The sequence below is a fragment of the Odontesthes bonariensis genome, chromosome 17, assembly GCF_027942865.1.
Source record: "Odontesthes bonariensis isolate fOdoBon6 chromosome 17, fOdoBon6.hap1, whole genome shotgun sequence".
NCBI classification, from domain to species: Eukaryota; Metazoa; Chordata; class Actinopteri; order Atheriniformes; family Atherinopsidae; genus Odontesthes; species Odontesthes bonariensis.
This window is the reverse complement of record NC_134522.1, coordinates 12254398-12398576: the sequence shown is the minus strand read 5'-3', so window position 1 is coordinate 12398576 and position 144179 is coordinate 12254398. Positions and strand designations below refer to the sequence as shown.

At 38.7% G+C, this 144179-nt stretch overlaps 2 protein-coding genes, 1 long non-coding RNA gene and 1 other non-coding gene across 6 annotated transcripts; all 4 read left to right on the top strand.

The window, feature by feature from the left end:
* Positions 1-5697: 5697 nt before the first annotated feature.
* Positions 5698-5770, top strand: trnaf-gaa (transfer RNA phenylalanine (anticodon GAA)). Its single transcript has one exon. It is a non-coding gene; the product is annotated as a tRNA-Phe (tRNA).
* A 51223-nt stretch (positions 5771-56993) lies between these two features.
* On the top strand, positions 56994-97079 carry htr1d (5-hydroxytryptamine (serotonin) receptor 1D, G protein-coupled). Its single transcript, XM_075447625.1, has 2 exons — positions 56994-57382; positions 93759-97079. Exon 2 carries the CDS (start codon positions 94584-94586, stop codon positions 95721-95723), a length of 1140 nt encoding a protein of 379 aa, XP_075303740.1. The 5' UTR covers positions 56994-57382; positions 93759-94583; the 3' UTR covers positions 95724-97079.
* An 18050-nt stretch (positions 97080-115129) lies between these two features.
* Positions 115130-116752, top strand: LOC142366900 (uncharacterized). The gene is made up of 3 exons (XR_012766903.1): positions 115130-115203; positions 115321-115386; positions 116628-116752. It is a non-coding gene; the product is annotated as an uncharacterized LOC142366900 (long non-coding RNA).
* Positions 116753-121953: 5201 nt separating this feature from the next.
* Positions 121954-135473, top strand: ppp2r5ca (protein phosphatase 2, regulatory subunit B', gamma a). 3 transcript variants are annotated; one of them, XM_075448911.1, is made up of 14 exons: positions 121954-122155; positions 126874-127073; positions 128217-128327; positions 128490-128582; positions 128715-128845; positions 128968-129027; positions 129169-129277; positions 129601-129654; positions 129906-130076; positions 130515-130642; positions 131114-131215; positions 131385-131457; positions 132324-132440; positions 133024-135473. In XM_075448911.1, the coding sequence occupies exons 1-14, from the start codon at positions 122062-122064 to the stop codon at positions 133156-133158; spliced, it is 1578 nt and encodes a 525-aa protein (XP_075305026.1). In that variant the 5' UTR covers positions 121954-122061; the 3' UTR covers positions 133159-135473. The 3 variants fall into 3 exon arrangements, with proteins under 3 accessions (XP_075305026.1, XP_075305028.1, XP_075305027.1); XM_075448913.1 differs by having other exon boundaries at positions 132359-132440; positions 133024-133111; XM_075448912.1 differs by lacking the exon at positions 132324-132440 and having other exon boundaries at positions 121956-122155.
* The last annotated feature ends 8706 nt before the right edge of the window (positions 135474-144179 follow it).

Below are 144179 nucleotides of genomic sequence, written 5' to 3'. Positions count from 1 at the left end.
TTCTGCATCCATTCTTTTTCATTATTTGTGAGACAATGGTTTGTTCCTGACAATGTTTGTCTCTCTCCCCTCTTTTCTCTGAACTAGCGTGTGATACTGTCAATAAGAGCAGCACTGTTTTTCACCCAGCACACCTGCCACAAGAACCATGTTCTGTTTTATCTGCAAGTCATGGCGGCACACAGCCTCCCCTTCTACTACCTTTGCTGCTTCATCTCCATCTCCCCGCTGTTATGTGCAGGTGTGTTTTATGAGGGTCGACATGAAGGATTCAGATTCAGAGCAAAAGCAGGCTCCCAGTGCTGTCCTAGAAGTGGAGCTCTGTTAGTGATACACAGGGCCGGGGTGGGCCATTTTCTCAGTCCGGGAATTTAATTCAAATTCAGGCCACTCTGATATGGAGGAGGAATTCGAGTCCATGAAAAAAGATAAAACAAACAAAAAACATTCGTGTTCAGTCCGAAATGGATAGAAATCAACAAGAAAACAGATTCTTCCTTTCACATCAAAGCGTCGGGCCCGCGCGGTGTCCGGATAAGTGCTCATTGCAACTTGAAAATAGAACAGTCTATTCCCTGCAAGGGCGTGAGCGGGCTCAGCTCACATTATAATAAATGGGAGGGGAAGGCTTGAACATGAAACATGATGCTGATTCCTGCGGATAGAACGCGCGTGCAGACTCTCCAGTAATTAAAAAAGGCAACTAAACACCCCAACGTGCTCGCGCTGCCCCTGCCCTGCCATACTGCCCCTGTCCCTGCGCACGCGAACCATGTACAATATTTGCATACAGCCCTTCTAAATAATTATATTTATTTTAATTGCATGTTTGAGATGCATTTAATAACAAATATCAAACAACAAATGTGATCGCCCCTATTTAATATTGCGTTAGTAACCACATGTGCGCGCCTGTGGGAATGCAGGCTACAGTTGATGAGGAGATAAAGCGTGACAAAGCGTTAAGCAATTGTTCATCAGAACTGGAATGTAAATAAAGTGTTCGGTTCTTCTTTGAATATAGGAATACACTTCTAAATCATATAAATTGTGAGATTTTACATATTTAACAACAAAAGCTGTCAGATGACAGTTGAGTTGACATTGCAAACGTTCGCCACGTTATAGCCTATTTGATCAAATTCACAACCAGGCCTATTATCCATATCGCTCAGTAACCTACCAGCTTGTCTTGAGAAGATATCTGTCAATTTGGCACATTTGGCTGCCACCTGTCTTTTTTTTAGCTTAGCCCTCTCTGTTCCACCTGGCCTCTTTGCTCTGTTTCGCGCCATTGTTATTTAAAAGACGAGCCACATGGGCCAAACCATCTGAAACAAAATTGGGAGGAGAGAATTCCCTTACATGGTAGAACCTATTTAATCTGCTGTGATGCAGCAGGCGGCTGCGCTGCAATGGTGAATTTATGCAGACTACAGTTGAATTGATATTAATGCAAGAATAAGATAAGTGACAAAAATTAGTTACAACTATTTTCCCCATGGGCCAAGCGGCCTAGGTCGATGGTTTGGGCCGGGATAGGTCCCGGATAATACCATTGCCAAACTGGCATTGGTGATACAAGCCCAGCGGCCAACAGGGTGTCAGTCGTGCAAGGCTATTAAAATTCCTACTCTGTAAATGTTAGGTTTGCTGAAAGCATTATGGAATATAGAAATCAAGACAATTAAGTGGAAACACCCTCAAGATGCACTCGTCAAAGCTATTTGGGTGGAAAATTGCTATATAAAATCAATGACAGTGTTTCCCACAGATGTGAAGGCAATGTGTGGTAGTGGTGGGGGGGGGTGTAAAAAATTTAAATTCTTCAAAATAATTCCTTCGTTAATAATTGGTCACACAAAACTTTATTGTATTAACCCTTAAGAACCCAGACCCATTTCTACTTAAATGAAAATTAAAGGGGTTATAACACAGACTAAATAGACCACATAGAACCCATTTCAGAATTTTTTTCCAGAATACCACCCACCACTGTCGGAGATCTGTAATGTGACATATATGTCACATTGGGAGTTAAGAACCTGGATCATTTCTCCATCAAGGAAAATTATGGGGGACGTAAGGATGTGTGACATCGGCTTATCTGCAGATATTCACATCTTCATTGTAAACAAATTAATAACATAGCTAATTACACCGGTCGGACTGTTCAGAGCTCTGTTTCAGACTGATACCTCCGGTTCAGGCTGGTCCTCGATCATCATCAACACGCACTTCTCTTTACTTAGGTGAAGTTAGTTTTAAGTTGGATATTCGACAGACATTCGCAAGCAAGCCACTCCAACATTTCAAGTGCACCCGTATTGCAGACTTTACAGTAAACACACGGAGAGGACGACTGCAGCGTGTTCCAACTTCCTGTTTTCAAAATAAAATAAAAAGGAAAAAAAAAATTATATTTAAAGCAGAGATGAGCGACTGTGTATAAAGTTATTGAAAATTATGGACAGAACTGAATTGTAAAAATAAAAAGTGTATCTCATGTAGCAAGTGTAGTTACATGACCCCACACTGATTTGGAGTCAATTGATCACATGACCTGGAAGCTATTGAGCAAAAATGCTAATATTTACATATAAAAATTAATAAAAAATATATACAGATATAAAATGTAAAAATAAAAGGCGTATCTCATGCAGCCAGTGTAGTTACATGATCCCAAGCTGATTTGGAGTCAATTGATCACATTACCTGGAAGCTATTGAGCAAAAATGCTAATATTTACATATAAAAATTCATTAAAAATATGAACAGATCTAAAATGTAAAAATAAAAGGTGTATCTCATGCAGCAAGTGTAGTTACATGACCCCACACTGATTTGGAGTCAATTGATCACATGACCTGGAAGCTATTGAGCAAAAAGACTAATATTTTCATATAAACATTCATTAAAAATATGAACAGATATAAAATGTAAAAATAAAAGGCGTATCTCATGCAGCCAGTGTAGTTACACAATCCCAAGCTGATTTGGAGTAAATTGATGACATGACCTGGAAGCTATTGAGCAAAAATGCTAATATTTACATATAAAAATTAATAAAAAAATATGAACAGATCTAAATTGTAAAAATAAAAAGGTGTATCTCATGCAGCCAGTGTAGTTACATGATCCCAAGCTGATTTGGAGTAAATTGATGACATGACCTGGAAGCTATTGAGCAAAAATGCTAATATTTACATATAAAAATTAATAAAAAAATATGAACAGATCTAAAATGTAAAAATAAAAAGTGTATCTCATGCAGCAAGTGTAGTTACATGACCTCACACTGATTTGGAGTCAATTGATGACATGACCTGGAAGCTATTGAGCAAAAATGCTAATATTTACATATAAAAATTCATTAAAAATATGAACAGATCTAAAATGTAAAAATAAAAGGTGTATCTCATGCAGCAAGTGTAGTTACATGACCCCACACTGATTTGGAGTCAATTGATCACATGACCTGGAAGCTATTGAGCAAAAATGCTAATATTTACATATAAAAATTAATAAAAAATATGAACAGATCTAAAATGTAAAAATAAAAGGTGTATCTCATGCAGCAAGTGTAGTTACATGACCCCACACTGATTTGGAGTCAATTGATGACATGACCTGGAAGCTATTGAGCAAAAAGACTAATATTTTCATATAAACATTCATTAAAAATATGAACAGATATAAAATGTAAAAATAAAAGGCGTATCTCATGCAGCCAGTGTAGTTACACAATCCCAAGCTGATTTGGAGTAAATTGATGACATGACCTGGAAGCTATTGAGCAAAAATGCTAATATTTACATATAAAAATTAATAAAAAAATATGAACAGATCTAAATTGTAAAAATAAAAAGGTGTATCTCATGCAGCCAGTGTAGTTACATGATCCCAAGCTGATTTGGAGTAAATTGATGACATGACCTGGAAGCTATTGAGCAAAAATGCTAATATTTACATATAAAAATTAATAAAAAAATATGAACAGATCTAAAATGTAAAAATAAAAAGTGTATCTCATGCAGCAAGTGTAGTTACATGATCCCACACTGATTTGGAGTCAATTGATGACATGACCTGGAAGCTATTGAGCAAAAATGCTAATATTTACATATAAAAATTAATAAAAATATATGAACAGATCTAAAATGTAAAAATAAAAGGCGTATCTCATGCAGCCAGTGTAGTTACATGATCCCAAGCTGATTTGGAGTCAATTGATCACATTACCTGGAAGCTATTGAGCAAAAAGACTAATATTTTCATATAAACATTCATTAACAATATGAACAGATCTAAAATGTAAAAATAAAAGGTGTATCTCATGCAGCAAGTGTAGTTACATGACCCCACACTGATTTGGAGTCAATTGATCACATGACCTGGAAGCTATTGAGCAAAAATGCTAATATTTACATATAAAAATTAATAAAAAATATGAACAGATCTAAAATGTAAAAATAAAAGGTGTATCTCATGTAGCCAGTGTAGTTACATGATCCCAAGCTGATTTGAAGTCAATTGATCACATGACCTGGAAGCTATTGAGCAAAAATGCTAATATTTACATATAAAAATTAATAAAAAATATGAACAGATATAAAATGTAAAAATAAAAGGCGTATCTCATGCAGCCAGTGTAGTTACATGATCCCAAGCTGATTTGGAGTCAATTGATCACATTACCTGGAAGCTATTGAGCAAAAATGCTAATATTTACATATAAAAATTCATTAAAAATATGAACAGATCTAAAATGTAAAAATAAAAGGTGTATCTCATGCAGCCAGTGTAGTTACATGATCCCAAGCTGATTTGGAGTCAATTGATCACATTACCTGGAAGCTATTGAGCAAAAATGCTAATATTTACATATAAAAATTAATAAAAAATATGAACAGATTTAAAATGTAAAAATAAAAGGCGTATCTCATGCAGCCAGTGTAGTTACATGATCCCAAGATGATTTGGAGTAAATTGATCACATTACCTGGAAGCTATTGAGCAAAAATGGCCGTTTTCATTTGGAAACTAAAACCGGGAGCTCCGTCGACAAAGCTGTGGAGCCAGATAAAGGCCACAAAAATGCAATAATTGACGGTTGTAGATGAGGAAGAAGACTTGTGTGTTTTCATTAATGCAGGTTTTTTGTGATAATTCCTTTTTACCAGTGCACTTTCCTAACATGGGCTGTGTTTCCCTCTTGACAAAGATCCACAATTCATAGTAGTCTTTGCCGAAACCCTGGATTGAACGAGTGACCTTCAGATCTTCAGTGTGACGCTCTCCCAACTGAGCTATTTCGGCTACACAGGGCCAAAATGGCCGTTTTCATTTGGAAACTAAAACCGGGAGCTCGCTCCGTGGAGCTTAGGCGACAAATCTATGGAGCCAGATAAAGGCCATAAAAATGCAATAATTGACTGTTGTAGATGAGGAAGAAGCCTCGTGTGTTTTCATTAATGGAGCTTTTTTGAGGTAATTCCTTTTTACCAGTTCACTTTCCCAACATTGGCTATTGTTCCCTCTTGACAAGCATCCACAATTCATAGTACTCTTTGCCGAAACCCGGGATTGAACCAGGGACCTTCAGATCTTCAGTCTGACGCTCTCCCAACTGAGCTATTTCGGTTACACAGGGCTACCTAAGCTCCAAGGAGCGAGCTCGGAAATGGGCCCTGTGTAGCCGAAATAGCTCAGTTGGGAGAGCGTCAGACTGAAGATCTGAAGGTCCCTGGTTCAATCCCGGGTTTCGGCAAAGAGTACTATGAATTGTGGATGCTTGTCAAGAGGGAACAATAGCCAATGTTGGGAAAGTGAACTGGTAAAAAGGAATTATCTCAAAAAAGCTTCATTAATGAAAACACACAAGGCTTCTTCCTCATCTACAACAGTCAATTATTGAATTTTTGTGGCCTCTATCTGGCTCCACAGCTCTGTTGCCTAAGCTCCAATGAGCGAGCTCCCGGTTTTAGTTTCCAAATGAAAACTGCCAGTATAGCCCTGTGTAGCCGAAATAGCTCAGTTGGGAGAGCGTCAGACTGAAGATCTGAAGGTCCCCCGTTCAATCCCGGGTTTCGGCAAAGGGTATTGTGAATTGTGGATGTTTGTCAAGAGGAAAACAAAGCCCATGTTAGGAAAGTGAACTGGTAAAAAGGAATTATCTCAAAAAACCTTGATCAATGAAAACACACAAGGCAGGTAGGAAAATGAACTGGTAAAAAGGAATTATCTCAAAAAAGCTGCATTAATGAAAACACACGAGGCTTCTTCCTCATCTACAACAGTCAATTATGTTGTTTTTGTGGCCTTTATCTGGCTCCCCAGCTTTGTCGCCTAAGCTCCAAGGAGCGAGCTCCGAAACAGGCCCTGTGTAGCTGAAATAGCTCAGTTGGGAGAGCATCAGACTGAAGATCTTAAGGTCCCTGGTTCAATCCCGGGTTTCGGCAAAGACTACTATGAATTGTGGATGTTTGTCAAGAGGGAAAAACAGCCCATGTTTGGAAAGTGAACTGGTGAAAAAGAATTATCTCATAAAACCTAGATCAATGAAAACATACAAGGCTGGTAGGAAAGTGAACTGGTGAAAAGGAATTATCTCAATGAAAACACACGAGGCTGGTAGAAAAGTGAACTGGTAAAAAGGAATTATCTCAATGAAAACACACGAGGCTTGTAGGAAAGTGAACTGGTAAAAAGGAATTATCTCAAAAAAGCTGCATTAATGAACACACGAGGCTTCTTCCTCATCTACAATAGTCAATTATTGAATTTTTGTGGCCTTTATCTGGCTCCACAGCTTTGTCGACGGAGTTCCCGGTTTTAGTTTCCAAATGAAAACGGCCATTTTTGCTCAATAGCTTCCAGGTCATGTGATCAATTGACTCCAAATCAGTGTGGGATCATGTAACTACACTGGCTGCATGAGATACGCCTTTTATTTTTACATTTTAGATCTGTTCATATTTTTAATGAATTTTTATATGAAAATATTAGTCTTTTTGCTCAATAGCTTCCAGGTAATGTGATCAATTGACTCCAAATCAGTTTGGGAACATGTAACTACACTGGCTGCATGAGATACACCTTTTATTTTTACATTTTATATCTCTTCATATTTTTTATTAATTTTTATATGTAAATATTAGCATTTTTGCTCAATAGCTTCCAGATAATGTGATCAATTGACTCCAAATCAGCTTGGGATCATGTAACTACACTGGCTGCATGAGATACACCTTTTATTTTTACATTTTAGATCTGTTCATATTTTTAATGAATTTTTACATGTAAATATTAGCATTTTTGCTCAATAGCTTCCAGGTCATGTGATCAATTGACTCCAAATCAGTGTGGGGTCATGTAACTACACTTGCTACATGAGATACACCTTTTATTTTTACAATTCAGTTCTGTCCATAATTTTCAATAACTTTATACACAGTCGCTCATCTCTGCTTTAAATATAATTTTTTTTCCTTTTTATTTTATTTTGAAAACAGGAAGTTGGAACACGCTGCAGTCGTCCTCTCCGTGTGTTTACTGTAAAGTCTGCAATACGGGTGCACTTGAAATGTTGGAGTGGCTTGCTTGCGAATGTCTGTCGAATATCCAACTTAAAACTAACTTCACCTAAATCTTCTTTTTTTCAATCGCGGAAAATATTTTTCAATACTCATCTGGATTGAAGCACTAAACATTCAGTGTAAGAGTTAAAAAAAACTACTTTATTTGATTCACAGCTGCTAGTGTTTAGACCTCGACAACCCAACTACATTTTTTTTTTTACGGCAAACTTGCAACTAGTTAACTTTATAAAGAAGGCGTAATCGCTTGCTATGGGTCGGGACGGGACGGGACAACATTGTATTCAAAATATAAAATATTTTTATAGGACTTTTTAATGTGTGATTTTATAAAGGTGCACGTGATACCAACCTTTCGTGAATTCTTTCGGTTGAGCTAATCTACGCGACGCTGAGACTAGCAAGCTTCCACGCTTCCAGGGAAGCACGGAGGGGAGGGGCTGTGTGTGTGAGTAGGCTATGCGAGAGAGACGCGAGGGAGAGAGAGACGGGAAATGCAGCTGAACGAATACGAGTATTTTTTTAAATAGCGTTAAAAAAAATAATAATAATAACGAAACGCAATATGTGGCGGCCGGTGTTTAATCTGTGGCGCACCGCCATGAATTAGTCTATGTGTGGGAAACACTTAGCCTGGAAAACCAGCGCCAACTGCTGGACGGCAAAATGTTTTGCCTGCGGTTGGGTCTGGCTTCGAACCACTTTTCATTTTGAAAATACTGCCCTGAATCTGGCAGATGGCAACTAAACCAATCACAACGCAGAGATGTGTTTTGAATCAACGCGGGCGGGGCAGAGGGTTCTGGGGCGGGGTTTTGAGGGAGTGACGACAGAGCAGTGCGACGTTGGGCAGTGGAAGCGAAAGCACAACAAGAAAGATGGCGGCGGCAATGGAACAGCGCTCGTTTGATTCAGCCTTGCTGAAGTTGCTTCACTTGTTTACATACAGTCCCCTCCCACCAAAGCTTTCTGTCGCGCTTACTACGTACGTCACAGTCAGTTGCGCTGATTGGTCAGAGCGTTGGCCTATAGGCACAGACACGGTTTGAAAGACAACGGGTTGTGCTCATCAACAATGTTCCGTTGTATCCATTCATCGGAGCCAGACTAAATTAGACATCCAATCCATTTAGGCTGCGGCTACACGAAAACGTTTTTCACTGTAAACGATACTTTTTCTTATCGTTTCGCTGTCGCGGCCACACGGAGCCGGCGTTCCCACTACCCCAAAACGATACTTTTTGAGAACGGGTTCCAGAGTGGGAAAGTTTGAAAACGGCCTCGTTTCGTTTCCATTGTTACAGCTAAAACGTTTTTGCGTCAGTCAAACGTTGACGCTGTGAGCCAATTTTAACACTTCTCTATTGTCTCACAGCGTGGCGTGACACAGTGGCGTGTGTACTGCATCGTTTCATCGTTTTCATCCGTTTTCGTCTGGACCTGAGTCTTTACAGCAGCGCGTTGCCGTGTGGTCGCAAGAATTTTCGTACCCGTTTTCAAAAAAAACCTCGTTTCGTTTTCGTGTAGCCGTAGCCTTAGGCTGGTTTATCAGGCTAGGAAACACTGAATGAGATAAGCAAACTGAGAAATTATTTTGCAGTTACGGTTGTTTCCGAAGATATTGCATCTACTCGAACCCACTGAGGCACTTTTCTTTCTTCAAGCATTCTTGAATCTGTGTAGCAATTTTCAACAAAAGACAAATGCTGATGAATTATTCTTTGTCCCAATCGTTTTTCAACTTTTCAGAACGATTCCTTGTCTCTTTTACAATATGTTCACGGCATAAAAAAGCATGTATTTTTCGCTGATTAGAAATTAACAGCATTCTCTTTTGCCAACAGTTGGGCTTGAGAAATGACACTGATGTTTATATTTTTTTAGACTTCTCTGTTATTTTCTGAAGATATCTTAATTGTTAATTTTGTGGGGATAAAACGTAAAGACAAAACTTGAATGAACCTTTCTTACACCTTAGTTTTAAAGGACAACCAAAGGTTAGGTTAGGTTAGTTTAACTTTATTCATACCCGAAGGTAGATTTGGTTGCAGTTAAAAGAGTTGGCTGCTTAAACACACACTGACAACATTTAGGACAATGACAGAGACAGTGAACATAACAGTGACAACAGTGGTCCAGACATGGAAACATGGATAAAAAGTATACAAAAGGGTATTAGTATCAAAAGACAGAAGATACAATACAGAATAAAAGCCATCATCGCAGATACAAAAACAGATCAGAATAGATAAATAAATAGATTAGATTAAGGAGGCCGTAGTCTTATTAGTCTTAAGTGACTGGATAATTTTGTACTGTTTCTGTTAGCTTGGGTAAGAATCATATTAGATCACATAACTTTACAGAGAAAATGTTGTGAGGACACAGAGATTTTATGCATATTTTTAGAGGCACAATGTAATCTGATATTTTTTGAAAGTGACCACAGCTGCTGTTACCTAAGAAGGAGGAATCCTCCAACTATTAATCTTTAATCACTCTGCTGAGAGGAGTTGATACCGTCAGAAACTGTTGAATTAACTACTATGAAAATAAATCTTTCCGGGTAAAAATCATTCTCTCTTGATTATTCTGTCAGACTGACTTTTTTTCATTTAAACCAGCCTGGTCTCACAAAATAAGTTCAATAAGTAAGTTTGTCCACACATCCAAAATGTAATAACATCACAATTCAGGGTAAAAACATGGGAAAGCATGGGTTGGCTGTTGTTTTGTGTGGGGGAGCGTCCACATGACACTTAATCCCATGATAAAATGATCACATCAGTTGCGCCACATGTGCATGTTGCCATGGATCAAGATGTCATGGGTTGAAAGGTTGATTTTAAAAGGTTACGTGTTCCTCTGAAGGGTTGAAGAGAAACAGTTGAAGCTTTTGACTGAACTAACAAAAGCTCCCGTGTTACAAAAATTACACTCCATGTTAGACAGATGAAATCCTGACAGTTGAAAATAGAATCACATGGTTATCATATTTTAATAGGAAAAGCAATATTTCAAAATGATAACATTAAACAGCATTTCACATAAAGTCTTCTTTTATTTAATTTCGTTTTGTTTACCTGCTGACTTCCTAAACAGCTTACTTACTGCTTTGTACTGTGCTGGCATCCTGCCCAAAATAACATGCACACATTATCATATATTGGCTTTGATCTTGTAAACAGGATGACACAGACTGTCTGCACTTCTTTTGAGTGCTGTGGCAACATTCTATATTGCTATAAAGGCACAGAGATTGCACACTGCATCACAAATAGGTGACCATGCAGCGACACAAGCTAGATGAACATCAACATGTAAGAAGAGCGTGGGTGGTCGTTGAACATATTCGTTATCACATAAGCTGTGTCTCCAGGCAGTAAAAGGGAAATGAGTATGGAAAACAGTCATGGTATAATTTTTGAGCCTCTGTCATGAAACATTTTTTGTGGTTGTTGTCAATTCTTTTGAAGGACTAATAGGAGTCAGGTTTCTATTGCTCTTTGGTGCATTTTTAGAATCCATGAATAAGAAAGGCTGCATTGAAAAGGAAAAACTTCCTCTAATACACGCACACACACAAATTATTATATTCTCCCTTGAGGCGGTTTTTGCCTGTTTTGAAGACGATTTGAAATTCATTAAAGGAAGAGAAACCACTATGAATCACATGAGAACTGGTCAAGTTAAAATCATGGGACTGATCGTGGTCTCCCCAGATACAACATAATATTGCTGATATTCCCAGAAATTATATCAATTCCTAAAAAAGAGCGTTCCATTTTTCTCTTGTGGATGTTGACCACAGTTATTGTTACTGGTTAGAACAACTATTTCTTCTACTGAGTCACCATTACTAACAATATATTTATTATGCAGCCCAGTTTTTTGCTTCAAACCAGGCAATTTGCTTTGCTAGTAAATGGAAACTCGGCTAACGTAGCTCATGACATAGTGTGTCCTCTGCTGAAGTCAAAGCTGCCACTTCCTTCACTGCCATTGCTGTGTTGTTTCTGCAGCTTGACATCTGTGGTTCCTGGTCAGAAAGTTCTCTGGAGTTACTCACTCCAGACTAACCTCACTATTTCAAAAACAGATATGCAAATGCTTGTGGCATTCGTTGCTGCAGCTTATACATAGAGGGACAACTCTTTCTTCAATCAAATACAATTTTTTCAAATTAATTTATCATAAATGTTCTTTTATTGGAAAAAAATGTGTCTTATGACATTTATTGAAAAAAAACAACTGAGGTATCAAATGAGCAATGACTGCCATAAAACACTTGTATTTTCAGAAATGTTTTGTGTATATGAAATGAAAAAAAAAAGCTTGCTCGAGGTGGCTTTTTGCGAAAAAAAAGAAAGAAAAAAGAATGAACTTGGTACCAGATGGAACACATTTTCTAAATAAGTAGTGATGTACTTAACAAACCTTAAATCACATGATTCATTGAAGTTTGAAAACATGGGAAAAGGTTTAAAACATGCTATATTTAAAAAATAGGTCAATTCCAGAAGATATTTTCTCATATTTTTTACTGTATACAGTTGTAAAAAAGTGTCTTCACACAGCTTACTTCATTCATTCCAAGCCAATTCATAGAAATATCCATCCATCCATTTTCTATACCCGCTTAATCCAACTCTTGGGTCACGGGGGGACTAGAGCCTATCCCAGCCATCATTAGGCGAGAGGCAGGGTACATCCTAGACAGGTCACCAGTCCATCACAGGGCCACACAGAGACAAACGCGACAAACGACCACACACACGCTCACACTCACACTCACTCCTAGGGACAATTCAGAGACACCAATCAACCTAACATGCTTGCTTTTGGATGGTGGGAGGAAGCTGGAGTACCCGGACAGAACCCACGCATAAACGAGGAGAACCCCAGACTCAACACAGAAAGACCCCAGCTGGGAATTGAACCTGGAAGCCTCTTGCTGTGAGGTGACGGTGCTAACCACCACACAAAACCACCGTGCAGCCCCTCATAGAAATATATTTATGTTTATATGTTTATTTTATGTCAAATTTAAAAGGTTCCTTTAATATCATTGACAATTATGTGAAAACGTGTATTAAAGCCATAATGTGTAATATTTCACGTCGTCTATTAACAAATTTGAGTCTTATCATTCACAAGTATTACCTCAATCGTTATTAATTACCTCCATCACAAAAGTGCAGTGTTCTTATATTCTTTATATTCAGCATTCGAATGTACATAAGAGTGTTACACTCCAATGAATGTCTCCATGTTGCTCCGCCATTTTAAAACTACGGGATTTGTAGAAGGACATGTCATCAGCTTCGCATTTTCCGTTTACACATTGGAAACGGAAAATGCGAAGCTGATGACATGTCCTTCTACAAATCCCGTAGTTTTAAAATGGCGGAGCGACATGGAGACATTCATTGTCCGTGAAATATTACACATTATAGCTTTAAGTACAACTACTATTACTACTACTTACTGTCCAATGCGCAATGATGTCATATATATGAGTCCCTGGACCTTACTGAAAACTGATACAATCTTTTGGCATGCTCATTTATAGCACTTGTTGTGTTTCACAAGAAAAATACTGTAAAATAAACTTTTCTGAAATTTGTCAGTCATGTGTGATTGACATTTATTTTCTGTTGGCATTTTGTAACTACAGTAGAGGTCAGAAATTGCTTTTGTGAAACAGGCCCTTGGTGGGTCCACAAAGCACAGGTGTTTGAACCAAGCTAAGATGGTTGTTGTTTGCTTTTTTAGATAAAATATGCTTAAGTGGTCAAAAATGGCAAAGACAATGTCAACGCAACCAGAATAGCAAAAGAAGCTCATTACCTGTAAAGCAGCCTCTGTGCTTCTTCTTCTACACAGGATGCACTCAGTGTCAGTACTGGCCACAGGTTACTGTGTTCTTGCATCACTTATAGACTAACACAAAATCAATTTAAAGTATGTACAAAATGGACTCTAAGCATAATAATATACAATGATATAACCAACATGAGGATCACTGAGTAAATTCAAATAAAGAATTAAGAATTCAAAACTCTATTTGGAAATGCAGGTTGCTTGTTTGGATATTGCTGAAGAAACTGTTATGGTGTCGAGCTGAATCTTGAAGTTCGACCATTTGACAATTTTTCATCACTGCTCAGGAACTTTTTAGCAGGTAAGAACAACAATCACAACAATCTTTAAGACTAGCCCACAGCCCATCTCTGTAATGTTAGGCACGTCGTAATTTGCTTCAAACTAGCTGTCTATCCCCTCTAGCCATGTATGATATCAAATGAACAACTTGAGCTTTTTACTTAACTTGATGAAGAATAATAAAGTGAAGGTGGATTAATTTAGTGAAAAGTATAGTTGAAAGACTGCACAGAAAATATTAGAGGGTGTTAGAGATTGGAGTATGTGCTCAGAGAGATTCTTGTTGGACTAAGTTTAGCTGGTTTGTTTAGAGGACTGCATGTGCACGGGAACACAGCCTACTGTGGACTGATTTAGTGCAGAGAGCAAATAAAATGCTGCACTGCAGATGTTAGAGGGCAATTTGGATGCTCTGGCAACTGCAGACTTGACAGGACAACTGGCAACTTTTCCTCCCCACTCATCCTCCTGTTGCACTGGCATTACTTTTGCTGAATCGTTGCCTTGTTTGGTCCACAATTGACTGCAGGTTCAGTTTGTTTGATTAGTTGATGACTGCCAGCTCTCATGGGTGTAATATGTGCAAAAGTCAAACTTTTTTCTCTCTTTCTTGCCTTGCATCCATTTTCTCGAGCTGTGAAAATCCAATGATGTTGGAAAAATAGGGAACTGACGGCAAATGTGCAGACAAGACAGAAGAGAGGACAGGACAGGTAGGGACAAATCAAAGTCTCATTTGCCATGTTTAGCTGCATTAAATATATTGCAGGTAATTTAGTATAATACGTTCAAGTATGATGTTACGATATATGAACACTAAATATGTATATTTACTATGATTACTATGTTATAACATTTAGTTGTGTGTCAGTCAACTAGGCAGTGTTCAGTATGAAAGTGGTCAAGTCTGGGAGGCTTTTGCTGAGTCTGCATTTTGCATCCTTGGCAACCAGGGCACACATATACTTATACATATATATATAAATAAATGTTACATGTGATTATCCATATGCTGCATGAAACTTTAAGGATATAACATATGGCAGTGTGTGTGTGTTACTAAGATAATGCTGTGCCGTGTCTCCATACCTCTGAAACTTTCTCACGTTGACAATCAGAACTCTGTTTTAATACTGAATACAGATTTTTAAACAGAATTATCCAAGTAATATCTAAGAATTAAAACCCATGCTGGAAAGACTTGCTTTCAGTTTCCATTTAATGATGTCAACCCTTCCAGCTGCTCAGCGTCCTCCTTTCCTCTCTGACTGTAGTCACCAGATTTTCAACCCGTGGCATTTCTCAGTATCAGGATGTCTAGGGAGTTGAATGAGGTTTCCCACCGGTATGGTGACTGCTGGCCAGCTTCTCCATATATTACGTCATGCTTCAGGCAGCAGATTGTCACACCCCTGGCTCATGCCTATCTTTAGACCATATGTTATCTGAACTCAAAACTACCAGTGCATTGTGTCCATATGAGCGGTGATCTCTGCCTCCTCCCATTAAAGCGGTGTAACCTCTCTGTGTTCAAACGAGCTTTATGTTATCATTTGAACTGTAATCTAGCTATGGCTTATGTTTGTCCCATTAGGCCCTTTTCACTTTACCTCGGCACACATGAGACAGAATTATTAGCTCTGTGTTATAAATATAATTTTTTGCTATAAAAGTGTAACCAGTAAGTGAACTACGTGTCCAACAGCCTCACAGTAACAAAAGGAACACAGCTGAAATATTACATATGCTTGTGACTGAAGGTCAGGATCATTGTGGAAGCAATAAAACTATGCAATTTAAGATATAAATCGCACTTTTTAGTTATCACCACCTTATCTGTTAATTTCTTTGACAAACGAGAAGGAATTTAAGCTGACTAACAGGTCCATATTTACAACCTCAATTTCATAGTGGGGGCTGCGCGGTGTTGTAGTGGTTAGCGCCACTACACCAAGCAAGAAGGTTCCAGGTTCAACTCCCAGCTGGGGCCTTTCTGTGTGGAGTTAGCATGTTGTATGCGTGGGTTCTCTCCGGGTACTCCAGCTTCCTCCCACTGTCCAAAAAACATGCATGTTAGGTTCATTGGTGACTCTAAATTGTCCTTAGGAGTGAGTGTGAGCGTGCATGGTTGTTTGTCTCTATGTGGCCCTGCGATGGACTGGCGGCCTGTCCAGGGTGTACCCCGCCTCTCGCCTATTGACTGCTGGGATAGGCTCCAGCCCCCCCGCAACCCGACCGACGGATTCAGCGTTATAGATAATGGATGGATGGATGGAATTTCATAGTGCATTAAAACGTAATGAGCATTGTGCATTAGTGTGGCCTCTGCAGAATGTCAGCTGTGGAACGATCTGCAGATGAATAGGCTCATTCAACCACTGGAACATCAGAAATTTACCTCACTGTTTAGCTGCAGATGTTGGTCACCAATACAAAATAATTGGGCAGGGAAATATCTATTATAACACTCTTTTGACACACAGGCCTTAGTTGCACTTCCATTAAATTTTGACATAATGAATTAAAATCCCAAGAGGATGAGGAAAATGATTACAAATTTGATCCAGGAAATCAGCATCTGAAGTGATGAAATGGATGTATCCTGATCATTTTAGTAGTTATTCCTGAATTTCACTTCACCTCAGGTTAGTTTTATTTTTTATTAGTTATGTTCCTCACAACATCTCCCCCGTACAGTAGTTTGTTTTTATGAACAGACACTATTACCGTTTTTTCATTGAAAGGTAGAGTGCAGCTTTCTGTTTCTTTCTGTTTCTCTTTTCTTTTCTTTGTAGGCAGTACCATGTAACTGGTATTGCAGTGAAACACTGCAGACTGCAAACAGAGTGAATCATCCCCTGTTAGCATAAACAGCAAGATCTCTGCAACAGCACACACACACACTGACACACTTCTTTGCTGTACACAATTTACAACCTAAATCACAAATATCTAATTTGATCACATGGATCACATATTGTGTGCATGTCAAATGAAAAAATTAGCATGTTCATTAACCCTGTGTATGATTTTACACATCCTTTTCTCAGCTGATACTCAATATCAATGACTGCTCTATCCTCTGTACTCCTCACGGTTACAACTGTTACATTACTATTCTTTATTGTTATTACAAAATCATAAATATTAAAATCTACAGAAACAGATGACATCAGAATGTTTAATCATCACATGCCAAACCCAGAGCACTGATAGTGATAACAGTGATCAAATCCCATAACATTGGCGTCCAGTTGCAGCTGAGAGATGTAGAAACGTACAGGTAATACTGTTGTATTACACGTGTAAATGTGCGCAACTCTTCTGTTTGGAGATGCTGTTCCGAGTAAAGAAACAACTTTCCCTAAAGCTGCATACGCATGGGAAAGATTACCACAACATCAGAAAGCAAATGCACACCTTCAGTATTTAAAAAAACTAATTATGAGACGCGTCCCACTAGCAACTGTCACACCCAGGGAATGCAGGATGCAGGAGCAGGTGATGTTCAATCCACAAGCTTTATTTGGAGAAGCAGGTGTTTCCAAAAACTCTCCAAGAGAGAACAAAACAGACTATATCAGTTATCAATAATATATATACCTCTCCCAAAATGAGAGAAGCATATCTATGAAAATTGATCAAAAAACAAAAACTCTCTTAGCGAGGAATTGATCAAAACAATGGCTTGGTACATGGACTATGGTTTTTCAAAGGCGAGAGTGAAGCATGTTGGGAACAACAGATACGACACACTGGCACAAGACGAGGGGAGACGCAGACTCTTATACACACAGGGATAACAGGGAACAGGTGGAATCATTCATGCGACAATCAGACTGGAACACGAGAGAAAGGGCAAGTGACCTGAAACGAGAGGAGAGTTAATCTTTCAAAATAAAACAGGAAATGATGAGACATGACATGGAGACGAGACAAAAAACCCGCTTGACCTCACCGCGCTATGCGCTGACGGTCTAGGAATTGAACAGCATCTTTGGCTTTGGTGCTGGTGCTACAAGGAAAAACCTCACATTCAAACTTTACCCTGCAGCAAAAAGATTATTCAACCTATTAAGGTTAACTTATTATAGCACAGATGTTCATGTGTTTTTATGGTTGCCACATTATACTCTTATCTTCATGGAGGGCTACATTGCATTGATGAGGGGTATGGACTCAACAAAACCTCTGAGGGTGTCCTTTGGTATCATGCACCCAGGTGTTTGCAGCAAATCCTTTAAGTCCGATAAGTTGTGAGGTGTGGGCCTTCAGCAAATCCTACAAACGCTCAATTAAGCTTGAATTTAAAGGTCAAGTCAGCAACTTAGATTGTCTGGCAACATTGCTGAACAGTTGTTGCAGAAAAGTAGGGAACATTATCCTCTTGAAAGTATTCTCAGCAACTGGGGAATGCTGCTGTAATTATGGTTTGTACATGGTTTGCAGCATTGCTTATGTAGGCGGCATGTGTCAGAGTAACAGCCACATAAATGCAAGTTTCCTTTGGCCCCACACTATCTCCGCCAGCTTGATTTCTGCCTGTGCATCCATCTGTCAATTTTCCTCCAAGTGAATGGTACGCAGACACCAGGCCATCCACACAATGTAAAAATGAACATGATTAATCGGACAAGGCCACCTTCTTCCATAATCCAGTTTTAATGCTCACATACTCATTCCAGGCAGAGGTCAGCAGAGTCACTTTGACTGATATGCAGCTCTAATCTGTGATCCACTGTATTTTCCTATACCTTCTGACACAGGCAGCATTAAGTTTCCAGTATTTTTTGCTACAAATCCTTTTTAGAGTTCGGACCACGTAGGCCAACCTCTACTTCCCAAATTAATAATTGACCCTTGAGGTGTTGATGACTTTGTTGCCAGCCAACCACTTTTTCTTTGCTCATTTTCTGGCTTCCAACATATTGCATTTAAGTACTGACTGTTTACTTGCTTATTTCCCACAACTTGACAGGTGTTAGAAGTTATTGTAGTTTACAAGTTGTTTAGACAAGAAAATGGTTTCAGTAGCATTAAGTTTGTAATTCTCAGAGAATATATCTGTGAAGTCGTGCATGAAATTACCCTGATAATCAGATATACTTTCTGCTGATTATAGAAAAGATTATAGCTGAATTTAACATCGTAAGGTACCTGAACATTTTAATTGGTTTCCATTGATTACTTTTTATTTCACAAGGCTTTGGAGCTCTGCATCAGCCAAGGTGTTAAAGAAAAGGTTTCAGTACAAGCATAGATTGTTTACATCAGTTTATATTCAAAACAGCAAAATATGATAATATTTAAAGTTACCTCAGTCATGACTGAAAAGCTCAAGCCGAGAGAGAGACATCTAGAGGACAAGATTAGACAAACCCGATTTACCAGCGTGCAGATTTCTCTTTTTTCAGAAAAAAAAGTATTTTCCTGACTATCATTTAACGAATGATATCAACAAATATCAAATAAGGTGAAGAGTAATATAGATATTACATCTGGAAACACAAGAAAGACAAATATATAATAAAATTGAAAAAGAAATAAATATAATAGAACAAAAATTAAGTTAATTTTCTTCCATTCACATTCTGATCTAAAAGAAGTTTGAGATTAACTTCTAAATGTATATAATGGTTCAACATATTGAACATTAGCATAAAAAACATAATTTCTTAAATGATGAATTAACAGTCTGTATATGCAGCATTTCTGCTTTGATGAGAAGTAACATCAACATTTCTTTTAAGCAGAAGAAGGTCTGTTTTAGCTTTACCTCATCTGGACTGCACTACATTGAGCAAATAAACTATTTGTTGCTTTCAGTCATTAAAATGAATAGCGAAGCAGAAAAAAGAATCTGCTCTCACATCTAAAATATGAATATGGTAAACTTCCAGGAGACATTTTAACTCCAACTGAGCCAAAGCCAATGCAAGACTTGCTATGGTTGCCTAATCACCATCTGGGGAATGTGTGAATGACGGCACTATGTATATACACACTTCAGGCACATAGGTGTGTCATAATTAAAGTTCAAGGAGTGTATGTTATATCAAAGGGAAACAGGGCAAGACTCAAACCCAGGGCGACTCAACTAGCTTAGATATTTCCCACAAAACAGTTGTTGTTTATGTACAATTTCACAAGACCTGGTATATTGTTGGATTGCTGGTTTCAGAACGTTGTAACTAATGTACGATAAGTGTTGAGGAATCAGATATGCGGTTGGATAAGCCCCCTTAATTCCTAAGTTTTTAAGATAAGACCATTTCATGGGCTTGAATTGAAATTTTCAGTCATCTTGTGCTATTACGCAGTTTTGATGTGAAGCTAATTAAAGGTGTGTGCAGTAGAAAGAATAACACACAGAATGTGCTGTGAGATCTCACCATTTTTGTTCATATAATAAGTGAACGTAGACGAGATCTTGCCTCTGGGAGCCATACGCCCTCAGGCCTGCAGTACTGCTTTATGTGTCACAGAGGGTGTGAAATGAGCTTGCCGGAGCACTTAACCTTTTCCACTTTTTGTCCCATCTTATGGTAACTACTGCCCTTAGATATACAAAGAAAACTAAACAACCAGCACTGTGTCGAGTTCAAGCATGAAAAGAAAGCAGTGAGGCACACTGTTATTCCCTGAGCATAAAAAGTTAAATATCACATGCTCTATTTGCACAAAACTTCTCTTTGCACAGGTGCTCAACAGATTCATATTTTCAATAACTAAAGATGAAATTACATTGAGATACATTCATTTCCTGCATACTTACCTTAATCCTCACCATAACGACAACTCACCCTCTTATGTTTACCTGAAGCACCCCTAAATATTCATAATAAAATTTTACTGTTACTTGCTTTTTATACTGGTACTTTTGGAGACAGGTCACCAAAAGGGACTGAATAGATCTATATCTTGACAACATGAGTGATGCATGTGTGGACACACATATGCACATTCAAGCAGCATATCTTCCCAATGCTGGGACTGGCTGTGTTGTGCCCTGTCAGCAGACAGGTCAGGCTGACTGTTTCATCTCTGCTTTTCGCTCCTTGACCCTGCTCACAGCTTCACAGAAGACAGTTACTCTTTCATTTAGGAGAACGGGACAAATTATTCCAATTAATGATGTGTGCAGAAGAACGCATTTTCATTTGTTTGATAAATAATTTATCAGAAACTCAAAGGGTTCAGGCAAAGTTTACAAACTTTAACTCTGAATTGAAGTTGACTGGAGAGACTTTTGGGTTCATAGAGAGAGGCTACATCCTTTTGACAGACTCTTCTTAAACTCTTGACATGTGCATGAACTCTGACCTCAATCCCCCTGAATACAGAAGCAAAATCAATTTCTCTCTCAAACAATGTTGTACTTCAGATGTCTCTTCAGATCAGCAGTATTCTAGCTGTCAGGTCAGTGTGTTACCATGTCCCGCCCCCCACTATTTTGCTTTTTTACAGCCCAGAAGAATTTTAATTGCTTGTTGTAAACTATGTCGATTGGATAATGGTGAACAATTCATTCACAGCCCAGTCACTTATGAGAATAAAACTTTATATAAACACCATTTTAGTGAATAAACTGACACTTTATTGCTCTGTTTTTCAGTACTGTTACGACCCCAGGTCTAGGGGATCAGGGTGGCAACATAAATATGTCCAGAGGAAAAAAGTTTAAGTGTAAAAATAATTTATTACAATTAAAAAGGTTCCAAAAAACAAAAGAGGGGGTACACTGTAACCAAACAAACGACTAATTGAAAACACTAGAGTCGGTTAACTCAAAATACTAAACCAAGCAAACAAGTGGAAGTACAAATTCAATCAAAGTTTCTATAAACCATCAAACAAATTACTGCAGCAAGCAAAGTGGGGGATCAGCTGTACAAAATGAGTTCAAGGCTGTCCCCGTGGTGAAATGACTTCAGGAGCCTTTTATAGCGTGCAGGTGGACCTCATCCTTCACTAATTGGGTCGTCATCTCCCGCTGGTCCAATAGCGTTGCTAATAACTCACATTATGAGTTCAGAAGTACTGTATATTCATTACTACAGTTGAATCAATTATATATTGTTATTTCCACCTTTGATGGTACTTTAAAATCAGCTGAACCTGAAAGTTACAGGGGGATTACAGACCACCTCACACGGACAGACAGACCTCGTGGTGGATGCTAAAAACCAGGAACTACTCTATAATTCATACTTTAAATCTTTAGAGGCATAAAAATTTTTAAAAAAGCTATTGTGAATAACAAAATGTCTGGCAGCACACTAACAGGAGATAATTGCTGCTGACTTTGAAAGATATTTGATGGACATGCTCTCATCAAATATTAACAATGTGGTCAGTGTAGGTGTGAAAACAGGCCAATGATAATATGCAGATGATGAGAAGACATTTGCGTTTCCTGTCTGACTGACTTCATTCATCAAACCTTGGTCCACCACGTGGCAATTTATCTATAATGTATTATGCTAATCACTGTTTAGCCATAGTCATGCCTACAATGGACATGAAGCATTAAGTTTCTTCTAATCAAGCTTTTCTTTTACCATCTGGAGCACAATAGAACTGGATCTCAGTGAGCCTTCTGTCAAACTCAGACTCACTGAGACGAATGTGAAGCTGTAGCAGCTCTTGCAAGGATTACTTTTTAAACCAAGCAGTTGTTATTTCATTGTATCAACTTATTATAACCTGCACAGTCGTTTCAATCTCAATCACATGTTTCTAAAAATGTATTCTTAATGATTTAGTTTTGTTCCAGATTAGGGACCCCAAAGCCTGATGTCTAAAGTTTGGGACAGAGAGTGGATCTTGAATTTGGTGCCTCAAATTCTACACATGCTTCTGATTTTTGACAGTGAAGCTGTGGCTACACTGAGCACATAACATATGCAGGCCATTTGCAGAGCAGATGCTGGAATACTACACTTTCACTATGATTAATGGAACTGGTTACAGCAGGTGTGAGAGGAGTGTAGAAGTGGAGTGTATGCTTCATGGTGATCTGTTCTGAAATACAAGATCCATTAAACTGTGTATGTACATATATATATATATATATATATATATATGTGTGTGTGTGTGTATGTGTGTTGGAGGTAAAATAAGCCCCATGAAAATAAGTCAAAAGTTAAGAAATATACAACTAAAATAATAGGTTAAAGAATAGAAACAGTTTTTTTTAACTGCAGATACTTTCTGGTATTTCTTTAATGCCTCAATGCTTGCACTATCATCCCTATGTCTAGGGAGTTGTGTAATGTTCTTCCCTGGCCCGTCAACCGTTGTTAACAAAAGCTCTAACCTCACGTAATAATTCTTATCACTGGTGCCCCACTGAAAGGAGCAGAGCAGCCACACGGGCAGAAAAACCTTCAGCTCTGTGAAATGAAATGGAGCTAACCACAGGTAGCCTCATACCTTTAAATGGTGACAGGTGTAGTGAGTAGGACCATGCACGATGAATAAATGTGTGTGCACAGACACACACAAATTGGAGGGGATTGAGTTTACAGATTTCCTCCTGAGTCTGAGATGGTAATTAAGGAAATACTCTTTTCTCATCTTCAATCTTCCAAAGGAGAGATTAAGATTAGGAAAACACAATCAACAGTTTTCTGGCAGAATAAGAGGCAGAAAAAAAGAAAAAATACATAAACAACACAGCTATCAATCAGGATGAAACTCTGTCTGAGTGGGTTAAACTACCAACATTCAGTGCAACGTATGGATATAACAGTAGCTGTGTTTGGGAAGGGTACGAAAAAAGGTGGTGCAGGTCAGTGTCGGTGAGGGGCTGACTGAGGTTAATGCCAGAAAAAAAATAATAATGAAGGTGAAAGTATGTAATATAGATTCTCCGAAATATCTCAAAAGTCCTTTAACCAGTTTTGTGTCAGTGTCACAGTGTGATTAAAATAATGCTGATCTTTTCATTGACTGCTTTAAAAAACTGACATGGTTGTGCACAACTGTTACAAAATAAAAAAAACAGTCTAACTACTGCCAACATGATAACAGTCAGAAATGGTAAACAAGTTCAATGTGGTGAGGCAGGTTGGCAGGCCACAAGGAGATAAGCACAAAACAGGCGTTTGGCATGATGTGTGATGGAAAGTGATTAAATGACGTGCACATAAAGCACTCACAGGGCTTTTGATTCAAACTATTTTCTTGCCAAGTAGAGGAAAAGTCAAAAATTGAGAATAAAATTTGTTCAAATTATAGATTTATCTACATTTGAAATTGATTAAGTTTAAGTCAGTAATGTTGTTGTCTCTTTACTGGCTATATATAAGTCAGTCCAGACTCTCCCACCAGACTGTAATCCTCCCTAAAATGTGCCCATGTGGTGTTTTTCCATGCAGAAATATGGTCAATAATCATGTTCTAAGAATATGCAACGTCTGTTGATAGTGAGAACAATCAACAGACAATCACACAATGTGTGTGAAGGTAAAAATAGCAGCCATGATGGTGAAAATCACATTGTAAAACAATATTTTTTTGGACCTATCCATGTTTTCAAACCCAACCCAAGTAGTTTTGATTTCTAACATCAACTATGTGATGTTATTTTCTAAAGACACCATAAAGTGACGATGTTTTAACATAGCGTGTCGTGTTTACACATACAACCAAGTCAACCATCACAAATGATGTTGTTGTGTTACTGACGGAACTTATGTTTGTCTTGATCTTAATGAAAGACTTGAGTATGACATCTGCTCTGTTGTGGAAATATTCATATGAGTTATATTTCCCTCCTGCCGCTTGTGTGAGTTATAACGTTATGATGAGTTGCATTGAGGGTAAGAATGTACGACTTATGTAACCGTTTCAGGATGACTTGTTCCAACCCCTGTAGGCAGAGTGTGACTAAGAAACGGCAGGAATGGATGAGTAAGGTAAGCAATACACAGATTGTTCATGCGAGAGGCATCAACTGAAAAGCCTCTGTATTTTTTACATAAAGCTGCTGTTGTGCATGGGCTTTGCCTGCTTCAAATATTAAACAGGAACATGGGTGGGAATTTCCAAAGTCAAGGTGGGAGATAATGACAGAGCTAAGATCGCGCGGGGATTCCAGATCCAGATTGATAAAGTGGTGATGGCTAACCAACCAGTCAATTGGGTGGTCCACAAACTACAGAAGAAGGCAATATTGAAAATGTTAACAGTTCTAAGCAACAGCAACATCAAGAGGAAGAAACACAAGAGGCTTGAAAAATACCAAGGCCTCGAAAAGGAAGTTTTCAATAATTACCTCCCTGTGCTGGATCCAATCTGCTGCCTGAACCAACTTGCCCTAACCCTCACATATAATTACGGTAGAGCATCTATCCCTCCTGCTGATCCAATTTAGCTTCTGTTCAATTTTGACCCCCAAAATTGTATCAGGATCCCCTTTTGCTCTGTGGACAGAAGAAAAGTGTCATAATGATAACAGTTCTTGTATGAGAATATTTTAAACCAGTGTATTTCTACAGTGAAAAACCCCAACAAATGCAAATTCAATCTTTTTCAATGTTTTGCCATTTTTCAATCCAAATACCTGAATGCTCTGATGATGAAAAGTCCAAGCAGCATGTTATATGCAGTCAGTATCAAGACATCGTTACATGACTGGATAGTCTAGATGGCACCTGAAATAGAATTAAGGCCTCTATATTGAGATGCACAAACCAAATCCTGGCTTTTGCACAAGCCTGCAAGCTATTTATAAGCTAGAAAATCTGGCTCCAGTTTTTCAAAAGACGTCAGCCACCATCTGAACACCAGGCATACTGACACTGGCTATTGAAACACATTACCCTGTTGAAAGATAAAGTCCCTGAGGCAGAGTGTCTGAAGTGGACTTTTGAGTGGAAATTCACACATTATGAGCTTCTGCTGCCACTGCAGCTCGAGATGTGGATTTGTGCCATTTGGGGTTTGATACAGGGGCCACACTGTCTACTCCATCTCTGCAGCCTCAAGCAGTCTTCAATATCACATGGGCTGGAAAGAAAACCCAACAAGTGGATAAAGAGAAGCACCACCGGAACAGGAGTTAGCCACCTGGACACAAGCTGAAGTCTGATAAAACCTTAGCTGCATCACCTTTGGGGGGGATTTTCTCAGAGGGAGGCTCCACAAATATGAACACAACCACTGATGGTAGCTTCAAGCAGATAAGGATGATCTTCTCTTCTCCTCTGCACTAGCCACATCAAAGATTATATCATATGTTGATAAGGAGTGTTAATAAGTGCTCAGCACATACTGTATGAATGTGACATGATTTATGCAGTTTTGAGGGGTCTCTAAAGTATTGACTGTATGCTAAACTTGTCATGTGCTTCTGTCTTTCATGATGTTTTTTTGTAAAGTGAGCAATAAAATGCAACAACCTCTGTTCTTGCCACTTTCAACACCCTATGACACATAGTATGAGCCAATGACTTTTTTGTTATTCTATTTTTTACTGTCATTATTATCACTGCTTAAATCAGGAATTCACACAGAGAGGACTTCTTTTCTGGTTTGTCTGATGGCAGCACCAGTTCTCTCATTTCATCTCAACCTCTATGCAAGGATATGACTTAAGAGCATGACCACTGAAAGCGAAGATGCTGGATGCGACTGAAGCATAAGGAGCAGTGAGGAGAGATAGAGGCTCTTTAAAAGACATAGTTTCTAATTTTACAAATGATCCATAAAATAAAAGAAATGCATTAAAAAAGTTACATTTTCTCAGTATTTTATAAAAGTCAGTCAGTTGGTCTAAACTGAAACTTAACCGCTAGGTGTCACAACATTAGATTCAACGCAATGCTTCTCTCATTAAGTGCTTATTTAATCCAAAACAAACAATATAACACCATATAAGCGCCTGTAGTTGTGGTGAAATAGCTCTTGGTCAGATTAAAGCCTAATAAACCATAAATCCTGATATACAACTTGACAGAATTATTGAGAGTCTTGTAAACAATAAAAGTGCGATGGGGTGTTTTTAGCATGAACATTATACAGCTTGATTAAAAATGGTGCCGCAGAGGAGACATGGTAAAGACACAAATTGGGGATATGAAAAAAAAAAAAAAAAAAGTTAACCCAGAGGTCAGACAATTTGCTATACAAGTGTAAAATTCAACAAAATAGACCTGAGGTATAGAAAAACACTGGGTAGTATAGCAATAATTGAACTGATAACAGCAGAAGGACATCTATGCCGCTAAAAGCAGTTTGGAAAAAAGAGTTACAACTGCCGACAAAAGTGTATCTATTTGAGGGCAGGTGTAGGATCAGCTTCTATTTCAAAACATGAACTCATCTGTGGTTAAGTATTCCAGGTGCTATGATTGAGGCATACTCCACAATATGCTGAAAGGCAGCAGTTAGACCATGGTTCATTGCAATGGAAAACCATTTTTGCCGAAGAGACAACACTGGTGAAACTGTCAAAAGAGTGAACCAAAAAGGAATTAGGCTGTATGCAGAGCAAAGTGTTAGGTTAATGTTGTGACAGTGATAACACTGGAGACTAAGAAGCATTTTAATCTGGAGTGAAAATATTTCACTAAAGGTGTCCTCTAGTATATGTGAACTATTGGACACATGAAAGGACTGATGATACAACGGGTAGATTCTTCTCTTCATTTCTATGAATCTTGCCTCTGGTCCTGGATGGCGCACCATAATGATAGAAAATGCCACATTGTTTGGAGAGCAGGTGAGGATTATTAATACACAGACCAGCAGCATTTGTCATGGATGTAATGTGACAACTGCTCTCCCACAAAAGGCTGTCATTCTCTTTCCTTTCTTTTTATGGCTGACAAGCATTGATCAACAATGAAGCCAGTTTTCAAAACTCCTGATACAGAATGAAGTACTAAAATGCATTTTAAATGGTTAATCTTGTCTCCAAAGTGCAATGAATGTGTGAAAACACTTCATACATACATGCCTAAAAGGGAGCTTATACAACAGAAATAACAATTCACACTTAGAGAAAACACACAACTATTCAGGAAGGATTGTTTCAATAACAAAAAAATTTTTTTCACATGAATTAGTATTTTATTATAAGAGTAAATATGTCTCAATACTAAACTATAGTTCTGTCATCACAAATGTAATTTGACATGAGGGTGACATGTAAAATAATATGAAAGGATGGTGTAAAGACAGGCTGTTTTTCAATCTACTGTGATTTACACATGAAGCACTGAGTAAGAATATGAATAAGGTGTGAACATGTAACACAGAGAGGGGGAACAATTCAATATCTGCAGTGCATAAACTCTCCTTCAAAGTGACATGTCCAGGATTACACCATCTGGCGTTAAGCGCCACGATCTCCGTCTTTATTCTTACTGCTCTGCCTTTTACTGCTGCTAGTCTGAAAGTCCAAAAAAGAAGCTTTGGAGCCGGTAATATCTCCTAGGTATACTGCCATGACTCGTAGTAGAACAGATAAAGTCGGATTGAAATGCAGATGCAGAATCAAACAAAGGGTTAAGTTCAACTGGAAATCCAAAACTGAACAAAAAGCAAACACTATGAAGCAGCACGACAGTGGGGATAGAGACAACAACAAACTGGCAAATGACTAAAGGGTCCGGAGAGTTAAAAATGTCAGGAAGATTGATGAGTTGAGAGACAGCAGGTGAGCAGTTAACAGGAGACAGGTGTGTATTGAGACCCAGGGACAAGACTAGAACAACTTAAGACATCTAGGGGTAATGACAAAAAACAGAGTGAAATTATACTACACCAAAGACAACCACAAATTTAACAGACTACAAACAGAATCTAATTAAGTGGATTGAAAACTAAAACAGGATACACAGAGAATAAAACTCAAACAAAATACCAGAATTCAAACAGAACTGAGCCAAAACACAAAAGAGAGAGAGGACCACTAAGAATAACTAAACCAGAGCACTGAACAAAGCAATGATGACAGATAAATATAGATAAATAAAGCTATAAAAAATAATATGTGAAACCAAGAGACTTAAAGCAAAGAATAAACTAGAATACAAAAAACCCAATAAACTAAAACCCCAAAAACATTCCAAAACCAACAAACCCTAACCCTTATGGTTTGTGAAATTTCCCACAGGCCTTCTTCCATTGCACTGATGCTGGCCTGGTTGAATTTGGATTTTCAGAAACCATCTTGCTTTTCAGTGTTTTGCAAGATTCTACAGAGGCAAGCAGTAATGGTTTTCACTTGATGCTTCTTTGATACAACATTTTAATATAAGCTCTTAATAAGCACTCTTTTAATCTTTTTGTTGTGCAGTAGCATTGACTATTTCCTCACATCCTCACCAATTAATACGTAGAACACTTTAAAAGAAATGAATTCTAATTGGAAAAAAAATGTCTTTATGAAGTAACAGGAAATTGACTCCTTAAAAAGGGAAATGTTGTATTTTCCTGAGAGAAGCTCTAAATCTGTCTAAATTTGCTGATAGAAAATGGTTGAATGGTTGATGCCGATTATTTTTCCATGCATTCATTTATCTACAGTCCAATATATGTGCGCATTTAAGTGGTTTGAAGTGCACTATGAAAGATTTTGAGTCTGAAAACAGTTTAAACATAAAAAAGAAAAAAAAGTATTGTTTTAAAGAGATATGACGTTACGATGGTACTTGTCAGTGTTCACCTGTATTCTTATATGACAGCACTTACAGTTGCCCCGCACTCAGAAAAACTGTCTAAATTTGGCTGACCTGGTTTAGTGTAGCAAATAAAATAATAAAAATGGTTGTCAAGTGTTGTCAACACATCTTTTTCCTTTTTTTGTGAATTTTCTCAGTGGGCTTTCACATACATTGCATGTTTAGTTGACCACATTAACATACTTACTTACTTTAGCTAGATGCACGAAGGTAGGATTATTCAAAAGGTTGCTGTATTGTACAGAATACATTTTAGATGGTTGTGCCATCAAACTTGAAATTGTACATTTGGGTTTTGCTTTATTTGAACAAAAACAGTCTAGCATAAAGATAGTTTTTTTTTTTATGCCTTTAATGGATAGATAGTTGGAGAGAGACAGGAAGCAGAGAGATGGGGAAGACATGCAGCACAGGGCCATCTGGTGCGGGACTCGAACCGGGGCCAGCTGCAGCGAGGACTGTAGCCTCTGTACATGGAGCGGCTGCTTAACCCACTATGCCACCGACCGCCCCTAGCATAAAGATAGTCAAATGTTTACTTTGTGCTCTGAGGACCACTATCCTCTGGCATCCATCTGGCATGAATACCAAAGCACACATCTGCAATCAAAGTGAATGTTCAGTGGCATTTACCCATTGAGGTGTGGTTAATCTTCTGCAACATCAAAAATGCTGACTCCCATGCAGCCTCTAAACAAATGGCATGAATACATGTGGCTATTTATGATAAGCAAGAGGAAGCTGTTGCATACTCTCTGTAACTAAAAAAGAATAACCAGAGATAGCTGCTGGTATGAGTAAAAGGCTGAGCCTGTCAATGTCAGGCACCACACCCTCTCCAGTTTCGCCTTGCATTCTGCCGCAGACAAAGGGTGTCATTGTAATAAATAGGCCTCTGCTGGATAACCTTTGATCTTCCTGAATTCATGATACGGCTCGCAGAGACAGCACACACCTGCCTCTCACTGAGGACTCTGCCTCCCACAACCACTCACAGGAATGGAGGAAGAGGGTGAGGACAGAAGGTGATAAATATACCATAGGAAATGGAAGCGAGAAGAGGGAAGGAGAGATGTAGAGATTGATCTCAGCTGAGGTATTAATGTAGGTTGGCTTTATTGAATTAAAACCTATTTTAGCCCTTCTTTTTAAAACTCTGGTCTACCATTATTTGAGTATAATAGATAGTTTGTTGGTTAACTTTATCCTGACTTTCAAGGACACCTTAAAATCTGTGGTTCTCTGTAAAATGTTTAACATTTGACTGAACTGCCATGTGGCAACAACTTTGACACTCATAACATTTCCTCTGGTACAGGTATTTGACCCTGTATGTTTCTGATAAAAGATTTGCAAAACTGACATCATCAGCCACATGTTTGATTTGTGTTTAGACCTATACTAATCCCATTGTTTCCACCAAACACATCTGTGTCATGGTCTAGCTGCAACATGGTTTTATTTCTTTCCCTGTATAATTTAATTTCAGACACGGAGCTTATCAAAAGCAATGCTCGTCGTCTGCCTTTAAATCACATTATTTCAAGCTAATTACGTTTCTGCTGTATTTCCACTTCATAAATTTTCTGTTGACGGTCTGTTGCATGTTACTACTGTGAGTCTGTAAACATAAACTCTAAAGGCGATTAAATTTGAAAACTTGTTTTCCTCTCAACAACTTAACCAGGTATGTTTCTTTATGAAACAGTCTATTAGTTACATGTACTGACTGTAAGAAATACTACTCAGGGTGAGTATTAGTATTCGACTTGAATGCTACAAATGCAAACTGATCACTGCAATTTGCATTGCATTTGACATTTCTGTATAAATCAGTGATTAAGCCTGACGATGTACCTTGTGTTTTGATTTGGGGATGATTAGATAGCTACCAAGAAAATAGAGTTTTGTTTTTTTTAGCAAATTAAAGCTGCTATAATTCTCACCACATTAGTCCATGCCAAAGCGACCTGTAACACCAACATGCTGTAGCACCTGTTTATATAGGCACTTAAAGGTGCCGTCGGCAACTTTTTTTTAGTCATATTGGCTTGAACTGTCATGGGATTCTGGAAGTAGAATATTAAATAGGCTGTTTAGGAAAAATCCCGAATTCTGTAGCTCCCTCTAAAGCCTGTAATCGTGCCTGCAAAAATCGAGCGCTCCCGGCTGTTTTTAACCAATCAAGCAGAACAGTCACCAACCATGTCTTCCATGCTGAGCGTGAGTTTGCCCCCACCTTGTGTGCGCGCACACTGGTGTGAACTCACGTGCACAGCCTCGTCCACAGAGGGGGAGGGGTTTGGGCGGCGGTTTGGAGCTTGGTAGAGGTTGGGGGAGGGACCTGAAAGTTGTATCAGTTCGAATTTACCGACTTTGGACTCGGAATTTTGAAAACCTGCCGACGGCAGCTTTAAGGCATGGTGAACTTACCGTAGTATTCCCCATAAACAGTTGGTGACATTTTTGTGGAAGAGACTGCCACACAGCAGTAGAAGCTCTCGAAGTAGTCCTACAGGAAGTAATGTAAAGTTGTAACTTCACAATTTCAATCTACTTTAGAAACAAACTGGTGGCTGGTGATTGCAAGGGCCAATAGTTGACCTGTCAGAACAGGAGGTTTGTGCCCTCATCAGCTTCTGTTTATAGGAAACACTTACCTAGTCATGCTGTGGAAGCTCTAGAATTACACTGTGAATAAGAATGATTTCATAATGCTGATAGACTGGGTGTTAAATGTAGTTTAATTTGTGAAACACAACAGGAAGATCTGCCTTTTGAAATAGAAATAGCAATTATCTCTTACAAAGTAGGATGCAAGTCAAACGGCTGAATTGGTTTCAGTACAAAAGACTTAAACCAGTAATCTGTGATGTGAATGGCACCAAGTTAGAAGCTTCATTACCATTTTACAGTAAAATTAGGTGAATTTCGTTGTAATTTTTTTGCCGTTCTTGTAACAGCAAGTGTAACCTCACAGATAGCCTGGCCAATGGTTCGTCGTGAGGTGACTGATGTGATGTGACGCCTCAACCCACTCAACTGAGCCACACCACAAGGTGCAGGTGAAGGGATAAAGAAAATATGGGGGATGAAATGTTTAGAAATAGAAAAGGAATGTAACCAATACAAAACACAATGAAAATACACAGCTGCAGGGAGTAACAGATAAAAGAGATGAGCTGGGAGCTTATTTTATTCCGCTTGTACATTGAAATGGTGAAAGTAAGGACAGTTTAAAACTGTTTTTGACAGTGAATCTGATCCTGCGTCTCTAAATATTTCTGATTTAAAACCCTTATCAAGAACTATGTTGAACATCACTGCTTATTTGCAATTGTAACCTGTTGCTGATATTTTCCTGATAGAATTGTGTGTATATCAATTCAGATCAGATTCTTCTTGAGCTGTGGTACAGGTGGAGCTGTATTACTCTCTTTCTTATTTTTCATCATCTGTGGAGCCATGAGCTAAAGATTAGGATAGCCCCTTCTCTCAAAATTGAGTTCATAAATTGACCACCATGAAGCCACACTACAAAATCCTATTGGCAACTCAGAGTGCTCAGACCATCTTTTTATTCCACTGCAGAAATAAGCCTCAGTCCATACAAACTGATAGAGAATTCTGGAAGAATGAACCCCCATTTTCGGAAATTACGTGGACAGAAACCAAATTGTAATTTGTACCAAATCATACCACAACATAGTCTGGACTCTGCCCAAATGAATGAAATGAATGAAAACGCAAACATTTAATTAATTTAGTCGTAATAGATATCAAATCAAATCAAATCTAATTTATTTAAATAGCACATTTCATGTACAAAACAATTCAAAGTGCTTCACATAAAATAAAAGCATTGCAGCAGGGAGTGTAAGAAGCATTAAAAATACATAATACTGAATACTGATACTGATACTGAAATAGTGAGATACAAATGGGGAAGATTGTTTGGGTCAAAGTAAGGTCAATTCGTAGGTTTATGAGACACTGAAACAGTGCATAGTGATAAAATTGTTTGGTAAACATCTCCTGGTAAAACCACAATGACTTTTCTGCGAGTTATTTGAGAATTTAATTTGAAGTCAATTTTATTGCAAGACCAACGTAGGTGCAGTCAAGCTAAGGCCTTCTTTTCACGATAGAGTCTGTGGTAAGAAGTTTCTCATATACTTGTCAAAATGTAACTTACTTCTTGAATATAAAAAGTCTGTTTTCATATAAACTGTCGGTTTGAAAATAAGTCTCAGTCTGAACAGGACCTGCAAAGAATTACAATTCTATGGCTCACTTTTAACAGAAAAACTAAGGTTTGCGAAGATCATCAATGTATATTTAACTATTTCCGTCTTTTTAAATTTTCAAATGCTTGTCCCAAGATAAGTTTAAAGCTCCCTGATGATAAGTCACCACTGTCATAAATCCATCATTTACAGATTAATTTACAGATTTTATTCTATTTTATTAATCTTATACTATTGTTCTCATCCCTTCTCTAGTGAATATAAGATAAAAATCTCTCTCCAACTAAGTTTAATTCAAAAACCTCTGCTGAGCAGAGAATATAACCTTTGACTCAATTTAATCAGACAACACAACCTCATGGAAGACGAATTAAGGTTAGAAAAGCTTCATAATTTCAGATGTGTAATTTCTCAGAATAAGTAATCCTGTATATGTGTATATACATATATACATACACAGACACAAACTCATAACTGTGTCTTGCTCAAACAGGACAGCAGACAGAAGATGTGCCAGCAACTAATTAGGCCAGCATACTGCCCAACAATCTCTTGAGGTAAATACTGACTTGATATAAAATAACAACAAAAATGGTTGATGTTTCATGTGTAAGTTACAGCTTCTTCAATTGGAAAAACATATAGTTCCTGTAAAATGTTAGAAATCAATCAGAAAAAAAAAATTGATAACCTTAAAAAAGTCAAACATCCCTTTTTCATTTGTGTTCAGTGTTGTGATTTAGTCTCTAAAAGAGAGAAAGTCTCTCTTAGGGGATGACAGATCCTGTCTTCTGACACCTCCATTAAATCGCACTATTTTGTAATGACTAAACTAGTTGTAACTAACTGAACTAAATTTGATGCTTGGGCAAGTCTATGCTACCACAAGCCTATCAACTTGGTCCAAACCTACAGAGTAACTGCCAACTCATCTTTCAGCCTTGCCTTGAACTATAACAGAGTAGACACAACTGAACAGTCTCTTCCACATTGAACAGGATGTGAGACAGAGTATAGGTGAGGGTCAACATTGTGCAGTGACAGGTTGTCTTGCATTCACTCCATTCATCAGACTTCCGCTGACACCTTTGAATGGGAAGATTACATCTGTCTTCATCCATCTCCAGGACTGCAGCTTCTCCCCTTGAACTTAAAGTACCAGTTGCTCACAGCCAAACTAAAACTGCCAAAGATGTGGAGCACTCTTGCAGAAAAACATGGCACTGAAGGTCTACTGGAGTCTGCCTAATTCTGTTAAGTCTTTAACTGTTAACATCCACTTTAGTTTATTGGTAGAATATGCAAATTTATATATGATGCCTTCATCCTGAATATATCTTACTTGAGTGCGCACTTAAAAGGGGCTGATTTATACAAAAATTAGAAAAACAACACATGAAAGAGAACACTTTTTTCCCCCTTGATCTAATCATGAAGATAGCCACCCACTGAGTGCAATTATAGGTGTATTATATTTATCCTGTTTTCAATTTTAGAAAATGTGGGGTGTGAATATCTAACATACTTGCCTGAGTAGCCTTTATTGATGGTCTGGATGCAGAAATAGAAGATAGGACTGCACACAGACAGCTATATACCTGGACATGAATGACATAAATATGTTAATAGCCGAGTGTTCCATAGTTAATGTAAGCGTCATATCCCCATAAGATCAAAACCTAAATGAGAATGAAAACTGGATCAGTGCAAAAACATGACTCAATGAAACCCTTCAAAGCCTTCCTGGGAATGACCATGCTGCATCATGGAAAGAAGTGTTCAGCCTGGATTTTGTCCTGGCCCCAGAGCTGCTGTTCAGCTCTTTATCCTTGCAAGGATGCCATACACATCATGGCGATTTTTTAAAAATCCTCCTGAATGTTTCTTGCTGTACAGTATTTAGTGTGGAATTTTGTTGAAACATGAGTTTTCGGGGCGGTTGCTGTGCAACGCACGGCAAAATGTGTAAACCAACACTGGTCCAAATCCTAAAATTTTGCAGTTTCACGGCAAAGGCTCATAGACTAATTTCCCTATTTCAGTGCACCTTTTGTTGCGCTAGTTATCATACATTGACCTGTGGCAGCTTTGACTTGATAATGACAACATCACAACTGTTGTGGTGTCAGTTAACAGTAAGCTTTGTATTTGTTCTTTGTTATGTTCATGAGGTTTTAGTTTATGGGTTTTGGTATTCTAGATTATTCCTTGCCTTTTGGTTTCTTTGGCACTTATCTGAATTTGATAATGATCATTGCTTTGCTTTTGTTTCTTTTCTATGGGGTTAACCATACTTACACTCAGCTGTGATTTGAATCTGCAGCACTGAAATGACAAATGTCCAATAAATACTCTATAAAAATCACTTTAGAAACTTTTTCTTTTGCAATCCTATCTCATTGTTACGTGAAAATTAATTATACAGTTTTGCAGCTTTCACATTTTAAAACTCCGTAGACCCTGTTCATATTACGTGACACTGATGCTGCCTTATGCTTCGTTTTTAACCTTGAATTGTGACAGTATTACATTTTTCACAATGGAGTCTGGAGAAATACATTTTCTTGTGGACTGGACCATGACATGTGACATCTGCTCTGTACACAAAAAACAGTAATGCTTGTATGTTTCCTCTGCATGTTGGAAATTACAAGGGATGTTGTCTAATTCTGTTCCTGATCTTGATGGATTGGATCCCAAGGCAGAGCCAAGGGCTGGATGGTTGTTTTTTGCAGATAACGTGGTCCTGCTTCATCAGGCTTTAACTTTCAGAACGCACTGGAGCTGTTTGTAGCTGAGTTAAAGGCATCTGCGATGAGGATTAGCTCCTCCAAATCTGAGGCCATTGTGGTGTGCTGGAAAGTGGTGGACTGCTCCTTGCAGGAGGGGAGAGCTGCAACTCTTAGTTAAGGAGTTTAAGTGTGTCACAAGTGAGGATGTACTGGAGTAGAAAGTCAGGGGGGAGATTGGAGTTTTGTCTTTATCTGTCCGTCATGGTGAAGGAGATGAGCCACAAAGTGGGGCTCATAATGTACTTGTCACTTTACACACTCATCTATGAGCATGACAAAGAACCAGATTCTGGATAGACTTGGCCAAAAATAACTTCCTCTGCAAGCTCTGCATACTCACAAATAAGGACAGGGTATTTGTAGAACTACTCATCCAGACTGAAGATTAAATCAATTTGAAAAGCTTTATGGAGCTTGCACTCTTTGCCTCACAATACATTTGTCTTTCCAGAACTGTGTTTCCTTATTGTCTGAGTGTGACTCATGAGTTCATTTCATAATATGTTGTGAGCTAAAAGATGGAAGCACTACATCTTTCAAGTTGACCAGACTACTTCAACTTTGTTTTCCTCAAGTGAAAAAACATAATTTTATTCATGTACAGCACTCCAATGAAGTTTTAATCTTCATTCTTCAGTCAACACAGAATATCTAATTACACCACTGACTCATTTTATGAGCTCTAATTGCAGCCTTATTGTTTCGTCAGTGTGTAACATCAAACATCACTGACACCGCCGAGAGCTGACTGTGCAGACTATTCAAAGAGGGAAATGTGTTTTTGCTCAGAAATGTCAACACATATCTATAATTTGATATTGATAGATTAACTGTAATGCAAAAACGTAAAAAGTACTGATGTTCATAAAAGGGCTTGTATTTCAAAATTTGCCTTGAATGTCATGTAACACTTTCTTTGCAATGGATCCACAGTTCTGCCCAACCATAATAGGAAGTTACATGTCACAACCTGGCATAGTGGAGATTTTATCATATCTACAATCTGTTCTTTCTTTAAGACATTTAATCAACATTGTTAAAAGTTGACGATGCAAATATTTTCTTCCCTCTCCATTTTTGATGTTAGTCAAAATATACTTCTTTGATTTCTGTCTTCTGTGACTTTCTGCGCGGTGGTGGGGAGGTTGGCACGGCCCACTCACAGCTAGAAGGTTCCTGGTTCAATTCCTGGCTGGATCCTTTCTTAGTGGAGTTTGTAAATTCTCCCTGTGTGGGTTCTCTCTGGATATCCTAAAACATGCATGTCAGATTAATTGGTGACTCTAAATTGTCCCTTGGGGTGAGTGTGAGCATGCATGGTTATGTGTCTCTGTGTGGCCACACTGGCAGCCTATTCTCTATCAAGAGCAGGGTGATATTTTTATTGTCAGTTTTAATATCTGTCAGTAGTTGTCAGCAACATCAATCGTTAGTTTACAGTTGCTGGGAAACTGTTCCACTCAGCACCTCCAGGTTTTAACTTCCCTAAATATTAAACATATTTGAGCAACCATGGTGAGTATGCAAGCAGTTGAAAAGGATTTCCACAGGTTCTTGTCCAAATTACCCACAGGATGTTCTGTTATTACCTGCATGACTTGATCATGTTGATGTTCTAAATGTTGTGTTGTGTTTCAAACACCACTTCATCAAACTTTTCATGAAATACCGCCAAAAGTTGTGTTAATGTCACATCATGATTTCTATTTGTAATGTTTCTGTCAATGTGAATAAGGACATATCGAAAACTCGAACCACAGACACATGCTCATGTGGTGAAGTGGAGTGAAATAAAGAGGGTGAAGTGATGGTCAGGGCTGGGGCTAAGGGCTTGGTTAAGCTAATTCGTAATGTCAGTGTGGAAACTTGTCAGTACAAAATCACACATTTGTGTGTGGATGTGCACATCATTTGACAGTTTTTTTTTTTACTTTATAATCCCAGCAATAAACAATCAGTATCAACACGTTCAGAGGACAATACAATGGCTATTCCTATGCAGATATATTCTAACCTTAAGCAGTGTTAAGGAAACTGCAATACTGGGATCTCTCTCTTTCTTTCACTCACACACACACATCTGCTGATCTCAAAATGCCTGCAGTGAATATTATTTCAAGTGCTGAGCAATTGCAGAGGCACAACGCGATGGTGTGGTTTTGCCTGCATTCTTGAAATAAGCCGAACTCATTTAAGCAAGTTATATCGCACCAGGAATATGTGAGGTGAAAATTAAGGAAAACAAATTGAATTAATGTCTACTCACTCAGAGGTTGTAAAATGGCTCTGCTAATGAAAAAGGGAGGACATTTTTACTGTGGCTAATCTCATTTTGCCAACTTGAACATTTGTACAGGCTGTTCTACTTACACAAGTCACAAACTGCCTTTGTGCAGTCCACATTTGACTAAAATCAATTTGGAAATGTATTTTTTTGCTTCATTTTGTTACAGAAATGAACATTTCAGGTATATATAAAAATATATATACCCCACCTCTTGCCCAATGACAGCTGGGTTAGGCTCAAGCCCTCCCACAACCCTGAACTGGATAAAGTGGGTATAGAAATTGGATGGATTGATATTTATAGCTAGTTATAGCTAGAAACACAGAAAGAAGTCAGCCATATATCAGAGCTTCAGGAAGGCAACATGGAAAACAGAACTCCCGTGGAAATAAAACAAACTCTCCATACCTGGGCCCTCATTTATCAACTGTGCTTATGTACAGATGTGTAAGTGCCTAAGAATAGTCCCACACAAAATTTGTGTAATTTTCCAAACGGCGCTTATTCTTAGAAGAGAGAGTAAATATAAGCACAGCTCTGACCATGCTCACATACAGATTTTAGTGTTAAAACGGGGAAAGTGCAAATACATAGACTGGCGTCACAGCATGCAATCTGTCACATACATTCTGTCTTTCCTCAAATGAATAATTACTCAATCAATAATTATGTTTAGTTATAAACAGATATGTTGCCTAACTGGTGTCGAAACCTACAAAGGACACCTTTGAGAGACAGGTGTCTGAAAATGTAACATGGCTGACCTGCCCTTATCGGAAGATTATGCAAACTGTGTGTTCCGCTGTGAGTGTCTTCAGAGGGCAAGCGAGAGAGCACAGAGCGCCTTCCTACCAGATATTGCTTCCCAAAAGAGATCCTGTTAGATTTATGCCACTAGATATTATGCAGCCAGTGTTGCATAGAGATACTAAAGCTGCACAAAAGCTATTCCAGTGCATATTCAAGTGGGTTTTTGGCCACTTTCCAGTGTGAGATAGGACACAGATCGGGCATTTCCCAACCACCACTGAGGTGGATTATACAGTCGATGTAGGATGCAATCATTTCCTGATCATTTCCAATCATTTCAGTTTTCTATTCAAATCAACCCCAAAATGGAATTAAACAAGAAAGAGCTGCATCTACAATTATGCATTCAATGTATGTGTCCAAAGGTGGGAGGTCTGTTGTGCTCTGTTTTCCTCCAGTTGCAGATATGTCTCATCTTCTAGTATTGACTTTGTTATCATAAGACAAATTTTTTTCTATTTCCTTTGATCATACAGGATTAACTGCACTCCTTTCTCCCTTGCAGCATTTATTCATTACTTTTGTTTGTTACATTTTTTTCTTTTTTCTTTTCTTTTTTATTCTTTACACAACACAAGTGGCTGGAGTGTTGAATAATATCCATCTTCTGGACTTGCAGTTTTATGAGTATTCTGCAAATGCAATTTCTGTTTTGCCTTATGCATGACATTCACGACATAAGCAAATGTTAACTCGGCCATTATTCCAAGGTGAAGCACAAAAGATTTCCATGGGATTTTTAAGGGAACGTTTGTTACCACATATGATAATTTAGCTAATTTCTGAATGCAAATTACCATGAACCAACTGCTTGTTTATTAATGTTGGTATGACTGGCTAACGTATGTTCGGTAAATACAGAATTTTTTGTACTTGCACATCTTCAAAAGGTATTCACATGAGCTAATTTAAATAATTTCCTCCAAAAGGTTGATAAATGAGAGCCCTGAGGCACTGGAAGCTGCCGCACAAAGACTCACAGCTCTGGCTACCTGCCTGAAAAAGCACACTAGTGAGGCTGAAGCCAGGAGAATAAATAGGATGTTCTCCAGCGAACCATCCAAAGTGTACTCTCAGTGGCAGGGTAAAAACGTGATGATAGACCCACCCATGGCTGAGACTGAACAATACTGAAAGAGCATATAGGAGAAAGAGGCATCACATAACACCCATACTACATAGCAAATGGATCTAACATCTAGCCACAGCAATCTCCCTGAACAGGAGCCAGGGACTATTACACTGGCAGACATCCATCCAGTTTGAGTACTCTATCAAAGAATGCAATTATTTGTCATTTTAATGCAACATCAAATATATATCTGCAAAGATGCCTTCAATGTATGTGTCCAAAGGTGGGAGTTCTGTTGTGCGTTCTGTTCTCCCCCAGTTGCAGATATGTCTCATCTTCTTGAATTGACTTTGTTATCATGTGATTAATTTATATGTATGTACAGTATATATATATATATATAGCTAATACAGTCCTGATCAAAATCTTAAGACCAGTTAAAAAATTCCATGAATTTGCATTTTGCACTGTTGGATCTTAGGAAGGTTCTAAGTAGAGCTTCAAAATGCAAAAAGAAGAAATGGGAACAAGAGACCAAAAGCAGGCAATTTATTGAAAGCAACAATTTAACTGAAATAGGCTGTTCATCAGCTGATCAAAAGTTTAAGACCACAGCCTTTAAAAGCCAAAATCTGTGCTAAATTTTGGATTCCATGTAATTTCCGGTCAACTAATCACATTGTGAAGATCTTTTGATGGCAAAGGAAAAAAAGCTCACAGTCTTTGAACGTGGTAGGATTGTTGAACTGCATAAACAAGGCCTCTCACAACGTGCCATCGCTGCTGAGGTTGGACGCAGTAAGACAGTCATTTTTCATTTCTTAAAAGATCCTCAGGGTTATAGAACAAAAAAAATCAAGTGGTAGACCCAAAAAAATCTCACCGGCGCTGAGCCGGATGATCCGATTGGCTGTCCGTCAAGACACGGGACGATCCTTGTCCCAAATTAAGGCCACTACTGGTGCTGACTGAAGCCCAATAACCATCAGACAGCATCTGCGAAGGAAGACGAGAAACGTCTTCAAAGGCCACGTCTCCTTCAACGCCACAAAATTGCCCGTTTGGACTTTGCAAGGGAGGACCAAACATGGGACATTCAAAGGTGGAAGAAAGTTTTATTCTCTGACGAGAAAAAAATGAACATTGATGGTCCTGATGGCTTCCAACGTTACTGGCATGACAAGGAGATGCCACCTGAGATGTTAAAAGAGAGAAATCAACCCGGCGCTCAGGTGTATCACGAACAGTCCAAAGTGGTGCTCTTGGGGTAGGGAAATCCACGATATGAAAAGAAATAAGTCCCAGGCACTCAAAAGTAGAACAGGAAGAAGGTATAAATAAAAAGCCTTTAATGACTTTGGCTAATCATAATAAAATACCAACATGTTTCAACCACCACCGTGGTCTTCATCAGGGCAAAGCAGAAGTCACAGAATGAACAACGGTAAAGACAATTAAACCCCACACCTGGATCAGGTGTATAATTAGTGTGCCACCAATAACAATTGGAAGAGTAAGGCGCACCTATCATAGAGGAGGGAGGGAGGGGGGGGGGGGGGGGGGGGGCATAGATCACAATACAATAATTGTTGTTAAAGTACCAGCATGACAAAAACAATAAACTCTTTAGATATACAAAATAGCAAATGGGCAGATAATAACATCAGAACAACCTACAGACAAAATATCATAAAAAACATTTAAACTCGATATCTTCATTAAGGCCTGGATACCTAAGCGCATCTAACTGGTGGATCCAAAACGTCTCACGTTGGTTGAGCCTGCGGATCCGGTCGCCGCCTCTATCTAAGGGCCTGATGTGCTCCAAAGCCTCAATTTTTAGCAAGGAGTCGTTCTTATTGTGCGCTTGCAGGAAATGTTGGGCCATCTGGTAGTCAGCATTAACAGTGCGTATCGCATATTTATGCTCAGCAAGTCGATCACGTAGGCGTCTTTTGGTGCGTCCTACATAGAACACACCTGGGCACGGACAGGACAGACGATAAATAACAAACGTGGTGTTACAATATATAAAATCTTTTATTCTATATTCCTTATTGGTTTTAAAATCAGTAAATGCTTTTGAAGGAATAAGATGAGCACAATGAGGGCAATTATAACAACGGTAGACTCCCAACGGTCTCTTGAGCCAACTCTCCTTTTTAACAGGAGGAAGATGGGTATGTACGAGTCTGTCGCGCAGTGTCGGAGCTCTTTTGTAGGAGACTAACGGGGGTTCAGGAAAGATCTGTTGCAGATCAGGGTCCGAGTTAATAATGGCCCAATTATTCCTGATGATCCGTGTAACCTGTTTGGCCTCGGAGCTGTATTGTGTAACAAAAAAGGGTCGAGATAGTTTATTTCTATTAAGGCTCTTTTTAATCAGAGTGTCTGAGCGCTTCAGAGCCTGCGCTCTTAACCGGGCTTGCGCCACCGTATCAGGCTTGTAGGCTCTCTTCCTGAAGCGGTCAGTCATGTCATTGGCCTGTCTTTCAAACTCCGCCTCATCATTGCAGATGCGGCGTAAACGCTGGAACTGACCAAAAGGGATGTTATCAATAAGGTGCTGTGGGTGAAAGGAATCGGCTCTAAGAATGGTGTTGCGAGATGTCTTTTTCCTAAAGATGGTGGTGTGCAGATTACCTTCTTGGTCAATAGAAATTGTGAGGTCTAAAAAATCAATTTTGTTTTGCGAGTACTCAAGGGACAGTTTAATATTAGGATTAATAGAATTAAGATATTGCTGAAATCCCTTAACTTGAGTCTCGGTGCCATTAAACACAAATAAAAGGTCATCAATAAAGCGACCATACCATGTTAAGCAATGATCGAAAGGATTGGTAGAGTTAAAGACATGAAGTTTTTCCCACAGTCCCAAATATAAACACGCGTAGTTGGGTGAAAAGCAACAACCCATGGGAACACCTATTTTTTGTTTGTATAGCTCATCAGTAAACACAAAAACATTATTGTAAATAATAAACTCAGTAAGGTCCACAATAAAGTCTGAAGGTGGTCTAATGTCCTTTCTTTCAGCCAAAAAATGTTTTAATGCATGTAAACCCTCTTCATGGTCGATATTAGTATAAAGGGACTCAACATCCATTGTGATGAGATATTGAGACCTCACATTCCCAAGCCTAGATAGGATGTTCAACACATCCACAGTGTCCTCAATAAATGACGGTAAAGTCCTAACAAAAGGTTTAATCATAAAGTCCACAAACTTAGATGCCAGTTCAGTAAGGGTACCATTGCCCGAAATAATAGGTCGCCCCGGAGGGTTGTCAAAAGGAGGCTTATGCACCTTGGGAAGTAAATAAAATGTAGCTAAAGAAGGGAATTCAATAGTCATATATTTACGTTCGTTTTGAGTTATCCATCCTTCGTTCTCAGCATGGGACAACATATTATGAAAGGTCACAGTCAATGTAGGCAAGGGATTAGTATGTAGTCTTTAATGTCTTGTTTGCAATTGGCGTGTTGCCTCAACAATATACATCTCTTTAGATAAAACCACCACCGCACCACCCTTGTCAGCAGGGCGTATGATGATATCGTCCATGTTAGAGAGCTCTGTGAGAGCGTTGCGTTCATTCGAAGTCAAATTAAGTTTTTGGGTAGGTCTTGACTGTGTACCAAATACATGTTGTATCTCATAATCCACTTTTCTACAAAATGCAACGAGAGAGGGATTCGACACCACTGGAGTAAAGTAGGATTTGGGTTTGAACAAAGTGTCAGTCCTAGGAGTGTTAGAAGGAGTAGAATAATCAGGTGTGCTGCTAATGTCACCATTTATAGTGGCAGGGAGACATGCATGTCCAGATTTGTGATAGAATACTTTAAGGTGTAAATTACGATAAAAGCAGAATAAATCCACTTTCGTGTTGAACAAGTTGGAGTTATAGGTGGGTGCAAACGACAAACCTTTGGACAATACAGTCAGTTGGTCATTGGAAAGGGGTACACCTGAGAGGTTGATCACAGAGGAAATCTCTTCCTCAGCTGCTGTCTCAGTGTTGGTGGCCGAGTGCGCTCCTCTCCCCCTACGGCCCCGGCGCGTTTTCTTTGGTCCTTCCGATTGGTCTGAAGTCGCGGCCACTCCTCCTCCAAAAAATGGTCGGATTCAGAGCCCAACCTGAGATGTTTTCTACGTGGCACAGTGGAGGGGACAACATCATGCTGTGGGGTGCTTTTTCCTTAAATGGAACAATGGACCTCCAGGTTGTGCAGGGGCATCAAACAGCAGCTGGCTATGTGGAGATGTTGCAGCGGGCATCCCTCATGACTGATGGCCCTCGTCTGTGGAGTAGTGACTGGGTTTTTCAGCAGGACAACGCTCCAATTCACTATGCCCGTCTGACCAAGACTTTTTTCCAGGAGAATAACATCACTCTTTTGGACCATCCTGCGTGGGAACAGGCGGAAGCTCTGGAGACTGAGGCTCCTCCAGGAGCTGCAGGAGGAACCCCAGCAGGAAGGCAGACAGGCCGGACAGATCCTGCGGCTCTCCCGAGCTCACCCCGAGCTCACCCCGAGCTCAGGAGCTGCCTGCCGATGAGGAGCCGGAACCGGCGCAGCCAAGCGGGGCTCTGGTGCCCGGGGCTGCCGAGGAGCGGGCTCTAGGGTCTTCAGACGGCGCGGAGCGGGCTCTGGAGTCTTCAGACGGCGCGGAGCGGGCTCTAGGGTCTTCAGACGGCGCGGAGCGGGCTCTGGAGTCTTCAGACGGCGCGGGGCTGTGGCGGCGGTGGCAGGGACCCCCTGGCGAGGAGCACGGGAACCTCCCCGGGAACAGTGGGGAGCGCTCACCCGAGGACTCACATGGTGACCTTCCCGGAGACTGTGGGAGGCGTCACCCCGCCGGGGGTATGCCGGGGCCTGGACGTGGTGACCCTCCCGGAGAAACTGGGAGGCGGCACCCACGGTAGATGCCCCTGATGAGCACCCACGAGACCGGCGTCCTCCTCGTCCCGAGGACGGCCGGTTCAGAGGAGGTGGAACGTTCAAGTATTGCCGGGGGCCGCACCCGGGAGGCGCGATCGCCAGCCGGGTGCCCCAGAATGGTGAGCACCGCGCAGCCTCTTCGTCGGCGCGGTGCTGGGACTTGGCGGCCTCCCGACGCAGATACTCGAATAGGGTGATCAGTTCCGGTTCTGCTGCTGGATCCATGTCTGGCTGGAGTCTTCTGTCAGGAGTTGATGGTAAAGTAGGACCCAAGTGCAGACAGACTACCTCCTCGTTTCTGGAAAATGTGCATTTAATAAGCAAAACACACAGGGCACTAGACTCACTGGGAGACGAACACAGGAGTTGACAATACAAGACTCCAGCAGGGAGCCACGGACAGAACTGAACTTAAATACACTGAGGGTAATCAAGGGAACAAGAAACAGCTGGGGGTAATTAACAAGGCTGAAACCAAAAACACAGGGGAGAACAGGGACAACGAACACAAATCATGACACCAACAGTGCAAAATGCAAATCCATGCAATTTTTTTTAACTGGTCTTAAGATTTTGATCAGGATTGTATATATGTATATGTATGTATATATATACATTATATACTTACTCACTGCATGGTCTAAAATATTTCTGAAAACTATTGAAAGATCAAAGTTTGTTGCTGCAAATGAATAAGATCCAAAACCATCACTGCCCTCTTCTGGACCAAGCTTATGTAAGATGTACAGAGGTGAAGTAGAATTTTTTTTTTTTCCACAAAACTGTGGTCTGACAGAAGAAACTTTAAAATTCTTTATGGAAACGATGGACACAGCTTCCTCCACACAGAGGAAGCTGTCATCCACAAGTTGGAAAGCTGATGATCCTTGGTCACATCTCCTCCCATCTGTTCGATATAGAAAAGTACTGTTTACAAAGAAAAAGAGGTTGTTCATTGTGTAGATGTGGCTGATACATCAAGCTCTACACAAATAAAGTTGCTTTACAATAGTACAAAAGGGATGGGTAACTTACACATGTATGAATTCATCCATAACCCAATATATAACAGGTCTTAGAGCAACAAATGTTATCCACACAGTGTCTTTTTCAGAGGAAGCCTATTTCAGCAAAACAATGTCAAACCACATTCTGCACAACAACAACATGGCTCTATAGTAGCCTTGGTACTGAACTGGCTTGCCTGCAGTCCAAACCTGTCACCCACTAAAAACATTTGATCCATTGCCCATTATTTTACTTTCAAAACTACAGAAAGTGGTCTTCTTAGTTCCCAAATGATTACAGGCTGTTTTTTTAAAAAGAAGAGATGATGGAACAGTGATACGCATGTACCTGTCCCAACTGTTCTAAAATATGTTGGTCACATAGACTTTTTAATCAGCAAGTATTTTTCAAGAAACCAATGGGGTTTCTCTATCATAACATTTCACATGTTGTCGTATTGTGTTTTAGTTGAATAAAGGGTCTAAATGAGAATGTTTTCTCTGGGACAAAAGGGTAATAGCCGCAGCACAGACACAGTAGACTTTCCTTGTTGTTCTCTGGCTCACAATAACTCACATGGTTTTCAGCTCAACTTTGCCTCAAATTTCACTACAATCAATGTTAACAAGTTTCCCAAGTCGTGCCAACATCCAGTCCTTTGTCGGCATTTTAAAGTCTGTCTGCTTTGTGGGATCTGAGAGACCTTGCATGAACAGCCAAGTTCTAGGAGCTTTCATGCTATGTGGTGTGAGGATTAATGAACTAATCCTGATTCCTTCCGTCATTTCCACCATATGAAACAACCGTGCTGAGCTAAAACCATAGATGAATTAATGTTTAAGTGTAGTATGTGTGCGTGTGCGTGTGCGAGAGTGCACCAGATGTGTATATGCTTGAGTAAATGACATAGTGGATCCTCCAGAGCTAACTGCATTGGGCAGGTGAGTCATGTGGAAATAGCATCATCCTCAGGCAAATTGAGGGAGGAAGAATCCCTTGTGAGTTTAGAGCAATGGAAAACTTTGAGATGAAAGTTTCTAACAAACACAGGTGTCTGCCTATACATTCAAAGAAAACTCATTAGTGTCTCATCTTTGGAGGAAGATCCAACAATGCATGCCTGAAGTCACTAAGTCCCAACTCCATTAAGGTGATGTATTGATCTGAATATATTTTGCAGCTCGTCTTTGTTTGCTTTGACTCCTTAGATCATCTGAGATTATGCAGGTTTATTTCTAATATTTCATAAAACTGATCCATCATCCACATAAAGCTTTTTGCCATTTTCTTTGACCCTTGACAACTACAAGATTTCTATAACACAGAAATGTGTACCTCCCAGAGAATGTAGCTTGAGATTTTTCTGAACCCCTGACTTTTCATCCTGTGCTACCAGTACTGCAGTATTTCTGGTTCAAACTGATACGTCATATCAACTTCTCAGTGGAGCTTTCTATGGAATTTACAGATTTTTTCAATTCAATTCAATTCAATTCAATTAATTTTTATTTACATAGCGCCAAATACAACAAATGTCATCTCAAGGCACTTAGATAATAAAGTCCATTTCAAGCCAATTGGAATTCAATTAATTGTAATCATAATTATTCATAAAATAATCCAATTCGTTCATATAGAGCCAATTCAAAAACAATTTCCTAGCTAAGGAAACCAACAGATTGCACTGAAAACTTGTTTTTTTTCCCAACTATCATACAGTAAAACCTACACTGTAATTCTTCTTGTTGAGCAACAATGTCTTTCACCACAGCCCGATATTGGAAGCGTGATCCTATTTGGTTAGGCCTGCCTCTGTGATACATTTGCCGCGGGTAGTCAACCTCAGAAACCACAACGCTGAGACAGAAAACACGAAGCACAGCATTTCACAAAAGGATGCTGGGATGTGGTTCTGGATAAGCTGCTGGGGAAGAGGTGGCTGAGAGAAAAGTGCCAGGCGAGACTGATTAGTGCAGCTGCAGGGAGTTTCTAATCCATCTTACCTCTCTTTATATGCAGTGGTGCTGTGGGGCCCTGAACACCACAGGCCAATCATGTGACACAAGATGCTAACCAGCATACTGTCTTTATGTTTCTATTCAGGTGTGTTAAATAAACTGTTTTCCCTCAAGCTGGGTACCTGAGGTTGTATAACACTGAAATATCGGATTTGTGTTGGAAAAGCAAATGTGTTTGTGGTGAACACCCAAGGCCAACCTGCTTGATGTTTTGAAGAACCTATGGCTAATTGTTACATCTCAGAAAATACAAGAAAACCAGCAAGCATGATATATCAGGAAAACGTATCGAGAACATGGGAAAACAAGAAATTCTGTCATGTTTTATTTAAGACTTTGTCTTTAAAATGTGAAGGATCAGCAGTGAAACTAACCCAGAACAGAACATAACACATTAAAGATATAAGACATCAAATATAGGTTATATGTTATGATGTAACTGTGGAAAAAGACTGTGGAACATGAAAGGTTTGCAGAGATGCCCTTGTACAATAAATCACCACCTCTGACATACCACTTTGGAGACTAATGTTTATGCAGAAAATTTGTTGACACCATTCTATTCATCAAACTCTTTTCCCATGGATGTGAAAGGTGTGATTACCCCTTTTAACACACCAACACCATGGAGTGTGGTGATGTTTGAGATTTTGACCTTCAGTCTTAATATATGAAAGCTGACCAAGGACGCTATTTATTTCACATCGTATCATCATATTTGTATAACATCAAAGTAAAGAACAGAAGAATGTAGGTAAATTGTTTGAAATCCAACCAACACTGTGAGGTCATGGTGTCACTGTATTCAACTTTATTGATTAAACAAGTGAGCACATAGCATATCATACATCAATAGTTCTCACATAAAATTAGATTAAAAACGATCTGAAACATTCCACCAAGAGCAGGACCCATAATGCATTACACTGTGATGGGTTTTGGTTATATGTATTTGTTTGTGATGAACTGCTCTTTAATTGCTACCACTTTGTAGCGGTTCTGTATGTTAACGTTTGTTTTAGGGACCGTAACAAGTAGTGAAAATGCTGGATCTTTTAAAAACTAAATTAGCCCAGATCTGCTTTTCAATGAACAACTATGAATTCAGACGAATGTATTCTATGAGCACAGCATTGATTTCCTTTTGCCCAGCACTTCTTTGTACGGAGGGCAGATATTGGATGCTTAGAAAGGTATTTCCCATATTTAATGTTAATCTCCTCACTCTCTGGTGGGAGAGAACAATTTCTAAGAGGTGTACCTCACTTAGAAAAATCAAACATAGACATGACAGAAGTTGAATATAACAAAAACATTAGCGTGAAATGTTACTTTGTCGGCTTAAAGATCCAGTGTGTAGGATGTAGAGCAGCTCAAATCAGAAAATTACAACCTTGTAAACGCCCCTTAAATTCTTTGAAAAAGGAAGTAGGTGACTGTAATTTCACACAACTTAACTAGAAAAGAAAAAATGTTTGTGGTTATCATTATGCATTTATGTCAACAGATGTCCAAAATCTTTAACATCTGAACTTTACCTGAGAAATGCAAACGTGTCTAAATAAGTCTCTCACACGCTATGAGTTTTGTTTGCTGTCCAACTGTTTTTCTATGTTTTTTGTTTTCTGATGGACAACATTTGTCAACCACATCTGGTTGATGTGCAAAAGTATGAGTCTTTTTGACTTTGGTTTCAAGGAAGAAAGATAAAGAAAGAAAGAAAGAAAGAAAGAAAGTGTATGTATGATATTCAATTCAATTCAGTTTTATTTATATAGCGCCAAATTATAACAAATGTCATCTCAAAGCACTTGAATATTATAGTCCATAGAGATTTGTCTATGTCCATTGGTTTATGTTTGGATTATTTATTTGTAAGGTTTTGATACAGTGGTATGATACTGTAACTTGTTAATAAAGGAATATTTAAAAAAAAAAGATTTTGTTGTGAACTAATAAGCAAAAAAGACTCAAAGTGGAATCAACACAAACATTTTTTGCACTTTGGGGAATCATAAACCATAATTGTATCAAAAAACATGATGTCAGTGGTATTGATTAATGAGTACAGTGAGAACTACAGACCACGTACGCGAGTTTCTTCAAGGTCTCAGGGAAGAGTTGCAAACTCAGTGGCTGACAACTGTGGCCATTAGTCTTATTTCTGTTGCTGAAGCCTCTCTAAAGGACATATTGTTGTTGTGACTTTGCATAAAGTAATGCTTGTGGAGCTGATGTGAAGTTGGTGCTGTTGTGAATATGTTTTTCCTCGACTGTCAGCAAATCTCAAATGAAACCAAACATTCATTGAGTGTATCTATTCCCCTCCTGTGCTGTTCAGCAAATCACATCCATGCAAATCACATTGATGCCCCCAGATATCCTCCTGAGACAGCCCAGAAAGCCCAGGATGTCCTTTCCACAGGACAATAGTTTTTATTCTTATAAACCGTCGTTTGGCCTTTTTTGGTTAAACTCTTGTCGCTAACGGAGGACACAAATGCTTTGCTGGGTCTCAGGATGACCTCTTTTGACTTTGTGGAGGTTTATAATGAATGCTTGCTCCCCTCAGCTTTGCAGCCCTTTACATGTTCTGCTCGTCAACATGTCATTTCCAGTCAGTGTCATACGGTGTGCGGGATTTGGTTCAAATGTGCCCCAATAGCTAATTTTTCAAAGTACGAAGTGGTTTAAGACTTCAGAAAAAGTCTGAAATAGACACAGAAGGCCATAACCAGTTACAGGAATGATGAAAATAGTTGTGAGGCTATAAGGTAGATGGCAGAACTTCTACATAATTAAACTTCCAGTCAAAAAAATCTAGTCTCCAAAGTGACACCTCTGTGTCTCATCCCTCTTCCATCCCTACTCTGAAAAGATAATTATCATATAACCATTAAATTTTCATTATAAATTGTTATCAATATAATTAGGTTTCCCTCTGCCCCTTGTTTGGAAAGCCAGGTGGTGCATCCAGTTCTCATTAATAATGCCTGATGACCATACCAAATCCTGTTGCTTGCTATCACTGCACAGTTTTTGTTTTTTCCGTATGTCATTCTCCCTTTTCAGCTGGTGTGGGTCATTTACACTTGAACAGGAACCGATTGCAGAGTATTCTGTAAACTATGCAGCAAGATTGCTGGCATGACTTTGAATGACTTGGATTTATTTTGGTGAAGGCCAAGACAATCTTGGCAGACTTGTCTCCAAAGAATTCTGGTTGCTGCCATTGGGCTATAGATATCTGCCAACATTCAGAACAAACAGACCCAGGAACTCATTCTGGTTGGTACTGGGTTTTTAAATATCTTTATTATCCCTGTGGGATTCCAATGATTTCCTTAATCCTTGATTTTACTGAAATAGCTCAAGAAATAACACCGTGCCATAAACATTTACTGCCAATTGTTTTCTTTAAAAAAAAAGTCAGGACACCAGAAATGTGTCTAACATTTTATTCATAAGCAATACCATGACACAGTTATAGTGATGATATCCATTTAGTATTTACCATTTCCCTGCATAGAACCATTGTTAATACTTTTGTTCAGTCACTGCTTGGTTGCTGTGTGTTACAATATGGCATCATTGGCTTTCAACCAAGTAGAATCAGAATGTGTCTCTAAGCCTCTAAACATGTGAACATAGTGGAGAGTTTAGATTTCAAATAATTACGCAGCGTAATTATTTGAAATCTAAACTCTCTAAATAACTCTATCTTCAGAGAAATGCGTACATTTCTTGATGACATGTTTGCTATATCAGTTTCAAATGTGATTTGATATTCTCCCATTAGCAAAAGTGTTCAGGATGTCTTCTCTTTAAAGGTTTAAAGATCTGTTGGTTGAATAACTAAGCTTGGTAATTCAGAGCGAGATGCTGCAAAATAGTACAGTGTAGAACTAAAATGCTTCAAATTAGATAAAAAAATATTTGTGGCTGAAAATAGGGTATGGTAATACAAAAAGCATTGCGGCATGTGAAACCAATCTTGGGAATAATTAATCTGCTCATTAAATTCATGGCAATCTACATGAAGTTCCTGGTAAATCAAAAGAGAACTTATTCAAAGTTTCGGCTTCCTTTCTGTAAGGCCCACTGTGAGCAAAGGAGGCTATGTTTTTTAGCATCAGTATGAATGTTAGTAGCTTGCCATGACAGACGTGTTTTTGCTTGGTGAATTAGATAAGAACACAACGATGCTTTTGTTCTGAGCTTTACAAACGGGGAGAGGCTGTTAGTCTGATCTTTTAAGTGTTTAAATATGAGGGGCAATAAAGATATCTGGTTCCTTCTTGGTAGATCTCCAGAACACTAATGTATACACTCATCGTGCTCCTTTTCTCACCCACCCACATCAATCTCTATCAAATACAGATATGACACAAAGTGCTACTCTAACGACTTAATGTCACAGAGTGAAAGATTGGGATCTATCTACTTCAAAATACGATGCTCGGAGTAATTCAGACTGTGGAAGGTTTGCATTGTTCATATACTCATTAGGGTCATTTGTCTTTTACTTATCTGAATGTCAGATAAGAATCTGTTTTTTCTCTGGTATGTAGAAATCAAATTGTGATGAAAAATAAATCAAATAAGAAATAAAGCAACCAAACACTGTGGTTTTGTTTCTTTTGTAAAATTGTTTAAAACTTGGAAACATCAACCCACTAGGTCTTGCAAAAAGTTGAAACGCTACTTTCGAGCACATAGATTTTTTTCATTCTTGATATAAAAGCTCGGTCACCTCATAGACAACAAAATACACCATTCAGCTCACTATCAAGCCCGTTGTAACTTTGTCAATGTTTGGCAGAAACCTTGTGTCTTTATTAAAGTCACTTATATGGAGGTGAAAAAATATTCTAATATTATTTTTTTAAAGTTGATGGACTTAGATCATATTGCCACCTTCAACTCTGACATTTCATTGAAAGTGGTAGCAGGGTGGAACTGCACGTTTGCTGACAGTTTGAGGATCCAAATGAGTGGTTTACGTGTAGAAAAAAAGGTTTAGTCACAATCTCATGGATTTAGGAATTACTGACTCTTGTTTAGAGTGATCTTGTTCATCAGCTCAAATGTGACAAATGAATATTACTGTAAATAAAATGCTTATTTCTGATACTTTTGGGAAATTCCTTTGAAGGTGTTTATTAAAGGATGTGTTGCAAGCCTAAAATATAAAAATGATGTTTATAAACAAATACAATGAGGTTGGTACTGTCTGCAATGAAGTAAAAGTTAAAGTAAGACTATTCTGTGGGTCTATTCTTTTTTTTCTAATTTAGGGTAATATATTGCCAGGCTCAGTTGCTTTGGGCAAACGTTAGAAATAGAATAGAAGTATAAATACTTTATTTATACCCCAATGGGGGAAATTCAAAACCTTATGTTGATTCATTGATTGCACACCCTCCTATGCTCATATTAATCGAAGATTTCCAATTTGTGTTGCTTCGTGGTAATGATTTAGCCTCAGTTTGAATGTTGCTTCCACAAGTGATTGAGGGATGGTCTTATCTCTTTTCCTTTCATGAAAGATGGTCCAGTGTTATATGCTGAATGAGATGTAAAATAAAGCACGAGGACTCCTTTTTAATCAATGAATATATTTGAATATACCTTGACGTATACCATATTCTCAATATGGTATACGTCAAGGTCATATTACTCAGGTACCCTCAGACCAGCACTTCGTATGTGAGTGCTTATTTCTGTGCATGTAATGTTCTCCCTTTCCCCATTAAAATTTCCAGTATTTGAAGTGCATGCTAATTAGCTTTCAAGGAACTGGTATTAGTTTAATTAAAAATAATATATGGGCTACTGAAGATGTGGAGAAAGCAACAAATCAATCAAGGTATTTAATTAATTAATAAGACCACTCCTTAGCTGAATTTGTATGGATCGTGTAAAACAATTTTAAGACACTTTATTTCTAAAATTATAATTTTTTTCCAGTCTGTAAATGTAAATTCTTTGTTATCTGTGTGAAATACAACAGTATGATGATTTACTTACAATATCAATTATAAAGAGGGGCGAATAAAGAGGTGTTTGATGTTTGATTCTCAAACTGAGCCTAAATGATGACTTTGTTTAAAACTCATCTAACTACATCGTATTGATTCACAAGGTCACCATGCGTAAACTTAGCTTCTCCTAATTTACAGTCACATTCTAAAAGTTGTCAAAATACAAGTCATGCAGCCTCTGTATGTATACTCTCTAGTTGTGCAGAGTCTGCATGCGGCTTCTTTTTCAGTCCTGCTGTCCATTCAAACAGAGAATTGTTTATTTTTGGCAGCTGTTTATTCTTTGTGACTCCTCATTATTCTCATCCCTCAGCAGTGTGGCAAAGTACGCTTAAGACTGGCTGAGATGCAAATTTATTCAATCATCCGTGACACTCGAGATTTATTTTCTCCAGTTCCCCAACTTTTGGAAACAAGTGGGGTTTATTGCAAACCTGTAAACAACCATCAACAGACAAATTTCTCCCCACTCAAGACTGAACAAGTCCCACTTCAAGAAGGGAACTGTTCAGTCTTGAGTGGGGAGACTGAGCTGCAGCTGTCTTTATATGTTCGAAAGAACTGAGCACAATCAGATGTTGGTGTATCAGGAACTACTTTATGTAATCTGTCAAATGATGATTTCATCTGTAACTCATCATTTTTTAATATCCAAATGAGCTTTTATCAATGTGCTCAAACAAATTTTGAACCACAAGCGATTCATGTTGTGCTACAAAAATGAATATAGTGGAGACATTTTCATGTTTGTTTGTCTCTTTTGTCTCTGTGTGGCCTTGTGATGGAAAGATAATCCATTTAAATTAAGCGGGTATAGAAAATGAATGCGTGGATGGACATGCATTTTCACTGTATAAGAGTACACATTCACTTTATGTTGTATCAGCATTACTGTGTTTATCTGTGAGGAATGTCTGCAAGTGAGGCTTTGAAATCATGAAATTTTGATGAAGCGAGTGCATAAAGCTATAGCTGTATACTCTCACCTTGTTAGTAAGGATTTGGACATATAGGTGGAAAATAAAGTCCAGTCTTTTTCAATTATAAGGTTCATGTATCCTGGACATAATAAAAAACAATTTGGTTGTTACCAACTTAGGTAAATAAAACCTTAAATGAACAACAAAACATGACATATCAGTCTGCATCCTCATTCATATTTGTAAATCTAGACCAAAATGCACAAGCAGTGTGAGAAAAACAAGTTACACCACAGGATTCACCAGCTTGAAGAACCTCCTATGATAGCAATTACGTGAAATAATCTTATTCCTGTATGATGTTATCAGTCTTTCTCATTATTGTGTCCACTCTTCTTTACAGTTTTGCTTCAGTGCATAAAGGTTTGTTGGCATTTGTTATGCACACATTAACGTCCTGTCAATAGCATTTCAATCGAGTCGAGGTTTTGACTGAGAATCAACACCTTGATTCTTTTATTTTCCAGCCATTCCGTTGTGAATTTGCTCCTGTGCTTCCATAATGATCCAATTTATAACAATGAACAGTCTGACAGATGGCTTTCAGCTGGCAACTTCTACATTCAAGCCATGCTTGTCCAGTTCTTTTTTAATTCTACCGTCATAAACTTTAACATTTAACATGGTAACTGAAGCTGATAGGCTCTGAAATTTAGCTCTTTTTTTTATTTTTTATTTCTTTGTGCATTGGAAGGTCTGACCTTGGGGTGAACTTCCTGGGACGTCCACTCCTGGGAAGATTGTCAATTGTCCTGAATATTTTCCATTTGTGAATAATCTTTGTCACTGTAGAATGATGGTCTTCAAAATATTTGGAAATGGCCTTATAACCCTTCCCAGATTGGTGGGCAGAAACAACTGCTAAGCTAAAATCATTGCTGATGTCTTTCCTCCTTGGCATTGAGTTAACTCACACCTGAATGCTGCAGAAGAGCAAACTGAGAATCATTTAATCAAGTGCATTTGATTAGCAGCAGCTGGATGTTACTTCCCCTCGTTTTTTCTTTAAAAAATAAACCAAGTCCTGATATGTAAAAAACTTATAACTGAAGTAACGTGACGGCTTAATTTACAAATGAATGAAAAACAGATTATATTTTATTAGTGTTTAGGACTGTTGGATCCTCTGTGGGTCCTTACATCGGATCGTTCGCATTTAATACTCTGTCTGTCTTTCTGAGAGAGCGTGCGTTTGGTGGTCGGTGGTCACGGGAGAGGAGCGTATGATGTGCAGTGTGCTCTGGCTCTGCCATGTTTCCAAAACGAACTCTGAAATGCAGAATTTGAGGTACTTGTTGACGTGTCAGTAATAACTCTCCGGAGTAGAGTGGGATCAGCAGCCCGCGTGTCCCTCCCCGTGGATGATGTTCTAGGTGGAGACATCACACAACAAGCTGTGTTTTACTACAAGCTGCGACTGTTGAAGCGCTCAGCTTACAGGACAATTGGTTTTGAACACTGGCGACAGGACTGGGAAACTATGTTTATACACACTTTCATATGATCGGTGAAGTTATCTGAGCTCTTAGGCTACAATATAAAGGGAACCTCTCCAGAGGCTGATACGTTTTGAATGTAACTAGCCGACAATCCGTATGTTTGCACAGACGTGCGTAAACGAAGGACGCCGCAGCACCGAATCCCTGTTTTTTCTCGTGCTTCTTTACCAAACAAAAAAGAAGAAAATATCACAAGACAAGGACAAAGGAAATAAATATGGTAAGTCTAACATCCTTTTAATTCCCACTTCAAATCCACGAGCGCAAGACGGGTTACCATTACGCATGGATCTGACGGCGCAGAATAGATGATACGGAGACAGCAGTTAAGTTTAATCTTTTTACGAACAAGAAGCTCTCGATCAGTTCAAATATCACAGGTAGAAATAACTTCTTAAGAAGCAAAAACAGCTCTACAGAGGTTATCCATACATTGGATGTGCAACGGAGTGTGAAAAGGTCACTGTAGTCATCACTGGCACTGCTCATGTCTCGAAAGATTAATTTTAGTGACAGTGGGGATGAAGATAGAGGAAAGCGAGTTAAGGTCTTTATAAGCCTCATAATACTCACATGCATTAGCGGAAACAAAAAGAGCAGTACCTGTATTAATAAACTACTAGTTCAAACCCAAAGCCTCATTGTGCAAACACTGATTTCAAAGAAAGTCAAATCTTTTGTGCTTACAGCCTTTTAAAAGTTTACGGACCTGCCCTTTACTGTAGCAGGAGAATTACAGGGACTATCTTTTACAGCGGCTATAACATTCTGAGTTAAGTGATGGATTTCTAATGTGATTGGATTATTCATTTACAAAGTAAAGCTTAAACTGATTATTCTGCGTTTAGTATCATTACAGAGCCTATAAACAGTCAGTGGTTTCAGAAAGAGGCCAGTGATGGACTGATAATGATAATGGTGACTATAACATTGAAGGTCTTTACTTTCAGCACAGCACAGTTGTGGCAAATGCAGCTGAATTCATTAAACACTTGATTAACACATTAATACTGGTTGTACTTTGTAGTTCGTGGACTACATATGGCTGGGTGGAGATATTTAGAGAAGATGAAGTGTAAGTCATATTCTTATATCACATGAACTATGGAACTTTGAACATTAAGAATGGACAACACTTGAAATAATGTCAATAATTCAGAGAGGGGCACTGGTTGCTTTGAACACGAACTGAATATATTTGACTTTGAAAAGATTGTTCTTGTTCCATTAGCTGGTCAGGAGGAAAACTGAGCAGCCCAAGCATCCACTAAGGTTGGGGAAGAAAATGGATCTGTCGTCTGTGCGCTCAAGCTTTTCAGAAACCCACAGTGGGCTCTCTTCTCAGAGAGAGTGCTGCATTTTGCTTTCAGTAGCCAACTGATGTGGGAGATACTAAGCAAAGTGAATTAGAATCACCGCAGTGCTTTGATGAAGAGTAGGCTCCTTTTTTTATCTCATAATGTCCATTTCGCTGGAAGACTCACACACGTGGAGTTTCCTCATTTGCTTTCACACTGACACCTTTTTTCCCTGTCATCATCTCACACTGAGCTGCCGCGCACACCCAAAGGTGCACAAACACAGCAGCGCACACACAACTTTACCATCAGAGTGAGACCATAGACAGGGAATTGAATCAACAAATTAATAGAATAATAGAAATTTTGTTCATATCCACTTCCTCCTTAAGAATGACACTGACTGGAAAACTTTAAACAAAAAATCTATGGTTGTATATATTTTTATATATATATATATATATATATATATATATATATATATACACATATATATATATATATATACACATATATATACATACATTGTTGATATAGAAGATTTACGAGGGCATTTTTACACTTACCTCAAGCAGTTGGGAACACATCATAAAGAGGACTCGGTTGTAACTTATTTATGCAAAGACTCAAATTCTCTTTTAATAAATTATTGGACCAGGCAATTCATTCATAATAATTTTAAGATGTACCACGTGTGCATATAGAGGAACAGTCTATAAGAATATCATGTTTCATGTGGAGGACAGAGGAACCCTAATGAAAAAGAAAAAAGAGGCATGGATTTCCCAACCCCCCCCTTCTTGGAATTTGATTTATATTTCACCTTTAGGATATTGAGTAAAAATCGGAAACTGGAACAAGTTTTGGGATAACAAGTGTTACAAACATTTAAAATGAATACAATGTAAGGAGAATCAATACTCTCAACAATGTCAGAACTATACAACTGATCTCTTTTTGAGCACATTATGTGCATCCGTTTTGCTAGTGGATGCACACACGAGACGTTTTCTCTCCTGCTTTCACATGGACATCTGTTTTCTCTGCTGTCCACTCACTTAGAGCTCCTGCGCACACCCAAAGGTGCACACACAGCTGAGCACACATACTTTAACCATCAGAGTGGAACAGTAAATGGAGAATTGAATCATTAAATTATTGGAATGAGAGAAATTTGTTCACATCCACTTTCTACTTAACAATGACACTGAATGGAAACGCTTGACACACTGAGTCTTTACGCCAGCCACACTCAAACAGATGCACAGCCATGCAACACATCGGAATTGACCCTGCAGTCAAAATCTGGTACTTTTCTTCCTCACAGTGTTCAAGTTGATCAAATGGCTGCCCCATGGAGTTCACTCTGAATTTAAATGGAAAGAGAAAAGCAATGCTGCTTTGTGAAATTTTCCACTTATTTTTAGATGTTTAAGCAAAATATGCCAGAAAATGTCAGTACTTATTATTACCCCACCATTTTAATTTGGGTCTTTTTTTTATTTCTTATTATTTTTGTGATCATTCAGTGCTATTTTGGCATCCTTGTGCACCCTCAGACAAATCCATCGCTCATGTTAGCTTTTCTGCAGATAGTGCAGAACATTTAGCTATTTTCTTTCCCAGCCACAGGAACTCTTGCCCCCTCTCACAATGGATACCCCTGTGGACTTTACTGCTGCCAATTGTTTGCCTATTTATATAAGTTGTTGTGGGCTGTTAAACTTTATCTGTACTTCATCTTCCATTGGATCAGTCTGCCTTTCTTAACTTCTTATCAACGCCCTCAAAATCACTGGGCTCACTATAATAAAAAAAAACAAAAAAACAAAAATTAGATACTCAGATAGAAATGGTTGTAACAAGTAATGGCTAAAGCCTACTGGTTAACTAGATAGATACTTTATTGATCCCGAAGGAAAACTAGATACTATATAGATATATATACTAGATACTATATCAAACAATATTTAATTTTTTTATAACAATTCAATAATTCTATAATTCAATTTATTATTGCACGCTTGTCTCTCACTGGACATTGGGAGTTTTTACAGGTGTACAGTATGTGTGGCTATTGATAGCATTGCTGTGAATTACATAACGTTATGGCGCATTGCTTCCATGTTCTAATCTGTCAAAATAATGAACAGCTTGCAGATTTTTCCATCACAGTGAAGAGAAAAAAAGTCAGTGATGGAAAATATTCACTGAATGCAAACTCTGGTTTCCACCTTGTGTAGTGTATACAAGACAATGCCAAAAACACAGATTTAGACTGCCTGGTAGTCATAAGTAACACACTTCAGGAACAAATTTCATCAGATTATGGGGTTTGTTTGTTAGAGTTTTTACTAATGTAGTCAAGCTGAAAGCCAAGCATGTTATTTACTACTGCTGATGCATTGATGCTGCAGAACCTGGAGTTGAGCTGCTGTTTAGTTTTCCCTTGTAGGTTAGAATGGTAACCCTGACCCTGAAATGGATAAATCAGTTATGGAAAATGAATGAATTAATGACCAAAATAAAACATTGTCATAAGTACTATACTTGATCATTCTTAATATATTACTGAAGATGTTAGTTTGAAAAATAAATATGAAAATACAAAATGTAAAAGAATAGAATTATATAATTATACTGAAAAAAAGGATTAGGGCAAGACAAATCAATATGTTACAGTAACAGTACCATATCTATGTCCATCTCATGCATACTTTGCTCCTCAGATATGTAATTGTGTAGGCAACACTGTACAATTTGCTCCTCTTATTCAGAACTGGTTAAGGATTTGAACATGTATGGCTGAATTACTCCATCTTGCCTTTGTTTAACGGATTAGTTTTTCAGTCTATTAAGCAAAATAGACAGCTACAGTACCAGCTGCAGGAAAGCAATGGAGATAGAGGAAGAGACTAATTTGCATGTTCAAAGACCCAAGCATGCAAAATGAGGCAAAGGTATATAGTTCCATCTAAGACTCTTATTGCACGAAGGGATTATTTTTGTGGGAAAAACTTCACAGATGACATTTTGATGATAAGGGATACATTTGATCAGTCTTAATCAAAGGCAGGAGAGGATCATTTGCTTCACAGGAAGAATTGTGGACAAAGTAACCTTTTTATGTTTTGAAATTCAAAATGTGAATTTATGCATTTCTCTTGTTTTCCTAGCTGTCGCTCCAGATACATTTTACATTTTTCTGCAGTTACACCCCAATAAAAATGCCATATATGTTAAAATGATTAAATTTATACAATTTAAGCTTTTGAAAACCTACAAAAAGTGACCCAAATTCAATTTGTCTATCAATATATCTTAAACTGAAAACCTTACACTGACAAGCTCCTTTTCTAACAAGTGAAAACATTAATGATCAAACTGTTTTTTTTTTTATTTAAGTTTTTAATGTTATGTCAAATGTACACAGGACTTAGATTCAATAACACAAGTGATCACTCTCACTGACTGATCTGTAAACAAACAACAACTGAGTGAAAAGTAATGTAGTTTAGGTGTCAGTTTTGTAATAATTATTTTTTTTAGGAGATATTCTGAGGTACTTTTTGGTGGCATTTGATCACTACTAATCACAAAAAATGTGCAAAGGTGCACAATTAAATTTTTCATGCAAGGATTTGGGTGGGAGGCTGGACATGTGCTGCAGATTTAACACGCAGCTTTAGCTTCAGTTGTTTAGCTTAGCATCCGTGCAGCTAGTTGGATTCTTATATCAAAATCTTTCTGCTTCAAATACTGAAAGGTCAGCTGCAACGTTGTCATCCTTGAAGTTTTGATTAGAGTCTCCCATTAAGAAGCATTTAGAAAAAGTATATCCTGTGTCTATGCAAAGGTAAATATAGCATGCCTTTTCCTGGAAAATTGCTGTGCAAGACGAGGCTTCAAAAACATGATTGACAATTCTTGACTTACAGAATATACACAAGGGTCAGTGTAAAGCCTCCCACTGGGACACAAACAGCTTATCCCTCCCAGTTTCTTCATTGTAAGTCACAGGCAGTGCGGCAGTGTAGTATATAGTATAGTAGGCTATATATTACACAGTCTTTATGTACGGCATGTTGTCTGGCAACATAGGACAGGAATCTCATGAATGTAAGACTTGGAGGTAGCCGGCCTTTGTGTTTAACCAAAATTGAGGGAACAATAAGCAGATCTGATGCTGAATTGCAGCTTTGTTCCACAATTTATGATTTGTCATTTGTTAACATAAACTGTGTTGTTCCAAAAGGTTACATTTGCAGGACCTTCTAGAAGTTATGATACAGCGAACACAAAAAATACTTGAGGTAATTTACCACTGTGAGCATGTAACATTGTTTGCACTGCAGTCCTCTATTTACAGTTTTGAATAGCACGTGAGTTGGCTGATAACAGCAGCACAGCTGGGCAGATGGAGAGGCAGTATCTGTGAAGATGAGTTTACTACTCAACTGTAAAATATTCCTTCCTAAGAATGCTCTTTGAAGTATCAGATGAGGTTTTATTCACACGGTGATATCGCCAGTTCTAAGAAACAGTCAATAATGATTTGGAAATACTAGAAGTGCAATGAAGATGACATGCACTGACAACATCCTCTTTCACGTGAGAAATAACAAACTGACCAATGGCAGACGATTAAACTTATGTCACTACAGGTCTCAGTGTAGCGTTACTGGAAAACTTGTGTGTTAAAATCCCACCTCTGAAATAAAACACAAGGCTAATGTAAACATACAGAAACATACAGAAAGCTGTAGAAAAAGTCTTTGAAAGAAAGTATGAATATGTTAAGAAACCAAGCTTTATGCTTGTTGGGCAGCCTGTCACATTATTCAGCCCTACTGGCAGCACATAATTTTATCCTCATTAAGCCTCATGGAAGAAACATTTAATGTGTGAAGCAATTGATTAAACTAATGAGATAAGTTGCAAATAATTATGCCTGATTTGGTCATTTAGCCATCATTTTATGGTATGGTAGCCCACCTATACCCATCTAAAATAGGTAAGGGCTCCTGAGTTCGTAGGACTGGGTTACAGTAGCTTCATAATAAGTAATCAGTAGTGTCGTAAAAAATTTTCTTTTTTTCTTTTTTCAAAAAGTTTTAACAAGTTGGGGAAAGGTGGGAAAAACAGACCCATGTGAGTGTATCTATCTGTGACGGAAGTAAACAATGTATAACAGCCACTGTATACCCTTTGGATGTTTATTTCCCCTCTTTATGTTGGCAGTGAGCAAATGAAAGCTGGCCCAAATGTGTTTTTCTTTGTTTTCTGAATTGAAAATTGCTGTAATCTTTTCACCTACTTTATCTTAAGACTTTTCATGTGGATAAATTATACTTTTTCAGAGCCACAGTGCTTTAGAGAGGGACCAAAAATATTGAACATGTTATACAAGAGCGACAGTAAACCACAAATAGCCAATGCCCAGTTTCCACAGAATAATGCATGCCGTACAGCATGTCTCAGGGTGAAAACATCAGTCAGAATTTAAATTTAATTCAGTTTAATTTCTTTTACTTCAATTCACAACAAACATCATCTCAAGGCACTCTAAAGATACAGTCCAATTGCAATCCAAATATAGTACAATTCGATACAATTCAATGTAATCCAATTATAATGCAAACCAAGGAAACCTATGTAACGCATAAAGTCTTCTTTTCTATTTAATGCCCCCTCCTGAGCCTGTAAGAGGTGACAGTGGAGAGGAAAACTCCCTTTTAACAGGAAAAAAACTCCAGTAGAACCAGACTGATTAAGCGCAGTCATCTGCCCAGACTAGTGAGAGGTTGGGAGGACAAGGATTAGGGGTCAGCAAGCATAGCCATAACACCAGGCCAGGGATACCCGCTGAAAAGAAGGAAACCTCAAGTTGACAAAGTCATGTACATTGAGAGTTATGAGAGCAGAATAAGGACAAGTGCTCAGGGCATGATGGGAGGTCTCCTAGCAGTCAAGGCCTATAGCAGCATAACTAAGGAAATTATTTTGTGATTCTAAATTGAGTGTGTCATCGTTTGTCTTGTTTCCCTCTGTGTTGGCCCTTTGCTGGACTGGTGACCTATCCAGTGTGTACCCTGTAAATCCTGATGGTACCAGGGTTTGGCTCAAGCCCCCCTGTGACCTTGAACTGCATGAAGTAGATGTAGGCAATGCTTGGTTGTTTCAGTGCTATGATATGCTCTGATTTCTGAATAAAACTCTTTAAACAGAATATAAATAAATAAATCATCACTTTTCAGCACCGTTAAAAGACTGAGGTACATAATCTGTCAGCAAAGGTAGATTAATCAAATCTATTATCAAAGTGTTGATAAATGGAAGTCTAAAATACAAGTTGATTTTTTTAGATGAAGCTATTGTTGTTAGATAAAAACAGTCAGGTTCTACAGATGCTTCTAAATTTGTTTCACTTGATGTTACATCAGTGATAATAGTAAGAAAGATGCCATGTATTTAATCTCAAATAGAAGCAATTTATTATTAAATGAGCTTTTGGAAATATCACTACTAGTGTTAAGGGAATACATGGCTACTGTGCTGAAATGAAACTGGAGTTCCATTTTTCTTCTATCAATGAGTGATAATAATCTAGCTTTGCGAAGGGCTCTTTTATATGTTATCAAACTATCTTTCCAGACTAAGTGAGAGTCATCTAAATTATTGGAAATTTCCAGCTTTTTGAAGTCTGCTTTGAAGTACACAGTTGTGAATTCAGCCAAGAAGCCAGCTTTTTCTTAATGGTTACCTTCTTTTTCAGAAGAGCAATATTGTCCAATGTTGTATGCACTGTAGGTGTAGCTTTATAAAAAAAATATCATCAAGTTCTGTAGGACTAACGTTCAGGTCGCTGCCCTCCGTTAAATTGTCAAAAGACACTGAAGAAAATTATAATGGAATTGAGTCTTTAAATTAGGTTACAGCATTCTCTGAAAGTAACCTATTATAAAGAAAATTTATTTTCAGATGCTACATAGTCAAGTACTGTAAACTTGAAAGCTTTTGAAAAGTGATTAGATAAGACAGGGTTATACTGTTAATTGTTCACTTTCAGTGCCATATGTCAGAACAAGTTCAATAATATGACTGAGAGAGTGAGTAGGTCTCTCTTCCTTTTTTTGAGAAAAGCCACTTGAGTCCAATACAGATTTAAAGGCAATATTCAGGATTTCACTTTTAGCTGTCAATTTTGGGAGTGGTATAATAGTCTGGCTAAGTAAGATGAAATATTATGGTATCAAAACTAGCCTTTTTTGAGTTTTTGACCACAGAATATTGTGCAAGACAGCCTAGTTTGAATACAACCGAATGTAGTCTGGCAACGTTTCACTTTTCAACTTGGCTGTCAGTAGCGGTTGGAAGTGATAGGTATAAAGTATACACTATTAGGTTTAAATATCAATGAAAATGTGGTTAGGTTTACCCATCTTTATGGGTAACACATGGTAAACACATGGTTATGCTGAATTATTAATAAAGACATGGTTACAGTTCTGAATCACACATTTTCTGCTGAGACTGTGCTGTATAGAGACACTTTTGCAGAAAACTATGTGTGCTGGCCTGTGGGGATTGCAGCCAGTGGACCATACAAGTGTGAGGCATAGAAATAGGGATCCTGATATTTTCAGAAGCACCTGTCCCCTTGTGGAATTTCTGCCTATGGGCTTACTCAAAGAAACACAGAACTCCAAATGTTCTCCAAATGTGGCCTCTGTCTCTAGGTCCTTTTCAGTGCATTAGTTTTCAGACTGTCAGAAATATTGCCATGAACATAAATAAGCTGCGTCATTCTGTTCTAAATCATAAACATATCTGCAGATGGAACAGAATAGAAAGTGTCCTTTCCAATTAAGTCTTTGAGATGGAAAGACATCTAGGCATGTTTAAATGAGGTTCTCAACTTCTGCAAACATATCTTCAGTTTGTTGTTGCAGTTAAATTGTGTCTATTTCTTGGTTGCTGCGGCAGACCAGTGCATTGCTGTAGTTATGCAACAGAGTTTCATCAGCTTAAATTACATCATTTCATCAGTAGCAGTTTGACCTTAAATCTAAGATCTATGGCAAGCAAAATAGTATTTTTACATTGTCAGGCCTCTACACTACACTGAAACATTATCAAAGGTGCTTACAGTTATCATACAGCTATGTTAAAGAATATACATTTCTTAAATCCACTATTTTTGTGTTAAAATGATTTTAACTTGAATAAGTATATAAGTATATAAGCTCATAAATTTCCTTTGGAGAGTCTGCTCGAAAACATTTAAATGCTTTAATGTTCCAAAATCAAATCTGTCTTATACTTTATATCACTGTAACATCTCTTCTCATTCATCTGAAAGTATCTATTTCAGCTCCTGTCTCTTTTAGAGCTTCCTCTGCTCTAAACGGTCAGTTAAATGGTTAAAAATTATAGTTACAATCAGTATAATTTCAACAAGAAGAGATTGATTGAAAATATGAAACAAAATTTATAGATGTACTAGAGAATTTGAAACAATTTGTTTGGTGATCAGACTTTGATGTATAATTAAAGTGATAGGATGACTCCACAGAGTCTAAACTTTGGTGGTAAATGAGGTGGGAGATGGGAGAAACATCTGATGATGCTCATCTGGTATTAGGAAGAGGTTGAGATCAAGAGAAGCCGGGTTGTATGAAAGTCAGTCTGGAGCTGCAAATTACACTTGTAATTTACTTGTACTTGTTTGTACTTTGGGCTTGCGTGTTCTTTTTTTTTGTTAGCTTTACTTCCCTTTTATTTTGAGTCAGCCTTTTCTTTGGGTTTGGTAGTTGGTCTTGGTCTGTTTTCTGATTGCCACAGACCTGTTTACTGTGAGTCATTACTCTTCTCGCTAACTGCTTGTCTTTGTTCATTACCAGATCCTTGTCTGTGCTTTCATCTCAGTTACTTGCTCTATTTTCGGTTCAGTTTTGCCCAGTCTGTTTATTGGGATTATTGATAATTTTATGGAGTTTTTCTAAAACATACTGCCCTGAAGTGCATTCTGTTACATATTTATTTATTAAAGTCTTTATTAAAGCCTTTATCTTCCCCTGTTGGTGAGAATCTTTCCTTTGTTTTTGACTTTGGGCTTTGCAGACTTGTATGCAGAAAAATAACTTCAAAGGACAAGTTAAGAAAGCCTGGCATGGCTTTTAGAATATAAGAATAACCTAAGTATAATCTACAAGAGAAAAATAATAACAACTGGTTTAACTACATAATAAAACACACATTAGCAAATGCATGTGAACGCACTCTACAATGGACACATAGCCTTCTCCACACAAGTACAACCAACTCAGCCCGTTTGCTCCTTTCAACAGATTTTCTTCTCATTGTTCATACTTCTGGGTTTTCTCTTTACTGTGGAATTAAAGAAATCCAGAAAAGGGCAGACTGTATCAGTGGTAATCCCATTGGATTTACAGCAAGATTCTTCACACGGGCTGGGACTCAATGTGAGAAGGCAGTTTGTCACTCTCAAAGTAAAATGTCAGGCTCTCCTTTTGCCCTCTCTATTCCCAATTTTTCACACCATTGTTTCATTTTTTTTTTAATCCAAATGATTTAACCTTAGAGACTTGAAGTTTGTCTATTTGCCTATCTCTATTTTCATAGTGATCCTTCCAGTTCCTTAGTTCTCACTCTTTTTCAAGGATTAAGACCTTCACTTTACTTTCCCTTTCATTTCCTTTCCCTCTCTTTATCTCCTAGTCTCCTTTTGTTACTGCAGTATGCTTCCACCCCTGACTAATCTGTAGTTAGGATATTCATATAATTAGAGTTTTATCAAAAGACAGATGAAAGTTGTAATCATAGTTCATGATAATTTGGCAATAAAAATGACAGCAGGGGTCATACTTGAATCTATACCCGCCTGCTCTTCTCACACTCACAGCAGCAGCTGCTCAGGCCATTAGTGGTCAGTATTTCAGACTTGAGTCGACTACTGTGTTTCCATTACTTAAAGGCAATTTAGGGAGGGTGCTGTTTTGCATTTCCAACAATCTGTCATTTGTTGACTCAAAGCCTGTAAAGGTGAAATGTCAGAGGAATGGAAACTATTGAAGACAAATATTTAGTTTTAGTTTTCTGTTACCAGATTCATAAACTTTTCATTTGAAATGTCTTGTTTAATTTTTTTCCATCAAAAGGTATTCATAACAAGTATCCACTGTATCATCGATACAGTATATTTTGTCAGAGTTCGATAAAACCTGATCTCGTTTTTAAGGACGGATTACAACAACTTTTTATGTGTAGATTTTGAACATATTACAGAACAGAAATGTGGAAACTTTTTATTTATTTATTTGAAATACACAGAACATTTTGTCTTTTTAGCAAGGGACTCTTTATTTCATGACATTGAAATGCAACAAGACAAGAGCACAAGTTTGTTTTTTAAATGGTTGAACACAATGCTGGCGAACTGTCCAGCGTGTACCCCGCCTCTCGCCCAATGGCAGCTGGGATAAGCTCTAGCCGCGACCTGAATCAATTAAAGCAATTATCAATTAAGCAGCTATAAAAAAAATGGATGGTTGGATGAACATAATGGTTTTGCAGAGAAGCCAACACCATGTTAGAAGATAATGGGCCTCATGTAATCTTTACAGTTTTATTAAACATGCACAAGTAAATTATTCGTGCAATTCACCAGTAGTCTTTTATTTTGAAATTTCCCTTATCTGCAAATTAAGTTAACTGAAGGAATAGTTTAATTTGGTCAGTCTAAAGGCTTCAATTATATTAAAATTATTATTGTGTTCGCAGTACCATAGCAACTTGCTTCTTAGATGTCTTTTAGCGTATTTTGATAAAAGTAAAAAGGGTTAGGGTTCGTTACGGCTGTGAGGTAAGTCCATTCAGTTATTTGGCTTCTTCAGGGTCTATTTTCATTTGTGTTCCTATAGTCTGCTTAAAAGACTAAATTTCACCTGATCAAGTCATGTACTAATTGGTGTATTCATGACGTCATCAAATCATACATGCATTCTGCTTTTCACCAGCCTTTTATTTCCCACTCTATATGTGCTCATATATATTAACACAGCCAAATCCCAATGATGCAGTTGCATATTATTCTGTCTATTATTCGCTGTCTTTTTTTAGACAGCGAAATTAGTCTGAAAGTTGTGACTGAAAACACTGAGTCTACCCGCAATCGCTATCAAAGCACTTCAACCCTTCCATTGATACAGTTTCACTAAATTCCTTGACACCCCTGTATGTAAATAGTTTTGTGTCCATGTACACAGAAAGACAGAGAAAACTGTGTCCAAAGATATTATTCACTACATTTTGGAATGTCAATTTCATATGAGGACTTGTTGCCTCAGACAAAGTGGCTCGTTGAGTGAAAAACAACCATATCCAACAGGTTAGTACAGTTAAAAGGATTAGTGACTTTTAATTTAAAGGAGATTTAGAATAAAAATAAACAAAACAATGTGAGGCCCAGGGGCTAAAACATCTGCAAAGTGCAGTAATTCAGTTAGGTCACTCTTGCTCAATTTGAGATTTCAGATACAGATTGTATATTGTGTAAAATGGATCAAGGATGAAAAATATAAAACAAAACGCTTATACCTTTATCGCATTATTGCAGTGTTCAAAGAGGATTTAAAGTTTTCTTTAAAGATGAGCTTTTGAGTTATGACCTACAATTGACACTTAAAGGTAGGGTAGGAGATTCTGGATTTTGAGTCCAGCGAAGCTGCATTTTGAAAATACACAGGTAAAAAGTCCCAACCCTTTTCTTCACTTTCCCCCCGAAGGCACGCCTCTAGAGTACATGAACGCGCACGAGCACGAAGGTGCACGAGCGCTGTTCTGACAGCAAGCATCGATCGTTGCCGTATTTAGTATTTAGTATATGATAACTATACGTTTAATAATGCTAGGTGCTAGCCAAGCTGGCTCTAGTTTAGCTTCCTGCCAAGCTTCTGGACGCGTAATTCGTTCACGGAGCAGGGTATGCGCACAGGGGGAAGGAGGGGGAGGGGGAGGGAGGAGCAGATTGCAGTCTGATAGACGCATCAGAATCCAATCATTGGTAACGGTCCGTTCAGTATGATTGGATTGTGTTTTTCCTATATTGTACGTTCTAGAGGCCACTAAAACTTTTCATATTTGTGTCAAAACTTTTAATTAATTGGTTGCAATGGGGGTGTGAAGAGTATTTCAAGCAATATGTAAAAAAATGTTCCAGAAAAAGATCCCCTACCCCACCTTTAATTGAGTTCTGCTGAAACGAATGTTGTTGGTTATGATCTTTTGAAAACACATTTGTATTCACTGTGAGCTTTTTTTTTCTTCTGTAGAGTTATTTTTCCTTGAACACTCTGAGTTGTTATCTCCTCTGTTAACAGTTTCAAGGAGCCCAGTGTGCTAATAGACAGCCCTATGTTTCAATCAGACATTTGATTGAAAGGTTGTTCAACATTCTTCCAAATTCAGAGACAGGATGTCAGAATGCTTTGCTTTTCATGCGTACAGATAGCTCTGCACACATTTCCTCCCTTCCAGTGCTACATTGACCCATTAAAATCCATAGACCATCTCCATCAAATTGACTGGACTCACCAACAGACCATTTCTGCCCCTTTTTAGAGCAATATATGAATATAATGGTAAAAGACACGTGTCTTGTCCAAAACAAGTATATTTGAATGACACGTTAAAAACAAGGGCATTAAAAACTGCTTACATCAGGCTTAGAAATGCTGAGAACAACAGTCAGCTGTCTCATTGCTTAATGTTTACACTAAACAGCCCACGTTTGTGCATTTGGCACAAACCATACAGAGGGTTGATAACATCTTTTCCACTATCTGGACAAGCTGCTCAGAGATCAGCCAGAAGCGAGCATCTATTATAACCCACATGATCATCTCCTGCTGCAGCTACAAAACAGTTTCTCACCACTGCGGCTCACAGTCTGCACAGAGCTGTGGGGCTCAAGTTTTGATCCAATTGAACTGTACATGCTAACCCTTCGGCCAAATGAATCCTAACGTCTGTAATGTCACAGCCACACTGTTGACTGTTAAAGGTCACCCTGTGTATTATTAAGTGTTAATTTAAAAGATTTAGACAAATAAAATGTCAAATTAATTGTGTATAAATAAACTACTTGATAGTCTGTTCATGTAATATATTTAGTCAAGTCACAAAATACAAGTTTTATTCCCTTTCACTTGTTTGATGGTTAATCTAGACCTGCTGGAGCTTGCAATTTTAAGATAAGGGCTACCTTTAACTTTTTCACCTTCTGTGCACCATCAGGTTCTGTAAATATGGGAACACTAAACTCAGAGTAGGTTTTCATGTTATCCTGGGTATTCTTGTCAAACATCCTCCGTTATCTCCTGGATGGATCATTATTTCCAAACCTCTGGTGATTCACAGGTTCTTCAGTTTATGACTCATACACACAACCAAACACACAAGATAAAGATGAAAGCACTTCAGTTTGTCATTATCCGTGGAATCTAATTCCTACTTGAGCCATTCATTTTAGAAATGTAACTAAAAGATGGCTTCTCACCGGTTTATTTGATTTGTGTGACTGACTAAAGGTAAAGGTCACGTGTTTTTGTTAGGGAAGGTCACTTTTTAAAATCCAGACATGGCTATTAGACATTTGATCGGGCTTTCATGCATCTTCACCACAACATTCTGTGAAAATAGTTTGAAACGGGTGTTTTAGGCTTTGATTGCAGAGAGTGGCACAGGGAAAACTTCCCTTGTAGTAGAACCATTTAAATACTAGTGAATTCAGGAAGCAAACATCATTTGTGAAAATGCATAACATGATATATAATGTTCCTGAACACACCTCAAAATCCGCAATGGGCTACATGAATAGGCACAATCTGAATGATTTATTCTGGTCCCCCAAAATAAATATCTCTAAAAATCCTTAAAATAGCATTTCCAGTCATGTAAAATGTGAAGCTTTTTGCAAGCACAATGGGTGAATATCCCATTTGTGACTTCTCCTTTTTTGTCATTGCGAAGCTATAGAAGATGGAAATGAAAAAGTAATCTTGCTTAAAATATTGAAGAACTGTTTAATCTTTAACCTCGTGCATATCGGAAATCAGGTCATCCCTGTGTTGGATTCAAAAGGCATGCACCTAAGCCAGGGATTTGCAGGAAAGCTGACAAAATTCTAACTGAACATTCTAACAAAAATTGCTAATACTGCGTATAATTTGTGCTCAGTGTCATCCATCCATCCATCCATCTATTTTCTATACCCGCTGAATCCATCGGTCGGGTCGTGGGGTGGCTGGAGCCTATCCCAGCAGTCATCGGGCGAGGGTACACCCTGGACAGGCCGCCAGTCTATCACAGGGCCACACAGAGACAAACGAGACGAACAAAACAAACAAGACAAACAAGACAAACAAGACCAATCACAACAACCAATCACACTCACTCCCAAGGACAATTTTTAGAGACACCAATTAGCCTGACATGCATGTTTTTGGACAGTGGGAGGAAGCCAGAGTACCCGGAGAGAACCCACGCATACACGGGGAGAACATGCAAACTCCACACAGAGAGACCCCAGCCTGGAGTTGATGCTCAGTGTCATAAGATAAAAATTCCTGGTTACGCTCGAAGTAGATAGCTGTAATCCAGATGTAATTTTAAGTGGTTGCTTGGATCCTGTAACCCATCATTCAAAGCAAAAGACAAAAGAACCCATCAGTACTGTTTGTGCAAGCAGAGTCCTACTCATTTTTAGAAGGAAATATCTTCTCTCTGCTCAAAGTGTTTTACTACACTCAATGACAGATAGATTAGTCATTTTAAAATGAACTCTTGAATGTATCATAAACATACACTTATGTTAGTTGCATGTTGGAGCAGGACAGGCTTGGAAACTAACTGGGATGTTACAGAAGTTCAAATCTGATTTAGTTCGAGATAATAGAAAACAAGAAAACAGTCTTATAGTGTAACACACAACATAGTGGGAGGTAACAATGACCAAAGACATTTTTGGGTATAACTACTTTACAAATTTGATTTCCAGAAAAATGTTGAAAAGATTTCCAAAATGTAACAAAGACTTAAATATGTAATTGTTCAATTCCTTTGGCACATCTTTTAAGAGACACCTGTACAATCGAAATTATTTCAGTGTTTTGGAAAATGTAAACAAATCTAGAATTTGAAGGCAGCGACAAGAATACAAAAGTTAGGGAGACAGGCAAAGACAGACAACAAAGTTTATAAAATATACAAGGAACACCATTCCGGAATATTATAAAATAAATCGATTAATTAGTGACAGAAGAGGGTGTCAAGATTGGGTAAAAAAAGAAGCAGCTGTAGCTCAGAAGGGAGAGCAGTTACCCACCAATCGGAAAGTCAGTGGTTCATCTCCGGCTTCCCAGGGCTACATGTTCAAGCGTCATAGAATTATGTGTTGAGCCTCACCTCTTTGTGCAAAACTCTGTCGGAGTCAGTTCAAAGGAAGTATTACTCAATGAAAAATTGCAAGGAATTTTGGTCTTACATTGCATTCAGTTGTGAAAAATGCAAAAAGTGCATAAAGGTCAAGGATGGAAAGCACTGTTGGATGATTGTGACCTTCAAGCCCTTAGTCTGCACTGCATGAGAAAACATTATGCCAACGGGATCAATATAGCCACAAAGACTCAGGAGTACCTTGGAAAACTACTGTTACTTAACACAGTTCACTGCTGCATCCTGTATTATTCAAGGAGGAAGTCATGAAATGTTGGGTATGTGCTAATCTCAGATGGACAGGAAAACAGTGAACACGTTTTGTGGTCAGATTCCATATTTCGCTTTTGGAAAAAAACTGAGGTTGGGATTTAGGTGGCATCAATGAGAAAGATCATCCAGGCTGAGCACCAAACAACTCACTTCACACAACTTACAACTGCATGGCTTCAGAGTCTCTTTGCTGTACAGATCAAAAGTCAGATCTGACACCTATTCAAAATTTTGTGGAGCACCACAAAGAGGTTCAGACAATGACTACCATTGACTATTAGGCAGCTGAAATCTTGTATTTTGTAAGTGTGGATACAGAGCCCTTTGTAAAAATGCAACAATTATCCTCTTTTCTTTAACTAAAACAAATGGTGATGTGTATGCAATGGCCAACATTCTCAAATGTTTTCAGTTGTTTAAATTTTGTAAGTGAAGTTGTTCAGTTTGGCACATTTTCGTTCTACTTGTGTTTGATAGATAAATGCTTAAAATAATAAAAAATTGCAGAGTTAAGTTTACTTTTAATGTTAAGTTCAAGTTTTCATTTAAAAAAGCTCCCCAACTTTTCTGGAAATCAGTTTGCAAGTAAAGTCACTTCTCTGGCTGATAAAATATAGTTTCTGATTCAAGTGGCAAGATATGAGTTTATCTTTACATATTCCAGTTGACAATGGCTTGGAGTTTGTATATTGCATCAACTATGTTGATATTGTGAGTGGTTTTATACTCATGCTGTTGCAAACTTAAGGGTAATTTTTTTCTGAGAATACACTGCATGATCCACCCTGTGAACCACTAAAACAAAAACATAAATCTAACCTTCGTGTGCAGAGTTAGATGTTTCTGTTTAGATACGGGAATAGAAAATTGTTTGCTTAAACTACATAAACCATGAAGCTGACACTGGAGGAAAGAAAATTTCCATGTGTTTGATTCTGAACCAGGTTTATCCCAAGTTTTATGTTTCGTTTTGCTAATAAATAAGCATTAGCATTGTTCTGATGACAAGCTTTTCATCATTTCCTCAGATTTAAACCAGATCCCCGATGGTCCTGTCTGGTTCTGTCGGTCTCCTCTCTCCTCATAACACACACACGCACATGTATACACAGATGGCTGTGTCAGATAGTTTCAGAATCAGCTCACGAAGGACTTTTCAGGTGTTCTAGTTTCACACTGAACCTTTTTCTGCTTTCAGAAGGACAAACACATACAGCGAGGAGTGGAGTAGTGAAAAGGTACCCCTATTGGAAGGCTATCTTTAGAGATGATGGCTTTGGTGCATTGAAGAAGTTTATTTTGAGCAGCAATGAAGTGATGAAAAGATGTCAGATTCTGTATTTAATCTAGTTTAACAACCTGCCATGTAGCTCTTTAATTAACAGAAAATCTTAATTTTCCTGCTAAGAAGCTAAACCGTCCCTGTTTTTAACAATCTGTTCCCTTCCTATCGGCTTACAGAAGAGCCGAGATTATCCTTCTCAGCCTTTATTATGAGTCCTGAGATTTCCACATACTGCTGTCCCTTTACCACTGGTTAATTTCACTCCTTCCATGCTCACCGCATTTAATTTTCTTGCACAGGAATTAGTCACCATAAATCCTCAGAAACCCGTTGAACCTGTCCGGCATCCATCATCAGTCTGTGTGGATTGATTGTGATTGTGTGTACTAATTTTTTATGTGTATGGTTGGAGGATGGTCAAAATGGAGCATATGCGTGTGCAGCCCATATAGCTTGACGAAAAACAGATACTCTCCATGCTCTCTGGAACCTGCTAACATCAGAAATATGATAAATCATGAAGCCCTCAAGAAATAATATGATTTAGTTTGTTATCCACTTAATTCCAGCATGACATGTTGCCATTTAACCATTCATCTTTGCCAGCCATTCATGAAACATGGTACCATTATTCTGCATCGTCATGTTATTTCTGTTGGTGGATTAGAATTCACCGGCTTGGACTCAAATGTTACCACAAATCTACATTGCATAGTTTCTATTTCACTTGTATGATGTGTAAAGCTATCTTTCAGTAAGTCCATAGTAGAAAGCAAACTATATTGTTAAAAAAAACTGGTGAAATATTTGACAATAGCTATGTGGATTGGATTGTGACTTTAAAAGATAAAGCTAAATGAGCCAAAGGCATTGGCGAGGAAACCTTCAAATGGCAGTTTATCTACTTGTACAAAATTAATACTGATTATTGTTTGAAGCCAAGAACGTAGGTTCAGTTTCAGAAGTGGGTGTGTGGAGCTTCAAACATGTCGTTATTGTTTTGATATACATTTGAGTTAATAAAACAAATGACATTGGCTAATGTGCCTTCCACAATAATACATTATAACTGTAATAGAAGAATGAAAGACTGTCCAATGAACAAAGTCTGTTTAAAAAAAGAGAACTCTGCTAACTTTCATTAATGTTCAGTTCTGGCATATTTATACTGGATACAGGCCCAATAATAACAGTACTCACACCACTTACTGTCACTCAGCCATGTTATTTTTATTTTTCAGTATAGACTGTTAAATGCAACCGCCTCAGATGAGCCGTAACATATTTTTATTACCATGATAGATTGCTTTGAAAAATGGTTGAATTTAAATTGACCTGAAGCTATCCTTTTGTCCGAAACTATGTTTCCATAGATGTAAATTTCCTATATGCAGAAAAACAGAGCACATCCACACTCACCTACCATTTAGAGCACATTTTAGTAAACACAGGTCATTAGCTGACAGCGGATGGCTCTGCCTCTCTGAGCTAAATCAATTATCATATCTCCACTGGGGCCTGCTGGGTTCAGAGGGTATTACTGTTTCACCCAGACCAACAACCAGACTGCTGTTCTCGCTAAAACATCTGCTTGGGGATGGCTTAAGCCTGAAAGGAATGAATTGGATTTGTAGTGAATGGTGTGTAATGCAATGGAGCTGACTGTGCAGGGATATTTTGTGTGCTTTGGTTCTGCCTCTCATCAGACCCCCACAAGGGAAACTTAAAACATTTGCTTTTTTTTTGTAATCCTGCTTTTATGCTTTTGATAAGGATAATAATTCTCACTGTTGAGGCTTGAGACATGCCTCATTGTATTAGATCTTTAGTTCAAAGCCAGATGTAGCCATAATATATTTCACCCATCTAAGGCTATGCCTGTTCTTCATTGATAAACATTTTCCTCTCATCCATTCTTTATGAATCTCATCAACTCATTGTCCTATAAACCAGACCATTTGGTCTTGTTAAGCCTTGTCCTTGACTTGTTTGACCTGTAAACTGATAAACTGCTCAGCTTTCTATCAATCATGATACTGCATATGGGGGCTGTCGGTGGCGTAGTGGGTTAAGCAGCCGCCCCATGTACAGAGGCTACAGTCCTCGCTGCAGCTGGCCCCGGTTCGACTCCCGCACCAAGCAGCCCTGTGCTGCTTGTCTTTCCCCTCTCTCTGCCCCCTGCTTCCTGTCTCTCTCCAACTGTCCTCTCATTAAAGGCAAATAAAGCCCCCCAAAAATACTTTAAAAAAAAATGATACTGCACATGTGTGTGGAAAATGATATGCACCAGAATCATATTACAGGATAGCAGCTCACAACAGGGACGAGTCAGTGATGTTTGTTGCGAGCTGACAGCATAGGGCATTCAATAATAAGACTGAGAGCTCTTAACGGATATTTATCAGTCTCTCCTGATTCAATGAAGTCAAACAGCATGTTGCTCATGCTACAGCTATAGCTATCTCTGATACGCGATGTTTCATTTTGATATTCAAAAATAAATAGATTATAATGTCTGCAGCATGCTGATTATACTGAAAAAACTCAGCAGTGCTTGTCAATGATGAGAAGAAGAAGAGGCTTCTTCATCAGCATTGTCTCTCTCTCCTTAGGTGAAATTACAACCATTCACTTCTTGAATCCTGTGACTAAGGGCCTGGTTACATGGAAACGTTTTTCACTATAACCGATATTTTTGCTTATCGTTTGGCTATCGCGGCCATATGCAGCCGGCGTTCTGGGTACCCCAAAACGATATTTTTGGAGAATGGGTTCCAGAGTGGGAAGATCTAGGAACGCCGCCATTCGCGTTGCCATTGTTACAGCCAGAACGGATTTGTTTACATCTGCGTCACAGCCACATGACCAACGCCAGTGACGTATACACATACGTCAGTGACCAGAACAAAAAGCGGCTTTGCGCGTGTTGCACCCTTGAAAAGAACTAAAAAAATCAAAATAGATATTCTCTTTCGTGCAACTTTATTTAACAAAATCACCAGTTCGAGCATACAGCGTGTGTAGTTTTCTCTTTGCGTATTAATCACAGGTCATGAACTTTCAACTCCCATCAGGCATTGTGTCGTTCTTAACGGGGTATTATCATGACAGAAATCTATGAAATAAATTAAAAAAACTAAAGTAATTTTAACACATATTTAGCCCTAAACCAAATGAATTGTTTTAACTAAATACTAAATAAAATAAATGCTCTCCCAATAAAATAAATATACCTATAAATTGAATATCACGTTCATAACATATTTTCGGGGCTCTACACCCTCCCCTACTAAAATAATAAAATGTTTCCTGAACATTTTACACTTTAAAACTTAAAGAGTGTATCCTTACTACTAACTTCTAACATTGAACTCATCCAGGTACCATTTAGTTACATGTTGCTCTTCAAAACAATAACCAATACTACACATCAATTGACTACAAATGCATGTATACAGGATAAGTACATTTACGTATATTCCTGTTTTAGTGTATTAACTTAAATGATCGGTACATTGGTAGGCCTCCCAAGTCCATTAAGTCACATATGGCTAAATCTACCATTCCACCTTATTAAATGTATCCACATTAAACATGCTTTGAATGTAGTATAACCTCTTACAGACTACTTTTGTGTTACCCTATAAAACACTCAATTCCTTCTGTAAATGCATCAATAACTTATAAGTGTAGCTTTAGTCACTAGAAATACATTTCTTCCAAATTACTCTTACTTGTAACTGAATATTTTGTACCAAATGAAAAGTAAAACATTTTCAATTAACTTTAGCTGTAACTGGATATGGTTCAAAATACTATTCCTATTTCTTCAAAGATATGACACTAGGTTTCCCTAACTCATCATATGTAAAGATGGATTTTGGTTGACGTGTTCTTGAGGAACGTCGCTCCTGCTCCACTTCCACCTCCTGATCACCCTCCGAAGAAGCATTGATGTCTTCCTCAGGCATTTCAAGTTATAGTCCTTGATCTTCGGTATCCATGTCTGGATTTTGACTTGTGTCTTGGTTCTGAATGTCTCCTTCCTCATGTCTCTTGTCCACTTGATTACTGACGTCAGCAGAATCATTCTCATCCTGAAACTGGTTTTGTCTTTGTACAAGTCTCCTAGTTTGGGTTTCTTCTGCAGGTTGGCTTGATCTGGACTGAAAGACTGGGGCATGTGGATTGAGGCTGGTAGTCTGGCTTTGACGGGGAATCCACACAGAATACTCGTCCTCACTACAGCTGTCAGAATCCTCATGAACTTGGTCTCTGATTTGGCGTATTTGTTTGCTTACTTGTCTCTTTTGTTTGTGTTTTTCTTTTGGTTCTTTAGTATCTTGACCATCAATAAGATGAGGACAGGGTAGTAAAACATTCCTATGAAGGACTCTTTCCCTTCCTTCACCATCTAATGGTGTCACCATATAAACTGGACTATCTTTCCCTCTTCTTTCTTTTATAACATGCATTTTGTTTTCCCAGTAAGCACGTATCTTTCCAGGTCCTCCTCTTTCAGATAGGTTTTGGACAAGAACATGGTCTCCAGGTTGAAGGTCTGAACTCCAGGCTTTTCTCATGTTTTCTTGTGTAATGCTGTAAACTTCCTGCATTGACCTTTGCCATTTGTCTGCATAGTCTTGATGAGACTGTGACTGCTTTTGCTCTTTTGGAAACAGTAGGTCAATAGGTAGGATCAGGTCTTTTCCAAATAACAGAAAAAAAGGTGAAAAGCCAGTCGATTCATGCAATGTAGAGTTGTATGCATGTACTATTTTGTTTAAATAGTCTTTCCAGTTAGGTTTATGTGTCTCTTCCAGTGTTCTGAGCATGCTTAGTAAAGTCCTGTTAAAACGTTCAGCTGGGTTAGACTGGGGATGGTAAGGAGTTGTCCTTGAATGTTGTATCCCGCTGTAACTCTGCAACTTTCTGAACAACTCATTCTCGAATTCCTTTCCCTGATCATGATGAATTCGAGCAGGGTATCCGAATCGCAGAATAAAGTCGTCAAAGATTTTGCGTGCAGCTGTCTTTCCAGACTTGTCAGATGTTGCATAAGCCTGCGCAAACTTAGTAAAATTATCTACTATTACAAGAATATACTCTACTCCACCTTTACTTCTCTCTAGATGCAGATAATCGATCGAGATTAGTTCAAAAGGTGCAGAGGTTGTAATAGTTTGTAGTGGGGTTCGAGTTTTTCGGTTAGGTTTCTTTTGTTTCAAGCAGCGGCAGACTCTTGTAACATAATGTTCAATCTCTTCTCGCATTTTTGGCCAAAAGAACCTCTCTCTCTGGCCAATGAGATCATTCTGTCCGCGCCTAAATGACCCATTTCTTCATGGAGTTGCTGATAAATCAATTTCTTGAGCTTAGCAGGAACTACAAGTTGATTTCTAGTTTTTGTCTTTCGTCGTAAAACTCCTTCTTTGTCCAGGTAAAGATGAGGCCATTCTCTTAGAAGTCGTTTTACTTCAGTTGGCTCTTTTACTTTATCCCTGTATTTAAGTTTTTCATTTTTCTTCTTTAATGTGATTACTCGTTGTGTCACTTGGTCTTCTTGTTGAGCAATCTGAATGTCTTTGACTGCTATTGGCTCAACTGGAGTTGTACATGGAACAGTTAGTTGTGACAGTACATCTACATTGCATGTAATAGCTGAAATCCAGTCAGTATCACCACTGTGATCTGCTTTGAGTCCTTGCTGTAGTGCTGTAATGTCATCAGCTTTACATTCCTCTGTACATGCTGACATATTCTGTCCATTTCTGCAGGTTTGCGAGATAGAAAATCAGCGTCTCGGTTGACTTTACCGGGTCTGTACTTCAGAGTGAAACGGAAATCAGCTAGTTCTGAGACCCAGCGATGTCCTACCGCATTCAGTTTAGCACTTTTCATCACATATGTCAATGGATTGTTATCACTGTACACTGTAAAGTGTGGGGCATGAAAAATGTAATCGCGAAATCGCTCAGTGACAGCCCACTTCAGAGCTAAGAATTCAAGCTTCCCTGAGTGAAGTTTGTAGTTTTTCTCAGTTGGAGTGAGTGTACGTGAACCATAGCCTATTACTCTTAATACTCCCTCCTGCCGTTGATACAAGACAGCCCCAAGACCTTCCTCTGACACGTCCACCTGTAACACAAATGGTTTTTCCAGGTCTGGGTAGGCCATTACTGGTGGATCTGATAAAGCGTCTACAAGTCTTTCAAGTGCTTCCTGCTGTAATGTTGTCCATTCCACAGACTGAGATGGTGGCAACTGTATAGACCTTTTCTTTAAGGATTTGTTCTTTGTCTTTGGGTGTGACAACAGATCGTAAAGCGGTTTTGCTATCCTTGAGAAGTCAGCTATGAATGATCGGTAGTAGCCTAAAAAGCCTACAAGGGATCTTACTTCTCTGACTGTTTTAGGACTCAACCTTTTCAAAGCTTGCACAGCTTCTACTTCTTTTGGATTCATCCGGTATCCATCTTTTTAAATGACACGGCCGACGTAACACACTTCTCTTTTGAAGAAATCACATTTCTTTGCTCTGAGTTTGATTCCACATTCTTTTTGTCTTTGTAAAACTTTTCTCACATTTTCCACATGTTGATCAAAATCTTTGCTAAAAACTAAAACATCATCGAGATGGGGCACACATACCTCATCCCTGAGATCTCCAAGACAACCTTCCATATACCTCTGAAAGGCAGCTGGGGCATTTGTTAGTCCGAAGGGTATCCTCAGCCATTCATAAAGTCCCCATGGCGAGATGAAGGCAGTGCATGCTCGGCTCTCTGGACTAACAAAGCCTTGGTGGAAGGCTTTTCCTTGGTCTAGCACAGTAAACCAGGAATTTCTGCCAAGATTTTCCAAAATTTCCTGAATTCTTGGAATGGGATGTCTGTCGGGGTGTGTCTTTTCATTTAATCGTCTGTAATCCACACAAAGCCGGATGGTAGAGTCTTTTTTTCTTACAATTACTATTGGTGATGAGTAAGAAGAAGATGACTCCTGTATCCACCCCCTACTGAGTAGATCTTGAATGTGCTTTTTCACTTCCTGATACAAATGACGAGGGATTGAATTGTATGTTTTTGTCACTGGAATGCTGTCTTTGAGATGTATTTCCATCTGCAGATCAGGTATGCATCCTGTATCCCATTCATCTTGTGCAAAAACATCACTTTCCTCTCTTAGCATTTTCCTCACTTTATCTTGTTGTTCTGCTGTTAAGTGTGAAATATCAACTGGTGGATCCCATATTTGTTTGTCGTTTTTTTCTTCATTTTCTGATGTCACTTTCATGTCTTTGGTGTGTTCATGTCCACTTTCACTTTGTGACCTCTTTGTGACTTCTTTTACATCTTGTATGTAATCCACAGTGAATAATGAACCAATTATTGTCCTATTTTGTAGTCTAATATTGTTGTCTGTGTTGTTTTCGACTACAATTGAAATGTTAGCTCCCTCATCAGTTGGTATGTGTATTAGTTGCTGTTGTATTTGTAATCCTTCTGGCCATGGTGTGCTTTCATTTGGTTCCAAAACTGCATATTGTCCCTTTAGCACATTTTTCTTGAATTTTCCACAGATTACTTTGAACATTTGATGTTTTGGGATAATAACATCTTGTCTCCCGAGCCTTACTGTTTGATTCTCTGACATAGATTTGTCTTTACGTAACACAGATAACACTGCTTTTGCCTTTTTGTGTCCGACGTCTAACCCAAGACTGTGCAAAAACTTATTGGGAAGAGTTCTATCTGATGACATGTTAGACTTTGCAAGTTCTTCTATGACATTGAAACCCACTATTGGCTTGGTGATTGGCTGAGAGCTTACAAGAAATGGCACTAACAGTTCACTGTCTCTGTTGTCTGTAAGACTGAACTCAACTCCTACCCAACCCTCATAAGGTATCTCAGTCCCATTTGCTGCAGAAAGATCTAACATACCCTCCTCAAGAAGCTCTTTCACTGATCGAACCTCGGCGTCTGGTAGATGTTCTCTTTTCCAGTTTAGATCCACAATTGACACTTGTGATCCTGTGTCCCAAAGAGCTGTGACTGGAACACCTCCAATGTTGCACTGGACAAGGTTTTTGCGTCCTATCAGTCTCGCTGTCTTTTCCTGTTTTTTTGACAAAGGCACATCCTTCTGTGGAACAACACTGTCAATAACATTTCCAGCATGTACTTCAATCTTGTTGACATTAACTGTTGAGTCTTTCTTTTTCCGACAACCAATTGCCCAATGTTCACTGCTTCCACATTTAAAACAGTGTGTACACTTTCCTTCTGGGTTTGACTGTTCGCATTGACGACATTTTCTGGGGTTCCTTCTGGTCGCACTTTGATAGTATGGCTGACTTTTTATGTTTTTGTCTTCAGTTTTCACTTTTGCCTGAGTCAAGTTAGAGACTTGTGTTGAAAGATTTTGGATAGCTTCACAGATAACTCTGTTATTAGCTTCCAGCTTTTCCACAATGGGGTTTGTTCTTTTCTGTCTGGTTTTTGCTTTTCTTTGAGCTTCCAACATTTTCATTTTTGCCGTTATCCTCTTCCTGAACTGAAGCCACTTTGATGCTCTTTTGTCTGGTCGACAGTTTATTCCTTCTTTCGAGTTCAACACTGTAGGCAGCACTCATTTTCTCAAGAAGCACTTCATCACTAACAGATGTGTCCTGCAAGTAAGGTTTAATGTCCACTCTAACAGCATCATCTTGTAATCCAGTCAGAATAGTTTGCAAAAACTGTGTCTGTACAAGCTCAGGATTGTATTTTAGTCCAGCTTTGGCTCTATCAGAAGCAGTCAATACTTTTTGTCTAAGGTCCATTGTGCGTATAAGAAACTGAACAGGAGTTTCTTTGGAATCTTGTACTGCACGTGTTAAAGCATGATAGAGTTCTGTTGCATCTTTCTCTATGAAGTGTGTCCTAAGCGCTTGCCTGAGAGAGTTCAAGGATAATTCTGACCTACTCTCCAGATAACTTTTTACTTTCACATCAGGTGCAATGGCTTGGATCACTGCCTCAACGATCTCTCCCTCATCGTATCCTTTTTTTAGTCCTCGTTCTATGTGTCTTTCAAGACTAGTGAAGTTCAGTTTATCCTTTTGTCCAACATCACCGATTTGTCCAATAATCCGAAAATCCTTTCTGTATATTGGATGCAAGTTTACTTGGTCTTTGGCTTGTGATGAGACTCTTTCAGAACTTGCTGTGCTGCTTGATGTTTGCGGTGGTAAAACTGAAGGTGTAGTACCGATTTGTACCAGCAGAGGCTCAACGACCACTTGTTGCTCAGCAGCGGTGCGCTCTGACGCAGCACCTGACAAAACACTTGTGTCGGTTTTCTTATTCAAGTCATCTATTAAGTCATTCGTGGTCAACAACATTGCTAATCCACTGTCCTCTAAAGAAGTGACATCTTCGCTTTCCAAGTGAATAAGCATTTTTCTTCTTATTAACCGACATGATGACTTCACCTCTTCACTGAACTGCAAGCCTAGCGCTCCACTTAGGGCATTTAGCTCCTCCAGTGACAGAGTAACCAGCTTCTTCTCAATATTGGCAAATACGGATTCCCACTCACTGTCCATGATGTCTTTGTCTTGGTTGATTCACCGCTTGGAAAGATTCATGTCCATTTCTTCATCGGTTGTTTTTCTTTTACAGTAGACGTCGTCTGGTTAGCTGCATAGCCACTTAGCTTAGCCACTAGCTCGTGTTGCTACGTCGAGACGTTGTCCCTCTTCATAAAAAGAAAAATCACTTCTCACGCAGAAAACATTTGCTGAACCGGGCGGAAACACCAAAATTTATGTTGCACCCTTGAAAAGAACTAAAAAAATCAAAATAGATATTATCTTTTGTGCAACTTTATTTAACAAAATCACCAGTTCGAGCATACAGCGTGTGTAGTTTTCTCTTTGCGCATTAATCACAGGTCATGAACTTTCAACTCCCATCAGGCATTGTGTCGTTCTTAATGGGGTATTATCATGACAGAAATCTATGAAATAAATGTCAAAAACTAAAGTAATTTTAACACATATTTAGCCCTAAACCAAATGAATTGTTTTAACTAAATACTAAATAAAATAAATGCTCTCCCAATAAAATAAATATACCTATAAATTGAATATCACGTTCTTAACATATTTTCGGGGCGAGAGAGCCGTTTCTTCTTGCAGACGCGGACATCTTCCTTCTTGTTGTTGTTGTCGTTTGAGCTTCACGTGAGCTTCGCGCTGGTAGAAGTAGGGGCGTACACGCATGCGCATTGCTTCTTCTATTGTTCTGGTGTAACCGGTGGGGGTGGCTTACAGCGCACATAGAGGTGTGGCGTGTGTACTGCATCGTTTTCAGCAAGCGTGGTGTTGCCTTGAGGACCTGATATTTTTACAGAAGCTTTCCTGTGTGGTCGCAATAATTTTCATACTCGGTTTAAAAAAAAAAAAAACCTCGTTTCATTTTCGTTTAGCTGTAGTCTTAAACTTGGTCTTTCAGACAGGTAAACAACTTATCGATGAGAATTACTTACGACACACACAATGGTCCTGTGGTTCAGTGACAAATGTGACTGTAACGATCTGCCAAGTGTTAATGGCCCCTTTACTGCTTATAATCTGATACTCCCCACCAACTACTTTAGAACTGAAGAAGCCTTTCGGGTGAAACTACTTATTTGCTTGATTGAGCTTTAACCTGCATTTGTGGTTTGTATGGTCAACTGTGCTCAGAGACTGATTTCTGGAAGTGTTCCTGAGCGCACACAGTGATTTCTAACCAATCAGCCATCAGCTGTGTCCCTGGGGCACAGAACTGTCACCTGATTCTCTGAATCTTTTGATGGTATCATGTACTGTAGATGATGGAATATTTAAACCCCGTACGGTTTTACATTAGAATCATCATTCTGAAACTGCTCCACAATTTGTAGATGCTGTATTTTTCAGGCTGATAAACCTCTCTGATGTGCTCTTTTTATACCATATCATATGACTGACCTGTTGTCAATAAATCTAATAAGTCACAACATGTTCCTCCACCTGATTCTTTTTAGTACCACTCTCCAGCCTTTTGTTGCACTGTTCTATTTTTTCTAGTTGTTTTGCTGCCATCAAATTCAATATAAACTATTTTTTATGAAATACCAGAATGTTTCACTTTAAGCATTTGCTGTAACAAGTATTGGTTCATGAGAATTGACATCAAAGCATTCTGTATTTTATTTTAATTTTAAACAGCATCTTGACAGTTTTGGATTCGGTGTTGAACAGTTTATCACTGTTGTGTAATAGTTATTATTTCCATGCCCATACATAATACTTTTGGTCTGAATTGTTAAAATACAGCTTTTATCCTGTAGCAATCAAATGCACAACCCCGTCCCTCCCCCTCTCCAAGGTGTAATAACAACCAACCCAGGAACCAAGGACTGCTGTATTAGCTTTGCACGTTACACTTTCAACTTTGCACAGATGTCATTTACCCTTGCAGTATTATTCTGTGGATCTATTCTCTACCTCCTGTGATATTGTTAATTGTTGCTGATATTGTTTTATCCCTCTTTGTATTTTGTCTTACTGCCTCAACTTTGTTTCATTGTTTTTACACAACAACAATGAATTTATTCTATTCTAATAAGGGAGTGCATGTTCCACCATCTAGTACACATTTTCTTTTCCGCGTTCGTATGTGGCACACATACAGCTACCAAATAAGGTGGGTTAAAATCAAAACCAACAACGCCCCCTTGGGAATTTTGCCCAGGGGATATATACGAATTAAAAGGTGATTAGAAACTAGAAGAATTACCACCTCAAGATTTAAAAAGGCACTCAGGTTCGTTTAACTTAGAACAGGAGACGTGTTCCATCCAAAAATACAATTTATTTCTCAAATGGTCTTAAAAACACAAGTTTAAAACAAGCAATCAAAACTGCTAATAAATATAGCTAAGCCTTACTAGTGGGCAGGCAGGTTAGGGGATAGAAGACATCTCAAATCACCCCACAGCACACATGCATCACACCTACAAGCACACAGCTGTGCAACCCACAATCCGAGGTGCAAAACACACAGCACACGGGAAGGAGATGTTGCCACCAGAAAAGCCCCGACTACCACCACTGGGAGCTCAGCCTCTGAAACTAGAAAACACCTTGTAAAAGCATAACAGGGACCCCTTCATGCAACACTAAACACTGTGATGATCAACAGCTGAGGAAAGGCCTCCCGCCAACAGCAAAACAGAAAAAAATTCAAAGAAATGTAAACAAAATAATATGTCAGTTACGTTAAGAGAAATCACACAAAAAACAAACAATCTGTCAAAGAGACAACTGAGTGCCGGGGAAGAATACGTTTCTCTTTCCAAAGGTTTAAAAATCAAATCATTTCCTGCCCTCACACAACGCCACAGCGTCTGTCACTGCTGCAGTAATAGTGTTCCGACTGGTCAGCCACGTAACCAGGACGTTTTACACTCTGCTCGAGTGTAACTAAGAGAGATTAAGTAAAACCCGCACAAAGTCAGATTGTGGTGACAAGCTAAAATAATGAAGTCAGAAGGGGCAAACATGGGCAAAATGCACGAATGGATGAATGAATATTGTAGGACAAAACAGCAGTGTTCCTGTAGCCTAGATTGCAGCAGAGCAAGCAATGGTCCCATCCCAGCTGCCAAGGACCTAAAAACAGACCTAGAATCCCTGGCTTGAACAAAACAGCAGGTCAGATAATGATTTATTTGGAAGTTTTCACGGGCATTACATATTGATCAGGCAGTAACTCCCAACACCAACAACAGAGGCAGCATGATGCTTATCCAATTATCGGTATAAACCTGCAGGAAAAACCTGATGCAAAGCACCTGCTTAATACCAATACGTTAGAGATTGATGTCAGGTAAGAAGCAAACCTACTGGGAACAATCCAGAAGAGAACAGGAGGAAGCCCCACTGTGAGCTGATCTGAGGGTAATTGAATGGTCACAATAAGCAAATATTACAGAGCGACTAAAATAACTAAACATCACTGGCACTCATACCTGCAAGAGCAACGGAAGTCAAAAAACAGGGTGTGCGTCAACACCGTAGGAGAACTCAAAGCATGACAGATATACGTCAACCGCCATCTAGCGTTTATATACTGCAAGCAGAGACCTGATTGGTCAGTAATTGCAGCAATCAGGAAACTCAATACATTTCCTGGCACAAGAAGGTGATTAAACCAAAAGTTATTAACTGCGTTTTTTAGCAATGTAGTAATTATAAATGCAGAAAGACACTGGTCATTTTAAATGGAGCACCGCGTTAGTTCTGGCAGACCACGTAGTCAACGCGCCCTTTGCCATTGGCTGACGCCGATCCAACCCTTATGGCCAGCTGCGCTCAATGGGTAATCAGCTGATGCTCGCAATTGGATGCTGGCATTTGGGGCACTTCATTTAAACTTGGTTTGCTGTCACTGCTTTTTTTTTTGCTCTCTGCTTGCACCCACCACCTCCCCTGCTCCACCGACTTCTCACTGCAAACAATGTCATACTGTTGTTCATTGTTGCTTGCTCTGTTCTAGGGGGTTTGTTGCCTTTACAGCAAATGGAAGGCACTCCACCTGAGGATGCTGCTGTTCCCCGTCTTGGCTTCCATGGAGCTCATGGAAAAGTCGGGAACTTCCTCCGAACAGAGCCATACCGCCAAACATAAATTGTATGCATTCAGAATAAGCTTCTGAAATTCATCTCTGTTCTCGTCTCGTTTTGACGAGAGTGGTTCTGACAGAACTGTATTGCAAGATGTTTCCAGGGGTTCCTTTTGAGCCAACTATTTATGTAGTATGTAGCTCTATTGAAACAGTGTTGGATGGTAGGTCCGCTGGTCCTTTCTGTATGTGTTATAGCCAGTTTATGATCCATCAACACAACAACTCTTGTGATAAACTTAAATAAAACAGGTTTTAGGACCTTTGGTTGAGATTGACTTTAAGGTCACAAATGGAAATAAAACAGTTGGAGTACTTCCAGTCAGAAATATTTTGCACTATATGTCCTACTTCTCAAAAGTACTACCTCCTAGTTTGGGTATTTTGAGGGGCAAAATATCTCCCTGGTACTTAATGTAGTCTCTGGTCACAGAAGAGGAAATGCAGGGGGTTAAAGATTCAAACTCTCCAAAGATTCTTAGTCCCAGGGGAAGGTTTGTGTTGTCCAAATGCCATTTTATGATTTTTCTATGTATGTTATTTCCACATTTGCCTCTTCTGTTTATTTCTACTATGTTGCAGCATTTGGAAAGGTGATCTGTGTCTCATGCTCTTTATTTGTGTGTAGGTCAGTTTGAACTTGGTGTGCTCAGAGATCATTAAACCATAGATATCTTCCTTCCCATGGCTTCCTGTGTGCAACATCTAATCTTGGCTCTCTCACACCCGTAAATTAGAAAACTGTCTCCGACTGGAATTAAGATAAACACCCAGAGCTTCCATAATGAGTGCTTGTATTGTTCAGCTGAGAGTCTGTTTTGTTTTTACTTTGTTAGAAATATATTTATTCCTTCTTACTAATTCTGGGAGAGATGTGAGGGCCAAAAGTACTACAACTTTAGTTTAACTTAATTTCTGGGTCCTTACATGATTCCCATATATGTAAGGATTGTTACACTGTATCAATATGGATGCTCAATGTTATTGAATTTTTTCTTTTTGTGAAATTTCACATTTTAATAGATGGCCGTAGGATGTTGTACATTTACCTTAGGACATTTGATCACCTTACTTCTATTGCCAATATTGGGCTTAAGTTTAAATTTGTCCTTTGCTTTGGTTTTTAACTGTAATCTGTTTAGCGCTAATCTGCAAGCATTAGCATACTATAACACACTGCACTAGCATGGCCTCACCTAACTCTATAATTTCATGTTATCGATCCTCCCCAAGGATCATGGCTGCGACATAGGTGTAATTTGGTGTTAGCACAGGAACCATTCATATTCAAGCTCATTGTAATCACCCAATTGTGACCTTGAGAAAAATAAAAACTTGTTTTCTCGTGATAAATGTCACAATCTCAACAAAGTAAAAGATAAATTTCTTGAGAAAAACACAGAAATCATCATGGAAAAACAAGCTGTTATCTTGAGTAACTTGTGATCTCGACAATCCGGCGTCAAAATAAATAATTGCAGGCAAGACCGCTCTTGCCTTCCGTACATTCATTTGTAAACTTGTGTGAAAATTTCATTACTGATTTTGGTGCTTTCATAACATTTGGGTTAGTTTTGCTCTCAGCAAGAGAGTAACTTTGATTTTGACATTAGTGGGGACACAAAAGTGCTCCACGACAGTTTTTTTTTTTTTGCATTACCAATCATAAGTTAATGGCATGCAGATGCTGTTAACGAGCCATCCTAATGTTTAGGGAGTTGGTCTTTAAATCACAGGGTTGCAAGCTCAAATCCCACGATTAGGCTACCTCTGTTTACACCTAGAGTGACCTTGAGCAAAATAACTAACCCAACATTGCTCCAGAGACTGTAACCAATAATGTGTTCTTATAAGTCGCTTTGGATAAAGAAAGTCAGCTATGTGTTAAGCAATGTAACTCATATAATGACAGGGTATCTGCACATTTTTTATCAACAAATTTAATGACTTTTAAGACCTTTTTAAGGCCTCTAAGAATAAAAATTAAGACCATTACCACGGCAAAAATATATATAAAAACTACACTCTAGGCTGTTCAGTGTTGAAAAAAAGTCCAGTGTGAAATGTGTGCTTCAGTGATACTGAATCAGTGTGTCAACATGATCGCATAAGATTTGAACGCACAAGGCAACACCACACACTACAGGACAATCGTGCCCAATTGTCACACCTCTGCGAAGGAGCGTGTATTCGCTGCCATTTGTCTGTCTGTTTGTCTGAGGCTCTGAGCAAAATAAATCCATAATTGAACCTAATTTTCGAGTTATGTCTACTGTGCCTTTACAACTAGCAAAACGATTTTACTACCCAAGTGAACTTAAACCAGAACTTTGGACAACTCACGTGAAGCACAGACTGGTTTATGCAAAAGTCAGCTGTCCATATATGGACAGTGACTTTGCATTGCATAAACCACACAACAAAATTTAATTTCCTTCGGGATTAATAAAGTATCTCCAATCTAATCAAATAAATAAAAACGAGCACAGACCGCTCATACAGTCAATGGCATGTACCCATAGAAAAAATACACTCTCACACACATCACACAACCTGACTATCGACTGCTAACAACCATAATCAGTAACCTACACACCCAGACACATAATGGCTCGGCGGCCAGCAATCGGATAAACCAATTAAATGAATCAATCCTGTGAAAGAATGAAAACAAGTGAATTAAACGTGCACTCATCCATTATGAAGTTAACTCTGCCAGCCCCATACTCTTGCCCCTGCTCAGCCTACTCCTTGACGTCGGGTATGGTTGGTAACGTTACTGCGGCTAGCATTAGCAACTAGGAAGTACTGACGCGCACACACAAAACGTCAGCAGTCGCCATTATTGTGCACAGAGCGATAGAAAATCGTCTCTCCAGACATATCTTTCTTTCATTTCGCCCAGATGAAATTTAATGCCACTCTTCGAAAATCGGTGAAATTTAAGACATTTTAAGACCTTAAAAAAAGTATTTTTTATTTAAGACTTTTTAATACTTTTTAAGGATCCGCGGAGACCCTGAGTAGGGGGCTGAATATTGGTAGGGACGTGACCCTAGCGTCCCTACCCAAAATTACGCCCTTGGCTCTCAGGAATACAATGATTCCTCAGAATCTATGAGAGTCTTTCATCATGTGGGCAGAGATAAGAGTTAACAAGTTAACAAGCTCTGCTTCAGTCAGTAGCTGACCTTCATGCAGCCCCACTGTTTACGGTGATGGGAAAATTACCTTTTACATGGCTCAACTAGCAAAATATAATAAAACTTCATGCCTTTATCTTGAGACAACATTTTTGCCACCTCAAGATAGTGACATCAATTATCCCATTATTACTACAAAATGAGCTTTGTTATTCTCTTGAGAAGATAATTAACTTGTGATCTCGAGAAAATGACAGCAAAATTTGTCATTCAGTGAAGCTACTCTCAACTTCCGTGTGAATACACTCATGCATCTAAAAAGTTTTCCTATAGTTCTTAATAAACTGTTTAATATGCCCAGTTGTTGTCACAAAAGCACAAAAATACCCCTCATATACCCAAATTAAGACCTCAGTTAAAGGAGAAGTTCGTTTTTTGAAACCTTGACCTTCTTTCTGGCATAAAATATGTTCATCTACTCACTGATAACAGTTTGGTGAAAGTCAGCATCCTTTGGAAGATATTTAGATAGATCCGTGTATATCCATATAACGTGAGTGAATGGGAGCATAGACAATACAGCCTCTAATTAAGGCATTATCTGTCATTATCTGAACTTCCCCTTTAATGGAAGGGATTTGCACAGTTGTATCAGGAACAAATCAGTCCAATATGTATATATATCAACATATGAAAGAGGTCAGTATTCTTGGTGCTGCTCTTGAAATTTTTTGAAAGAAAAATAGAATAGACAGATAGAAAGTTAGGAAGCTGGAGGGGAGTAAGTCTTATGAGGTGATTAGACGTCATTTGAAGTCTTTACCCCTTTTAGGACGAAATGACACATTTCCACATTTCACTTACCATCTCTTTCAATGTACTTGAAAGAAAGTCAAATTGTGATAATGTGCTGCGACTCTGACCTGAAGGCAACATGGTCAGTTTCTCTGTACACCACTGCCACTGCTCCAATTTCATGCGCGAGATTTGAAAATGTAGTACGATCAAAGTAATCTGTGGCAGAAAAAAAGGAATTAGGAAGAGTATATATCATTGCTCGTTTTTCTGTTGAGTCTTAAAATTGAACAAGTATGTAAAGAGTTTTTGTTACAAAACATCTCAAGCGGTGGGGAGCAGGAAAGTAAACAGGCTGATCATAACTTTACAAAAACATTTTAAAAGCACCCAAAGCACCTAAAACCATAATGCTCACTTAACTGACAGTTTTTATTTAAATGCTGCTCAGGTGCATTTATTGACCAGAATTTATGGTCAATGTCTGCATGCACAAGTACAAAATATAGAGTAGGGGATTATGCTAACAGAAAAGAATAAAACCAACCTTTCCTCACTGACTGTCTGTCTTATTTGTCTCACACAGGATGAAAATGCTTCAGAGGACACTGGATCAGTCTGACTAGACCTAATCTGAGACCCTGCCGCTGAAACGTTACCAGATAGTCGATGCTATGAAGAGGAGCAGTTAATGGAAAAACGCTGGGAACTGGAAAAGATGGCGTTGCCAATATTCACACTTTAGCAAACTTTTGTATAACAGCAAAAAAATCCCATGGATATATGAGCTGACTTTATAATGAGAATCGTTTGTTTCATCAGAAACAGCAGGTGCAGCCGAGTTTCAGGATAAAATCAAGTTCAGAAGTCCTCCATGCCTCCATGCGGACTCCAGAAAAGAAAAAAACAACAAGAAAATCTCTGGGTCTGTCACCATCATCTTCTGACATGCAGCTCCCCCCATAGCTTTTTTTAAAACTTGGAGCCCATTAGAGCATTTGATAGATGGGAAAGCTCGGTCTGAAGGTGGGTTTGCCTGCTGACTGCAGGTTGAAGATGAGATAAGAAAGTGCCTCTATTGCAAGAGCTAAATACAAATTAGGATTCGGTTCTCATGCCGCTTCAGCAGAGAAGCGAGTCAATCCTGGATAAGTGAAATGGACAAATTAGTCTATGATTAAATGATCAGGATCATTATTTGTAAATTGATGGAATTAGATGTCTTCTAAAAGTTGATATGAAATTATTTTGCATTAACAGAAATGGAAAATAAAAGATGATATTGTAAGAGCCACACTGCAATACAACCTTATTTGGTGTATAGCATAAACTGATTTGCATTCAGTTTTAGATTAAAAAGATGGGGCCGGTCTAAACTGTATACAAGAGAGTTTAAAGGAGTTGAAGCGAGATGGAGTTTGATAACAGCTCACGAGACAACTTCACAGAGATTCCCAACACCACCACAACTCCACTCAAGAATGAGGGCACTCGTCTCGGCCTCCAGGTCTCCCTGTCTGTTCTGTTAGCCATTGTCACACTGGCTACTGTGCTTTCAAATGCATTTGTCATCACCACCATCTTTTTGACCAGAAAGCTACACACCCCTGCCAACTTCCTGATAGGTTCCCTTGCCGCCACAGACTTGCTGGTGTCTATTTTAGTCATGCCAATTAGCATTGTCTATACAGTCAGCAAAACCTGGTCACTCGGGCAGATTGTTTGTGACATCTGGCTGTCGTCTGATATCACCTTCTGCACAGCTTCCATTTTACACCTGTGTGTGATTGCACTGGACCGCTATTGGGCCATCACAGATGCACTGGAGTATTCAAAACGCCGCACCATGCGCCGAGCGGGGATGATGGTTGCGGTAGTGTGGGTGATTTCTATATCTATTTCCATGCCTCCTCTTTTCTGGCGACAAGCCAAAGCCCACGAGGAGCTGACAGAGTGTGTGGTGAATACAGATCAGATCTCTTACACACTGTATTCTACCTTCGGCGCCTTCTACGTTCCCACAGTGCTTCTCATCATCCTCTATGGACGGATTTATGTTGCTGCCCGATCTCGTATTTTTAAGACCCCATCGTCATCTGGGAAGCGTTTCACAACAGCACAGCTCATCCAGACCTCTGCAGGATCCTCTCTCTGTTCTCTTAATTCTGCCTCCCACCAGGATGCACACCTACACTCTGGCAGTGCAGGAGGTGGTGGAGGGGGAGGATCGCCTCTGTTCATGAATAGTGTGAAAGTGAAGCTGGCAGACAGCGTGCTGGAGAGGAAGCGTCTGTGTGCGGCGCGGGAGAGGAAAGCGACCAAGACTTTGGGTATCATCCTGGGCGCATTCATTGTCTGTTGGCTCCCGTTCTTTGTTGGCACGCTCGTCATGGCCATATGTAAAGAATGCTGGTTTGATCCTGTACTGTTTGATATCTTTACCTGGTTGGGTTACCTGAACTCCCTTATCAATCCTGTCATATACACGGCATTCAATGATGAGTTTAAGCAAGCTTTCCAAAAACTCATCAAATGCAGACGGAGCTTTTGAAAACCTAAAATGGATTAACACTAACCTCCCAAGGAAAATAGGGAGCAAAAGAGACAAACAAATACAAGAAAATACTTGACAGTGGAAGCCCCATACACTCAATACCATCTTATAAACACTTGCCAAAAGAGTTTTCTTTGTTGTGGCATACATTATTGGTTAGCAAAGGATATCCATCATAAATACTTAAGCATGCATCCCTAGAAAGAAAAAATCTTAACTTTGCCACGAGTAGAACTTATCTACAAAGGACAAATCTTGGGGGTTTGAAGTCTATTTCATGTCACAGTAATTGTTTTTATTATTTGTTGGACAAAAGAAAACAAATTACAAACAAAGAAGGACTTTGTGACTTCATCGAAAGAGCAAACTCAGAGTGACTGGACTTAATGTTGTGGAAAAGAAAAGCCATGAAATGTATGTTGTCTTGTTCTTTGTGCGGTACAGGACGGTGCTGCTCCCATATGAATCCATTGTACAGTAAACTATTTAGAAAGGCCACAAACTCTAAAGACTCTGTTTCCACATAGGCAGTCACACATGGGATCAGTGTGTGAGCATATGCGTGTGTTAGATGTAGTAACGGTAATATATGAATTTTTTGAGAAGGGAAGGCAGTCGGATGTTTCACATTTTTTACATGCTTTTCTCCGGTGAGGCATGTCTCTTTATTACAGAAACTGAAATGAGGAACATCATTCCCACTCTGAATATTTAGTAGCACACAATATCATAGCAACAAATATTTTTATAAATCAATGTGCTGAGTCAAAGAAGACAAGACTAGGGCAAATGAAACTGGATATTGAAAGAAAATTGAGGATGATTTATTTAGAGACATCCAATGTGTTTGTTTCACACATATTTCACCCTCATGTGAGAAGGTGTTATTGGCAGATCAATTGGACTGGAAAGCTGTGGATGTGTTTCTCAATTAACTAAAGGTGAGTGGATGACAAAGAAACTCATTTTGTTTAAGGGAGTAAATCAGTCAAAGCAAGCAAAAGAAATGAATATATAAAGATAATGCTCACGTGTTAGTTTTTGGACATATCCGCTGTATATGAATTCATATATCTTTAACCATAGTTCCAGTAGACTCACTCCCTCCCTGAAAATATCCCAGTAAGGTACAGTATTTCAGTGCAATCATGCTGGGCCACCAGTTAAACCTCTTAAAGTTTTCTTGCTTATGTGTCATTTATATGTTTACTCTTTTTTTTTACCTAATGCTTCAACCATTTTCCCATTGCTTAGCAGAGTAGGTAAAACATTGCCATTAAAGCTGTCAAATGTATTTTCAATATGTTCATTCTCTTTCAGTTCAGTACATGTGTGTTCATTGTGGTGAACAATAAAGACGACTTACCAATACCTTTAGTCACAAGTTGTCACACTCTCCTGAGGTCTTAATGGAATTTCTGTGACACAGCACAACAGATAGGAAGGCTGTAGTTGATACACCAGTCAAGAATGATGTTATAATAATGTGTCACATCATGTCAGCTCCCTAAACTCTGGGATCCACTGTTGCTTCGTTCCATTTAAGTTTCAAAATGCTAATGTAAAGAATTGTTGCTTATATGGGCTACTTTTTGCCAAAGTTAGTTTTTTTACACACACAGAGTGCTGTTCACAAGGTTTTCCATTCCACACGTAAATGTAACAATATGAAAATGTTTGCCCTGGAAGGTATTTTCTGAAAAGTTTGGTTTCAGTGCCCAATACTACGTTTGCATGTGGGCTGTTTTACAAAATACCCATGTTCATGTGAGGAGAACCTTAATGACAATTTGGAAATCCGAATTTTCAACCTCAGGTTGGGTAAAAAAAAGTCAAAGTGCAATATTAGTTCATTTCTTAGGTGAAAAACAAAACTGCTGATATGACTTTGCAGTTAATAGCGGAGAAATAAATAGCCAGCACAAGAGTTTCAACTTCCCACTGAGGTACAGCTAAAGCAGCAGTATTTGAAGTTGAAGTTGGATAGAGACAAGAAAAGAAGGGATATTTCTACTCTTACTCGGGAGAGTGTTGGAGAAATCCACAGAAATTCTGAGAGTTTTGTTAGTGACTTCAGAAACCCAAACATATGCTCTGAAGATCAGAAAATGTTACTGAAACTGTAATAACGGTGACTGGCTTCTTGGGAACAGCGGAAAAAAGTGTTACTGTGTTCAGTTAATGCTCAGTAGCGCACTGACCACTGATTTGTGCAACACAAATGAATGAACAAAACTCTTACATTTTCCATCTAAGATACCAGCCATGTTTTCAATAAATAAACAATGAATTGTTATGTTACCAGCTAATGTAACCTTCATGTAACATTAATTTCAAAGTGAATGTCCCAAAGAGTGAAGAGACCCTATGTGCTGTCTGATTGATGTCTGAAAGATGGCGTCCGTTTATTTGTCTCTGTGATGGACTGGCAAACTGTCCAGTGTGTACCCTGCCTCTTTCCCAGTGGCAGATGGGACAGACCCCAACCCTCTCGCGACCCTGAAATGGATGAAACGGATTTCGAAAACAGATGGATGGATAGATGGACATTTAATAGAGTTAGATTTAAAATAAAATTATTAAGGATCCAGCATTAAATATACCACTAGCATTCGTCCATCTATTGAATTACACCCATAGAAATCATATTTGTGGGAAATACCCAGGTTAAAAATACAAGGCAAAAAGCATTTTCACAATGTAGCTGGTTAGACAAATACAATGCAATCTCTCCATCTTGAGTTCAAATCAGGTTGCATGTGTTATTTATTTATTTATTCTCTCTTAGAAAGACTAAAATTCATCCCAAAATAACATGTTTACGAGAAGAAAAAAAGCCAAAACCAGTCCTGTCACTTTAGATCAGCATGATTAGAACATTGCTTAAGGTAACATCAGGCTGTCTTGAGCAGTGACACCAAAAGGTCAGGATGCACTTAACCTCATGAGATGGGAACTGTCACTTCCCTACCAGAATGAGGAGTAAGACTGAAAGGGGGGCCATAGGAAATCTGCTCAAAGATGGTTACAGGATGGAGTGAGTGACAGCTCTGCAAACAAACAAAGAGAGTACAGAGTACAAGAGGTGCTGTAGTGATGCCAAAGACTAATAAGGTAGCACTCAAACAAATACATCAAGATACTAAGCCTGAGAAAAGGTCCAACAGGCAGATTCCTCTGCCAGTTTGTAAAATCTCCTTGCAATTTGTTTATCATAATGACAGAGACCATCGATTGTGACCAAAGAATACCGGATCTAAGCCTCAGGGTGTAAATTAAATGCTTCGATAACCCATTAAGACCTGAGGCCCCCTCTTCACTTGCATGCAAGTGCACTCATATGTGATATGTAACGTCTTAAGAGGTTAATTAATGTCTGTGATGCATTGCTTGATTGAAATGTTTACAGATCCGTTGTTGTCTTAATGTCACCACAATACATTTATGGAAAAACAGAAGCTTTATTCAAAATGTTTTTATGTGTTGCATAAAATTAAGATGACTTGTAATCATCTGCACAACATATTTCTTACATTAACTGTAAGAAAGGAGAAAATTAACCAGTATAATGTTAGGATAAATTCATATGAAATAAATCAGGGAGACAATCCATGTGTCTCCGCCTAATGGTCATGGTTTTTCAAAAGATAGCTGATTAGAAAATGTGCATTTGGTGCATTTTTATTAGGTGATGTGGAGTGTATAAACGGGGGTGCAGTGTTATCAGAAGGTAGAGTTGTGTAGTAGCGAACAGAAAGCATTACTTTGATGATGAATACACAAAAACAGTCATCTTGGCCATGTACAGTATGAGATAAAAATGGAGAGATATCTGCAGGAAAGAGTGATGACCCCTCCTTCTCGCTCTGTTTCTTTGAGTTTGCTCTCGCTGTATGGGAGAAAGAGGTTGGAGTGGGAGGGGCTGCGGTATGTCAGGAGTAAGTACCACATCAGAATCTACTTCTCCTGATGGCAATTCAAATAGCTGATTCATTCAGTTCTCCACTTCCCATTCCAGAAAGTAGAACTTGTCTTTGTATCGAACATTTACACATTCTTCTCAATACTGGTTATGTCCTCTGGTTGAATTCAGTTTAGTTATTTTTTGTTTTGGCACTTTCCTCTGTTGTCTCTTGTTTTGTCTAAACTTTTAGCGTGTTGATGACAAATATGTTTCAGCCGGGTACATTATGATCATTCTTTCATGTCAGCAGGTAATGGACATGCTTTTTCACTTGAAGAAAGAGATGATTATTCATGCGGTCAGTCATGACTCTGTGCCAGAGCTTATCAGCAAAAGGTATTTCCATCTTACCAAATTTGCATCAACTCCTTTATTTGAAAAAAAGGGAGCAAAATAATAATAAATCATTTTTATAAATTGAGGATTTTTTTTACACATCACTTTTTTCCTGTGTTGATGTCAAAATGCTCTGAGCAAATTGCTAACTGCTACTGAAATCAGTACAATCATGAACAAACCATTAGTTATCTTCAGCTTAGTGAAAAGTAATGTAGAATGTAGTTGGGAAAAAAGCCTATGTTGAGGGCAATTTTACAGCTAGCACATAGAGCTAACTGACTGTATTAAATGTGTATGGTTATAGACTCAAAAACAGCTACCTGTAGACACATACTCTATTAGTTGAATTATTTTACATACCATATCAATCAATATTTTGAATAGCAAACAATGGTAAAGGCTGTAAATGAAAAAAGGCAAATCAAAACAATATGTATCTTAGTCTGTTTTTGGTAGTCCATCTCAAATGTACCTGTGCTAATTCCACATATATTGTCATAAACATGGGCGATTAAATAGACCCCATAATTATCTTGTATTAACTGTTAAATTCAAAATCCTTTGACACTGTTAAAACAAAAGTATTTGTGAACAGGCGATAAAAAGTATTGAATCAGTGATAGTGATACATCAGTACCACTGCAATTGAAGGATTCCTTTGCCATAAAATAGAAATATTCAATAGGATAAAAAACAGACCTATTCAAGAAACTACATTTTATCAGGGAAATCTTGATATTTGAAGATGAAGCTAAGAAAAAATAATAAAACCAAGTGAATTGTGAGACTCTGTAGATGTCTCAAAGATTGCTTTGTCTTCACTCCCCCTATATATGTCTTGGCTGCATATATATGCAGCCAAGACATTTTTCTATAAAAGCTCAGTTTTCATGTTTAATGTATGATGCCAGAACAGCAAGGGAGAATAAAAACATGTGGGAAAAACCTGCAAGCCTGAGTTACATTTGTTGAAACCTCTGTCAGATCGCATGGAGAACCCACTGTAATTCAGAATGTGTAATGAAGCGACAAGGAAAACAGATTACAGAACATCACCTACAGAAGTGCTGATTTTAAAAACATATATCTTTATATGATGGGGTAGAATATTGCAGAAAACATCTCGTGGGCACTGTTTGCTGAAAACACTGGAAACTGCGGATCGGACTGAGGGTTAACCAAGCAGGAAAATAGACTCAAAGGAAACAGTGCAGTACAGCAGGGCAGCCTGGTTGTCAAACAAATGCACTAAAAATACAATCAACAGCTTTAGGGGCAGAATTGAGTTTTGAGTAAACCAGCGTATTACAACTCAAAGCATTCATCTCTCTCTTTTCTTGTTATCTTCCAGCAAGGCAGAGCTCAGTTGTCTCAAATCAGACATGACAATGTTTGGTCGTTTTTTTTGTTTTTATTACACCTGGATGTCAGAAAGCATAATTGTGAATTTATGACACTTTACAAGCTGACAATTTGATTTAAATTGAGTGCTGGATTTAGTTTGCAGCTCTTATGGGTTCCCTCAAACTTATTAGAGCTGATAGCTTTGTAAAACAAGATAATTGTCTTTATCATAGACAATTTGTTCTCCTCTGAGTGGAAGCCAGCTTATATCCAGCCAAATTGAGCAGTAGCAGCAGAGAATGATACAGAACAGAACGCAGCAGACTAACGAATCAGCTGCAGCACTTTCCAGCTCCTGTTTTATATGCGCACACGCACATACATGCACACACACACACACACACACACACACACACACACACACACACACACACATATATATATATATATATATATATATATATATATAGCCTACATATATATAGTAGACAGTTCAGACATTCTTATCCCCTTTCTTTCTGGTTTCAATCTCTTTTGACTCCCAGAACAGCAAAACTTTTATGTGGCAATAAGTTTATTACCTCAAAATGGTAAATATTCAGAAAGAATGCCTCTGGAAAGCTCTTTGTCTCTTGTTTGCGTCTTTCTTCTTTCAGTCTTTGATACAGTTTAGCTTTGTCCTGTGTACTTCACAAGTCACAGTGACATGGTGATGGCAATAAATGTTTTAAAACCAGATGAGAGTAAAAGAGGGATACAATGAAATAACAGAGGAGCCAGATGGGAACAGATGCATTTCTTTGGGAAGAATTTCAAAACTTCGAAGCTGTGTTAGAGTTTTACTGTGTAATTTGAGCCTTGACATCTATGCATTGTCATGCCACAATTAACCTTTGATAGTCTCTTCTTTGGATGAATCTCAGATGCAACGCGGGAAAAGGTCAGGACATTAAAGGTGACTACAAGTGCCTGTAACATTTTGGTCACCAAGGATTTACCAATTAGCAAAAACATGCCAGCTGTGTAAAGCCTTTAATGAAAGAAATGGGCTGTCACTATGGAGTAACAAATTAACCTTTTAAACCTATTTTGTACCTATCATCCTTCTGCTTACTCAGAAAGGACAGATGGGGGTGGGGGTATGCTTAAGAGAAATGTCTGCCATCATAATAACAGAGAAAGACTGTAATATGAAGTTGACCTGCATACATTCTGTACAATATCACGTTTACCCATGAAGACAAGAAGCATGCACATATTTAATGACACAGACACATGCAGAAACATAAGAACATACAAAAATATCTCCCATAACAACTAAGCAATGACGTTAATCACGCTGAGGAGCTCCTGGCAGACACCATCCAAGGTTTGAAGGTGACATGAGAGAGGGGAAGGAGGAAGCTTAGGACAGAAACACACACAATTGCACACAGCCCAAGGGTTGCCTGTTCCAGTCAGTGATCCATCTAGTTTAGAGCAGATGAACCACAGTTGAACCCAAATGGAATGAGGCATGGCAATCATCTTTATTCAGTAAAGAATTCATTGTTCAAATTATTAAAGGCAGATGTTTTTCCAAATCTGTGGATCAAGAATTGAGCTTTGACGCTTATCCATAAATAGCCAACGCTGGTCGACTGGATTACTGTTTATTTAGAGCTCGCAGACCAAATATGACACACACATACGTACGCACACATGCATACACACACACACACACACACACACACACACACACACACACACACACACACACACACACACACACACACACAGCTGACTTAATGTGTTCTTATAATTCATCAGTAGGAGACAAACCTTATATCTGGACGATCAGGAGAATAAAGAGATCCGAAGCAATTTCCCTTTCATGCTGTAAATGTGCAAAACTACACTATTTTCCAATTAGAAGACAATCAAATTTGGAGATCCACAGTATATACGTTTTGATATTCCAGTAAATGAATTTCATCTGTTATGCCTGACTGATGCCATAGCTGCTTCAGTTTCAGTTCAAATGCTCATGCAAATCCACATCTTAGCCTGCAACTACATAACTGAACTGGCATTTCAACCACAGAGATCCTCCTATACTGTGAAGTGACAGCTACAATAAATACTTTATAGCTCCTGTTTCTTCAAGAAGCACAACTGGGGCTGAAAAAATGTCAGATCATCCATTCATCAATCAGTTTTTTGTCACTTATATCAGGTTGTGTTACAGTGTTACAGCTGGCTAAGCAAAGTATTCCTCTTCCCAGCAACATTTCCCTGAGGAATCATGGGGTGTTCCCAGGCCAGATGAAACACGTGATCCTACCTAAGAGTAGACTCATCTGGAAAACCTGCAAAGGAGGCTGCAAAGGAGGCATCCTGGTCAAAATTCACAAACCACCTCAGCTGTCTTCGTCAAAACTACAAAAACAAGGCTCGACACATCTGACAGAAACTATAGCTACTGTATATATACTGGACATGAAACATTTGTCAGCAGGTTCAGTCTTGGACGATGGCTGGCAGTGATTACATTGGAAGCCAACCCATTGTTTTCCAGACTGTGTCAGGTCAGAACTAACCAAATCTCTGTTCCACTACAGAAATGGATTTTAGTTGGTCAGCAATTGCACAGACTAGCATACAATACGTACATATTTCTCAGAGAAGCCCAGTGTTGTGAAGGAAGATCATATAAGAATCTTTAAATGCACATTGTTATGGTTTTTGTATTCATAGTATTTTTTGAAACTGGATCAACGGCTTGCATTTGCTGAAGAGACCTTTACTGCCTTCAACCCATAGGATCCCAATCTGCCCTTTTAGCGGCCTAAATCCACAATTTTTCTTTGTTGTTGGCAACATTTTCTATCATCCATCTGCTCGGCAGTTGGTGCAGTTAACTGTACAGCAGCTTTTTGTAATTTTTTGTTTCCATGTGTTCCTCAAAAAAAAAGATAAGAAATTAAATTAAATAGATTTGGCCCTGCCCACTTCTCTGCCTGCCAGCAGATGACACTGTACTATGCTCTGCTATACAAATGCCAGTTCCAACATTTAGTCATAGTCAACAGTCGGTAGGAATGAGCAATTCTCAAGAAAAGACATTAAATTTATACAAGGTTGTAGGTACATGGAAGTATCAGAATGTTAATGTATTCAATTTCTATTACTTTCAGAAATGTTATAAGTATAACAGCAAGCCAAGCTGCCTGAGAGCCTGAGAGCAGGACAGAGAAAAAAACAAAATGAGACTCTAAAAAGTGAAGATTGCAGAGCTGTGTCCTCTACTATTTTGATGGGAAAAGATTTCTCAAAATGAAATTAATCCAATTCCGTAATATGTAGTTTAGCATCTTTGGGTAAGACGTGAATGCTTTCAGAATCTGATTTTATGCTATCATAGTTAATAAACAGACCATGCCAAGTTTCCCATCTTAGCAACAAGAGTAAAACACCAAGTAGCTTCTCCTCCTGCTTGAGCATTCTTGTCCCCACAGCTACATACCTTCTCATTTAATTGGTTTCTCACAGCATATGCAGATTACCTGCAAAGCCCCAGCCAGTCAGTAGTCACGACTGGTATTCTCTGTGGCACATACTGGCCTTATGACCTTGGCTTTCTCAGACCACAGGGGATGTTTCACATATTAAAGCAGAAATTCCCAGCTATAGAGCTAAAACCAGCACAAAAAACAAACGAAAATCAGCATGAAGACACCAGAAAGGGGACGAGCAGGCAAAAGTTGGGTGTACCGCGAGATGCAGGCACAATGGATCGATTTTTAATTAAAAAAAGGCAAAAACCAGCACAAAAACCATGCTCATCTTGAATGTCTCACTATGATTATAACAACAAACTACAAATACAACATGAAAAAAGTCAAGGACATGCATGCCAGCTTCCGCTCATCCCAGTATTAAGGTAAACATGGTCTTAATTGAAAATGTATTGGCTGTGTTATTTCTTTTTTTGTGGGATATGTAGAAATGCATATTTGCAAAAGGGGACTTAGTATGTTGTCGTAAAAGTGGCTCTTCCCTTGATTTTGCTCTGCCAATGTAGCTCTTATGAAAACAATAGTGAGTATCACTGGCATAGATGGAAAAGTTTTCTCACGATATGGCATGTAATACATAAAATATTTATATGGACATTTTAACAATTTAAAAACTTTTTTACTGGTGGGGAGAGTTAAGGGACTTGACACTGAGAAGATATGAGGTGAAGAGCATTGCTTTTTGCCCCCAAGCTGTGCACACACCTGTGGTGATGTTAAACAGGAATCTATCTGCTGAAGCATCAAACTGATTCTAGTTCATCCTGAAGGGAACACAAATGCCAGCACAGTGTCTTCTGGCACTTAAGGTTGACTCAAGGTTGACATTCTCCATAAACCACTAGGAAAGTTAAGTCTGACTTTGGTAGAAGAAAAGAAAGGTTAGATAATCACCAATAGTAAATAGGATTAATTTTGCACAAAGTGACTGTGAAAAAAAAAAGAATAAATTAAATAAACCATGGCTAATTATATGGAATATCTGTTAGTTCTGTCTGTGTGACAGTGTGATGATCAGGCTGCCGCTAAATGAGTAATACACAGCCAAGCTAAATACAACACTAATAACTGCAGTAAAAATGAAAATACATTTCCAGCTCATCTTTTAAACCTGTGGTAACTTGTAGCTTTCTTAAAAAGTTTCAGAAGTAAAATTCTTCTTCGCAGTTCTGAAAATCTTGCAGTGAAGTAATACTGATATATAACAATCCCTATTACTGGTATAATACTGACTTTCTATCTCTGGAGAGATGTCTGCTGATGAGCTGCGTTTCTGCACATTTTGAAATTAATGGTTAATTATGTGAGTAAGTACCTGGCAGGAATCCTTCTTCACACTTGCCTCGAGCTGAGGCGCAAAACCCTGAAAAAAAAAGTACTGCATTGGTGAATGATTTTCAGCATGATTTAACAAAATCCCCATAAAGAATAAACAACACTCACACAGACAGAAATGAACAATTACTGAATGAGACATTCAAAAAGCTTTTTATTTACAAACAGATGGTGTAAAAAGAATGTTCCCTATCATTCCCCTGTTGATGGCTCTTATTGTTAGTCCTCAAAACAGACAGTACTACGCAACAATATGTCCACATGTCAAAACTAAAAAATTGTATCTTTGTAGGAGGATTCAAACTACATGCCTGGCAATAGAACCTCTCAAGACATGAAGATGCAATTCTTTTTTTCTGTGGTGGTCAAGTACATTTATAGGTCAAGTTGGATGGTATCAGAAGCACAAGCTCAGCCTTTTATCAATGTGGAAAAGCTGGCCTTTATGTCAGCCTCGGTCTCAGTCCGCCTGTATTCCCAGATTAGAGCAGGCAGCTGGCCCGTTTTTTGACCCGAGTAACTCCCCGGCAGAGTGGAGCCGAACAGAGAATGCGGCAGCTAGAGTTAGGAGGAGATAGGATGAAGAAAGATGATTGGACAAAGAGGCAGAAAAGATGATTTGAGAGAGTCAGAGGTGCACAGGAGAGGAGTCAGAGGGACTACTGACTGACAGAGTGGTATTTCGTTTCAGAAGCACACCTTTCAGTAGAAATTTATCTCTAAGAAAAACAAGAAAGGGAACTAAGACTTTCTTAAGAGCCACTATCACACTCCACACATTTCCCCACTCATTCATGGTGTTATTGGAAACTAGAAGAGTTTCATAAACAACAACAAGCAAATAAAAAGTGAAGTTGCTCAATCCAAATGAAAAAAATATTAAAAGAGATATCAGAACCACAAAAGATTCTGACAAAGATGGTCTGTTATTTGCCCTGCTTTGTTTCTGTGGTGTGTGTATGTGGTTGTCTTTCTTGAAAGACCAGTGTACCTTGATAAATGTTTTTTGGTGCGGATCCTTGCATATGTGTGTATAGCCTCGGTACATCAATGAGTGGGAGGCATACAAAAAGCTGTCAAGTGGAAAAAGAAATTCCTCAAGAGTGGATTGGAGTGCCTTTCAATTTCATTAGATTATATTTAGGTTTTAAGACTAATATTTGCATATATTTGCATAAAACACTCCTTTAAATTGCTGCATTTGTTGGTTCAATTATTTTATCCTCATTATTCTGTGATGTTTATTTCTGAGAAAGCCATTAAAGTCCTTGTATGTGTACACCTAGTTGACTAGTAAAGCTCGTTGTGGTTACATCTTTGCCTACATGCCTGTTGGAGACAGATTTGGTGTTCATTCAAATTAATTATTAATTGACTTTTTGAACTTGCAGTGTTCAACAGCCAGCAAAACTGGCAAATAAGAAGTGGAATAACCCATCGACCCACCACTGGCAAAAGATTTTACGCCAGCAGTGGGACTGCTGCTTGGCTGTGATACAATCTAATGGATGCTTCACTCCGGGGCAGCATTCAATTACTCCGCCCCTTGTTGTTGCAGCAGACTTGATTGCCACTGGCCTCTGCACCCTCTGCAGAAGAAACCAGGGCTAGTATGCCCCACAGGAAGAGGCCCTGGCAGAGTGATGCTCTTCTGGACTTGCTTATAGTGCAGGCAGAGAGAGATGTGGAGAAGGCAAGGGCAGCCTCAGCTTGAGCAGAATAGCTTGTATCTATATAGCACCAGTGGATTGTGTATATTCACATCAAAGCAAACATAATTACAAAACACTTTATTTCAGAACTATGTACAATGACGTACAGTCATGTGGGTAAGGTCAATAGAAAAAGAATAGTGCAGTGGATTAACATCTTTCCACCATTTTGAATACAACCCAGGTTATACTCTGCATTTCCTGCATCATTTTCGCAGTCATCTGGGCCTGCTTTCCTCTGCTTCTCAAGGATATTACATGTCATCATAGAAATGATATGAAGGATGATCAATTTTGGAAGCCCTAAAGAAGAAGGAGTGGCACGCGTTTTGAAGTTCCAAAAGGTTCTACAGATAACCACCTTTTTATAAAGGCTGGCCTCAATAAGGTTGTTTTAGGTCAATTTGTTTTTGAAACATGTCTGTCAGTTAATATGAATTAGGATAGACAAATTTGAGATAACGCAGTATATTTCAGCATGGCTCAATAGCATTGAGCCATCATTAACGAGTCGTTCTCAACAACCTCTGAGAAAAATGTATTTTCGATTGCAACCAAGTCCCTACAAGAAACTCTTAAATGCTCACTTTGACATTTACAAAAACTCGGTAACATCTGTTCTAGCAGAAAGTATATCACTATGTTTCACACCACATGTGGTATGATATTTAATCCATTCCCTGCCTAATGTGTTATTTCATGTCACTTTTTCTTGACAACCATCTGGTAACCCCCTGAAATCATTTCAAGACCCCTGGGGATTCTGACTCCTGTATTGCATCCACTTCTCTAAAACATTTAATTAAGACTTGATGTAACTTTGCATAATCTGTTAAAGAACACAAATAGGGACAGAGGTAATCTAGGTTTAATCCATTATGATGATTTCTGTCTGTTTTTTGAATGTCTGACTCTTTCATTAATTTCCTAACAGAAACAAAAAAGACAGGAAGGCTCCTGTCTTTTTTTTTTACAATAATAAAGGAACGAGAAGGAAAGAAAGCATGCTCCGATCAGCATATATTGCTGATTCAATTATACTGTTGAGATTCCTCCAATGGTGCTTAAGGGCAGGCAGATTTGACAGAAAAGAATGAAGTCCGCTCCACTTTAACTCTTAAGCAACCCAACCTATCTCAGTCATTACAAGCAAAAAAAAAAAAAAAAAAAGAGCAGTGTCCAAAAAAACAGCTGTGGCTGCAAAAAAAGGTCCTTTGCAACAGAAAGAGCCAGTGAGAAGCAGCAGAAGCAGCAGCGGTGACAGCAGCTGCTGTGGTTTTATTGTTTCTTGACTCTCTAACAATCTCAGTGATCAGTGTGATCAATAGGTGGAATCTACTATGATGAAGCAGGTGTTGGACATCAAGCTGTTTGGTTCAAGCTTTAAGTCAATAATTTGACAGATATGAGAAGAGTATTGATTCTCTCCTCCAGCTCTCAGCAAAGAAAACATTTTAGAGTATATTCTAAAAGATAGAGCTATTTCTTTTAAATAATGGTGCCATTTTAGAACTGACAATATTGTCTCTGTTGTGATGGCAGTGTGTTTCAAATTTGTTTACATTTTCTCTTATATCACATTACTATTTCAAATCTATTTATTATGTAGCATGCAAATTATGCAGTCACTGACATTTTTCTTTTTCATTTTTTCAGGCTGATTAGATTTAACAGAGTCCTGCTTTTCTTCATTGCTTTAATCTCTGACATATTTCTCAGCAAAGTATGATTCAGTGAGAAATTCTGCTTAGTCACTGAAATGCTGAAAGCATTTTGTGGTCAGAAAACCTTTTTATAAAGTGTTGCTTTTTTTGGAGGGGAGGGATTCTTACGGTACATTTTCTTATGGTACTTTTAAACTTTTTTTTAATTGTATAAAATGACTGCCATCTAAGTTTTCACACGGACTTAATTGTTTGAATTTAGCTTGTTTTGAGCCACTCAAAATGAAGAAATATGTTGCCTTCATTGAAATGTTTGCTACACAGTTATAACTCTTAGATGCATGAATACTGATCTGGTAATGTTTAAATAAATAGATGAATAGTTTAGTAAAGACATTTCTGACTCAAGGAAAAAGGTGACTACGGTGATTAGAGTCTTGAAAACAAGGTCTAACAAGTCCGCCATCGATAGTCAACATGAGTGTTTCAGATCTCAATGGTTATTAAAAAAAACTCTTAATGAAGTTGTGCAGTAGACATAAACCACAACGATGTGCTGGTTGGAAAACATGCTCCATTGTCAAAAGAACAGGGGATGCAACACAATGGAAGATAAGCTCTTGTCAAATATTTTTCCCAACAGGATGCAGCCATCAGATTGAAAATGAGCATTTTTAAAAAAAAATCTAATTCTCTAGTTTCACCAATTTGGCATGTTACCTTTCTTCTATCCTCAACTGATAAACGGGTTTAAATGTTTTGCAAATAATAGCTCAAGTTTTTATCAGCTTTTAACTTAATGTCCCAACTTCTGCAAAAGGAAAATTATGCATAATCCACCTGTGAAATGACCACTGGCTAGAGCGGGTAAGATGGTCGCTACTCATATATACATGATTTGTTTTCTATTCTTTATTATTTTATGAACTTATTTTTTTTTTGGTTTTGATGTAAAGTTCTGCAAACTTTTCAGGTTCACATACAAAAGGCATCTTAAAGTATTAACTCTTTGCAGACAGCAGAAATCAAACACAAAAGATAGAGCTGAGGGAGGAGAGCTCTGTGGACGCCCTCCGACACCCGTGGGATGGGAGAGGAGGTTGACACAGCATCAACTGTCCACTGCAGAGAAAAAGATGAGATCTGAGGTGGATTTTAGATGGTAGAAAGTAGTCGCAAGTGAAAAGATGATAAGGTCACCTTGGAGAAACTTAGTTGACTCCCAGAGGAGGATGTTCTTGTAGCAGTGGGTACACAATGTCTTCCCAAACCAATCAAATAAGCCATCTGCTGGGGCAAGGTGAGGTCAGATGGATGTTATTCCTATGCACTATGAGAGCATTTAATCATGCTACACATAAACATGTCATCGCCCAGTAGTGTATGTCATGCATATCTACCTCACATTAGTACAGCAGAGAACTTAGCCTTTTACCGCTGCCCCTGTGGACCTCCAACATATTATATTGTTTTACCAAATAATAGGAAGAAACAACAGGAGTTAGCCTCAGTTTATCATCCATGCAACAGTTTGGCTTTAGGTCTGCTGGCATTATGAAAAGGATATACAAATTTTAAGACTTTTGCAGAACTGATTTAAGGATTTAGAATGTTGGAAAAAAATATTGCATTGTTTTGGGGATAAGCGCAAATATTAAACTTGTTTTCTTAGAAAAGCAGTCCTAAAGGTAAACTAAAAGTAAGTTTTCACTGTTGCCAGGTTGTAAAGACAAGCAACTTAACAGGTAATTGATAACATCACTGATCAATCACTGAGCAAAAATGCCCCAGCCCCTTTTTCTAATAATTCTGTTTTCTAGAGGACATGAGAAGCCTAAGGCTGCTAATATGCCTCTAAAGAACACTTTGTGAATTCAAAACAACATTAGAGAACCTAAATGATCATGTTACTTCAATTAACTGTTGACCTGTTTATAGTAAATACTGCCTCATGCTAGTCTCAGCAAAGAGATTACGTCAACTAACAACCATGATTTCTGTCTTTTGCTCCTTAAGTTATTACACTGAAGAATATGCAATATAATTTTTTTTAAAAGTGACTGCTCCAACATTAAGAGAGAAAGATGTAACAAACAACAGCAATCCTGATGGTGAATAATCATTCCACTTCAATGGCGTACCGCGTCTTTTCAACCACTCAAAAAAACATACGTAAGACAGCAGGGAATCCTGAAAAACAAAGTACCTCCGACAACTGATAGTGTAACTGCACTCACTGCTCTGCTAACAAATGAGGAGGAAACCTTTTGCCGAAAAGACCGATTTTCCAAGTCTGGCATCAGACTCGTGTTCATGGTTGAGAACAATTCCAGCTGTGTTTCTAATACTACTGAATCTGCTCTAGGAACTACCTGGTGCCTGACCGCCCTGGCCTGTTTGATGGCCACGTCTGGCCCGTGTTCTTTTGTATTCGAAACAAAAGAACATTCAGCTATATTTAACATCCTAGAGATGTTTCACCTCACCAAAATCGAATAGTAGCAATTCTGCCTGGATCAGCGGATGAGCTCTCTGTACAATAGACAAGCCACTTTATCAATTTTATTTTGTTACTTCTCCAGTACAAACAGAAATTATAGCAATATCCTGTGTCGTGATTCCTAATACTATTTGTAAAATGGCTGTGATAGGCTGCTAATTCCTGTGTTTACCTTTAGTTACCTACATGAGACTGGAAGTGGCAAAGCAAGCCTCTTACGCTGATGCAAGATAATAGCCCACTGGGATTAGACAGCAGTGATGATTGAATGTAGCCCTCTTGCTCAATGTTGGACAATTTCTTTAGTGTTTCTTTCAGTGTCTCTGTGTTTCTTTCAGATTGTTCATTTTTACCCAGAATAATAGAAACATAAGACCCAGGTTTGATGATCAAATGATCACCAAAGTGATTCAAATTCATAATACTGAAAAATAAATTATATATATTGAGATATAGATATAGATATAAATATAGAATTATGCTGTCAACCCATCTGCTGTGAAAACCACAGCTCCTTTTCTGGATGAAAGTAGGTAAACAGGCATATGAATGTCAGCTCATGTGTGACTAGTAGTGATGCAATCAATATGCATTTAAGTGTTATCACTACTGATCGTGCACCTGCCGCACTACACAGTGATTACAGTCTACCGGGCTATTCCAACCTTCAGGTTCTCTTTTGTTCTTCCATTCTAACAAGCTGTTCATCTCTTCCTCCCTTCGCCCCTTTCACGGTCTCTCTCCTGGAAAAATAAACAAGCTCTCGTTGAGCTGCCCCACTCATTAGCCCCCCTGGCTGCACAGCTTTCATATAAAACAAGCCTGTGTTATGGCAACTCTCGCTTCACTGACTATGCTACACACCATCAATGTAAAATGGGTTCAGAGCCTGTAGAAAATGTTAAAAAAAGTTAAACAAGGCAGGCCCCTGGAAAGAGCAGTCTTATGATCAGTAAAAGGTTAAAAAAAAAAGACAAAAACATTCATATCAATATTCTTTTGGGAAGATTGTTGTTACAAAATATTTGGGTTTTTGAAGGAGAGTAGAAAAGCAAATATCCCCTCGTGTCAAAGTTATTCTTCATTTCAACAGCTGTCTGTGGGAAAAAAAAGAAAATAATGCCGACCCTTTTTCCTCCTGTGTTGCCGCATTCAGCACTGTTGCCAAGACAGGAAATGAAGGGAGCCGTATCATACTGTAATAACACTGAGTTGAGATGAAGCTCAGATCATGGATACAGGGAGGGATGAAAACACAGTGATCCAGAGAACAGAACACTCTCACAACTTGATCAATACACACCAGTGTCCCACATTAACAACCGGAATAGAAAACAATCCTACTATGTTTGTGGCCCACACACGCAGTCATTGCTCGTGCCAGTCTGCACTTTCTTCTCAAATCAGTCATGATGAAAATTGTGTACTCACTGTGGGCGTGATATAGATATGAATCAGGAATTCTCCCTCTGGATTTAATAAGAGTGTATGAATGAATAGAAAAATAAAAGGGTTAATCGCAGAAGACACACAAAAAATGAAATGTTCTGATTGTAAGATTATTTGACCTCCTTATGCACATTGCATTTAGGTAACTCAAACACATCAACAATGACTGTAAAACAGAGTAAAAAACAATGCAACACTGCCACCCCGTGGACACTGCCACCTATTAACAACAATTAGGTGAGGGTAACAGCATAAAACCCACACTAAAGTAAAACCAGCCAAAGACAGACACTCAGTGTAACCAAAAGCAATTAACCAAATCCCTCTGTAGTGTGTTTACCCAAGACAGGCCAAATAAAGGGAACATGGAATATAGATTCTGCTTGAATAAATCAAATGTGATTTCTTGAATAACGCTATAGGGAAGCAGAATAACAGGTTGGTTATGAAAAGTGAAGATACTGGGGATCCATAAATAAGTAGCAGTAAACAATATAAAGCTTCTACTTAAAATTCTTATCTAAAAAAATAGTCTGGGGTATGAAACGTGAATGTGGATAGTGAAAGTTTCATGGTTCCTGTTTACTTAAATTCTTTTAGCCACTTGTGAGGAACAACACAGACAAAACAAAGCTTCAAAGAAGTCAAATTAAAATCACAAAATACAATAACAAAACAGAAAACTTAACTGTATTAGACGAAACACTGCATTTAACAAAACAGAGAATGTAACATTTCACAACACAAAATAACATTGTAGAAAACATGACATTTCTAAAACGCATTTGTTTTTTATTTTGTTGTTGTTTTGTGTAAAATGTGTTATCGTCCTCTTTTTGGTGTTGCTTTTTATGATCTCAACATTAGGCAATTTAATGTTCCTGACATTGGAGTGGCTGCAGGCACAGCGGGAACCAGAAACTTTAATTATTACTTTTAGATAATAATGTTTAGAGCAATCTGAAAATCTACTATTTCTAAAGTTATTTTGGCCAATGAAAATTCTTACCATAGCTTTTGTCTGACAGCACCCACACATGTCGAAGTAAACTTAATGTCGTCTGACATATCTTTTTTTATTTCCTTTTGCCTCATTTAGTTTGCATCTATTACCTAAATTGAATAAGAAGATAATATCTCACATGAGTGAGTATCCAGCAGAGCATTCTGAGGCCCGCTGACAGAGCATGACTATCACACAAATACCGCTCACCCCTCCTTTCCTCAAACAACACTGCCCTCTTGTGGCAGCATCCACGTTTTACAACAGCAGAGGTTTTGTGACTATGGCTGGAAGGTGCCCCAAAGTACAGCCACCGCGGCGGGTTAAGTTGGACGTTGACAGCGGAGCCTGGCCGAGTTTTCTCTTGTTATGAAACATGCCTTTTTAACAAAGCGAGACTTGTGGCGAGCTGCCACCACAGAAACAACAAGAGACACCCTCATACGCCTCAGACTCAGTCACATGGTGTACGGAGAGACAGGCGCAAAAGCCTCATCACGATCAGACGTGTTGAGCCAGGCATCTGTTTGTTGGTGTGTGACCACAGTTCCACCTGCTGACACGGGGAGATTCTCCTCCCAGTATGCCTCACAAGAGCAAAAAAGAAAAGGTAACATGTATGTGTGCTGATGTATAAGTTCCCAGATTTGGTCTGTATAATTCAATTCTTGTGTTTGATTCTACTTTCTTTTTTCTTTTTCTTTTTTTTAAATACTTACTATTTTAGGAATCCTCCAAATCTGGAAGATCTAAAAAGTCTGAAAGTAAAAATGGACCTACAGAAGAACAAGATGTAAGTGGTTTTTTTTGTTTGTTTGTTTTTTAACTTTTCAATGTCTAAAGGGGACATCCACTGACTACTTTTTGTAAATTAAACTTTTTTTGTAATAAGTTCATAATGCTCAGAAAACTAACAGTAGTCAGGATTCAACAGGGGAAAGCAGTACGTAACAGAATGTAACACCTGTAATGTAACCTGAGTACTGATAGTTTGTTTTTAAAGGAGTACTTCAATAGTTTTTCTTTGTATTGCTGTTATTTTTGCATACGTTCTTTGAATGAGCAAACAACACCAACAGCTAGAGGACAAGTTTTCATGACCATCCTTTGGTCTTCAAAGAACAATTTCCCTGTCATGTTAAAAAAAAAAATTGTCCTCTCTACCTCTCTCACACACATCAAATTCTTTGTGAGCATGCCCCGTCGAATAATGCTACCTTAACTTCAGCTGCTGTATTTGCACATGCTTTCGATCACCAGTCGTTCTGTTTTTAACTTTAAGCACTTTTTTTGTTCTGCTGAAAAGCAGGCAAGTTTCTCATGTGACATGATCTTATGACTTTATTTTCTATGAAAATTCTTGCACTCAGTTCCTACTTTCAGCCCATTGTGCCCTGTTTTGCCTCTGAGAATAAAACTAGGTATTGTAGCAGCTATTTTGGCTACGTTATTTCTGGAATATTTATAGACTGTATATAAAAGACGGATGTAGCCAGGGAAGTACCTTAAAGCGCAAAAACCTCTATCTGCCACTGTTGCCTGACTTCAAAATATCTTATGACTTAAAGAGTCAACTTCTCTATTGAAATACTGAGTCAGTAAAGTTTCCCACCTGTTATACCTTTGACGTTAGCATAGGGGCTATGTGTCCTATGCATCAGTTGTTGAGAGTATCACAAGCAGATGGAATGAGAACGGATTGATTGACCACTGAACTTGCTGTTTGACAACTCTATCAGCTCCATCTGTTTTAATTTATCCTGCCCACTGAGGTCCATCACAAACGACAATGTCGACAGATGCAGCACAGTACACCACTGGCTGTGATCAGGTTGCCTGACACAGAATCACCTGATCTGATTCGGAAAGGAACATGACCCTTAACCACAACACCTTCACCCTGCTCTTCTTCTGAGCTGCGCAGTGCCTCTCCATTGGAGTTATTCCTGTTCCATTTCCTTTAATGCAGGAACTAATTTACCCTACCATGATCCAGTAACAATATCCCTTCCTTTCCCATTCTTGGTTCTGCAGGGCTCCAGTAAGAAAGTGCCTCCTGCTACTCAGCTGATGAGGGTGAAGCAGCCAGGGTCCCACTCGGCCACGAAGAGGGAGAAGAGGTTCAGCACTTCTTCTTTCCCCCTCAGTGCTAACAGAGAACTGCAGAAACTATCTGCACTGGCAGGTATTTGCCTTCGAACGTACAGCATGAATAAGAAGCTAATACTCTTTCTGAAGTTGCTGCTCAGCTCTCAGACCTTATGCAAAAGTCTTTTTCATAGTCCATGGCTGTATCAGTCATCTACAGAGATAAGCTACTTTTATTTTATTATGTACAGGATTACCTCTAACCTAAGATTGCATGTTTGGCTTATATGAATGAAATAAAGGAAATCATATTAACAATTCAAAGCTTCAGCGGATCCTCATATCCACCTTTTTAACCTTGAGATCTTTGCTCGCTACATTATTTATAGCTACGCACACTGCCCATCAGTTTGAGCTCTAATGCAAATGATGTGCAATGAGCTGCATCTCCAGCCTTACCTGGGAGAAACAGATAATACCCCCAGACATCTCAGTCATAAACGATTTCTCTGACTCAGACTGAATTGACAAGAGACCAGAAGGCAGTAGCGGAATCTGGGCCATCCAATAATAACTCATAACCCCAAATCAAACATAAGTCGTAAACTCATCTCGGAGCATCAGGCTTCACTCATAAACAATCTTGCATAAGCTTATGTTATAACACAGTCTGGCACTGAAACATGAATGACTGTGAGGGGAGATTTTAGTGATCATGGAACAGCAAACTAAACCTTAATTTACCAAGCAGGCTGCACTGTCAGTGTTTTTGTTTATCGTTGTGATTGACTGAATTAGTACATATCATAATGAGAGACGGTGAGGCTGAGGTTTGAACATCTGCATCAATCTTTCATAGCTTCTTTGTTTACACACAGCATTACTAGCAGGATCTGGCCTAAGTGGTTTCCTGTAAACTATACCCTGCCATACTTTGTTCTCATACCTGCACAAAGCTGGGGGACACTATAGCTGTGTACAAAGTGTTGGATGGATGCACATCCACAGTTCATTGTTCATTTCATGACAATAAGAAAGAGAGTGGATGAATAAAGACCCCCTCAGTGGTCTCTTTGAGAAAACATACATAGTGACAGAAGGGTCTTAAATGTCATAAGAATATTTTAGACCTTACAGACACTGTTCTTTGATTTTATATTGTATTCTTGGAGGTACGAGGCTCATTTTTAGAGATTTTTTATTTTTTTTTTAACTTTAGAGATTGACTATATATATTGCAGTTAACGTCCATAACCTTTAGATTTTAAACTGAGATAGATATACAAAGTACTTTTAAACATAGGAGAGAGCTATTGGTCAGTTTTTGGACGGATTGGAGGATGAACCAGTAGCAATATCGGTAATGGTTATTGTTATAGATAATTGTACAAGCAAAAAGTTTTTGTTATAAAAAAGATCACATGTGGTGTGTATACATCACCCTGGATTTCAGGACAGTGAGGCGGACATTTTGTTTGGCACTACATTTTTATCATGTTGAACACAAAAAGCAGTGTACAGAAGATGTACACTATGGATCCACACAGACCATCATGCCCTGCACACTGAAGCCAATGGTGCACACTGAAGCCGCGAGCCAATGGTACCCGCGAACATTAGCTACCACTAGCTGGCGCTAATCTTCACAGCTCAGATTTTTTCCGTTTTCTTACCCCTGTAGAATGTCTGGTAATTAAGAAAAATAATACCACTCATAATCATACTCAACCGTTAAGTGTTCATCTTCTTTCTGCCTGAGAAGCAGGAGTTAAGGAATAAATGGTAACGTGTGCAGGAAGCGTATTTGGAGAATAAAGAAATTGTACTTTCTGACTTACGATTTATTAGGGCATTGTTTTTCACTTTTAAAAATATGTTAACTTTGTGTAATTCTTATGCTTTTGTCAAATCTCTATATGTGAAGTGTATTGTAACTGTGCTGATGCTGTTGTCTTAGCCAGGATGCTCCGAAAAATGATCACCGATCTCAGTGAGACTTTTCCTGCTGAGAGAAAGGCAATAATAAACATAATCATAATGATAATTATAAGGATTATAAAGTTAGAGCTGCTGTCAGTGCTTGTGTAGGTCGATACAGTCCATATCAGCATTCTATAGAGAGATATCACATTTTCTCATCCAAAAACAGCACATTATGTTGTCCATTATTTCAGATTTGGTCAGTATGTATCTTGCCAGTGTTTGTTTATGCAACGTGTAACTGTGAATGAATGGCACGTAATTATAAAGCTGCATTCAAAAAGTGTCCAAAAAGCATCTAGCCATCTAGCCCAGCACATAAGTGAGTTTCTATATTTCATGAACACTATAAAGGGAATGAGCACAGCACTTGTGTTCAGTTCATTGATTAACATACAAGATCATGTGCGAGCTCATGTGACTGTTTATTACTCTTTACCTTTTGTTTGCAGCTGGCCTGGTTGGCATTACATCATCGTTTTCAAGACACTGTTATCCTTAAAATGATAATGCGAAACGTATGAGCAAAGTCGACAATATTCAAGAAAAGCTGAGGGTTTAACCTCACAAACAGTTTTTGTTTCATGTTTCCAAGTTCCTCAAATGCTGTGAAATGCAAAGTTTTAATAGACTGTGCAGTTTTTTTTAGAAAACTTTCAGGTTTTTAGAGGATGTTTTGGAATGAAGCAAAAGGTCTGAATGGGTTAAGGTGTCTTGGTGTCTGTGTCTGTTTCCCTGAGACAGTCATCCCAACTAAAAGGAGCTCTAACTGCGACATTATACATACACACCCCTAAACCTTTCAAATGTCAGTTTTAAAGCCTTGTTTCACACTTAATGTATTTATTTGAATCCACTTCATTACAATATTCTATTACACACAGTGTTTACGGTGTATCACGATATTCACCATCTACATTAGCGAGTGGCCCTTTCACCACAATTTTTTTGCTCTCCTTAGTCCATACAAGTGGCACATTTGTGTGTGCAGTTTATTTTCTCTGTATTTTGTGCACATGAAAGTGTTTTTTTTAATGACAGATTGTACTAGTATCACACATCTTAGTTGTAGGTCAAATATGACACCTTCAGAATACTCTTTTTGTCTTCGATGTCCAAGGACCACAGCTTTGTAGTCTTTGAACCTGGTATGGGCAAAATGTTGTCAGTCGGACAATAATGCATGTTTGATGAAGAGGATTAAACAGTATGTTCTGCCAGGTAATAGTTAAACATTTAGTGATGGGTTTGTGTTTCCAAAGCATCTTGGTTCAAATCTTTAGCTTTTGCTGCCATCTGCTGGCTAAAAATGGAAAGGTTGTTACTTGTTTGGTTATAATGTTCACCTTCTTATGGACTTTAGGTATAAAACTTTATTTAGGTGAAACTGTTGCATTATTTATTTTATCTATAAGTATTCATCAACAAACCCATGAAATGACCATAATCCATAACTGACCTCCCTATATTACTTATGACTTGTATGCTACCCAAGCACGGCTGTTTAGATGGATTTGTTATGATGTCACATCAGTAAGAAAATACAGCATATGACCAATCATAGATATTTGTTAATTAAGACACTAAGAAGACCCCTGTGGATAATATGTAGCTGTGTAGACTTTTACTCAGCCAATAAGATGTAAGTGGCAGCTTTCAGAAAATACTGCTGTCTGTTGTCATGGCTGTGGAATGTAATGGCACCTCTTGGAAAGGCTTTGGCCCCTCAGTGAGAGAATGCTAAGAGTGAGAACTGTGGTACACTTGCTGCCCAATCCTCTCCTGTCTTCACTGATATCCTGTTTCCCTGCACCTAATTGTTTTGGCCTTTCCTCTGTGTCATGTGGTTCATTAATTCCCACTTGTATGCTTAGGCAGAAAAGAAAGAAAGACAAAGGGTTAATTGGAAAAACATAAATGAATCTTTTATATGAAGATATTTTTCCACCAGACTATTTGCAGCCCAGTTTGTTATTTGAACAACCTTTAATTGTCACCGGGATGTGGTGCTAGATGAGTGATAGGTTCAGATACAGATGAATACTGTACATCATAGCCTTTTCGGTGGATTCCTCATCACATTTCAATTATCACTTGTTTGAAAACAGCGCAGTTCCTTACTTTATGTATGACTATAAAACTGGTTTTGTGAGCCTTGCTGTTGTGAAAAGTCGGGTCTGTCTTGTGGTGTGAATGTGGTTTCACTGCGTCCTCGGATGAATCACATGAAAAGGACAGCAACTTCATTATGTAAAGATGAAATGCAGATTAGTCATTCAGCATCTTCAAGTATTACATATGCTGGAAACATTCTTGAAGTAATTACTCACCACTGAGTTTGTCACAATAACCCTCGCCAATAAAATAAGCAGAATGTGGAAATTTTTAGAATGACTTGCGACGTGTATTATTAATCTGTCATTTTTGTGTTTGACTGATCAGATAACATTACAACAGGCTGTGTGGAGCTGCATTAGCTTCCTGTGAATTAGATTTTCTGTCAGCTTACTTTCATTTCCTGTTTACAGCTAATTTTGCATAGCATGTGGACGTCACTTACAATAACAAAACGCTGCATATTCCACCGTTGCTCAGAACACTGTGTAAGTCATGAAACCTGCGGTCTTTGCAGTGGCTCAGTTTTGTTCAAATTGCAACCATCTGTTTTATGTGTTTTTAAACTTTTATTCAACACTGGATCAAATAATCATGTTATACACAAGGTCTTTCATCTTGTGTAGTGAACATTTCCAGCACAGTTTTCCCTGAATTTCTGTGGCTCTTTTTGCTGGAGGCCACTGGAGTAACTCAGTTGTCCTATCTTCATGTGGTTTCTTCTTGTGTTTGTTCATCATTGGATCCAAAGATTTGAGGCCCCTCTGACCCTCTTTCCCCCCCTCTCTTTGATAAAGATCGGAAAAAAAAGATGACAATGAAAGACTTAGAAGATTCAGCCAGGGCCTCACTCTCACTGAGCTCGCTCAGTAAGTTATATACAGCTGCTTATCCTAAGTCCGATTATATTGAAACCCCAGCTAATGGCAAAACTGTGGAAAAAGACTTAAGTCAATCTGATCTAAAATCTGTAGCGGGGCCTGCCTTGCACAGCGCCACCAGAGACCTGTGAGTGGAAAGGAGGAGCCAGACTGAAAATTCCAGTGAACGACCCGCCCCCTGTTCGCCCTCTCATCCAATCACGCTCCCTTTCTCACAGCGTTCTGTGCCCCTATTGCTCCGCAGATATGTGAGCTCAGCCAATCAGCCAGCTCCCCAGTTGCTTACATCACTAACTAGCCAGTTCCCTCCAGCAGCAGAGAGCTTCATTTTCTGATCTGCTTTTGTGCTAAAATGGAGGCTGGCCTCTCGCCCTGAGTGGATTGCCTTCCTGGTTGAGGTTTAGATGTTGACATGCAATAAATCTGGAGACAGGATGGTTGTGGATGCACCAAATTCCAATGGGCCTTTTCAGCCGGTGGCTCTTATGCACTTCAGAGGTATGTGAAGACAAATTATTCTTCCTATAATGTCCTAGGGAATTACGAGCAGAGAGAGCTGTGTGTTGCTGTGCTCCTGTTCCCCTCCACTGGTAACTGCCTGGTTAGTCAGCATTCAGCCGTTTCAGATAAGATCCCTGCTTCTTTCTTTTGGAAAGCACTTTTGTTGTATTTGAAAGGAAACTAAGAGATGCTTGTCTGTAATGCCTTTGTGCATAACTGTGGGGCACAGAAGCTACCTAAAAAATCTGGTTTTACTAGCTAGCAGCTCCCTGCCCATCCCCCCGCTGAGCTAGTGATGTCAAAGGAAGTGAGGTCATAGCCAAGGGAAGGGTCTCTTTTCCTATAGTTTTTCCATTTTAATTGACTGAAATGGCGTTATTCTGTGTTTTTTGTGCACACGATAATGGTAGCTGATGTTGGAAAACTTTCCAGGAATCCAGTGCCTGTTTTCTTCATTTCCCTCTTAGCAGATCTACTCAGCCCAGCAATTTTGTCACACTCCAGTTCATCTGGGCACAAATTGGTCATAGTGTGTAGGCTGAGGACAGCCACTTCTCAGCAGAAGCAGCAGCAGCCCCCCTTTTTTTTTTTTTTGTTCTTGCTGTCTTCCTGCCAGTGTCACGCTAAGGCACCTTTTCAGATGTTTTTCTCCAAACAAGAAACCTAAAGAAGTTAGAGGCCATCTCATGAGTGCATCTTTTTCAGTGAAGCTCTGCTGTCAATAAGAGCCAGCCATCTTTGTCAACGCGGAGCAGTGATGTTTTCAGGATTACGACATCAGACTCTGCCTCTGAATGCATGTACAATGTACTCAGTCATGTTTGAAAAGCCCAGCTTGTTGCTCCTGTAGTTGGGTGCTGCCCGGCATCAGATGAAACCCCGGGCAATTATTGATTACACTCTATTGAGCCATAGATGCGACTGCCTTGAATGACAACCCAGTGTTGGGGAACAATTATTCTCACTCTGCCTCACTCTTAGTGTTCGGCATGTTCAGACCAAATGTCTTGTATGCCGACCCTCACAAAGTGAGTCCAGTTTAACCAGACTGTACTCTGTACCCCGCATCCTCATAATGAGCATCTTTGTATGCACATGCGTATGCAAAGGATACTAGCATCCGTTTGTGTTTTGTTTAGTCAAATTAACTCCGCTTTACACATACAACATGCATTTTTAAGAGTGCATATGTATTCACTCTTCATGAATTACAGACACCCTTTAGTTTTGCCTTTAGATCTAATTGCATCCCGTGTTTTTATGTTGTCACAATTTATTTATTTATTTTAGACAGTATGTATCACCAAAGACTTATTTTAGCAGCAGGTATGAATCGATTCTTGGAGTCTTTTCTTTTTTTCCCTCCCTGCTGTCGGTTTCTCAGAAACACAGTCTCAATGCCGAGCACCGTGACTACCTGCAGAAGTCACAGTGGAAGTTTAAGAATGTTTCTCAAGTTTGGCATTTTCCAAACAAAACATAGGACAGGATCCAGATATTCCTTTCAAACCCAGAATACATTCTCAATTGTTTTTGTTGCAATGCACTCAAAACACATTTTTCACGGCTGACGTGCATTCAAATCTGACGTGCATTCTCTGCATGGTTATGAATAGTGCCTGGCCGTGTTTATATTGATCACTGACATATTGACAATAAAGCAGGTCGTCAAAGCAGTCTCGGTGCCAGATTAGCAGCTGTTCATTTGACCCACTTATAAGGAGAAAAAGTAAAAACTGCTTTTTGTGTGACTCTGTCTTCTTAATAATTATATTTAATTTGAACGGGTGGGGGGCTGTAAGATTAAGATGAATCTCTCTCTGTTCTCCACATAGTGTGTGTGTGTGTGTGTGTGTGTGTGACTGCGCATGCCAGCTTCCCACCCAAGCCTTGAATGAATTACATTATAGAAGTCACATTGTGCATACATCAATTTTTGGAATCACAACACTGGGCCTTTATCTGTTGCACAACGACCCACTGGGTATTTTAGGAGTGTAACAAACCTTTATCACACACGCAGACAAACTTATGTAATGGAACCTACTTAAGTCTGACATGGTCAGAGGTGCAAAGCATGGCACCATGTTCCTGTCCAGCTTAACATCCCACTGCAGCCCGGACTACTGTACATTGCTTTGAACCTTGCGGTAAAAAGGATTTCAGTTAACCTAACTCGGCATCAGTCTGAGGAATACACTTTGGAAACCAATTATTTGTTGCTTTTGACTGGATAATAACATCTATGCAGATTGACGTGTGAAACAAACCACTGCCTCACCAGCGACTGCCCTCTTGGATGTCTAATCTTTATAGACCTGGCTGATAATGGCAGCTCACACACACACACACACACACACACACACACATGTACCCTCGCCTCTGGAATTCCCAGCTTCTAACTGTCATCAAGATAAATTGGCTAACTTGAAACTGACACTGCAGAAGTGTATGTGTGTCTGAGCCAAGTCTCCTTTATGTCTGAATAGGAGATCTCTCTCCTTACCACGAATCGGCAGATTCGTGGTAAGGATGTTTGCAGGAATGCCATGTCTGTGTGTGCGTTTGCAAATGCGTTCGCCCTCCTCGACTCTGTACGTTAGCCTTTGACGCTCTTGTGCACATTCACTAAAAAGGGAATGAGTGAATAGGTTTTGCTGCCTGTTTGACTCCTTAGTTACTTCTTTACCCGATTGTTTTCTTATGAATCACACAGCTGTAGCTGCATTTCTAGAACTTTGTTTCAAATGGGATAATTCATTTCAATCTTCCAACATAATCGTAAGATCAATTACAAATAATTTTAATGTAGAGTTATTTGGTTAGATTTCTGCTTGGAAATAGTGTCTCTGCTGTGCTCTGCTTTCTCATATCAGTTGGTTATTTATACCTTTTCCCCATTGAGTCAAATTCATAAATCCTCATTTGTTTCACAACCTAATTTGCTTATCTCAGTAATTGTGTGCATTCTGCCCACAGGTTACAATACAGTGAAGCAGGAGGAATGGGTCCCCCCCCTCTGTGATGTATTTACCATATCCATATCATCAACATCCTCATCATGTGCATACAGTGTCCGAGCCTAGGTGCCCTTCCTGATTAGTTATTATGTGGTTTGTCATGGTTTGCGTCCACAAAGGGTGCAAGGGCTATCTTGTTTTTCATGTAGCCCTATTTTAGATGGCGTAACGAAAGAGCAGGATTACATTTAAGTGTTATAAATCTGTCCACAAGAGAGAACTCTGACTGAGGAAATCCATCAGAACCCTGATGTACAGCTACTGTAGCGTGTCATGGTCTTTGCGTATATGTGTCTAGGCAGTGATAACTAACACTGAGTGCTCTTGTCTTCCATCTGATACAGAACATACCTAACCAGCAGTGGCACCAATCATGGCGTAGATTTGCTTACAGAATTTTTTTATCTAATTTGGCTAAATCTGCTTTAATTCGAATGAGAACGAGTTGATTCGACAGACCCCTCATCGGTGTCACACGCGACTGTTTCTGATCGTGCATCACCTGAGTTTAGTTGAAGAACATCTTTATTGTGTCTCTGTAAATTTCCCCTAAAAGTACCGCTCGCTACATTTTGAAATGGAACGCAGAAAACAGGTAACTGATTATGAAGACTGAAAATTTCCATGTTTAGAGTGAGCATTTGAATGTTGCCAGTGTGTCATTTAGGAGGCGTTACGGAAACACGTCTTTTCTTTTTCTATTGTGAACGAGGACCGCACCAAGAGGTTTAAGTGAGTCATGTTGAGCTTAAAGCAAGTACTCAGTGTTATGAGACCAGCTTTGGAGGTTATGTCCTGAGTCAGGTGAACCTGGCTTAAAAAAGTTCTACCTTTTAACTGATTATTAGTAACACTACCTAACTGGGGAGTTGCAGGACACGCACAACCTACTCGTGTTTTTGTGCTCGGTCTTTTATTCTCATACCCTGTTGATATTTTGCGAATAATAGAACACAGATTAGATAATCGACGACTGTGTCATGAAAGCCGAGCTTATGTTGAGCTTGTTTTCCAGTACACACCTCTGCAATGGTAGCGCTGAGCCTCAGAGAACAGAAACGGGCCACATCAAAGTTAAGTCGCATAACTACATAATTATGGTGTGATTGTGTGTTATTACTGCACCACATGAGTTGGTAGGAATTTAGAGTGTTGTGAATGGTTGTTTCCTTCTTGTGTTGTCATGTGTGAAGTGCTCACTCCGGCGGAGATGGTTTGTTAATGGGCCTGTGCTCCTGAGTGTTCAGGTGGAAATGAGGCAAAGTGGGGAGTCGTCGGACCACAGTGGGCTCATACAGTGGCCAGCCAGGTTGCCTTTGAAAATAAACCCTCTTTTGTGTGTGCGTGTGTGTGAGAGAGAACTGTAACTGTTCATCTAGGTCTCAAGTCCTCTTCTTCTACACCATCTTTTATCCTCCCCGCTTTGCTCCAACCAACTCAGCCCCTGTCTCAGTACACCAAGCCTCCATCACCCATTTGCGAGTCTTCATCACTTTCTTGTAGCTTCATATTTCTTGCCGTTTTAACTGTCATTCTTGACATTTCGACGGTACCTTCATTTCCATTGTGACCTTTCCCTCTTTGAAACATACTTGTAAATTCTCAACTGTCTTATCACGCCTTCAGCTCTCTGTTAGCCCTCAAAGCCACCTCACCCCCTTTTCTTTTCTTTTTTTTCTCTCCATCTTTGCTTAGATGTGGCCCCTGCAGAACAGGAGAAGCTCTTCATCCAGAAGCTGCGGCAGTGCTGCGTTCTTTTCGACTTCCTGTCCGACCCTTTGAGTGACCTGAAATGGAAGGAAGTGAAGCGGGCGGCCCTGAGCGAGATGGTGGAGTACATCACCCACAATAGGAATGTCATCACAGAGCCCATCTACCCGGAGGTGGTGCACATGGTCAGTAGAGTGGGAGGCAGGTCAAGTCTGCATTTGAGTCCGAGGCTGAGAACATGGGCGGCGCTGTGGAGCCAGGTGGAGGAGGAGTGAGGGAAAAGAGCAGAGAGTTCTCTGTTAACAGAGGGCTAGTGTCTCTACTGATGCTTGTGATCAGTTTTCCTCCGTTTGTTTTTAGGGTTCCGTGCACTCCCACACCTCCCCAGTAAATGAAGTTGTTTGATTCAGTCAGTTATATTTAGAGAATTTTTTTCACAGGACATATTGCTCCAGTTTCTCAGACGAATGTTTTTCTGAAAGTAAGGATGCGAAATGTTGTTATTTAGCAACTGAAACTGAAAGCTGTTTGCTTTTTGACCCACTAAAGGTTTATGTACTTCATTTGATTATTTTTTTTTCCTACTTTCTCACATTTTATAACTAATGAATGTATTGATAAGACAATCATTCAGCCCTGAACTTGACCAAGTTGTCCGAGGAGCATTTGACATTTTCAGCGGCTGTCGCAGTTTGTGTTCAATTAAAGCACGATTTTTATCAGAGATGTTTTGCAACATCGCAATCATCAGTGTGCAGCAATATGAAAATCTGGCGAGCGGTTCTCCTCCCTCTGACTCAACGACCTGCTTGTCCTCGCGGCATTTCCATTTACAGTTTCCACTGAGGAGTTAATGCACAGCCAAATTCTCAGCCTATAATGTGTTGAAGTGTAGCACAGCCAAGAGTGGTTGATCTACCTTGTAGCTTTTCTTTTCAAACAAGGCTCTTAGTGTTTTAGCAGGCCACCTGCACTGTCCCATGATCTGCCTGGCAGGGAACGGCAGCCCACAGGGAAGTCAGTTGACACTTTGAGAGACCAGAAACACAAGACACTCGGATTATTGTGGGCCAAACCCTCGGAGGAATAGTTGCGAGGACAAAATAAACATTAACCTAAAATAATATTTTTTTTTTTTAGGTCAGGCTTCTTTTTTTTTTCTGAAAATATCTGTAGGTAGACATCACGCCACTTTTCTGTTTGAAATGGTTGATTTGGTAACCCGAAGAAGTTGTCGGTGTTTCAGTCAAACAAAACAACGATCGGGTGTCGATCTAAATGGGCTCAAACATTCGACGTATTCATTTCTTTCACTTCCCTTCTTTTAGTTTGCTATCAACATGTTCAGGACGTTGCCTCCTTCGTCCAACCCTACCGGAGCGGAGTTTGATCCAGAAGAGGATGAGCCAACACTAGAAGCTGCGTGGCCCCACCTACAGGTTGATTATTTTAAACATTCAGCATATCTGGAGCACGGTTTTAAAAATGGCTCTCCTTAACTTAGAGGAGAGCGAGTGTTTTTAGGGCTTGGCTTTACCAGAGCTCCTGTCTGTGTAATTCCCTCCCAACATTCACATCCGTCTCTCTATTTTCCCTTGCAGCTCGTCTATGAATTTTTCCTTAGGTTTTTAGAATCATCTGACTTCCAGCCTAACATAGCAAAGAAGTACATTGACCAGAAATTTGTTATGCAGGTAAGAACTCTACTGGAACAAATAAAATGCATAAAAGCTCTCTTAAAAAGCCGATATGTGATTTAAAAGGGAAAAACTGTAGAGTGGCCTGACGGGCGGTGTTAATAATGTTTCACTGTTCATGCGTTGCAGCTCCTAGATCTATTTGACAGTGAGGATCCCAGAGAGAGAGACTTCCTGAAAACCACTCTCCACAGGATCTATGGAAAGTTTCTGGGGCTGAGGGCGTACATCAGAAAACAGATCAATAACATTTTCTATAGGTCAGTGCTGCTGTCCCGCTGCCCCACATGTGGCCAAACATGTTTGTCAAAAACAAGCAGTCGATGTGCTGTATAAATCCCTTATTTTGTTCATTTCGTTCACAAGTCTGTGGTTCTTACAGGTTTATCTACGAGACTGAGCACCATAATGGTATAGCTGAACTTCTGGAAATACTTGGAAGGTATGGATCTTTGCTAAAGTCTGTGAATGCAGCCATTGGGCGAGAAATGTATTTGATTCCTTTCCAGCTGTTTAATAATGACAGATTGTTTTACAGAGCTTCTGAAAGCTTTTCTTGTTTTTGTTTTTTTTCTCCAAACAGCATAATCAACGGGTTTGCCTTACCACTAAAAGAGGAGCACAAGATTTTCCTGTTGAAGGTTTTATTGCCTCTGCACAAAGTCAAATCACTCAGTGTCTACCATCCACAGGTATGTTTTCAGTTAATAATGAAGCACGAGAATCTTATTTTGGAATCTTTTTTTTTTCACTTTAACCCGTACGGCTCGAAGTCACAGCTTTTAAATGATGTGCGACTTGCATGCTTTTTCCACAATTTGCTTGGATTTTCTCGTACAAACTTGCCTTGCATGCCCTCCCGCCCCTCTCATTTCAATTCGCAATACTTTTTCCAGCCAGGTTCTTACCCCGGGCCTTTAGCGTCCCACCCCCCTGCAGTGCTGCCGTTGGTTTACTTGTGCATGAATTCAAATAGTTTAGCGGTTCACTGACGGTATTTGTTTGTGTTTTGCAGCTGGCTTACTGTGTGGTGCAGTTTTTGGAAAAGGACAGCACTCTAACTGAGCCGGTACGTCATATAAAATCTTAGACTGTGTTTCGTTTGATTTGTTTTCATTTATTTTTCCCTATACAGTGTTTATATTTATTTTTTTCATATATATCGATTGTGGCAGTCTTGAAATCAGATCGTGTTAATTTTTAAATTTCACTGCATGTTGCACAAACTATGCATGTGACAAAGAAAGAAGGTTGAATCTTGATTCTTTTTCACTGTTTTCCTTGATTTGTGATTGTTATCCTCCCTCCTCATCCCATTAGGTGGTAATGGCTCTACTAAAGTACTGGCCAAAGACTCACAGTCCCAAGGAGGTGATGTTCCTTAATGAGTTGGAGGAGATCTTGGATGTCATCGAGCCCTCAGAGTTTGTTAAGGTGCAGGAGCCTCTCTTCAGACAGCTGGCTAAGTGTGTGTCCAGCCCGCACTTTCAGGTACTGGATGAATGATTGTAATCTGATCTACTTTATAACAACTCGGACTGCAAATGCAGTGGCTGCAACTGCTGATCTTAATTTGGTCTGTGATCTGCTTTGTAGAGTTTGTGTGATTTTTTGAATTGAGCAAAGAAGAGCACTGTTAAAATGTCCTTCTCCGCTTGGATCAAAGTGTGATTGGTTGCGACGCAATTGGGACAATGTTCGTTGGACACGCTGTATATCTTGGAAGTGAAGCCTAATTTTTTTTATGGTGGATCGGGATCATTTAAACAAAATTTAGACCCACAACTCTCAATCAGAACTTTTGAGAATATAATCAGAACGACAGCAGGCTGCAGAGATTTGAAGCAAAAGATTCTTACATCATCATTTCGCCCACCCTTCCTTCTCCATGCATGTCCAACTGAATTGCCGTATATGTTTCGTTTTCAGGTGGCAGAGAGAGCTCTGTACTACTGGAACAACGAGTATATCATGAGTCTGATCAGCGATAACGCAGCGAAGATTTTGCCAATTATGTTTCCCGCTCTGTACCGCAACTCAAAGACGCACTGGAACAAGTAAGCTTCTCACGTTTAGCATATCAGCACAAGCTGCGGTGATGTTGGGAAAGGCTGTCTTTGAACTGTACACTGCACTCCACACCACTGTGACACTACCTGACAAAATAGTTCACATAGTGTTCTCATGGGGGTTATACGTGTTTGAGCACAGTCACAGAATGTCCTTTTCTGACGACCGGTGAGACACCTGACGTTTGTCTGTAGGAGTCGGCTCATCATCGTGCCCTATAATTCACAATTTTTAAACTAGGTCGCCTGCAGCTTTAAATAGCCTCTATGGCTTCTTAATCTGAATATCTGTCTTGAACATGTCTGAAGATTTAAGCTGCTTTACACTAAACATAGAATATAGTGTTCTACAAAGTGGCAAATGTTTTGTTTAGTGGGGCGAAAAACCTGGTCTGTACAATTTTTGCTTGTATTTGCAAAGATTCGACTCACCAACTTTGCCCGTGTGTGTGCTCACAGGACCATCCACGGCCTCATCTACAACGCTCTAAAGCTTTTCATGGAGATGAATCAGAAGCTCTTCGATGACTGCACACAGCAGTTTAGGGCGGAGAAAAATAAGTATGCAACAAAGTCTTTTCTCCCAGTCATTTATTTATTTCTTTTTTTTGTTGTTGGCGCTTAATTGCAGTCGGCCTTAACGCTGTGGCCGGGTTGTTGTGTTGGATGTCACCTCAGTCAGTGGAGCGGAACAGATAAGTGACAGGAGTTGTGGTGCTTTGTCAAACAGGGAGAAGGCGAAATCAAAAGAACGTGAAGAGGCTTGGATCAAGATTGAGAACCTCGCAAAATCGAATCCACAGGTGAGCAGTCTTTCCAAAGAGCTTCCGAGGCTGAAGAGATGAATTATCAGTGATCAGTGATGTTTTTTTTGTTTTTTTTTTTAAAGGAATATAAAGAAATGAATTAGATTTCTATTTCCTCCTAAAGTAGTCCCATCACCAGTTTGGAATCATTGTTAAAGATGGTTGCTGAGTGAGGATCATGCAACAAGTTGTGTATTTCAACACTGAGACGTGGCATAAATTTATTTGTTCAGATTCAGTGTTTGAAGTTTGAACAGACGATGTTTAACTGTCCAAATGCTTTTGACTGAGACTTAGTTTCTCTTGTTTTCCTTTCCCCGTCTAGATTAGCTTAGACTGTGTGTTTTATACGCTTAACTTGACTTTTGTGCAGTCATACTCAGCTGCCAAGCGTGTTAAGTAACACCAGTGAGCTGTAGATGGGTTTTTATTATGGAAAGGAATCTTTTTCACCTTTTTTTGAGATTGAGGCAAACTGTTTTCAGTCTCTCTGTGCGAAGCCAAGAGGCAACAGTTTTGCCATCTAAACCCAGCAAGCGGATAGACATATCCAGAAAACTAAGCCAAAAGGACACACTGTGACATTTCCACACCATCAGGGATCAGTGTTACCTTGCTGACGTGACGTAAAATCTTTGATTCGGAGCCGTGGTGGCCCCAGAAATCTCAGATTGTTGACTGTAATTTTTAGTAAGTAAGAATTGAAAATGTTTCAGCCACTGGGATTCTTGCCCTGCAGTAAAAATCAACACTAGGAAAACTTCTTCTTTGCATGCGACTGAAAGTATTTTCTCCATTTTTTTGTTGTTGTTTTTTTCTTTGTTTTTCTTTGTTTTTCTTTGTTTCCCTTTCTTTCAACATAGTTCTATGTAAATGTTGATTCCTCTGACCTCAATAGTCCTGTAGCTATGGAGACGGATGTCCTTTTGATAGAAGATGTTCAGAGGTTAAAAAAGACAGTTGAGGAGGGCGCAACTCAGGTAAACCTGACTTTCTCTCTGTCACCATTTCCTCTCATTATTGCTCTATGACTTGATTGGTAAAAGATACGTCTCCTAATCAAGCTGCCATCACTGATTTATGAAAAATATAGCTTTATCTTTAACAACGACACAATGCTATCTTTATTATCCCACGAGCGTTGGAACAAATCTAGCCGTGGACTAAAACCTGGAATTAAGAGCTTTCTCATTCATTTAACTGCTTCCCTTTGCATGTTGTCTTAGTTGTATGGAGCTTCAAAGGGTTGGGTTCCAGGTCAATGAAGTTATAATACTAGATATTGACCAAAGTAAATTGCCTCAGCTCAGTTATGTATTAATTTGATCTCGCAATAACCTCCCTAATTGCAGCCATCTTTGGGGCTCTGTAACTGTAGTTAAGGATGTTGGCCTGAATAACTATGTTGGTTTTCATAATTTTTTTGGTTTGCTACATGATGAGTGCATCATGTTCAAACTCATTTTTTGATTTCTCACAGTCAATTAAAACAGGGAGAGTGTAACATGTCAGAAGACTGTGTGAACCCCGATGATAACGGACTTCCCTCTGTCCATCCCGCAGTTGCAGCATGAACAACGAAAAGAGCGGCCCATGGTGCGGCGCAAGTCTGATTTGCCTCAGGATATCTACACCACAAAAGCCTTGGAGTCCCACCGCAGAGCTGAAGAAATGTTGACCACCCATGATGGACTCTAGGCCCCACCCAGTTCCCCTTGTACCCTCGACAGCCATGGACATCTTCGCCCAGGTACCAGAATTACGCTGGTGAACCGTGCTGGGCTTTTCCATCCCTCTGCCGATCATCACTTTTCCTCAGAATCCTTAGTTTTTATTCATTCCTGCTGCCCAGTGCAGAAACCCTGTATCCATCAGCCACAGTTTTCTACTTTCTCAGGTTTTTTTCTTTCTTTGACGACAAGTGGGAGTGTATTTGTGTCTTTTAGCCCTTGTGGCATACAGTGTAGTTTCTCATCATTTTTCCTGTCCTTTCGCCTCCCCTTCTCCTTCCATCCTTCCGTGCGCTCACTGTAAATGAGGAACCTTGGAGTACAGACGGCACAAAACAGGTTCTCCATTCCTTCATGCAAGCATGTTCACAATGGATTGGCATGGAAAGAGGAACCGTTTGACTCACTGTCTAAGGATCGTCTCATGGTCTCGTCTCAGTTTTCTTCTCTTTCAAAGGGAACAAAAACAGACCTTATTGTTCAGATGAAAGAAAAGACTTTCATGTCATTGGTTTTCTTTGTTTTTACTCTAACAGACATCTTGTCAGTGCCAAGACTGTTGCGTTCTCTACGTTCGGTTCATGATTTTATCTGTAACTCTAGCAGGGACACCTGCCTTTTGTTTTTGGGTCGAGGTTCTTTGAAAGATTTTGGTTTTCAGCACACTTAAGACCACACTGGGGCCTGTTCTTAGCCTTGCAACGTCCAGGGAAGATGGCGAGGAAAGGGGAAGTTGTCCTGTGGACATCTCGACGCTTCCTCGTTTTATTGTTTTTTGTGCCATATGCCGCTCTTTTATGTGCTTGCTTCCTTCTGTTCCCTGGCAATATTTGAAAACCAGACCATAGCAATGCCTAGACAGTTCAAACAATGGTACTTGCTGAGTTTAGTAGCCTAGATGAACCTGAATGAGCAGGCGAGTGTATTTGCTGCGGTATTCAGCTGACTACTGAATAGAAAGATCGGGAGCAACAACGAAATAAAGAGGAATGATACATTTTTTTTTTTTTTTACTGTGTGAGGAGGTATAGATCTGAACTGTAAGAATATTTTCGGGGGGGAAACACTTATTTTTTTGTTTCTCTTTTGACACAGCGTGACTGAGTTGAGGCCTTTGCTCATTGAATATAAGGACGTACTAGTGTTGTATGCTATGAAGGCTTAAAATCCCCATTGAATAGAATGATCAAAGTCAAGATCTTGTATCTGCAGTAGCTGTACAGACTGTCATTAAATGACAGACAAATTACTTGAAGAGCTAAAAACAAAAAAAGTCCATTTTCTCAAAATGTTGAAGCGTAGCATGTTTGTGTTGCTACCGTCGCTAAGTTCAGTTTGCTTGGTTTGTGATTTTTTTTTTTTTTTTTTTTTTTTTTCTTACCTACCGTATTCCTCTCAGTGGGGATGATTTTTAAAAACTCTTTTTTTTTTTTTTTTTTTTTTTTTCTTCTGAGGTTGGAAACTTTTCCAGCCAGTACCATTGTTTAAACTATGGAGCTCCGCTAGATTTCTTCAAATGAACTGTTGTATTTTCTTTGTATCATCTTTGGAGGATGGTGAGGATGACACATTTTGGATTCTTTAAAAAAAAAAAAAAAAAAAAAAAAAAAAAAAGAATTAAAAACATAAAAGTTTCTTTCTTTGGCTGTTCAGAAAGCCCAGTGCTGAGAACGACTGGTATGAAACAGCCACACAAATACCAGATGCTGAAAATAAACTGACATTGTGACTTGGCTTGTATACTGTATTAATACTGTATTTGCTTGAATGCAAAAAAGATGTAAGTTAAAATTTACCATGTTAAACATGTACCTTTTACCCTGGAGGAATGCCATTCACCAAACTGATTTCTGTCGTCGCAGTCATTGCATTTATGAAACTGTCCAGCTTGCTGGGAGAGATGTCGTATTTAATTTTATGAATCCGAGTTGTTGGTTTCTTTTAGTGCTGAAAAAAGATGATTTAGAGATAATTTTGTGGCTTGTTCTCTTTCTGCAGGTCTCTTAATTTTAACACATTTATTTCCAAAACATGTTAACTTAAAGTGTCCTTTTGTATGTGACCTGTACTATATGAGTCATTTAATATTGTATATATGATTTACCTTGTTTCATGTAGTGTTATATATCTAGATTAATTTTGTACAAATTGTCCCTCTGTACAGAATAAAAACATCAATAGCAAGTGAAAGAAGTCAATCTGGCACGTACCGTCTTATTTTCCAGTTTTGGTTGTACTGATGAGATTTTATTTTTATTATTAAAATCTTTAAAGTTTCCTCCACCTCTTCTAAATAATTTACAACTGTTTATCCCCATCGTGTGGTCCTGTCACTGACATCGTGATGTAAACCTATGTAGAATAAATAAAGGTTCATCTGAATATATATTTTAAACCATGCATCCATTTTGGGTTTACTTAACATACTTAGAAAATTCAGGGGACAAAAAGGGGAAAAAGAGACCTCAGTGGGTTATTGATGGGCTCAACTTTTTGTAACTTAACCAAATTTGAAGAATTCGTACTAAATCATGTCGGTTCATAACTTCATTGCCGAAAACAAGCAAATTCTCTAACCAAAGCTTCTAAAACCTTATTGTATGTGTTTTATATTTAGTTATTCTTCATATCTGTGCTTGATGTTGCAGCACTTGTTACACACCAAAGCACCAGCTAAGTCCATTTGGACCTCATCTAACTGAAAGTCATTACTTAAATGCCTCTTAGTCACTTTTTGTTCATGAATAAAGATACTTGTTTATACTGAGCTATCATCTAATCATGTATGCGATGTGCTTTATTTGAGCCAGTACTCCTCGGCATGATGGGTATTTTGAGAAAAACAAAAGGGACAATTTTCCAACAATTATTGATTATAACAGTAAAGTTTTAAGCGTCTTTGAGATGCCGAGGCAGTAAAGCCAGTCAGAGCTCAAGTCGGGTTAAAGTGAGGCTAATTTAAGCAATAATTCCAACAACCAACAACGTTTTCTACTAAACGGTGTTTTATCCTCATTTGCTTTAACACACTGGTAATGTTACGCTCATGCAGCTATGAGACTACCGGCAGTGAGTTGCTATGGACACAAGGGGGTGGCAGATAATTGAAAATGAGCATGATAAAATTCACAGCCAAACATCTGTGATACCACTTCAAGCAGATGTAACCGCAGCATTATCACAGATGTGCAGGTGGCATCAGATCAGTGGCTGCACTCACAGCTGCTGTATGAATGCGGGGATCGAAAACACAAACACCATTCACTAAAGCACTCAGTCCCTCACTGTCTTTTGCTTTCCAGCAGCAACGTGACATGATGCCTACTGATTTCTGTTTTACTGTGAAATCATTGCATCAGGTCCAATACACTGTGACCAAGCTGGGTTAGGGCAGATAGCAGTTGGCTATTTTGTGGACAAATATGTATCTAAAAATGATTTTCTCCTTGTAATCCAATCAGTTTATCGAAAACATTATTTTTGCACATTACAAATACTCATCATTACTTGATATTTAAAAAAAAAAACTATATTCGAGGGACATGAAATTAAGTCTCCAATAGACCTTACTGGTTTGCTTATTATCTTTCAGTCCCTCAGTTTTGTAGAACCAATTTTCCAAGAAAGCAGCAACAAGGATCTCAATTCAAGAGCTGTCCTCACCTTACATAACAACGAGGATTAAATCCAGTAGTAACAAACTGTCGGCAACTTCCCTTCATGGGATTCACATTTTTTACATTTTGTTCATGCACCTGTAAAGGTCACTGAAGATAAAAGTTGACTGAAAAAAAAAGAGTAATTAAGCATATCTGAAGCAACTGTACAAAAAAAAAGAGGTTCTTTGTATTGATAAAAAGACTTATTAACAGACTTATTGACAGACTCACATATTTAGTAAATCCACTGCTTTGTTCTGTGTTGAACAGGCTCCATCTGAGAGACTGATGTAATGGACGTGCAAAGCTCCTTCACTGGGAGATGCTTAAGCTTTTTTCTTTAGAGGCAGGAGAAAACTGTTACACACTTTTCTTATTTTTCGCTTCAGGACCACTTCCTGTTTCAGTAAAGACAGTGTTTTTGTTTTTGACATTTCTGGCCCTGTAGTCCTGTGACAGTTGGCCGGAGTCGCTTATCTCTAGGTGCAGAAAGAATATTAAATCTTGATGTTCCAAAAGGTTATGGTGCAAGCACAAAGGATTGGTGTGTGGGAGGCCAATTGAAAACAAATGTATTTATTGTGAAAAGAGGAGGATTTCTGAGAATCCAGAGATTTGTTGTTTTTCCTGAGACGGCTCTGGAAGCTGTGGCTCTTTGTCCCAGACTGACATTTCTGATGGAAAATCCTGAAATTACAACCTGAAGATCCAGCGATGTAAACTCACACTATGTTAAAATAAAGTAAGACAGAGAACATGTAACACTTTGATTGTAAATGATAGTCCATAGTCCTACTTGATCTAAATGCAGCTCTTTATTTCTTGCTTTTTTTTTTTTTTTTTTGTCTGTGTTCTATATAGCTTGGACTCAGCCTACCTTGCTGAACTCTTGCATCATAATACCATCATGTGATTAGGTGTTGCATCATATCACAAAACCCCAGGCAACTAGAAAACTTTTGGAAGGTCTGAGATCCAAGCGAAATCAATGTGATTTTGACTTTGCAATGGCTGCCTCTCAACTCAGAGACCGCTTAACTTTTCATCAGTGTCCTCCTGTAGGCAGTATAGGCGAGTGCCAAGGGCTCCGTCTGCTGTGGGGCTCCGTCTGCTGTGGGGCGCCACCGCAGCGACTGAAATTCATACTGAGAAGTATTCGATAGCCAAAGGTAAGAGGCGCCTGGTATCGAAAACAACCAGCAGAAGGATAAGAGGTGAAATTAAACAATCCATTATTTTATGATGTGTTTTTCTCCTCGGTTACCACTGTCCCTCTGTCAGTAAACTGTCACTTGTTCCTGCGTATTTCAGCTTTCCATGATGTTTTATTTTTTTTTTTTTTTGGGATGCTTTAATCCCAGTCTTATTCATATAGTTGCTCAGTACATTTTGTGCACTACTGTAAGTAAGATTGATTCAGTTCATCTCCAATGATTGTGTTCTGCAGTAAAAAGGAAAAACTAGTAACAGAATATCTGCAGGTGCAGTTCACACTTCCTCCGTTTTTCATTTTGGATGTTGTTTTTAAAAGACATCGATCTATTTCCAAAATCTAATAAAGAGTCATTAATCTACAACTTGAATGTGAATCATCTACTATCGGCTGAAATATTTGATGTGGTGAAATGTACGCCCCAAATACGTAGTTTTATACTTTATTCTACCTTAACTGTGCCATTTTTGATGCTACAACTAAGATCAGCGCTTCCCATTCTTCCCAAGTTTGAATACATGAACATTTCTTTTAAAAAAAAACTCTAATCTTCAGTGTCAGTACTCTATGGTGTTATGTATAGCCTATGGTAATTTTAAACTTCTTCTACATTTCTTCTTTGCATGCTCATATTCTTACCTCCTCTTTTTAAATATCACTTATCATATCTAAATATTGGTTGCATCAGTTTATTAGTAATAGCCTATATTGTGGTATTTATTAGTGTACATTAAAACTAGTTTTCAATATTCTATGGTGCCAGTGATGAAGAACAGCTCAGACCTTAGAAACTTACATATCTTGCAAATTGGTATTCAGTCCAGTTGAGCTTGGCATCTTGGATTTAGCTTTCTGTTTTGTTGTTACTCCCTGTTCTTTTTATCTCTAGAAGACTATCTGACTGCTGATTCAGTTTTTCCATTTTGATTCGGTCAGTGTTTCTTGTTTTCTTTTTCTTTTTTCTTGGTTGAACTTCTGTAGTTTCTAAATATCATCTATAAATGGATTAGACAGACACTGACCTCATGCTTTTGGATCTCCGCTGGAGGGATGGGACACCAATGTTCAACAGATTTGTCCTCATATGATGTTTTGATGATGTGGATAGCGCTGTCCAGTGTTGTTCCAAAATCTGCCATTGCTATTTAACTGGGTTCAGGTTTAGTGACTGTGACACTCATGGTGTACGATTCCAATCATTTTCATTTTTTAATGATCGCTCATGTCTTCTGGATGGCAGCACTGCCATAACTTCTCTTTAAGGGGACAGGTGGACTTGCTTATAAAAATCATGGTATTGCTCAAGAACTGCTAAACTGGCCTGAAAAGCTGCCACCAGTTATTACCTCCAGCATGTTTTTTTGAAGATTTAGAATTGAATGCACAAATAGTCCCCAAAAACATGCTTTGACAGTATGCTGAACGTAACCCTGTTCTGCATCCTGACATCTGAAGAGTTGCTATTTGATGAATTTGGTGAATAAAGTTTCACATTAAGTGAGTGTTTTTTTTCTCACATTAAAGTCTCACTTTCACATATTTTTTTTTTCCCATAATCTGATATATTATATCCTGCACTATAAGCTTTCCCCTTATCCAACAACAATAGGACTGTAAATTCTCATTTCGCTTGGCATCCAAACAAAAACATAAATACAGAGATTATATTAATGTATTACACTTTTTAATTAAATTTCCAGGATTATATCCAGCTTGTTGAACCAAGATTTAAACAGATAAGACCCACTGAAGGGATCTTCAAGGGAATGGTGGCCAAGTTGGCAGCCTAAAAAGTTGTAGACGCGATACACAATCATAAAAACAAACAATAATACTAAAGCAACACTAAAAATATATTAAGAACTGATGGAATATGTATTCTTGTGAGTGCAGTGGTTGTGTAAGAGAATATAAGTAACATCATAAAAGCATTCCACTTTAGTGTGTAATCCTTAGTTTGAGCCACTGAGAAAATGCAGGAAATTGAAGATTTATGTCAAGCAGTAAGATTACAACTATAGCCAGATTATATAGAGTCAGGAGCCTAATATGGGGATTTCAAAGGTCATATATCAACATGATATTGTTAAAAGATAAATAGATACTAGAGTTTTGTGATTCTTTGAGGCTGCAGTTAACCCTGTTGAAGAATCAGATGAGTTACTGAGAACCGTCCTCTGCCCAAATGGCCCAAATGGTCATGCAAGCTGAAACAGCCCGTGAATAAATGACTTCAAGTTGTCATGAGAGCAACTGCATGGAAATGGTAAAAATAGTGTTCATGAAGGTAATGGCTGTGTCACGAGTGTCAAACAGCGGGAATAAGCGCAGGACTATTGGAATTAGTAACTGGATCGCAACTATATACATACAACATGGAGGGAAGTAACATGAACGATTCAACAAGGAACCACTGAAACCCATGATCATGACGGACTGCATATTTCAGTCCCAACAAAGGTCGTCTTCTTACCATAATTCAGGCATAATTTTGATTTCTAACTTTAACCAAATTATGTTATTGGCTTAATCCAACCAGTAAGTGACAAAAGTGTTTTAGTCAAGTGTTGTGCTGTGGACTAAATATTACTCAGAAGTGAAAAGACAGTTGTTGTTTGTTGGTCTGGAATACAACGTCCCAAACACACGGATGCAGCGCGCTGCATATTAGTACGATGGAAACTTATTGCCAGAGTGTCAGAGTTCTATCACTTCTGTTTCTCACGATGACATGACAGTCATGCTTTCTATATGCCTCTCCGGTTACTCTGGTGTGTCTGTCTTTGGCAGATTTATTGCTAACATTTCCTGTTCCCCATGCTTCTATGTGTTTTTAGTTTTTATGAATGAAAGTGTGCAATGTTAAGAGGATTAGTGCAGACAAAAACTGAAGGCACCAAGGTATTTGTTATTTTCATGACACCTGTATTGTATTTTATGCAAGTTACTAAAACTACAGAGTAAAGGTACTCTGTTAGAGTTAAAAGTTAAGAAATATTAAGTAAAATACCTTACAATCAAGATTACAATTTAAAAACATTACTGCAATATTGCATTTATTTGTAAAGATTTTGAAATGAATCACTTAACTTTTAATTTTTTAATGAGCACTATATTTCCTAATTTTAGATATATTCATGTTCAGGTAGAAAGTGCTATGACCCTTAAAATTTGTGCTAAAGTGCAGTACTTCAGTTAAAGCAATTAATGACATTCCACCAGTGCAAGCTGGAGAGGCATGAGGGAGCTTCACATACCAAGAAGAAGCACTGTGACAAAAGAAGAGATGGAAAGAAGGAAGGAGGAAAATATTGCAACATCAATAGATATTTTCATGGCCGATAGTGTGTGAGTGTATGTGTGTGTAATGTGTTGGAGAAATAAAGGCAATATCAGAATTAATTCTTACTGATCCAGATCAGAAACCAGCCTGCTCTCTTAAATCCTTCAGCATCTCCTTGGATTATGTATAGCAGTGTGTTGTTGCCAAGCTGTCCTCACCTGCCCTACCTTACTCACGCATGGCTCAGAGCCAACGGACTGCTGGAAAGAAAACCTGCCACCATCTGGAACCTCACAGGCTGCAGGAAACGGCCACAGTCAGCTCATAGAGAAAAATGTTGCCTTCCCTTACTACTATCTATCCTTTCACATGAATGAGTAGAGAGTAAATTCCACCTGATTACAATAACATCTTTATTTGAGATTAAATTGGATTATATAATACAGTATTAAAGGATGTACTCTTTGAGGAGAAACCAGTTCAGTGCAAAAAGACAGCACGCCATGTTTACAAAGTTCTGACCTCATCCACAGCACTTACTTAACGTTTTCTGAGGAGGCTGCTTGCTACAGTTTCAGATTAGATGAACTCTGAACTGGACTCCTGTGACTTAAACATGTTGTCTGAATACATAACGTGAGCGTATCCAGTCACAGGCCTCCAGTTAGGACACAGTTGAGGCCTTTCTCTAATTTGTTTCGCTTAGCTCAAGATGTCCTCACTATAAATAGAGATCCTGTAATGTTAACACTTCATTTTAAAGTAATTTAAAGTCGAAACACTTTTTTTTTTCTGTTGTACTGTTTCATTTCTTCATAACTGAAGTCCAAAAGATTAAAATGACAAACAAATCACAGATTTATTGCATGATGCACAAGACTATGGTTTTAAGTTTAAATCTTTATCATTTGCTGTTTCCAAGGAGAAGCTGCCAAGTTGCAGCTTTCCATTTCAACATGCTCTCTGTGGAGGTGACTGTATTTTGGAAAAGCTAGTGATATTTACTGACTTAATGCTCTGAGGCATACTGAGCTGAAAAACACAAGAAGTCAGATATTGAGAAACAAATGGATGTTTATTCATAAGCTACTTCTGAATATCCTTCTCAGTGCTTCTCTGAGATTTTCTCCTCTCCTCTCCTCTCATCAGTATCAGTCTCTTGCTGAATGCATAATGATTAAGGGTTGCACGTTTATAGTATTACACAAGTTTGTCTGAAAGATCTTTTGAGGTCTTAACATAAATAAAATTGACAAGGTTTTATGCAGCTGGCTCCATGTGCATGGGCAAAAGCTGCCTCTGTTCTAAAGCTGCACCACACAAGCTGAAAATTATCTAAAACGGGTACACGTGAATGTGTTAAATGTTTTTTTTTTTCACCAGCCAACTCGGACATCAGACCAGCCTTAAAGTAGTTTATCTCTATGGAATCTGATTGTCATTAACTGAAATCTTGATGCTACAAATGAAATTTTCCCAAAGAAAAAAAATGGTAAAATGTGAAGCGTCTAGAGCAAGTGTCATCTACGTTATGAGTAGCAGTTAACCCACTACAGAAATCATGATTTCAGGCCTCGTGACCTGAAAGGAAAATGAAGGATAATCCTCTCAAAACGTGCGCTGAGGCATTTTTCTTGCCTGAGAAGCCTTTGTGAAATGTAGCCGGGCGTTTGAGATTTCCAGGTTGAAGCACTGCTTTGATCCAACAGGGGGAGGTGTAACTCCACAGGGACATAACCGTAAAGCCTGGAATAAAGCAGAGAGGAGACATGTAGTAAAGGGCAGCTGAGGTGACATGGTGGCTGACATGGCCTAGAGTGTCACCGTAGACCCATCATGGACTAATCTAATCAGCTGCTTCTGACACTGAATTGGCCTTGCTTTTCTCAAACACTCTCTGGGAATAGAGAGCAGCTTATCCCTTACTTTTAAGTGATGTGTCCCATCTAATTTTCTTCAATCAGCTATGTAGAGGTTTTGAAAACAAGAGATTTCTGTAATGCTAGTCTTGTTGAGGAAATAACCATTCTCATGAAGGATTCCACTATTCCTAAATTTGCTCTTTCAACATGAAACATTTCTGTCGGTACAGCTAAATACGAACCTTCAATTTATTATCTAACATGGTGTAAAATCATCCATGATTTTCAAGCTTTTGTTGTTAGCAAGATTGACAGATATGTAATTGCAATTCAAGATTAATCTAGACTAAACCAGAAGTGTGTGCTCTGGTGAAATGAAATAAAAAACCTGAAACAAATCACCACTTCCATAAAAGATTAAACTCCCTCTCTGCTGACATCCTGAAGACAGGATCAACATGACTATACTGAGAGAATGCTTAGCCTGCAAAGGAATCAGAGGTCATTAACTAGTAGTAATTGAATTCCAAGAGAAGGACCTTCACATAGCTATTAAGCTCTCATAGTTAGTTCACCCCTCATCCAAAAGAGACTATAACATCTGCAACTTTGTAGCACATTCACTAGTTAAAGAGCATGACACCAAAAAAACCCTTTTTCATGCATTTAAAAAACTTATACAGGATACTGCAATGACTCATTTAAGTTCTTCTTGCAGCCTGTGACTATTTCAAAGGAACTCTTTCGTTTAACCGAACTAAACTGTTGTTACCTTAGATTGATTTTTAGGTTCTTTTTATGTTGGATTTCAAGCTTAGTGATTGATCTCTTACATTAATAAGTTAACTTATAAGACCAGATTTTTTTTTAATATTAATATTTACCTGTAACTTGTACCTTTTGTTCAGATTTTATGGCTGTAAAGTGCATGTCACCAATAATGGTTTAAATAAACAAATGCAACTGCAAATT

Excerpts from the sequence above, each read along its gene's own strand:
- htr1d (XM_075447625.1), top strand. The coding sequence starts at position 94,584 with ATGGAGTTTGATAACAGCTCACGAGACAACTTCACAGAGATTCCCAAC.
- ppp2r5ca (XM_075448911.1), top strand. The coding sequence starts at position 122,062 with ATGTTGACATGCAATAAATCTGGAGACAGGATGGTTGTGGATGCACCA. Across the intron at positions 128,328-128,489 it reads CTGCGTGGCCCCACCTACAG|CTCGTCTATGAATTTTTCCT; the intron begins GTTGATTATTTT and ends TTTCCCTTGCAG. Across the intron at positions 132,441-133,023 it reads TTGAGGAGGGCGCAACTCAG|TTGCAGCATGAACAACGAAA; the intron begins GTAAACCTGACT and ends TCCATCCCGCAG.